A 141,882-nucleotide genomic window follows, 5' to 3' on the forward strand; every position below is an offset into this window, starting at 1 on the left:
ACTGTTTTAATGTTAGAAACATCACCGAGCCAACACAACAGCTTCCAATGTTTCAATGCATACAAGCAGCACTAATAATATTTTTTGCCTGTGTTGAGAAAAAGCCAACCAAACTAGTGTGGACTACCAGACCAAATTATGGGGTGTTTGCAAGGATAAAAACATTATACATAATAAATACCTTTGGGACTATTGTTAACAGGCAGTGCAGTAGCACAAGCACTGTGCTAATACACTTTAGAAGCTTATGTTTATTTTAAGAGAAATCATGAAGGATTCCTCCTATTATTTCCTTCTTGACTTCCCATTCATCTCCATGCACTCATCTAAGAAATCCGCCAACATTTAATGTAAATGAAATTATATACTAATCCCTTGTTTTTCACGGATGTAGATTTTATATGCGCATTCACCAAACCCTACTTTAGTAATGTATCAGGAGCAATGTGGGGTTCTGTGTCTTGCTCGAGGATACTTAGACAAGGTTAGCAAAGCAGGGAATTTAACCTGCAACATTGTGGTTGAGGAACAACCACTGATCCTCCACGCTGTAGAACATGTGCATGTAAAGTTATCTGTTGTCCAGAAAGTCTTTTCAGTACACACAATTTACTAGGTTTCAGGGATTGACAAACTAGTTGAGTTTTCTTTGTATTGGATATTTTTTAGTCATTTGGTGATGAAAAAAGACATGTAGAGAAAGAAAAGCAGTATGCTTTAAGTCTTTCTTATGTGTTTCCTTTGCATGATGGAAATTGGATTTTCATAACCTTTCGACACACCCACTACTAGTACATTTAGCTCCAATTGTCTTCACCAAATTATTATTCTACGTGTAGGTGCTCTATATACAGTCAACTAAGGGTCACAGTCAAAAGCCCATTTCAAACTATTACAGCAAAACATTGATTAAAATAGTATCAGGAAGTTTAAAAATGTACTACCTTATTTTCCGGAATATAAGTGTCTTTTTTTTTTTTAGTTTGGATTTGACTTATAATATATGTACGTATTATTTTCTCTCTCTAACTGACAGCCTGTTGTGTTGTTGTTTTTCAAAATATAGCTGTGAAAAAATGCTACGTTAACTGATGCCTACTTAGGCTGTTGTTCTCTATTTTACTATTATTACTTTAACGTATGTTTGTTTGTGGTTTCTGATAATAAAAAAAAAAAAAATTGGACTTATACTACATTGCGATTTATGCATTGTTTTTTCCTCTTCGTTGCGGGTTTTTCGGTTGGTGCGACTTCTAGTCCGAAAAACACGGTATATGTCACACACATTGTTAAAAGATTTAAAAATGATAAAAAGAAAAAAACACTGAAAAAAAATATCAGCAATAAGTAGATAGCGAATCTACAGTAAGCCACCTGCTACTGCAGTCAATAGTTCACTTCTAGCTTAATGTTCCAGTGCTGTTATCTGTCTGACTCCTCATGTATTCAAGTCTTACTTAGTCCAACACCGACCTGTCACCTCTCACTACAGCTACCACAGTGTAAATTGAGCTGAGCCCTCTTCCTTCCCTCTATCGCTCTTTCCTTGCTTTCTGTCGTGAGTTATTGAAATATTTAGCAACCACTCAAGCTCAAATGGGTCTCCTACAGGACATTTCATTAGGTACATCTGATTCATATCACAGGGGGTGATTTGAATATTTAGGACATTTTATGTAACCCAATAAGGTAACCAAAACATAAGATATGTACTTGACAGAAGGATGCTGTGCACATGCAACTTCCAACTACAATAATAATGAAAAAAAGAGTGAAAGAATTGTTTCTGCTATAACAGTATAACTCTAAATAAATGAATAAAGAAACTAAAACTACGAACAGATTTTGGTCCAAAGTTAGGTAGAGGCACACATTTTATTTCTTTTTCCAGACAAATTCTATTCTGTTCTGTTCTGTTAGGTTTGGTTCTGTTCTAGTCTGTTCCAGTGTGTTCTAGTCTAGTCTAGGCACAGCTCGATTCCCCCTGCTGGTGGTATGTGAGTGCGAAGGGGCATCTGTCTCTGTGTATTACGGCTGACTGGAGACCAGTCTAGGGTGTGGTCTGCTTTTTGTCCAAAGTCAACTGGGATAGGCTCCAGCGACCCCTGCAAACTGGATCCTTGGTAAGGAAGATGAATGAATGAAAAGGATGATTGGACATCTATCATCATCTCAGGAAGGATGACAAATGGTCCCTCTTTTATAGCGGTGTGCATAGCTGCTGGGCATCTTGGGATTGGCAATCAGGGATTGGAAATCAGAGCTGGAAGCATGTTATTTTTTAGTGCTACCCAAATACTCAATCTACCCAATCACTGCTCTTTTCTGGCTTTACAATGAAGTAAAACCACTATCATCATCTGCTCAATTCTAATTACAGCACTTGACAACTATTGATTGCAGGTCCTAAAACCCACCAGATTGACAGAAGTGCCACTTTAGTTATCTTTATAAAAGCAAAATGCAGCTCTTGTGTTAGATTTTCAATCTAGTCACTAAAGTGAATTGGCAAATTTTGAATTTTGCAGAAGACAGTGAGTCTGTAATGAAAGATGACATCATTATTCTCTTTGTAAAAACAGTCTCCCTGCTCAGTCATGCCTTGTTTAAATGTTTCCAAAATGAATATTTTATGCTTTTTGTTGCAGAATGAGGCAAAGTGGTCATTCACATCTTGCATCAAATTAGCCTGGTGTTGTTCTAAAAGACAGCAAGAATGCCTATTTTCTGTATTTATTTCGAGCATTTTTTCCATTTTAGCTTTGGCACTTCACAAAAACATATCACTTTAAAAAGTCTTATTTACATGAGCATCCTCTCTACACTGTTTTGTAATGAATTATTCATTGTTGCAATTTTTCATAGGAGTTAGGTTTTGACAGTCAGAACTTTGCTTTGTAGTATGCACTCCATAGTTGATAATAATAATGTATATGTTTGTATGAGGAGCGGCCTTGTGGGTGAATGGTTAGTGCGTGGGTTTCCTCCGGGTACTGCGGTTTCCTCCCACATTCCAAAGACATGCATGGTAGCTGATTGGACACTCTAAATTGCCCCTAGGTATGAGTGTGAATGTGAATGGTTGTTTGTCTCCTTGTGCCCTGCAATTGGCTGGCCACCAATTCAGGGTGTCCCCTGCCTCTGGCCCGAAGTCAACTGGGATAGCCTCCAGCACCCCCGGCACCCCGGGTGAGGATAAAGTGGTTCAGAAAATAAGATGAGATGAGAGAAAATGTATGGCTTACTCCTCTCGTGACCGGACGTTTCGTCGATGGACACTTCGTCGCCGGACAGTTCGCCGATCCGGACATTTCGATGAAATGTCCGGGTACCACTCCTCTACCATGTGTGCAAATGGCCATTACAGTCATCTGCTGTGGTTAACAATCAGGGAGTGTGAGCAGGAATTAAAAGCTGAAAATGATCAACATTAGTTTTGTTTGCAATTCTTAGTGACTTGCACCCAGCATCAGCAGGACATTTTTAGTGGCTCACATCACAGTTGAGCAAACTAATGAATTGAGTAGTGAGAGATATGCTTTTGGAGTGTGCCTTCGTTGGCTCACATGCATGTCAACCTGCATGCAGCCCATAAGATCAATTACTGCATGCCTTTTGGGGAACTTGATGAGATGTGTTGACTCTCTTATAATAATAATAATAATAATAATAATAATAATAATCGGACATAGGCCATGTCGTCATTACCACAACACAAAAGCCTACTTGTCATCACACGCAGAAACTGCGTGTGACGAAATTGATGGTGCTTCTCCATAAGCTACGTTTAATCGGCAAAGACCTAAATAAGTGTAAGTTACGGACTTGTAATTTGTCATTCCGCTGTTGTGGATACAGGTCGCTTACCTCTCGATTACCGCACACTGTCTGCCACTTACCTTCCCTCAAGTCAGCCAGTAGGAGGCAGATCACCAACCAAACATCTATTCACATGCCGCAGAAGGGAAGGGGGGATATGTTAGCGCGAGTTTAGATGTCTGATGGATGTGGGGAAAAAACTGTCCTTAAGCCTATTTGTCCGAGCTTTGTGGGACCTATAGCGTCTGCCAGAGGGCAGCAGCTGGAACAGATTGTGACCAGGGTGGTAAGGGTCCTCTATGATGTTCTTGGCTCTGCTGAGGTAACGCGGGCTGGCAATGTCTTCAAGTGAGGGCAGAGAGCAGCCGACAATCCTCTGGGCAGTGTTAATCACTTTCTGCATGGCCTTTTTGTCTGCCGCCGTGCTTCCAGCGTACCACACTGTGATGCCGTACGCCAGGATGCTTTCTACAGTGGTTCTATAGAAGGTTCTCAGAAGATTGGAGCCCAAGTTGTTCTTCCTAAGTACCCTGAGGAAATGGAGTCGTGCCTGAGCCTTCTTCACCACTGCCGTGGTGTTTGTAGACCATGAGAGCTTGTCTTATGTCCAACCCTCGCCACTGTGAGGGAACTTCTTGGAGACAATTGCTTATGGCCCGATGGAGCGAGTGGTTAGGGCGTCGGCCTCTCAGCTCTGGCGTCCTGGGTTCAAATCTAGGTCAGGTCCAGCTGTGTGGACTTTGCATGTGGGGTTTCCTCTGGGTACTCCAGTTTCCTCCCACATTTCAAAAACATTTAGGGTAGGCTGATTGGACACTGTAAATTGCCCCTAGTTATGGGTGAGTGTATATGGTTGTCCATCTCCTTGTGTCCTGCGATCAGCTGGCCACCGATTCAGGGTGTCCCCCGCCTCTGGCCTGGAGTCAGCTGGGATAGGCTACAGCACCCCCTGCAACCCTAATGAGGTTAAAGCGGTTCAGAAAATGAGATGAAATGAGAATTGCCTATGCAGTGAGGAGAAAAAAGTGTATTGTTGAAACCAAGTTAGATTTTTCTCTCTATACTTAGTAGTCTTAGTACATGGTACAACAACTTTTCATTTGGTGCTTTTTATTGCTTTTACTGTTCAGAGCAGAGGCTCATTCCTGAGCTGTTAGTGTGTGGGTGTTGTGGTGAGCAGCTCAGTGGGGGACATGTTTGTTAGAGAACATTTTGTGGAGAAAAAAAGAAAAAAAAAACTAAGAAAAACTCAAGTCAAGTGGAAGAATCCACCACGTTACAGAACTACACAGAACTGTAAAGCCCATAAGCAGGATGCTACATAAACAAAAAAATCATTAGTGGACCTTTTTGGCTTTAAGAAAAACCTGTGTAGTAGTGTATGAAGTTGAATGATGCTTTGTTTGAAAAGACATGGGTTAAAAGCTCTGCAAGGTGTGTTTACTACAGTTAACTGCAGACTTAGAATGTAATAAAATCTGAATCTGATACCTCTGTTAGTTTTGGAAAAAAAAAATAACATGCCCCCAGTAATCGTTAGGGATGACCCGATTTTTTTCTCTAGGCATTTTTTATTGTTTCCCAAAGCTAGAAAGCTAACATTTGAAATTGTTTCAATTTGGGTCATGTCAATGACAATTTATTTTTCTACACAATTAAATAAATGGCGTGAAGATCTGCTGACACTTTTGATTCCATACTTTTTTTGCCACGGCTTGTACAATAATGCAACATCAACAGTACGATATGAATTGTATTCATAATAAGCTTGTTTTTTGGGTCAAAACCGGGCTGCATTTTTCTAGTCTGAGCTTTGAACGAGACATATTTTCTGTACCAAGCTTCATTTTCTTGACCAACTAAATTTTATTGGCACTTCACCACAAATTTGTCAATTGATTTTTTTTTTTTTTTAAACAGTTGAGAGAAAAGTAAGACAAGCCAGCCAGAGTCAACAGAACAAATCTCCCAAGGGGGAATACAAATAAAAGCAGATAAGCACAGAAGGCTTGATGATATATATATACAACAACAGCGGTGTTGCAGTGCTGGTGTTGATAGTCACCACACCGGGTAAACAAACAAACAAAAAACTGAGGAAAATAATATATATTTAATGGGTCATTGGATGGTCTAAAAATCAGCTAAGGCACACTGTCTCCCCAGAAAAGAAAACCCCAAAAGGACACAAAAATGATGGTAGAATTTGGGAGATATTTGTGCAACAGTTGCTCGACAATACATTCAAGCAAGAACAACAACAATCTGGCATTACATTTTCTCTGAGAGGCAAACAAGCCCCAACACTGGAGCAGATTATATATACTTACTACTTTGATCAAGAAACAGCAACATATCACTCACTCTCTTTGCCAAGTCAAAAACTCCTAATGGATCAATCTTGTTTAACCACATGTATTTACACATACAGCATCTTTTACACAATAGTTCAGTACAAAATACCTATGTACAATTATTTCATTGTAGATCATTTGTGTTACAAAATAGGACTCTTCCAGTGAGTTACACCGATTTGACTTCTCTTTCACCAAAACTTCCATTAATTTTACATACATACTGTAAATGTGGCAATGCATTGAGTGCTGTTCATTGACACGGCATTGTACTGTAACAGAAGCAGACCAATGAAGATTGACAAATTGTCCTTTGGAAAGCCTCCTTTCTAGTGTTGGCGTGCCAGGGAGAGTTTTGTGTTTCATAGCGAGGGTCAGGTGAACCTGATTACTAATATCTCGAACTGAACCTCTGAAAAACACATTACCTGTATTGTCGCTAAACACTGTTGACGGACAGAGGCGATCAGTGTGTTGAAGTAAAACTATAATGTACTTGTCAGCGATTGTATTCATGACAGCGTGACAGTTTTAATGAAAATGCAATTGGAAAGCTTCAGATCTGAATATGCATTGTTGCAATGAAGACACAGTATAAATTTCCTGTGAATCTGTACGTATATCATTGTCACAGCAAGAAAAGCACAAACACTCACAAGCCTTTGGAAAATCATGGGAAGCAGTAGACACAACAGGTTCTCCTCACAACAAATCGGTAAAGTCACTATGTAGCTCACCTTTGAGCCTTCAAGATAAGAGTTGCCTTCTCTTGGCAACTCAATACAAGAAGATCCATTCTGACACTTACTGACATATCGGTGAGGGCCGTGATAAAGGTGTAAGTATATGTTTAAATTGTTGGCCTTTGTAAATAAAGGCAGCTTTAATTAACAAAAAAAGAAAGAAAAAATAGAATTACTTAACCATGCTACCACGGCAGCGTCGCAATTATTTAGTCATTGACTAAAAATATCAGTATTAAAATAAACTTAACATAAATAGTGACTTGTGGACCCTCATTCACACAATTTTGAGACTTGAAAATTTCTGTACAACATAGTGTCGCTGAAATGATCTGGAAAAAGATATATTTTAAGGTCAGCTTGGATTTTATTGTGATTCAAGTTCGAGGCAGGCTGGCAAGTAAAACGAGTTAGACAAAAATTATTTGTCCAATTACGAAAACATCTGCCATTCACTGATGAAAAATCCTAAAATGCTATCACATAATTAATGAATTCTAGACCCCAAGTTGTATAAGATTTTTTTTAAATGTAGATTGAGCTGAGAAGGCCTTTGTCCTTTTTCTGCTTTTTTGTGACTGTAGAAGATGGTTTGGCTGGCCACTGCAGTCTCTGATCAGGCACTCAACTGAAACAAGTTGTGTTGTATTTATTCGAATGATTACATTTTACAGTAATTGGATTCTTCAACTCCCTTAAAGGCAGTAAATATTGATTCCTCTTGGAGTCCTATCAAAATAAACCTTTCGCTACCTTCGATGCACGTCCGTTTATAAACTTTGGGAGGCACATGTAAATTAATTTGATACCGTGTGTTCTTCTGAAGTTGCACAGGTAAGGCCTTTTTTGAAGCAGAAAATCACACTAGCCGGTGTGCCCTATGTTTTAAGATCTTAATTCAGAATTCATCGAGCAACAAAATAAATGCTTGACATTGCAGGATTCGATCAAAGTAAATTAAAACTCACATTAGAAGTCAAATAAATATATTGCAAAACTGAAACAGCAAAGGAAGCATGGTTCCCTAAAAGCAGGGTGAATTTCATTAACATTGATTCCATTGTTCCCTTTGTCTCCTGAGACAGAAGGAGAACATTACTTCTGTCCAGCAACTGCAACCAAGCTAATAAATAAATTAAAAACAAATCAACAATGAATCTTGTGGCCTCCTGTCCAGCTGGAGGCCTCGCTGCTACCTGATGCGCCCATCAGCATGCGGCGATCTCAGTTGGGATTTTGGGTCGGGGCTCAGTGAGCTCCAAGGGTTCTTAGGGCAGGCTTGCATGATGGGGCACGCGGTTGGGCCCACGGCGCAGATGTCTGCTGCCTCCCACAGATTGCTAACTAAACTGTCGACCCAGTGCTCCAGCTCAGGGCCAGTCAGGGCGGCGTTCCTCTTGGCCTGTTCTACATAGCCCAGACTGATGGGGATGTTGAGGACTGGGTTGAGGCCGTGGAAACTCTGCTCCATGTAGCTATTCTTGGATGGGCCATTGTGCAACTTCAGGGTGTCCTCTGGAGAAACACAAGACAGATGTTGAGCTAGTGTCAAGTGATTTGGCTTTTACTGCAGGAGAAAAGGCATTTACATACGCAAGTGTTGAATGTGTTTAGCTTTACATTATGTAAAATTGCTCTCAATCAGCTTATATTTTTGTTTGTCTGTCGGACTTAATTTTATTTATGCTTTCTCCATCAAATGAATGGCGCTTAGTTATTGTTTAAATACGTTCTTCAAAACTCTGCTACATAATTTCTCCTTAGATCAGCTTTTTCACCCTTAGCTGCACATTCCTCACTGGTTCTCTAAATGTGGTGCTAGCCATCCCTTTTAAGCTCGGGAATGGAACACAAGCACTTTAACACCCGCATGTGAGCAGACATCAATTTCATGTGCTGGTGACAAACACGCACAACAAAACAGTCAAACATGGAGGTACTGCATATAATGAGATGCCCACTGCCATTACAAAAGTAGAGTTTACTCCATTACCATGCGTTAGGGACCTGATGTAGTTGTGTGTGCATGGACATTAACGTGGATGGCTCCCCTGAGACTCCTGACAACACGGGTCCCTAAATCACTTGCCGGTGTTTGCCATACTGTTTGTGTGCATGCTTCTGCAAGTGCTTGAAGAGGGTCACGTTGTAAACTTTTACGGGCACTGCATGCCAGACATGGCAGTAAATCAGCATGCGGAAAGAGGCTCTCAAAAGCAAGAACCATAAAGCTTCATCAAAATACAGTTCCCAATTGCAAAATGGAAAAGAAAACATGTCTACCATCCTATAACATCATCTCACCTTTTTGATAAAAGAGAATATTTACAGTGGCCACATGTAATGTGCAAAGAGGTGGAGATGGTTTTGCATTAACAAACAGATCTGAATCCTTTTCAGCTTTTTAATACAGAAACACATTGAACTAAACACTCAAGAGCTTTTTAAGACCCAAGCAGTGCTGCTTTTCCCTTTATCCATGCAGGGTGATTGATTTGAAATATCCATCCACACATTTTCAACGCCACTTACACTAGTCACAGTGTCCTAGAGCCTATCCCAGCTATCTTTGGGTGGAAAGTGGACTACACTAATCCCTCATTTTTCATGGATAATGTAGACAGACATGGCCGCGATAATCGAAAAACTGCGAAGTAGGTTCACCCCTATTATTACTACATACCATGTTTAGTACACAAGTACAATTATCAAGAAGTGTATTTATTAAATATCAGAGTTACAGGCATATGAATAGACTGTAATGTATTAATATCTAAATATAATATATAAATAAAAAATGTAAATACTTTAAGTACTGTACTGACAGTGAAAATAGTTCCTTTCCGCATGATTTAAATAATAAAAACAACAGAGCTTTAGTCCAAGTCCTCTTCGGCAGATTCTTGCATTTTAATTTTACAAATATTGCTGTTGTTGTTGTCTTGACAAGGTCAAGACGATTGCCAAATTCAATGGCAGCGACCATATCATCATCAGTCTCCTTCCAAGTGGCCCCATGCAATGTGTTGACGTCCTCTTGTCATGTCAGCTTTACGGCTGTATCTATGGCGTGAATCCATCATAATGCTGGTTCATTTTTTTATTCCTTGGAGTCGGAGGCGGGGTGTCTTAGTCCACGCAAGAATTAGGAAGATGCTAGCTTCGGGCGATGAACAATCACATGTGAGCGGGTGCGGTGGTCAAGCGAAAGCAACGCTTCGTGGAGAGCGCCCTGGGCGGCATTTGGAAGCACGCCAGTCGCTTTAAAATAAAATCTGAAAAGTTTCAGCATTTTTTTCAGTGTGCACTCGCCCCTGCTAGAAGGGTATTTTTAAGCGTTTATTTGCCATGCCGCAGGCCGGTTTTCTTCCGTGCCGGGGCAGTTTATCCTCCATAACCTGCCTGGTCATTGGAGCCTTTTCCCGGGGCCGCTTATCCATCGTGCCTATCCCCGTGCCGGGCCAGTTTATCCTCCATGCCCTGCCTGGAGCCTTTTCCCGAGGATAGCTGCAGTTTTAATAATTTTTTGGAACACTTTGACAGAACACTGACGGTGTATGTGTAGTCCGCCATCTTGTCTTCTCTTCTCGCCTGAAATCTCGGGCGTGATGAGAGTTGGGTCGAGAAAGGAACATTCAAAATGGCGTACGTGGAAACCTCTTTAAACCTTGCAATTTGGTCATAAAAGCGAAGACCTCATGTATAACGCGCAGCCGATTTTTGCTCCAGTTTTTTGGTACAAAATTTTGGGCGTTAAACTCGAATTAATACGGTATTAGAGTACACTCTGACTGATGGTCATTGTGAAATATGGAATGTAATTCTCTTGTATTCTTTTATCCTTTTAGCTTTAGCAACTAGAATAGAATTTTACTGACACCTACTGGTCAAGGCCTGTCATCACTTTGTATATAGCACCTGCCCTTGTGTTGTCCCCGCCTAAAGTTTGTCTCCGCCTACCTTCAATAAAACCCTCCCGGCCCTCTCTAGGAGGTGTATTTGGCAGGGGGAAGCTACAAGATCGACGTATGCTCTGTCTGTCTGCCCCCTCCCCCTTCGGAGGGGGAGAGGGGCGAGACAAAGATAAAGAAGCGAGCGAGCAGCGGCCATCTTGGAAGCGACCTGCCATTCTACCCTCCTGATCGACCGATGGAGTAAAAACTATTCTGTTCTTGATGCCTTCTCTGCTTGAAAATTATTTTGATGTTGGGAATAGCCCTAACAGTCATAAATAGACTATTGGTGTCATTAAAGATGAATAATTTATGGCTAGTTACACATTTTAAACTCAAACTTTTTTGCGCAAAGATCTACTTTTTAAGGAGCCAACTTTGCGCGATGTACTCTTTTTTCCGCGCCCCAGACAAAGCTCAGCAGTTATGTATGCTGATGATATACCTGATGCCAGCAGGACCCAAAAATAGTGTAGGCAGGCAGTAATTGTGCTTGGATGCGCGATGGCCCCGTTTCCTAGCCTAAGTCCCATATAACATTTTACCAAAAATCCAATCCTTGGATCAAATTTTACTGTCATGCGATCCACCAGTAGTAGCTTAGTGATCTACTGATAGATCGCGATCTACGTATTGAGCACCCCTGTTCTAAATGAATAGATAGCCATAGCTAACCAATCGAGTATGAAATGCATATATATAAAATTAAACAGGCTTTGACACCTGCATTTAATTAGTTGCTTTGAGCTATTTTGAAGCATTCAAACTGCCATACTATTTCAATGTCATGCTAGCTAAAGCACCTGTCAACTTTTCGTCAGCCAATGATTGGAAGTACATGACAGAGAGCTTAATAGAACTCGGTTTTCTTGTTGGAAACATTGTTTAAAAGTCTCTCTCACCTTGTCGTATAGGCTGGTGCTTATAGTAAGCCAAGGGGGCGATAAGAAAATGCATCTCAGCTACAGGGCTCCAGTGGTGCAGGATGCGGACACTCCAAACTCCAGGACGCAAAGGCTGATTGAGTGGTGGTCGGTAATGGGTGAACTCAGCAGTTGCATCGATGAGAAGGTCGTAGGTGGCTGCGATGACGTTGGTTGGGTCAATCCACACGACTGTTACTGTAACATTCGGCCCTTTTGCCCACTTCTGCATGCCCACAGTCTCATCCATTGTACCCATCAAACCACCAACATTTCTGAAAATTCGTTCTTTGGCGTCCCACTCTGTACCGATCTGACAAAAAATGGGAAGAGATGAGAGAACTGTAAGAGATGGAAGTCTGAAATCCATCCAAAGAACAGAAAGCTGTAACAGACTGCATCACCCTTTCACCATACTATTAAGATAAGAAACACCCGGGCTGAATTATCATGGGAAATAATCTTCAGCATGCATTTTTCATCAAACAGCCAGAGCCTGCACACAGCAGTTATACAGATTGTGGTAAACAGATGCTGACAAGTCGATTTTTTTGTCTTGTATTGTCGTGCTTGTCCACAGTTGCAGGTAGGAATGTATATAAATCTAGCTTACTCTTACACCACGTCTTCGGAAAATCAAAATAGAAAACAGTGGCCGAAAAAAAACATTGTACAAAGAAAATACTGTAAATAAAGTAGGGTTCAATATTATATATTAGAGCTGGGCGATTAAACGATAACGATAATTATCGTGAAATAATTTTTGTCAATGATAATATTAAAAACTTTTGATAAAAATTTGATTATTTTAAACTGCAAATACACCACCCCACCACCACAGAGAACGGGGCATGTTAGCGATAGAGGCTAACACGAAGTATGACCGCAAAAGGACAATAACACAGCCAAAATAAGCACTTATGAGATGCAGGACAACACCGAGGCGACCCACTAAAAGATCCAAGTGAATTCTTCCTGCCATTTTCTTTCTTTTTTAAATGCCTCGTAAATGCCTCTTGTTATCTTGGGTTAAAATGGGTTAATAAGTTCATGCAATTTTTATATACATATATTTTTTGTAAATGGCCATATATGAGGTAAATATAGTTTCTTTTTGTGAGGGGGAAAACAGTCTGCTTGCCAATGGTGATGATATCTTCAGTTGATTATTTTATTTATTTCATATTGCACAGTACCACAGTAGAAGGTCAATTTATAAAAATAAAGATACCTGTCAAAATGTCTGCAGGTTTTATTCTTTACTTTTCATAGTGTAAGGAGGGAGTTGTCTTATCTTTATTGGACAAGAGAACAACAAAAATACTTTTTAAAATCATCATATTTCATATTCTCTTTTCTTATAAAGTAAGGTAACATAATTACTTTTATAGTTCAATAAGGAGGATTGTAATGTATTTACTTATTCAGAGAAGTTCAAAGTTTCAAATTTGAAACAAAAGAGATATGATGGTTATTGTGATAATTATTGATATCGACTGATATTTTTTTTTATCGTAATAACAATTTTTGTCATATTGCCCAGCTCTATTATATATATTAACAAAGAGAAAGAAAAGAAAAGAAATATACATTTTTTAGCTTTGCAGTAGGAATATTTCTCATTGATGAGTTATGAAAATATATACCCGATCATTTCAGGGATAACTGACTACATCTATGATATGAGACCGGTACGTGTACTGGATTGCATATGAATATTTCTAAATGTAAAATGAGATGCGGAAAATCACTATTTATAGGGACATTGTTAAAGGTTAGGTATCATAGATAAGTGCAGCACCAACAAACATGAACACACACTGAGATGGTGCTGGCAGAAATTCGAAGTGAATGTTCCCTATAACGTGGTACCTCTACATATGAGCAGCTCTACCTACGAGATGCTCGAGATACGAGGTGAATTTCGAGCTAATAATTAGCTCTAGATACGAGAAAAAATTCGAGATGCGAGAAAGCCAGGTGGCCATGACATTAGAGGTTGTTTATCATTGTATCATGTGTATCTTTTTTGCCGCATCTCTTTCGTGTATAACAGATATCTACTAGCACTGAATGGTTTCTTCACACGAGTTTCTCCTATACATGGACCAGAAAACGCACAACGCGCATGTGCATGCAAAAATAGGGCTTTCTGGGTAATGAAGTATATTCGTGCACACAACACCGATAGCCAATGGCACCCTTTCTCAGAATAAAACTTCATTACCCACAATCAATATGTGGGTAGGCTGAGCTGTTGCATTTCCTGTTTTTCCTTCCTTAGCCTGTTAGCTCCCGCGATCGCTCATTCAAGACTACTTCTCGTTGGCACGTGGTCGTGCGTTATCTTATTGTGATGACATTTGTGTGCATCATTTTCGGAATATTTTGAAGGGAATACAACAGCAAACAGCCCATCGATAGCGAACGTGAGGGTGGAGGCGTGGCAAACAGCTAACCCGGCCAGAAGGTATAAAAATGTAAAACAAAATTAGAATTCAGTTTTGTGTAAAGTTACATTAAACGTATCTTTGAGTGTCTGTATATATTAATCCAAGTTAATTTAAATTTGTTTGTTCGATTACGAGTGCGTCGTCGTGGAAAGTCCCCCCGCCCCCTGCCCTCTCTGTATGACTCTCTCTCCCCTCCGCAAAATCCGTCTAATTTTAGTTATATTAAACACATTTTATTACTATTAAATGTGTTACTTTGTTAATAGATGGCGAATTAGAAGAAATAAAACATTTTTTTCCAATCCAATATCCTGTTTTTGTTGTTTTTTCAGAGGGTTGGAACAAATTAATTTGTTTTTAGTTCATTTCAAAGGGAAACGTTTGTTCGAGTTACGAGAAGATCGACATACGAGCTCAGTCCCGGAAAGAATTAAGCTCGTATGTAGAGGTACCACTGTATAAGGAATCCCCATTTCTACAATAGTGGCTGATTAACACAGCTCACCCTGGTGTACGATCAATGTCTGACTGGAATAGACTTAGCATTCTATCCTTTGAGAGTTGAGAATAGGATAGACAAGATAAATATAGACCACAAAAATGAATACGAGTGAATCATGTGTGTTGTACTCACTTTCGTCTCAATTATAAGACTGACCTCTGGCATTCTGGCACTCTGGCCCTTAGTTCTTCTCTCTTTAAATTGCTAATCAACCCATGTCTGGCACTCTGTAGCTCATTAGTTTATCCAAGGCTGACTCATTGGCACTCTATATCCCCCAATTGATTAGTAGAAAGAGCAAGACATGAAGGCAACGTTGCCTAAGGAAAATCCCTGCAATCTATTAAAGAAGCAGCTAAGTACATTTTGGTCAAGTAAAATTAAATATTTGACCCATACTATGCCACTCTTTAGCATCCATTGAAATTGGTGCACGTCACTGCGGGCCAATACAATTTACTTGTGTAGGGTAGCACTACACCCCCGCCTGTTGGTTGTACTATAAGGAATAGTCACATTTGTGTTGTAATGGATTATTCATTCATTCATTTTCTGAACCACTTATCCTCACAAGGGTTGTGGGTGGTGCTGGAGCCTATATCACCTGACTTCGGGAATGAAAAATGCAAATGTGAAATAGATTAACATACTTATTTGTTTGTTTAGAGATAATGTTTGATGCAGCACTGCCTTGCGTCTTTTTTAGTCTTAGTTTAAATATTTGGCAATTACGCAGCTATGACGTCACACTATATTGATCACAGAGCTACGCTAATCCCTCGTTTTTAAGTAGGATCACACCTTTTATTACTATATACCATACTACATGTTTTCGTGCCTATACAAAAATACAAGTACAAGTGCAATTATCAAGCCCTCAGTCGGTGGCCAGCCGATTGCAGGACAAGAACACAAACATTCAAACAAAAACCAATAAGGATTCTTATTCGGGAAAACACTTGTGGGAGATAAACTTTCTCAAAATAGTTACACTGAATGATTTTTCCCTCTGCCAAACTATGCAACTTGGGTTGCACCGTTGCAGTATCATATGATAGCCTTCTTTTTTCACTTTCAAAGATGTGCGACATGTGCAGGAGCCTACCAGATCCAAGAACCTTTTTCACAGTATAAAAATGGGTCAAACACAGATTACCTTGTGGTCCATTCCAGCTTCAGCCTATAGGTTAAATTGACTTCCACGATCAACCTTTCCCTTGGTGCCTATAACCCAATAAGCTTGGGCTTAGGAACAACATCCATTTGCTCACCAACTCAGAAGCTTAGGACCTTGTTCTGCTTATAGCTATACTTAGAAGATGCCTCTGCTCTGCTAATTCTGATCCAGTAACCTCATGTTAAACATTTTTTCTTTTTCAGTGTAGCATTAGCAGAGCTCTAGATTGCTGTGGGCATTTGTGGTGTTAGTAGTGGGGATAACTATCTGATCCTAGCTGTAAGACTGCTTTTACATACTATGTTATGCAGTATACTCTCCTTCCCAATACAGAAAGTACTAGCTATCATCATGCAAATTATCTACAAACAGATGTTATTGACTCAAAATCCATTATCTCATGGAAACCACAAGGCTCCTATGACAAAATGCAACTTTATTTATCCTCTTTGCAACCCTTCCCACCTCTGCTACTTGTCATTTGCTTGATGCTATCAACAGTATGACAACTCCTTTAATTACTAAAGGACAATTTGATCAAGCAGCAATTTGAATACTGGTCCCTTTTTAAAACCTCAGGACGGACCTGGCCCCGGAACACTTTTGAATCTTTTGGATGTATTCAAACAATTCCCTTGCGGCAGAGGCTACACTAGTGAACCATTCAAACGAGGAGGAATATTTGGATGAGGAGGTTTCCAGAGTTGTTCTAAATTAGGATAGATAATGTAATTTTTAAGTGATTGGTATTGTGATTTTGATTCTAAAACTCATAGGATGACAAAAGTGGGATGAAAATATTCAAAATATTTTAGTGCACAAGGTAAATTGGCCAGCCAAAACTCTTTCACCAGTGCATGGAACTTTTGTGTTAAGACTTTAGAGTGATATTACATGTTTATGCTTGTCTGCAGCTCATCGAGGACAAAAATTAAATTTAGAAACATTCTGCTAAAAACAAAATCTGCAAACACTATTATAATGTGCAGTATGCTTTAACAGCTAGGTGATCTGCATTGTCAAAGACAGGAAAGACTGACAACCAGACAACAAATGACCTTTGGTCTAAAGAAGGTGAATTATTTTGTCATAAGCAAACTTGTTCTCCACTGCGTTTGATTAGAAAATCATCAAAGGTGTTACCTAAAGTTGAGCGAAATAAGCCCAATGTCATGTAAAACTTCAGAGGGATACACATATTGTAACCGCATGGGCTAGTACTCCTGCACAACATCATGGTGTAAAAAGGCATATTTAAATTAAACAGAGTTAAAAGAAAATACTTATCTGTCTAGCTTCATTGTAGTATATTGAGAGGGAATCAGGGAACACGTTGTTAATATTAAGCCGAAGACATGGTTTATCTAGCAAGCTAAGCACAGGCCGAGAGTTTTTTTTTAAAGGCTCTTTGTACCACAGCAATGCCAAGCGGTCTTATTTAAGGTCTTTCTGCTCTCATTTTGTGTGACAGACTGACAAGCAGACTGACTGACAGCCACTGAGCGCACTGTGAGGCTTAGCATTCAGATAAAAGCTACTGCTCACATCACTTTGCTGTCACTCATAGTTTCATACGCTCAACACACAGACGGTGGCTTAGCGAGCAAGAGCTGGATGGCGACTAGGTGTCTAAACTCTCTTTGCAATATTTTCAGAAAGGTCAAAGAATCTGGGAGTGTCCAGGTAGACACAGTGAGGCCTGCAGTTACAAACAGACCAAACCAATCTATTTCCACATTTGATGACATTTCAAATTTGACCCTTGCTGCAAGTTAAGCAACGAACCATAGCAAAATGTCAGTTTACATTATCTCAACCAACTTTGTATATGTTACAAACACACTAGTTGACTTTCATACTAGAGCCGTAGCTTCTGGGTCTTTCACTGAATGAGGCAATCAAGGGAAGCATTCCACTGTGAAGGTGAGAGGACATTCTTTTCATAGTCAACAAATAGCACGATGTGAAACTATCCCAGTGAACTTGAATGCATTCAATAAATGTAGATCTTCCTAGGACATCTCCAATCGAATTTTAAGAATTCTCTTGGGAAGGTCAACATTACACGACACCAAGTTCCTGGTTCCTGTTTCCTTTTATTACTATGTTTTTCAGACTATAAGGTGCACTTAAAATCCTTTATTTTCTGTTCAAAATTGACAGTGCGCTTCAAAATCTAATGTGACTTACGTACGTGTGTTTTATAACCTCAAACTTATTTTCTCGGAGCAAAATACACTACATATTACAGTTATATTCATACAAATGCATAAATACATTTTTGTTATTTGTTTTAGAACTACAAACATATAACAAATAAGAAATACATCAGAAAATAAACAATCACAATTATCACTAATAGTGTAGTGGTGGATTTGTTAATGTGATTGTGAAAGTTTGTCTGTCTCTATGTGGCCTATAAACTGACTAGCAAACAGTTTAGGGCAGGGGTCGGGGACCTATGGATCGTGAGCCAGACATGTCTCTTTTGATGTGTGCATATGGATCTCTGCTGACATGTAAACAAAAATGTGGAACCCGCTGGTGAGAAGACTGAGTCCTGAACGCACCAATAAAGGCCTTGCGTTGGCACATCAAAGTGTCGCTGACACTCACTTAGAGCTGGGCGATAAAACTATAATGATAATTTTCGTGAAATAATTTTTGTCAACGATAATATTAAAAACTTTCGATAAAAAATTGATCCTTTTAAACTGCAAATACACCACCTGACCACCACAAAGAACAGGGGCGCTGTTGTGAGATGAACACTAGTTCCAGACCATTGCTCAGGAGCATAAGACGAGAAACGTGTTTTTAGCATGTTAGCAATAAAGGCTAACACGGAATACTAACTCTAGTGCTGCTTTAGCCATCATTTTTTGTGCGTGGTGCATATACTCATTGATTAGCAACAGCGTAACAATGTTATTAAAATAATTTAGATACTTATTGTACTTTAAAAGTGTTTAAATGACAAAAAAAGCACATACTCATTTTTACGTTTAAATTCTAGGTATAGCTCTGAAGGGATTACATTTAAATAATGAATTTTTTATGGCTCTCTCGGTCAAAAAGGTTTCCAACCCCTGGTTTAAGGAGTAGTCTGCCTTTTGCCCGAGGTCTATAGATAAAGATAAGTAATAAGTGACGTACACTAATGCACTAGTTGCCCTTCAAATCAGGTGCTCCTTATCTATGCACTTAAACTTGTTTGTTTATGGTGCGTTTTCTAATCCAGTGCACCTTATATTCCACAAATACGATTAGTTTACTGGAAACAATTTCCTGATGGTCCTGATTGAAGGCAATATGTAAACTCACCTCTGCTAACAGCAACCTGCTGAATGTGCTTTTTGGAGGCGTGGTTAACTTAAAGATCTTCTTTGGAGCCACCCAGGTCTCCATGGTCTCGAGCTTGCTTGTTGCTAAATTAGTGGCATGATGCCTGACAAGGTAGCCCTGGAACTGGTCAGACTGGAAGTAGAGATGCACGGACACTGGGTGGCCCATAGGGAAGTACCTGAAAGAAAATTGTAAGATGTTATTCTTAAAAAAATAAAATAAAATTATGTGTTCTTTCAATGTGGTCTGCAAGATCAATAACTCTTAGAACTGATTATGTAGATGCCAAAAACTGGGCAGTTAATGAACTTAGTGACTGTGTGATATGACTCAAACTGGTGCTATGACTTTGAGTGAAGAGCACCGATCAAAGGATTACGTCTCCAATGGTAATAGTTTTTTATTTAAAATGACTAATACCATATCAGCATATGTGAGACAAACTAAAGTAATAGATTAAAAAAAAGTTCAAATGTGGAAATGTGGAAATTATGTATTATTGAGATTAGTAGTGGTAATACATTATACATACCGCATCCTTGAAAGGGTTGCAGGGGTTGCTGGAGCCTAACCCAGCTGACTTTGGGCGAAAGGCAGAGTACACCCTAGACTGGTCGCCAGTCAGCCATAGAGCACACAGAGAGACAAACGACCCTACGCACTCACAATCATACCACCACCTGCAGGAATTGAGCCCTCGCATGCCCGCACTGAAGTCAGGCGAGTGAAGCTCGACACCACGAGGCGGCTACATTATAAATACAATATATGCATCTTTTATTTTGGGTCTTATCAGTCTATCTTCAATATTATTCTGTCTGACCAGGAATGAACAATAACAAACATTTTCTGAATGTCAAGTTAATTTTCTGCAATCAAGATAATGTCATCTGTATAAAGCAATATACATTGTTTTAAGTCTCCCACATGGATAGCCACATCCTATTTACCTATTTTACCACATCATTGAAAATACTGAAATAATTAGGTGAGAAAACATTACTATATTTAACACAACTAGCATAACTCCACACTCTAGTGCAGGGGTGTCAAACCGGTCCTCAAAGGGCCGCAGTGGGGGCAGGTTTTCATTCCAACTCAACAAGAGGATACCTTTTGCAAGTGTAATCAGTTAATTAAAGTCAGGTGCTACTTATTTTAGAAGACACCTGATTGGTTAAAATGTCGGCACTGGATCGGTTGGAACAAAGACCAGGACCCACCCTCGGTGGAATCGGTTGGAGACATGTGCTCTAGTGTGTAACGTACTACTATTGCATCTATTTGCACAAAACTTGCTTATTTTATGTCTAAATATTAATGGCATATAACATATTTTTAAACTTACGTGTAAAACATAGTATATGTCCCATGCCCCCTCGTTGTGTAGAGGTTTACTCACCTGACTTTGGTGTAGGCATGCGCAGTCGCGATTCCCGCTGGTGGCGGTATGATTGTGAGCCCGGAGGGCCATTTGTCTCTCTGTGTTCCTGACCACTGGTTGGCGACCAGTCTAAGGTGTACTATTCTGTCTTTCACCCGAAGTCAGCTGGGATAGGCTGCAGCAAATGCCTGCAACACTTACGAGGATATGCAGTACGGAAGATGAATGAAGGAATAGCTATAGCTTGATACCTTGACCTTAGAAATAACATTTCGAAATATGACTGAATGGAGGTCAATCAGCCTTTTCAGTTTAAGAAGTTTGCACCAAAGAAGTAAGATCATGAAGAAGCACTTTTATGATCAGAGAAGTAAAAAACAAAGAAAAAAACTAACTTATGAGAATCACAAGTATGTTTGTGACTTGGGAAAGAAAAAATGTGACAGCTGAGACCACAGAGCATTACAAAATAGTCATTCACATTAGTCACTGAAGTTGGCACACACACACGGACAAATTTGAACTGGGTCATTTAGTCAGCTGAAGCTGAAACAAAGCTGTGCCTTTCTGATTGGTCTCTTCGTTAGTGTACCTTCTGGTAAGCTTGGCCAGCCTTCAGAGCAAAATCAAAATGAAAAAGAACTAGAATTGCAATTTCTGGGGAACAATCTGCAGCTGCTCTCAGTACACGTCCTGACTCAGAGTTCTCATCTTCAATCTCTTCTGCTCCCTTAACTTCATCTTTAGTGACAGACTTTTCCCTGAACAAGTGCCGACCCACAGAAAAACACATCCTCACTGGCCAGTGCTGCTCCTCTGTGCCCAGAGCGTCATTTGTATTCCACAGAAAGAGCAGGAGTCAACCCGTCGCGGTAAATGCTCCCCTGACAGGCAGAACAACAAATATTTGCATCCGCAAGTACAACGGAGCACATGTCTTTGCAACTCCTTCTTTTCAACTATCTTTTCTGTATTCAATTTGTACATTTGTTTTGCATTCTTGCTGCTCTCTTCTGTAGCCCTGCGACTGTTCTTTTCTTCCTATCATCTCTGATCTTTCATTACGCAGTCATTTCCAAAAGAGAGTGACGTATTCACAGAAGGTCCATTCAGGCCTTTATACCACTCAGTCACACAGGGCTGCTTAATCCACCTAATCCCCCACATTGACACGCTCCTACTTTTTTTTTTTACTGATACATTGGCGTGTTAGCACATCTCTGTTCTACATGTGCAGATTCTTCTAAACCCCCCCCACAAATAACTGTTTTATAGGTCAAAGTCATCTGATAATAGAGGTAATGTGTGCAATAGGCCTCCAATATGCAGTTCACTTCACTCTAGGACAGTGGTTCTTAACCTTGTTGGAGCTACCGAACCCCACCTGTTTCATATGCGCATTCACTGAACCCTACTTTAGTGTAAAAAATGTTTTATTTTTCAAATTCAAGATATATAAATTCCTGGCAGCATTGATTGGTCAAGCAATGGCACGCGATGATGCAGCCAGTGATGGTCAAGCGGGGCATGTTATTGTGTATAGATGAGTTGATGTGTCTTGACCTCCTTGGCAGAGGCTCCACCACCGTATTTTGCCATGAATACGAATTAAATAATTCCAAAATTGTGATCAACTGTGATCAATTACCACTCAGTGACAGTGTGATGTTTGATGCGAATCCTTGTCTATCTATGTGTGCCCTACAACTTACTAGTGACCAGTTTAAGGTGCAGCTGGGATAGGCTGCAGAACCCCGCGCTCCTCGACAAGGAAAAAGCAGTGATGAATATGGATGGATGGATATTATGGAGGAAAAAGCCAAAGTTGAATAACATTTGGTGTTGCCACCCTCTTTCCCATGCAATTGGCTGGCTACCAATTCAAGCCTACTGCATGTAGATTACTATGATAGGCTCAAGCACCTCCGTCCTCCTCGTGAATATGTGCTTTAATAAATAAATGAATTAATGGGTAACTTACCCATGTTATTTTGTTAGAGACTGAAATATTTACCAAATAACCATATATCTTAATGTCAGTCTTCCATCATATATAGCATTTCATTGATGCAATTTTAGCAATCATTTTATCTGAGACTAGACCAGATTAGACTAACTAAAAGCACAGCATGGATATTTAAGAAGTTTTAAAGATGGATAAATGTTTCCTGATTGTAGAAAGCCTCACCCATATGACATACAAAATGCTCACAATACAACAGGGGGATAGAGAGAGCAATGCCATAGGACATGCTGTCATACTGAGTCTTGCCCTCAGGGAGCAAACCATTGCAACTGACAGGCTTTTGACTTCACAACAGCAAGTGATGCTTTGCTCAAAGAAAGCAAGAAACAAAAAGCAGGATAAACATTGCTGAGTCAAACGTGCACTGACAGTTTGAATAAATATCAACTGTATATCCGATAACATGTCCCTTTCTATTGCTAAAACAAATGCTTTCTCCCAATTAATTATACGCTACCGTGCTTAGGGAGGACCTCTTTTCCAAATGTGTATGAGATGTCCTGTTGTTGCAGTGCTACGCAGGTGTTGCATCCATTTCAGTTTTGTTTTGACAAAGAGCACTTTTATGTCACGCATATGCATTTCACACCTCTGCTTTGTTTTTTAATTTGTTGTTGTTTAATCACTTTGCATGTGGGTTTCATCACCTCAGCATCATCAAACTGAAGTTTTCCTGTTTTTACACCAGATGTTAGTGAGTGCATGTGCTGATTAAATGCTTGATGAAGGACATGAAGACAAAATGTTTTAATTGCAATTTCCCCTTTCAAGCACATATGGAACAGATATTTTCCACAGAACTTTGCTGACCTACTAAGAATGCTTTCACTGCTTTGACTAAATGATTACATTGAAAATATTTAAGTGATTATATTTAAGTCTGCTTGAAGTTTGAATTTAGATAATGTTCTTAGTGCAATGTGCTACAACATGCTGGGCCTGCCTAATGTCTGAAATCAGTGAAAGTGATTACAGTAACCCGAGTCCTGCAGAGCAGAGAGAATGCAGTAAACACTGTCTAGACTGTGTACTGTTCATTACTTTGGCTTTACTGTATTTGTTGTTGCAATGTGTTCAAGTGGGAGTTGTTTGATGGTTTACACTGACCACTAAAAATTGGTTCCCTGCACTGTATATACGTCTAACAGTTTATAATCTCATTATTAAGTAAATTGTAAGAAGGTTTAATGTGCCAGTTGATATTCACAAAATTGAAGACACCAGCAATATATACAAAAGACTTTCATCCAAAGAGGTATCATTTCGGGCGTGATGGGGGGGAATTCTAATTTAGCCAACTTGATTCATACCGGCCAAAGTGAAAATGCATTTATTCACCTTAATTTGTATTTATTAATTTTTCATTTCACATTAATGAAAATTATGATTGCTAAAGTAAATTTAATATCAAGGATGTAAGCTAAGTAGAAAAGTCCAGTTACAATTAAATAAATATAAATGAAAATGTTTGACAAATAATTTTAGTGCGCTGGAATGAGTAAAATGTACATGGTTTGATTATTAAATGTTCTTTAAAATCATTTGTGAAAACTGTGTTGCAGTTTTGTCACTGGCCCCAAGGATACATTGAATCACATAATACTTCTGTGTGGAAATCAGACTTGGCCTTACATTGATAGGTAGTGTGTATTTGCTTTCGTTGGTTTTGTAGATGTTTGTAGGTTTATAAATGTTTTACGTTGCTTTGTATATCAGGTCTCTCACATGATCTGATTATTTTGTACAATAATCAAAGAAGAGTGTGCAAAAGCACACCACAGGCTGAAGGCTGTGCACATTTTCCCTCAACTGGCTAACCTACAGGCAACACAGACACCAATAAGTCTGTAACTAATAATAACCCCTGATCTACCTCAATCAGAAATTGGGCTTGTATGAATGATGGATAAGTAGGACTTCTGTTAGATTACTCATGTAGAGCAACAACTACTTGAGTGGGTTACTGACAGGGCTTCAGCCTAAAATACATGAACATATAGTAATTCATTCATTCATTTTCTGAACCGCTTCATCCTCACTAGGCTTGCGGGGGTGCTGGAGCCTATCCTAGCTGACTTTAGTGGCCGATCAAAGGGCACGAGAAGAAAGACAACATTCACTCTCACACTCATACCTAGGGGCAATTAAGAGCGTCCAATCAGCCTACCATGCACGTTTTTGGAATGGAAACCGGAGTACCCATAGAAAAGCCATGCAGGCCCGGGGAGAACAAAACAAAACTCTAATATATGCTTGATCATGTGGATGTTTATAAAATCGAACCTGCAACTGTGATCCATTGGGTTCCCTTGGAGCGAGGCAGCAGCATGGGCCAAGCCAAGTCTTGAGAAGGAATGGTAGTAGGTGAGCTTTGTGTCTGACAGACTGGCCACACCATCTGGCTCATCGTATACATTCTCCCAGTACGAGTTTAAGCCGGGCATCCCTGGTGGAAATGGTCCGAACAGGTAGGCGTCCAGATGGTTCACTATCTCTTGATTCACACTGGCTTCAAACTTCCTGGCAAAAAAGGTGGGACGCACTGTTTGCTGTAGAAAGAGAGAGAGAGCAGGAGATAAAGAAACAAAAAGAAGATTAAGAAACGGCTACGTGACAGGATGACAATGGAACAGATGTGATGCGTAGAAAGATAATGTAACAGCAGAGTGGAGGTAAAAAAGAGAATAAGAATTTTAAAAGACAAGGACTGCAAAGCTTACTCATTCTGTTGAGGACTAATCCGTCCATCAATTCTTTGTTGCACTTATTCTCACATGGATCAACAGCCAATCATTTGGTAAATGATCAAATGTTGACACTCACATTCTTATTAAAGGAACTTATAGGAAAAAAAAAACATTTTCTTAAATGGGGAGGGACACCACGGTACGTGGAAAGAGAGAAAAAACACAGTATTTGTATAGGAACAACCCAAATTGAGAATGTCCTGCACATTGTTTAAGTTCATTCCTCATCCATGGTTAATGGGACATTTCTTATTCAGTCGATAACTTGTCAACGTGACAGGGAAAATGTTAATCCTAATGCCTTTTTGTCTTTGAAACCTGCCATTTCCCCCTACAGATTAGTGATGTTTGGCTATTAAACATCCACAAAGGTTAGTTTTGGATTGAAAATACAGAGGTACCTCGACATACAAGTGGCCCGACATACGAGCAATTTGAGATACGAGAGAAATTTCGGGCAAATATTTGTCTTGAGGTACGAGAGAAATTTCGGGCAAATATTTGTCTTGAGGTACGAGACAAATTTTGACATACGAGCAGACAGCGGACGCGAGATGCTGCTCATAAAAACATCATGTGCACTGTCTCTCTCCCCGCAACTGCCTCATGTAATGTCTCTGGTCGCAACTCCCTCTTTGTCATACGAGCTCAGTCCCGGAACGAATTAAGCTCGTATCTCGAGGTACCACTGTACTAGAATTAAAAGAACGACTAAGAATACATATTTCTGGAATATGAGAGCAGAAGACAAACTATTACAATTTGGCATTAGCTTGAGCCATATTAAATCTTACTGCTTTGTGCCTACTGGAGCCTTAGTCACATTGCTTAGCAACCTTTTTTAGAATGTCCAAAGACAGAGAACATTTAAATTTTTACATATTCCATATATAAAACTATACTCACAGATTGTATTTTTTGAATTTTGCTTTATTTGTTGCTCTTTCCACCCAATCCAATTCCACCCTCCCTGTTCTTGCTACTGTAGTCTGTTTGGCTAGAGGTGCATCATGAAATCTGCCACCTACACACCTCGGCGAATGCACAAAGACGTTTCTTTTCAGCCATTGACACAAAACTATTAACCAATGGTTAGCTAGCACAAGCACCTTGGTGCAACCTACTAAAAAAAGGAGATCAAATGAACCTTTGGCACATTCTGGGCATCTCAGCTCTTTTTCATGTAGCAACTGTCATTCATTCCAGGCTGCCAGCGTGACACATGGCACCAGACGATTGTGTGGTTCTAGCAATTAAATTGCATGTGTAGGAGGAAATTTGGGTTCTTAAATGTTCCCAGAACTAGTGGGCTTCGACATGGCCTTCAGTGCTTTTTAGCCAGTTTATTCCCACACGTTTGTCGAATGCAATGCGTAACATATTATACTACACACTGATGACACATTTAATAGGCACACCACCACTTTCTTTCTCCCGATTAAGTTCTATAAGGGAGATGGCAATTGAAAATATCATGCAGAAAAATGGACAGTTGTAACATTCATTCATTCATTCATCTTCTTACCGCGCATCCTCGTACGGGTTGCGAGACTATTCTGGCTGACTGTGGGCAAAAGGCAGACTACACACTGGACTGGTCGCCAGTCAGCCATAGCGTACACAGAGAAACAGACGACCATTTGCACTCACAATCATACCACACCAGTGGGAATCGAACCTGCGCCTGCTCACCGATGTAAGGCGAGTGAACCATTACACCATCAAGCAGCTCAGTTGTAATGTGATCTATCATATTAATGTAAGTGGATCTGATGGAAGGATGTGATCTCAATGTGCTCTTTTAAAGCCATAGTAGTGGGACCCCCATTTGATGGTGATATTAATAAACTAATTATTTTCACCATCACATCTGTACATTGAATAAACACAGTTTGCTTCCTGAATTTCTCTAAAAATATACAATAAAACATTAAAAAATCTCAGACAACAACAGGTGGTCATTCAGTCATTTTCCCTACCGCTTATCATTAGAAAGGGCGTGTGAGCCTTTCCCAGCTAATTATTGGCACCAGGGTTCACCCTGAATTGGTGGCCAGGACACAGGATGACAGACAACCAACCAGGGCAAGTCATACAGTCATGCCTTGAGATACGAGCTTAATGCGTTCCAGGACCGAGCTCGTATGTCGATTTACTCGTATCTCAAATGAACATTTCCCATAGAAATGAACTAAATACAAATTAATTCATTCCCATCCTCTGAAAAAAAGGATATTACAATGGAAAAACATTTTTATTGGTTGTAATTCACCATCTACTAACATTGTAACAAATAACTAGTGGTTTTGATGTTTAATACTAAAATGACCCATTATTCAGTGCAACGCGGTGTGAAAGAGAGAGAAAAAGACTTGACGGATGCGCTCGTAACATAACATAAACTTTCAATTTAACTTAAATGAACTTAGATTCCTATACACACAGTTTTAATCTTAGGTCACACTAAATTTAAACCGTGTGCAATAACCAAGGCAAAGAGGTTAATGTATTCCACCGTGGCTTTCGAGCCAAATTTCCTGTTTCTCCATATGTATTGGCGAGCCAGCTCAGTCACGCGTACACTACTCATGTTTTTCGATTATCGTGTGCTTAATATACGCCTTTTCTTCGCTCTACCCTTCATTGCACTGGCTTGCTTTGGACCCCTTAATTCTGCACTGACTAACGCAAAAAACATGGAAAAAATGCAACGCTCCGCCCAGTGCTCGTAGATATCTTTGCACGAGGAAGATGCGGCGGGAAATAAATCATAAGGAGCGTCTCGGCCACCTGGCTTTCTCGTATGCTCGTATCTCAAAATTTGTCTCGTATCTTAAGGCAAATATTTGCTCAGAATTTTACTCGCATCTCAAATTCCTCATATGTCGGGGCACTCGTATGTCAAGGTATTACTGTAGTGTTAAACTAATCTACCATGCATGTCTTAAGGATGTGGGAGGAAACACGAGTACCCAGAAAAAAATCCATGGAAGCCTGGGGAGAACATGCAAACTGCAGACAGGAAGGGCCGAACTCGCCCCTCAACTCCCAAACTCTGAGGCTGATGTACTAACCACTCATCCACCGTGCCGCCTGACAGTTTGTCCGCCATCAGAAACCATGCTAAAAATATATATATATATTTTCCTCCCCCATCTTTATCCATTTGCAAAATAAAAAAAGCTCCAGGGAGCCATTAGGGCAATGCTAAAGAGCTGTATGCGACTTTAAAGCTGCAGGTTGTTGACCCCCAGACTGTGGTAATGTTATGGTCTCTATCTGAAGTTTAAGATTCAAATGGTAATTCAGAGTTTGTGCTCAATGAGATATTATGTCCTATTTATAGTGGGGCCTGGCACGATCCTGCAAAGCCTGCTTTTGTTCCCGACTTTATGCACAGGGATGGCCACCACTGATACTCTGGTGTCAACCAAGGCCATTGGCCCTGCCCTGGAGCAGTGGTAATGTGTTTACTCTAGAGCACCAGTGAGTGAGGCGAGACAGGCAGCAGAGCAATCTGACAGCAATGTGAAGGACCAGAAAAAGATTATGGCTTCAAGAGGTATTTAACTGTGACTGAACATTTTCACTTTGTGCCACAGACGTTACTTTATAGAAGCTTATTAAAAGGCCAAATGAAATTCAGATTTTTTTTGACACGTTCCTGTGGTCACTGACACATACTTCCATTTTAAAACGCTAACTATCGAGTCAGGAGAGTCTAATTTCTTTTCATATTTCCACTTTCCAGGTGATCTCGAATTTAATATCATTTTTTCTAGTTATTGATTATTTAGGGCGCAGCCCGGTGGATTGAGAGGCTGGCACGTCAGCCTCACAGCTCTGGGGTCCTGGGTTCAAATCTAGGTCCACCTGTCTGGAGTTTGCATGTTCACCCCAGGCCTGCGTGGGTTTTCTCTGGGTACTCCGGTTTCCTCCCATATTCCAAAAACATGTATGGTAGGCTGATTGGACACTATAAATTGCCCCGAGGTGTGTGTGCCCTGCGATTGGCTGGTCGCCGATTCAGGGTGTCCCCCGCCTCTGGCCCAAAGTCAGCTGGGATAGGCTCCAGTACCCCCCGCGACCCTAGTGAGGAAGAAGCGGTTCAGAAAATGAATGAATGAATGATTATCTGGGCCTTGATGTAGAGGACAAAGCTTGTGGGAGAAAATCAACGAATAAAGTATGTGCAAATCACCTAGTACAGTGCACCCTGGAGATACGAGCTTAATTAGTTCCGGGACTGGGCTCGTATGTCGATTTTCTCGTAACTCAAATGAACGTTTCCCATTGAAATGAACTAAAAACAAATTAATTCGTTCCAACCCTCTGAAAAAACACCAAAAACAGGATATTGGATTGGAAAAAATGTTTTATTTCTTCTAATTCGCCATCTATTAACAAAGTAACACATAACTAGTGGTTTAATATTACTAAAATGTGTTTAATAGTACTAAAATTATACGGATTTTGAAGGGGGGAGAGAGAGAGACAGACAGAGAGAGGGGAGGGGCTTTTTGCAAGGCAATACGCTCGTAACATAACATAAACAAATTTAAATGAACTTGGATTACGATGCAGACACACTCAAAAATAAGTTTAATCGAACCTATTTGACATTTTGATACCTTTCTTCTCCAGGGTTGGCTCTTTTTGCCCCGCCTGCACAGTGACAATATCAGTCAATAACGAGGGTTGTTTAAGTTTGTATTCCCTTCAAAATATTCCCAAAATGATGCACACAGATGTCCTCACAATAGGATAACACACGACCACTTGCCAACGAGAAGTAGTATATACGCCATTCACAGTGACTATCTCAATATAAATATTTGCCCGAAATTTTACTCGTATCTCGAATTGCTCGTATGTCAGGCGAATCGTATGTTGAGGTACCACTGTATGGGTAATGCCGTTTATGAGATCTCTCTGCTTTCTTGAAATACTCTTTTTGTGCGATACACCCAAATATGCAAAAAAAAGCCTTAATGCATTCACTTAAGCTTACCAAAAACAATATAAAATTTTAATTGTTAAGTGGACTTGACATCATGAAACATTAGTAAACATCACATATGGTCCAAATAAATTGACACAATGACATGCAGTAACATAGCCAAGTCACAGTATATTAAGTTAAATCTGTCTAGTGCGACTGGTTAAGGCTCAAGAAAGTTAATCAATCAGTACAACCAAAGAGAGAAATTAATGGAGGGTGTTATTATTACCTGGAAGCGGTGGAAGTCTACAGGTTTGAAGTCATTAGGGGAACATCCGCACCAGTCAACGATGTGCTTGTACTGGCATTTACAACCTAATTTACGATTCCAGTTGGTGATGCGCAGGTTGTTATCCACCATGCTCTCACAGTAGGCACTGTTCTCTAGCACAGTGTGGAAGAATGACTGGAAAGACAACAAATGGCCATATGTCAAAAGGAGAAATATGGATAGCAGAGCGTGAAAAAACCCCACACCCATTTTAATTTTCAAGGACAAAAGAGTAATGGGGAGACCCGTAGGAGGCAATGTGCAATGACGAAAAGTCATTGCTATTGAGCCGAAATCCAACACACGGGGCATGACACGAACAACAACACGCACCCTCTTTGCCTATGCATCATCACTTGCCTCTGATTGGCTATGAATTTGAAGGGAACTGATGTATTTTATGATCAAAACTATGCAGATGTTACGTCTCCGGTACGACGTCGAGCGTGGAACTTAGTGTAGGACCCACATGCAGGGAAGCAATCAAGGACTTGGAATGGAGTGCTCTAACAAAACTTTAATTCTTAAGGTAGGAATCTTTAGAAAATAACAAGGACTTAGAAATCAATTCACAAAATAAAACCTGATGGGAATACATGGGGAAACGAGGAACATGTAACAGGGAGCATGGCGACTTGACATGGTACAAACAAAGCAGAGTAAAACAGAGAAGACAGACAATCCGACAAAGACTAACAAACACACAGGGTTTAAATAGACAGACACGAGTGACACGGGGGGCGAAAAGAAAAAACAACAACCAAAACCCCAATATACATATATATATATATATATATATATATATATATATATATATATATATATATATATATATATATATATATATACGCACATATATATATATATATATATATATATATATACACATATATATATATATATATATATATATATATATATATATATATATATATATATATATATTTACTTGCAGTTTTTGATTTCAGGTCATGTTTGCCTGCTAACAGCAGTTATAGGAAACCTTTCTATATTTAATAGCAATTCATCGCTAGTACAAAGACTTGCTTACCTGCCACTCAGAGTTAGGAAAAAAGGAAAGTGTCCAGTCTGACTCTTACCTCAGCAGGCAGCAAAGTGTAGCTGTAAAAGCGCTTCATTTTGGTGACCAGATCATCCTTAGAGTTGATAACGTATTCGACCAACATGCGGTTCAGAAGGAACCAGTCAGATCCCCCGTCTACAGAGATGCCCTCTGGAATTTTACGGTCACCCAGCCTCCACATGTGGGTGTCACACTCAAAGAAGAGACGATCCAAGCCTTGTTTACGGATGAACCTGACAAGAATAAAAAAAAAGACTAAATGAATGACTATTGTTAAACGCTGTTATTATACTGAACGTTGTCTAATATTGACCAAAACAAGACAGAGTGGGCATCCCTTTGCATCTCTTTTTCCCGTCTGTGTAACTTGTCGTTGTGATTGTCCATTGTTTTCATCTGTTGTCCCCTCCCCTATACTTATGTCTCAGCCATAATGCTACTTCCTGTTTCACCCACCTGTTCTCCATGTCTCGGTAACCCATCTCTGTACATTTAAGTCCCCTTTCTTTATTCATTTCTGGTGGCGCCTTTGTCAATGTTAAGTCAGTGTTAGGTGTGCTTCCTTTTAGTTTACCTAGGCATTTTTGGAGCCTGCCTTGATTTGCACTTTGTCTTTTGGTCTCTAATTAAACCTTTTGAGTTACTACCTCCACCGTTGCTTGCCTCCACCTTTCCATGCGATTGGGCCCATCCCTATTTTCATACCCGATCACCTGAACGATGTGACAGTAAATCTGGCTCGTTTTGTAAAAAGATCATTTCTCAAATGAGTACTCAATTAGGACCTAAAGCAGACCTGGGCAATTAATTCCACAAAGAGCCGCAGTGGGTGCAGGTTTTCATTCCAACCCATGAGAGGAAACCTTTCCACCAATCTGGTATCGTAGAAGTGCAATCAGTGGTTTGCAGTCAGGTGCTCCTTGTTTCAGCAGAACTCTAATTAGTTCAACTGTCTGTGCTGGATCGGTTGGAACAAAAACCTGCACCCACAGCGGCCCTCGAGGACTGGATTGCCTAGGTCTGACCTAAAGAAACAGGAGTCCAGACTGATTTCTTGACCTATTGGATTTCCCCAAGTTTCAATGATTGACTTTTTCCCTGACGATTGCCAATAAAAGCATGTTTAATTTGGTCAATGTTTCATTGCTACGTTGGATTCAATGTACTGTGAGGTTTAATTAAAACTGGAGGTGAAGCTCTGTAGTAAAACAAACATTCTTTTTTGTTGCACTGAGTGAAAGGCTAAATGTGTTACTGATGGTTTTCGCACTGAACAATTTAAGTTAGATTTGGTGATCAATATTTGGTCAATATTTGGCCCTGAACCGCTTTAGAGGTCACAGTTAAAAGTTAGTTTCATAGACAAGAGTCATAAGTTACACTCAGCTAGTATCCAAAGACCCATTCTACTTTGGTGCAGTTTAATTTAGTAACAGGGCACAGTTAATGTCCATTTTGATAAATAATTACTGGTTTAATAAACATAGCAACTCAAATGATTCAATGTGGCTTCGACAGGGAGGTACTGACTCACACTGAGCAATGTACGCTTGTGTTTTGTGGTAGTTTCGTGTGCAGTGTGAATGAAGCTTGCTTGGCTATCGAGGCGAGACAAGTACACAGAACAGCAGGTGGCAGCGCAAAGGAGATATCCCTGGGTCACCACAATAAACATGCAAATCAATAATTCAGGTGGTGGCAATGGAAGAAAAATGACAGTTGGAACCAGTGCTCATCTTATAGGTGGTCATTAAATGTGAGTCAAAGCGAAATGCAACAACCAATTACAGTTTATCTCACCTTGCATTGTCCCTGCCATGAGACTTAATGAAGTTCATGTTTCTGTATTTGGACAAGAAGCCCACCAACTGGTTGTTTGTCCTAGAAAGAGAAGAAAAAATTCTTATCTAAAATGACGTGTGAGCTGGTTCTGTTTTGAGTATTGTTTAAGGAGGGTGAAAAAATTAACACCTGTTTCGTCATTTTTCATCAATAATGCAATAGAATAGAAGATTTGAATACATAAAAAAGGTCATTACATTGTTGCTGTTATGTCTCATTCATTCAATCATTTTCTGAACCACTTATCCTCACAAGAGTTACGAGGGTGCTGCAGCCTATCCCCGATGACATACAAACTCCAGGAGAACCAACCTAGATTTGAACCCAGGACCTCAGAACTGTAGGGCCGACGCGTTAACCACTCAACCGCCGGGCCGTCATAATGTCTCATATTTAAGTCAAATTATTATCATTTTTATCTGAAAATCTTTTTTTTTTTTAAATTGTTTGATGCGATGAAAGAATTCAATGTTCGTTATCATGTGAGTGAGCAGGGCCCATTTTGGTACAATCAACATATATTTTTCCCAAGAAAAGGACAAACCGCAACAGTTGAAGATGGATTATTTAATGACCTTACCTGCTCTAGGTGTCATAGAAAAGATTGTGTCACCATTATTTTGATGAGAGACTCCATGCTGGTTTTACAATGTTGGGTTGCCTGGCTCTCATTCAGAGGTCAGACAGGCTAAAAGCTTTGCTCTCCAAGCTATAGCCTCAGTCATTTATTTCAGTTTTGAGCCTTTTATGATGCTTTGCCTTTCGAAAAGAGCAGCGTGGCTGTGGTTAAAAGCTCAAGGCTCAGTAAGGGGAGGGACAAGCGCATATTAATGTCATTTTCTCTTGAAGGAGCAATTTCACAGCCTGGGGGGCTTATTTTAGGAAGTCCTGAGCCATAAAGTTGAACTGATGTTATGCTGTGCGGAGACACGCAGTCTTCTGTGTCTCCACACTGTACTCACACCCACACATGCCTGCTGTGTGACGGTTAGTTTGCACATTGCCAATAAAATATACATGCACAGAGGCACAAACATGCTTGAAGACACACCTTCAGGCGCACACACAGCCACGAGAAATGTCAAACTAACTTTTCCACGTGAATAGATATCCCCCCGTCCCCCTTGGGTCTAGTTTGCTCATTGTCAGGCCTGTGGCTACTGTTTCTCAGCAGTATTCACCTACACGGATCCGCGCACACACAGGGCTATAATACTCTGCCTTCACACCTCATCCGGTAGACCAAAAACGTTCACTTTTTCCAATATCATAGCCAATTAAACTTCATCATGATGCCAGTGTTTCACCTCAATGGTCTTGTTAAATTCATAATGTGACTCTTTTATAAGTAGGACTTTTTTTTATATATACGATCATAGGGTAGGATTATGAGCGTTACAGACTTGATGGGTTATTGTAAGGCAATCTAAACACATTTGACAAGGATCATATTTATCATCGCTGTCAGAAGGAACGGCTGAAAGAAAAACGTGTTGCCGTATTGCCGGACTATAAGTCGCTCCTGCACTGGCCAAAGAATGCACAATGAAAAATGAGAATGAGAAAAAAATACTATACAGTGGTACCTCGAGATACGAGCTTAATCCGTTCTGGGACTGAGCTCGTATGACAAGTTACTCGTAACTCGAGGTAAAGTTTCCCATTGAAATGAATGGGAAACAAATTAATTCGTTCCAACTCTCTGAAAAAAACACCAGAAACAGGATATTGGATTGAAAAAAATGTTTTATTTCTTATAATTCGCCATATATTGACAAAGTAATAAATAACGAGTGGTTTAATAGAAATAAAGTGTTTAATCTAACTAAAATTGGCCGGATTTCGCCGAGGGGAGAGGGGCTTCGGTTTTTTTTTTCTTCCACACAACGCACTCGTAAACAGAACAAACACTCCACCCTCACGTTCGCTATCGATGGGCTGTTTGCTGTCGTACTATTCCCTTCAAAATATTCCGAAAATGATGCACACAAATGTCCTCACAATCGGAGAACGCACGACCACTTGCCAACGAGCAGCAAGCAGTCTTATCAGCGATCGCACCGCTGCTCATGGGAGCTTCGGGGGCGCTGGCTAGCGGCTCATTTTAGCTTGTAGCATCTGTGTTCGCATCCCCTCGAACGGCGACTATGATAGAGTTGCTACCGGGGATGCTGTTGCGAGCCAGTGCCCCCGATGTTCTTATGAGCAGCCAACGAGCAGAGTCTTTTATCAGCGATCGCCCCGCTGCTCATGGGAGCTTCAGGGGCGCTGGCTAGCAGCTCCTTTTAGCTTGTAGCATCTGTGTTCGCATCCCCTCGAACGGCGCCTATGATAGAGTTGCTACCGGGGATACTTTTGCGAGCACGAGTATACTTCATTACCCAGAAAGCCCTCTTTTCACCGCGCATGCGCGTTGTGCGTTTCCTGGTCTGAATAGCTCATCCGGTGCTCGTAAATATTGTTATACACGAAAGATATGCCAAAAAAAATGCCATGGCAACCTGGCTTGGTCGCATCACGAAACTTTGACCGCATCACGGGCGAATTATTCGATCGAAATTTCCCCCGTAAGACGAGCATTCCGTATGACGAACGGTCGTATGACGAGGTACCACTGTATATATATATATATATATATATATATATATATATATATATATATATATATATATATATATATATATATATATATATATATGTATATACTTATAACTATGCCTTTTCTTGCTACTGTCACAATGAAATTTCCCGAATACGGGATGAATAAAGTTATCCAATATATATATATAATATTTTATATACATTCTATTGATTTTTTAAAATATATATACATAGAGCGGCAATAGAGGTTTTACGCCCAGCGTTTATCTTTTCTGTATCTGTCATTTCTGTATCTCAATTCCCTCTATTTTTGTCATCAATCGTTTCATTTCCTAACAGATGGGTCTTAAAATTTTCTCTGTCAGCTATTTTTCCAACTCTATCACCCACATGCAAATGAGGATGCAAAATACGAGCAAAACAGTGCCTTGGCAGACTCGCAAATGCATTTAATCATGCAGTGACAGGATGACGATGCAAACATGTTGTGTGATCAGAGTTTTACAAAAAAAACTCAGACATGGCGGAGAAACAGTAATAGCATGTCAACACCGCTCAAGAACATGCTGAGAGGCTCATGATTTTTTTTTCCAATTTCATAGCTGTAGTTTGGAAAACATCTTTGCTTTAAATGTGTCTAAATCCAACAAGTGGACATCTGGTTGTGGAGATATCTCTCCCTTAATAGAAGCATTTTAATCAGTGCCTGTATGGCTTCTTCAGAAATGCAGCAGAACCTCAACTCCCAGAAGGTCAATAAACTTACATACGAGAAGTTTCACTGAGAATTCTCCCCAAGTCTACTTTAATGACATCATGTCCATTTCACATGGGCTTTGTGGCTTTTAAATGTCAACAACAGCTCTCAATAAATAAACACTTTTAATACTGAAATGTTTTTTGGGAGCATCCATTGAACCACAGGCAGCGGGAGTCAATATATATTGACCAAGTCCAATTAAATTGTAATAAGGTCACCATGTAACCCTTTGAAAGGTGAACACGCAAGGAATCAAAGACTTACAGTTTGAAAGGAACGTGTTTGAGTAGCAGATGTTTTACTTGATTGATCTGTTTGGTTTGCAGTAACTGGAGTGTCTCTTTGTTCAAAGCTCACATTTAACCACAGGAGCCCAGACCAGTAGAAATTGGATTCTCGCTATACGGATTGAGAGATCTCAACCTGTCCTGTCACAGCTTTAGAAAATGCTCACATACGCACTTTAAATCCAGTTAAGTCTCTCTTACCTGATGGGATAGTCAGCAGCACTGAGATTGATAAAAAAATCCCAATTCCAATCCTTCATAGACAACAGGTCAGCCATACTTCGAAGATACATGGTCAGGAGACTAGCGCCGCCCCAGATAGTGGCCATGCGCCATGGTGTCACCTTAATGTTGGGATACTGAGCAGCCAAGGCCTTAACCTGCCGATGAAGGTAGTTGGAGCGCTGGAAAAGAAGAAATATTTCAACAAACATTGTTGGCAGCAATTCACTAAAATCTTGATGGATTAGGAACAAATGGAGAAATTTAGAGAAAATCTTTGTACCCTCAACTTTCTTAGATCGCATTGAAAATATAGGTATGAAAATGAAAAGGTATACAAGAAAATGATGCCACTAGCAAAAACAAATGACCTGTTTTGATCAACTTCAATGAAATCTTAATCGGGTGACTGTGTGTGCATGCGTCAGGGTTTGTTGATATGTCCTATCATATTGTAATTGGAGCATCTTCCAAGAATCAAGTAAGTCAGGGAACATCTATTGACAACAAAGCAGAGCAACTGCAAAGCAGTAGCTGATGATGGGAAAAATGCACCAGTGATCAAGTTTCAACAGTTATTTGCAATATAGCCAGTGAAGAGACAGTTTTAAAATATATCAAGGTCAATGAAAATATGCATGTCAAGTGGTATGCTAAAAAAGGATTATAGTAAGGATATTGGTATTTTCTCATTGATTTGGTATCAGTAATTTTAAAATGACTTAGGCCATTATACAATTAGGTTCTTGATAGGAGAGAAGACAAAAACCCTTCATATTGAACAATCATAGCATGTCGCTTGCTGCATCCACATCTGAACAGAATAATAAAAACTGGGATAGTTACTTGGAATTCTGCAATGTAGTTCTTATGTTAAATGGAGCTCACCTGATCGACGTGTATGTAATAGTAATGAGATATGTGGTAGATTGTTTTGAGGAGACGCTGAAACTGACGAGAGGCGCGTCCATGGACCACCAGGACAAATGCTATTCGCACTGGATTTGATGGAAAGCTTTCAGCAGAATCCTCTTCCCACTGGACATTAGCATTGGCTTTTCCTGTAACGGCAAGAAAAACAAGAAGTATAAAATAATTGCCATTTTTTAAACAATAAAATATCATATAATGTTTGATTATTAAAATGTTACAGATGGCCATGTAGAAGAGTTAAGCTTTTAAAATGTTACTCAGCTATTATGGTTGAAAAGGAAACACTTTGGAAGGATTTAGTAATTGCAATATAAAATAAATCAAACTCAACGAGAATATTTTGGATCACTAGAAGTAAGGGTGTGAGCAATTACCACATCAATGAATATTCGTTCGTACACATTAGTCACTGGCTGTTAGATACTGATTTTAAAATGAGAATTTGCACTGCACAGGTATTTCCATGAGGATCTTTTAAAAACTGACACCAACACGAAGCATCTGCCTTATCAGCATATCAGAGAGAACCTATTTGAAAGGTCACACACAGTGAAGCCTTGAGCTTTCTTTTGGTTTATAGTCGGAATACATCACATTTTCACAATGTTCCATGGTTCTCTCAGGTATGAGTCGTAGAAAGCAAAATGAAGTCATTTTAAACAAATGACCAAAAGATGAAAGGAAAGCCAGTCTTTCAAGTCACTATCAAGGACATCAATTGTATTACATAGCTTCCATTATGTCATGTTTGCTTTTCTCCTCTTGCATCATCATTATCGTCATCGTCGTTGTCGTCATCATCATCATCGTCATCGTCCTCATCCTCATCATCCTCATCCTCATCATCCTCAACATCGTCGTCATCGTCCCCGTCGTCGTCATCATCATCATCTTCATCTTCTTCTTCATCACCACCATCACCATCGGCATCATCATCATCATGCTCCTCTTCCTCCTCCTCCTTCTCCTCCTCCTCATCCTCATCATCCGTCAGCGATGGTCAGGGTGCTACATAACTCTTTTTGTTATTTGACAACTTCTCGCTACAAAGCAATTATTCGGGCATTTCTTCCACATTGGTCCAAGAAACGTTGTTCCTCTGTCCTCCTCAGTTATTTTTCTCTTTGAGATCCATGGTTTTTTTTTTTACCACAGCCCCCTAACCGCCCTCCCCTAATGCTGATAGAAACGTGTGGTACAGGCTATGACGCAAATCTTCGTTGACAGATATGTGTAAATTTAACATTTATTAAACACGTTGTTACAGCATTGGAAAACATTAAGAATGTTCATGTCATATTTGTTCGCCTACAGAAACCATGTTAAAAGCAAAAATATATTTTTCTCCCCCATCTTTTTCCTCAAATTACACACTACACTTCACCATCAGGCGTACAATGGATTGACTACTCAGCTATTAAAACAAATGCACACAACCAGTTCATATGACATGTTTGTTTACAGTGTCATGTCTTGAGGAGATTAATGCCAACAATTAAGGACTTTGGTTCCCTGGAGCCAGTTGATGATGAAGACGGAGAAGGAATACAGAAGCTGTTTATTCCCTTGAAGTAATGTTTTCCTAAATGCCCCTTTGACTCAGTGTCTGAATTAAAAGCCTTGTCGTTACCCGGATTTAACAGCAAGTATCAAAGTGAAAAAGAATGGCATAACAAGCCTTCAATATTTAACAGATATCTAAATTTAGGGAGGTGAACTGGAGAAGACGCTGTCCAGAGATGGCTCTGGTTAACAAGCTGATTACAACTATCATTATGTCCTGACCCTCCCAATTACTTGTTTCTTGCACTTCATTCTACTTCAGCGATCCCGGGAGGGAAATATTTGTCGTTTATCTTCGACTGCATGTTAATTACTGGCTGCAGAAAAGGTTCACTGGTTTACTTCACACATGGATAATTCGGCCAGTTGTTTTACAAAGGATCATGAATGTGTGCCATCTGAGATAGCTGAACTAATGAGCAATGCTGTGTGTGAGCTTCATTTGTGCTGTCACTTTAGTTAGACATTTGTGGTTAAGTTTTGTGTTTTGACCGAGAACAAAATAGACAAGACAGACAGACTCTTAAACTGAAGTGGGTTCATCATTCTTCCTGTAGCCATAAGTCTTTTAAACCGTAATGCTCTCATTAGCTCTTGCACTTCTCCAGTCTTTAATTATCTTACATAACAACGGTTTGAAATGCTAATGAGTGGTAAGAATAAATTTATAGTGGTCGCAGGGGGTGCTGCAGCGTAACAGGTGGGGGAGACTCTTAATCTGTGGCCAGCCAATCGCATGGCACAAGGAGATGGACAACCATTGATGCTTACAGCAATTTACACAGAGGGGGAAATTTAGAGTGTTCAACCAGCCTATCCTTCATGTTTTTTCACTCCCCCCTCTCTCTCTCTGTGTACAGAGACACATCTATAAATATATATATATATATATATATATATATATATATATATATATATATATATATATATATATGTACCGTATTTTCACGACTATAAGGCGCGCATAAAAGTCAAAAAAATTCTCCAAAATAGACAGGGCGCCGTATAATCCAGTGCGCTTTATATATGGACCAATACTAAAATTATTATCACGATAAAATAAAATAAATCAGTCGATAGGACAACTACGGAAACCAGCCCCCGACTCTACTATTTTCCCGTAGATAAAGTACTGCGCAGTGACTGCTGGGATATAGAGTTCTTTATACACCCAGTTCTTCAATACAGTTAGTATGACGGCGACCACACTAATTTGGTGCTGGCCGTCATTTCGGCTGTATTTACAAAAGAAATCCTGCCGCTAAATGTTGGCGTCAACAGAGCATTCAAATCTAGACTGTGAACTATGTATATATATATATATATATATATATATATATATATATATATATATATATATATATATATATATATATATATATATATACACAACTAACTACGCCAAGCAGCCCGACTCTACTATTTTCCCGTAGATAAAGTACTGCGCAGTGACTGCTGGGATATAGAGTTCTTAATACACCCAGTTCTTCAATAAAATTAGTATGACGGCGACCACACTAATTTGGTGCTGGCCGTCACTTCGGCTGTATTTACAAAAGAAATCCTGCCGCTAAATGTTGGCGTCAACAGAGCATTCAAAGCTAGACTGTGAACTATGTATATATATTATATATAATAACTCGGAGCTTGCCGTCATTCCCGGAGGCTTAAGAACTACAACCGCGGGACCCAGCGTTTTGGAAGACTCATTTGGGCAATTGTTTAATTCGGACACAGAAAATGAGGACTTTGATGGATTTGTGGGTGATGATGACGTGAGTAAGTTGTAAAATGTCTAAATAAAGTACAGCCGAACTCAGTTTTGCTTCCGTTGCCTTTTTAAAGCGTGTTTTTAGCATGTGGGTGTTGCGCGCAAGAACTATATTTCCCAGCAGTCACTGCTATTGCACATCTATTGCGTTTCGATGTTCATCCATATATAATATATATGCGTCTAATGAAATGGTGCGTGCTTTGTGTCTAAAATACAGAAATAGCACTCGTTACTGACACTGCGGCGTAAAATACGATGCGCCAAATAGTCGTGAAAATACGGTATATATATATTAAAAAAAAAAAAATATATATATATATATATATATATATATATATATATATATATATATATATATATATATATATATATATATATATATACAGTGGTACCTCGTCATACGACCGCTCGTCATATAATATTCTCGTCTTACGACGGAAATTTCGATCGAATAATTCGCCCGTCATGCGATCAAAATTTCGTGATGCGACCAAGCCAGGTGGCCATGGCACTGTCTTTTTTGCATATCTTTCGTGTAGCTACGAGCACCGGATGAGTTATTCAGACCAGGAAACGCACAACGCGCATGCGTGGGCAAAAGAGGACTTTCTGGGTAATGAAGTATACTCGTGCACACAACGCCGACAGGCAATGGCACTCTTTCTCAGAATAAAACTTTACCCACAATCAATACGTGGGTAAGCTCAGCTGTTGCATTTCCTGTTATTATTATTATCTAATAAGAGGAGTATTATATTACTTCTCGTTCGCTGCTCCTAAGAACATCAGCGGCACTGGCTCGCAATTCCCTCTTTGTAATATTTTTGGTCGCAACTCTCTCTTAAAGCGGCTGCGACCAGAGCCATTTCAACGAGGGAGTTGCGAGCCGGTCTTTATGAGCAGCGGAGCGATCGCTAAAATGTACTACAAGACTATTTCTCGTTGGCAAGTGGTCGTGGGTTATGCTATTGTGAGGACATTTGTGTGAATCATTTTCGGAATATTTTGAAGGGAATACGTAGTACAACAGCAAACAGTCCATCGATAGCGAATGTGAGGGTGGAGGCGTGGCAAACCGCCAACCCGGAAAACGAAGGTAACAAAAGATTACAACAAAATTAGAATTCAGTTTTGTGTAAAGTTACATTAAACGTATGTTTGAGTGTCTGTATATATTAATCCAAGTTAATTTAAATTTGTTTGTTCGTTTACGAGTGCTGTGGATAAAGTCCCCCGAACACCCCCCGCCCCCCGCCTCCATTTATGCCGCTGTCTCTCCCCTCCACGAAATGCGTCTAATTTTACTTCTATTAAACACATTTTATTACTATTAAACCACTCGTTATTTATTACTTAGTCAATATATGGTGAATTATAAGAAATAAAACATTTTTTCCAATCCAATATCCTGTTTTTGGTCGATAGCGAACGTGTGGGTGGAGGCGTGGCAAACAGCCAACCCGGAAAACGAAGGTAACAAAAGATTACATACAACAAAATTAGAATTCAGTTTTGTGTAAAGTTACATTAAACGTATGTTTGAGTGTCTGTATATATTAATCCAAGTTAATTTAAATTTGTTTGTTCCGTTTACGAGTGCGTTGTCGTGGGAAAAAAAACGAACCCCCACCCCCCCAAATGTCTCTGTCTCCCGTCGGCGAAATCTGCCCAATTTTAGTTAGATTAAACACATTTTATTACTATTAAACCACTAGTTATGTGTTACTTTGTTAATAGATGGCGAATTAGAAGAAATAAAACATTTTTTCCTATCCAATATCCTGTTATTGGTGTTTTTTCAGTGGGTTGGAACGAATTAATTTGTTTTCCATTTATTTCAATGGGATATGTCCGCTCGAGTTACGAGAATCTCGTCATACAATCTCAGAACGGATTACGATGTATGTCGAGGTACCACTGTGTATATATATATATATATATATATATATATATATATATATATATATATATATATACATATATATATATACATATATATATATATATATATATATATATATATATATATATACATATATATACATATATATACATATATATATATATATATATACATTTATAGATGTGTCTCTGTACACAGTCGTACCTCTACTTACGAAATTAATTGGTTCCAGAATTTTTTTGTAATTTGAAAATTTCGTAAGTAGAGGTGTACTTTATATGTAAATTCTGTAATTCGTTCAACGGTCCACACACAACTACCAACTAAACCCTTTAAAATTGGTCAAAGTGTCCCAATTTTGTATGAAAGATGTGAGGAAACACAAAAATGAGAGAAAATGATAAGGAAATTATTTATTAATGTCTTTAAATATATGAAGCATGTGAAAATGTGCCCTGCGCCGCCGAAACAGTTCCCTCCAGCCAGATGTATAATTCTTTTTAAATTGTTTGTCCATGCTGTGAAAATTCTGGAAGTGGACTGGACTGGCTGCTCAAAATATTAGCAACCATTTGGTTTGTTTTTAGTAAATTGCCAAATCTAATGGGTCATTCTATATTATTTTTCTTGGTAACTGTACCTTTCCGAAGTTTTATGGAAATTAGTTTTGTATTTATATGATATTGTGAATGACAATGTAGCAACTGGTAGATGTTATGTCTCACTGTTTTGCAATGTGAAAATGACTGCTGTGGAAAAAATCTGGCTAAAATAGCACAGCTACCCACAACAAGATTTGGCACAATAATATACGCATTTAGTATGAAAATACAGCTTTTAACTCTAGGGTTTGAGCTATGAAACATTTTGTCTTTGTAGCTGCTTTATTGGAAACAAATGACCACACCAATGTTATTAGGCCTAATCTTCACTAAAATGTTGAGTGCTGCAGGCACAAATGACAATCCACAGAAAAAAAAGTTGTTTACCAAGGTCTGCTTCCTCCTATATAATTGAAAGTCTTTCCTTTTGAATCGCTAGGTTAACGAAAACTCGGATGGAGCTGTTCAATCAGGACACACGCACACTCCCAACACAAAGTTACTATGAACAAAATCCTATTTTGTCTTACTTATGCTACTCTACAAAGGCCCTACACAGCCCTGGAGTGTCACTACCCAAACATATGATTAGCTAAATTACCATATGGTAGACAAAGAGAATAAACACATTTCTCCAGCACTCACTGATGCAAACATCAGATCTAACACAATTGCTAATCCAGCCAATGCCTCAAGGACCCACACTGATCAAATCAGATTTGACAATTTTGTGCTAACAAGGTTACAACTTGGGATGGATGGGAATAGAAAAGGAAGCGATAACACATTGGCAGGCAGCAGGCAGTGAGGACAGTAAGACAGACAAGTGATTTAATTTAGCTGCGGCGTTGTTATTGGGACAGCCACCAGGGGAAAGGCTTTTTCTATTTCTTGGTGTCTTTGATCGCACCGTCAGTTTTAATGGGGTGGTAAGCCATTATGTGAGACAGAGTTTGGCACAGACTAATGACACCCTTGCTCCTGGGAAGAGGAGTGTACAAAAGTTGCTATGTCACTATGCCTTCTTTTTGTCTCCAAGGAGACCAAAGGCTACCTGACATGATGCTGTGTTTAGTCCGATGACATCTGTCCAAACATAGTGGCACATGCTCGCTTATGAAAGCACGCTCACATACATGTGTTGTGATTGAGACCAAATAGCATCAGTACATTTTGATTAGGATTGCCATAACATTGGTCCTATTTTTCAGTCCACGGGAGAACATTGAAACCACTATTATGCAGCATACAGGACTCAAGATATTAGATGGTAGCACTGTTCCCTCTAAGCTGCGCGCGTGCGCAATTGCGCACTACTCTCGTCTTCTCTGCGCAGCAGCAATCCTATGGCGCGCAGTAAAAAAAAAAAACAGATTTTTTTTTTAATATATATATATATATATATATTTTTTTTAATATATATATATATATATATATATATATATATATATATATATATATATATATATTTTTTACCCCTTTCTTCATGATGGAGCCGTTTAAGCGGCAGCCAGTGGCAGTAGCTCTGTCCACTTATGTTTTTCGTGTTTTACAGCATGTTTTACATGAAAAATTAGAGGGAACATTGACATGCACCTGCTTGTGGCAGGTGTGATACTGGTGTGCCCATAGCGAGCAATGATGATGTCGTGACCGGATGATTCGCCTAAAGACGTTTCGCCGACGGACGTTTGACAGACGGACAGGTCTCCGAATGAACGTTCGTTCAAACAGCGTTTAATGATTAAATACAAATACTAGTATTTGTATTTAATCATTAAACGCTGTTTTCAGCTGGATTTGACCGAATTTGAGAGCATTTTGAGCCGTTTGGCGAATGGACGTATATGGACATTTTTTTGCCTCCATCGCGATATCATCACGACATTTTACCGAGGAATTCACTTCCCTGGGCTCGGTTCTAATGTCCAAAGAGGTCCAGTATTTGTATTTAATCATTAAACGCTGTTTTCGGCTGGATTTGACCGAATTTGAGAGCATTTTGAGCCGTTTGGCGAATGGACGTATATAGACGTTTTTTTGCCTCCATCGCGATATCATCACGACATTTTACCAAGGAATTCACTTCCCTGGGCTCGGTTCTAATGTCCAAAGAGCTCCAGTATTTGTATTTAATCATTAAATGCTGTTTTAGGATGGATTTGACCCGATTGCTGTCATTTTACGGCTCGGTTCTGCTACATCTGCCCGCCAAAGAGTGCTTATTCCCGGGCTGCCATTGATGGTAGACTAACATTGATGTTTACTATAATTTGGACAACACCGGCGGCGGGCCGGATTAAAAATCCTAACGGGCCGTATATGGCCCGCGGGCCGAGGTTGAAAAACTTGTACACACACGATCCGGGGGCGGGGCGAGCGCGCGAATCCCGTTTCGGCGAAACCTCCGTTCGGCCGAATGAACGTTTGGCGGAACATCCATTCGGCGACCTGCCCGTCTGTCAAACGTCCGTCGGCGAAACGTCTTTAGGCGAATCATCCGAGTACCGATGATGTCGCTCACACTGGTACTCAGTGCGCTCAGGGAGGTTGACTTTCTGCTCAGACCAACGAAAAATTAGAGGGAACATTGGATGGTAGTAGTAGTAAATGATGATCTAATCTGTCTTTTCTACAGCTTTATATTGCAGCCTCCAAGTTTGGCAAAAAAATTAGGTGATTGTGCACACAATCAGATCTCATATTGAATACGCAAATACTTTTTTTTTTGCTTGAGTGCAATTAACTATTCCAAATTCCATGACATTTCAGAAATTCCTGTTTTGCGCAGTTAAAATGATCAACAGGTGGTAAGATTTGGAGGTCCTAATAAATCACAATTCTACCTTTTTACTAAAATATGTTATCAGATTCCGTTGATTGAAAAATCTATAACATTTAGTACATATTTTGACCTACGGAGGATGGCTGTTTTATGTGTGTAATGCACGCTTGAGGTGATGCCATTCGGTTTCTCTTGGTAGAATAACAGTGCTTGATACTAGCGAAGTGAAATGCTGATGGATTTGAATGCAATTTCCACTCAAAAGGCAACCAGAGACTATGTGAGTCTCCACAAGTTTCCTGCTGACAAGAAGATAGAGAAAGGAATGGGAAGATGCCTGTGGATGGACACCACTCTAAAAAGATCCACGGCTCTTTTCTCAATATTTTTCTCCTGACGCATTTCAGGCTTTTAGTCAAACACAATTTCTGAACGAGCTCACCAAGGTGGCTGGATGAAAAGCAGAAACTAAAACCAAGTGCTGTTCTGACTATTTGCCTCACTAGAAGCCTCAACACCATCGGATAGTGAGTGAAATACGTGGAATAAAGCTTCAAAGACAAGATAGGCAGGAAGCAACTCACCTATGTTGCATGGTTTTGGCGGTGGGAGGAAATTGGAGAACCAAGAGATAACCAACGCAGACACAGGGAGAACTCCGGCAAGAACGGCACCAAGCCATCTCACGGTTAAGCAACAGCGCTACTCATCGAGCGGATTCATTCATTCGCTGGTTGAACACTCTAAATTGCCCCAGGTAAGCGTGTGAATAATTGTCCGTCTCTTTGTGCCCTTCAATTGGCAACTGATTCAGGCTGTACCATGCCTGGTGCCCATAATTAGCTGGGATAGGCTCCAGCAATCTCTGTGAACCTTGTGTGGATAATCCATTCATTTTCTGAACCTCTTTATCCTCACTAGGGTTGTGGGGGGTTCTGGAGCCAACCTCAGCTGACTTTGGGGACGTGGCAGTGGTCAACCAATCGCAGGGCATGAGGTGACAAACAACCATTCACGCTCACACTCATATCTAGGGACAATTTAGATTGTCCAACCAGCCTACCATGCATGGATTTGAACCCAGGACCCCAGAACTGTAAGGACGATGCGCTAACCACTCAGCCGCTGGGCCGCCATCCTTGTGAGGATAAGAGGTACGGAAATTGAATGAATGAATATTTGTCATGAACTCACCCTCTAAGGGACAGTAGCGGTTGACCTTTTCAGGCATTAGTTGGCCCTCCTTGTGTCTACAGTAGACTTCTGCGATCTGCTGCCTACAGTCCTTGCTCTTAGCCCTGGACAGAGCTGAGATGGCTTCCTTCCCACTGATTTCACACTTGGGTGGCTGGTCGTAGGTCACCTCCAGGGGCGCTACAGTCGCCTGCCTTTTGTTCGGATGGTGATGCCTGTGTTGGGACTGGTGTGAAGGACGATGCCGCGGCGCTCCTGCGACCGCACCTTGACCACCGGGGGGTGTGTTGTTAGCGACCGCCAGTGATTGTTGGCTTAAAGGTAGAACTTCGTTAGAGCTGCGAACCAGGTTGGGGGAGTGTTGCTGGCCATGAGCCTTCTCCTGCAGATGCTCTCGCTGCTGCTTCCTACCTGTGGCTCCAGCGGTTTGTCGATGTGGTTGAGAGCGTGCGCCAAAGTTACTGTTGTCGATGTTATCAAAGTCTTTTGGCACTGAGTTCTCATTGTTACTATCAACTCTATTTTTCTCTTTCGGCCGATGGGAGTAGTATCCGTCCTGCAGAGAAGGGAGGTAAAAGAAAGAGAAGGATGTTTCTTAAATACTTAGCGATAATGTCAGGCAAGCGAATACTTTGAAGGAAAATAAAACACAAGATCACAAGCCAGTGAGCATGCTCCATATCATATTTTGGTCTAACAATCAATGTGGCATGTTTGAGTGGGCAAAAATGTACTGAACTGTGTGGCATGAAATTAACTACTGAGGTATTGAGTGGGTGGACTACAAGGTGCAACTTCACTGGAGGTGATACTGGGTTGTGAGGGCTCTGTCGCTTCGTGCCATCATCAGATTAGCCTGGTTTCAATTAAATTCACTCTCAAATGGCCACAGCTCACCGTAAACAGATTACCCCAAGGGGATAAAGGGCGCAGAGTATGACTGTGAGTTGTGTGGGTGTTAATGCTTGAGAATGCGTGTGCATGCATGTGTGCAGATCCGTTCACTTGGAACAACAAAATAAGGAAACTGCAGCATGACATGTGGCAAGAAAGGCTGTGTGTCATGTGAATTTGTGTGCGAAGGAAGGAAGAAACAATTTGTCTATCCAGTTCAACAACCTGAAAAAGGAGGCGGGGCAGTGGAAGGTGCAAAAAAAGGTACCAGGAAGCAGAGGAGCACTAACACCAGGGTTTAGTTTGGCACCCAGAAAATGTGGACTGTTGCAGCATAATGTATTCCCATGCATCAAATGGAAAATAAAGGGAGCTGCCTTACTGCCACCCCACTGTTGCACACCTTGCTAGACATACTATACAGGCAAGGGAGGCGGAGCAGTAAACAGCAACTGGGGAAAGATAGCTCACAATAATAAGGCTCCCTGGTGTGCTTCAGCATTTATAAGACAAGAAAAAAGGTGCCAAAAGAGGTGGGGGAAAGCGTACCCATGTAAGGCAGAATGCAAACTTGAGAGGTGAAACAAAAGAGATGTGAATTAGCTGCCATTTAAGATAGCAGTTCAGTTTAAACTGTCTTTCTACCCATTTTTTCCAAGATGGTGCCGCTCACATTTTAATATTTCTTAATACTTTCCTTTGTACTTTACTTTGAATTTAATACTTTTTACTTTAATGTTTTTACGACCCTTACGGCTCGGTTCGACACAACTCGACTCCACCAGTCTCGTGTGAGAGGCAGTCTTTGTTCTATTAGCTTCGTTTCTTTATGCTAGTCCTGGACGTTTTTGGAAGCATTCAGCCATGCCTCGGCTGTCGTACACACGAGATCAGCTGTGGACAATGCAACAGAAAGAGCAACAACTTGATGCCGCTGGACTGAACTGTCTGTAATTTTAAACGCCTTAATAAAACGTTAACGCAAATTTGTTTAAACGCCTTTAATTTCTTTGGAACACGCAATTTATTATGGTCTTTCTCAACCCTCTTATTGTTAAGGACTACGTATTTAGTGTGTTCAACCCGCCTACCATGTGGAAGGAAACCAAAGTATCTAGTATCTAATTTCATCTCATCTCATTTTCTGAACCGCTTTATCCTCATTAGGGTCACTGGGGGTGCTGAAGTCTATCCCAGCTGTCTTTGGGCCACAGGCGGGGGACACCCTGAATCGGTGGGTGACGAGCCGATCGCAGGGCACAAGGAGATGGACAACCATGCACACTCACACCCATACCTAGGGGCAATTTGAAGTGTGCAATCAGCCTACCCTGCATGTATTTGGAATGTGGGAGGATACCGCAGTGCCCAGAGAAAACCCACACAGGCCCGGGGAGAACATGCAAACTCCACACAGTTGGACCGACCTGGATTTGAACCCAGGACCCTAGAACTGTGGGGCCACGTGCTAACCACTCGCTCCACCGGGCCTCCTCAGGCCTAATTTATTTCAAAAAAATCCTAGATCTAGTCCTTCCCGCACAAATGTAAATGTTGTTTTGTGTTTTTATTTTTATTTTGCCTGTGGACAAGCCCTCATAAGGGATGGTAAAATTGCTTTTCTGAATATAAAAAAGCTTCTTTAACGTGCTTTTACACCACACATTTCCACACACCTTTAAGCTTCTACTTTTCCTTTATTTCCCTTTCATGTCTTTTTCACCTGCTCCAGTCCTCTCTTCACACAATTAGAATCCATCTTTTCTGCTCTGTTTGGCATTTCCCAACCACTTTTCACACCTTTTTTTCACTATCCAGTATTATTTCATCTCTGTCCCTCTTCATTCTGTCACAACTGCTGTTTTTGAGCCCCCCCAAGTCCCTCTCTTGTGTAGACATTTACATTCCTGACCATTATTGTAGTTTAAATGATCATGTTGTCTGAATGACAAAAATCTTGTAATCCCTCATCCAACAGCTGATTATGTTACTCATCACCTTATAAACAAATTCACAAGTGAGAAGAGAATACCTTGGATTGGATTGGCTTGGATAACTTTATTCATCCCGTATTTGGGAAATTTCATTGTCACAGTAGCAAGAGGGTGAGAATGCAGATGTAGGAAAGGCATTTTAGACACAAATAGATAGGTAATAAGTAAGTTAATAAATAAATAAATACATAAATAAATAAGTGTGTTGCTGAGAGATGTACATGTATACATACGGTAGGTCTTAACACTCAGCCATTTGTTTTGTTAAAGAGCCTGACAGCTGATGGGAGGAACGATCTGCGGAAGCGCTCCTTCCTGCAATGAGGGTGCAGCAGTCTATTGCTGAAAGAGCTTCGGAGGGACTCCACAGACTCATGCAGGGGGTGGGAGGTGCTGTCCATGATGGACATCATCCTGGTCAGCATCCTCTGCTCTCCCACTTCCTCCACAGAGTCCAAAGAACAGCCCAGAACAGAGCCGGCCCTCGTGACCAGCTTATTCAAGGGGCACTAATCCAATCCTGGTTCAAAACTAAATGTTTGCGGAGAATATCCAAGAGCATTTAAGATGCAGTGCACACGTTTTGCCCTGATGTGACGACTTTTGACTCACATTGTACACATGTACAAATATAATGGAAATATGTTAAATGTCATTGTATTGATTCATTTTAATTAATAGTCGACATATTTGTTATATTAAAATATTGTTGATTAATCACAGTTTACTTGGAAATAGAAAGTATACTGAATTATTGTTATTGTAAGCAAGTGATCAGATCTGAAATTATGGAGCATATTTAGTACTTCTCCCTCGATCCGCTGTTCTGTACTACATTTTCTACATGTTTCTGTATTGCTTACAGTTGTAAAAAACTTTTAGTTGTGAATATGAATGGGTGTTTGTTTGTGTGCCATTTGATTGATGAGCGACCAGTTGCGACTGGTGCTCAACAGGAATAGGCCGAACCTCATCTGTGACCCACAAGAGGATCAGCATTAGAAAATGCAGTATGTTGATCCACCATTAAAAAAAAGAGTTTAAAATATGTTTTGTTGTTGGAAAATGGACAATCAACCCCAGAGGGACTAATTGCGAATTGATTTACCTGTTTTTCAAGATATCTTCCATGTTATAAATAAGGGGGGAAAAGAAAAAACAACAAGTCAAGCTTCTGACTGAACAATATCCACATTGTCCTGTTTTGACCCTTCCTTCTCCACTTTCTTTTTTGGACTTTGCTGGCAATGTGCCTTTTTAATCTCGTGCTATAAGATCGAAGCTGTGGTGCAAAGAATTACCGTATTTTCTCGCATATAAGCCTTACCCTTAAAATTGCCTTAAAATCGTTGAATTTTACAATTTCTCTCGTATAAGGTGCCCCCTGATTCAAAATTTTCACCTCCATATTTATGGTTTTAATAGGGAGTAAAAATGTGTTACTTTGAAGGAATTAAAAAAAAATCATCGCACGTGGTATTTCTGAGATTCTGTATGAATCGAAAGGATCGTCTGCTGGATTGCACATTATATGGGTCAATATCATAAGTAAGTTAATATGCCTGTCTTTGTAAATGCAAGATATCAAATTATTCAATTTTAAAAAGGAAATAAGTCTATCTTGACGAGAACCTGATGCTTTTTAATGACAGAAATTACAATTTTCTTACCAAAAGATTAAGATGTTGTGGTGGCCATATTGCTCCCAAATATCTCGATTCTTACGAGGGTTCATATTACTGCAATAGTTGTCACTTTCGAACAAGAAATAAAAAGAAAAAAATACGGAATTTTGTTTTATTTCATAATCACAAATCATGCAGCTAAACCTTCAAAATAGTTTTTTTTCTGTGTTCCAAAAAGGTGTTGCCTGCACATAGACAAATTCAAAAAGGAAGTCATGTGAGCAGTACAACCAGGAAGTGTGTCCATAGCGTTCTAGATTTCACCAAGCCTCTGGGTGGAATAATAGCATGAGATACACATTACGCAGGTATCAAGACTGATATTTTAATGATTGACCGCAAGACCTTCGACCAGCCTTAAAAACAATGGGGATGTGCTGACATGGTGAACACTACTAACACATGTATCAAGGCTACTCACATCTGGCCAGTCAGAGCACGTTCACCTAGGTAAGATGGCGGTGCCCTAGGTAAGGTGGCGACGCCCTAGGGAAGATGGGGCGCCCTGAGCGAGCAATGGCAGGAGCAAGTAAGTGAGTTTTTTCACGTTCTATGCAAGATACTGTTTATTTTTTGTTTAGCGTTTTATCTGTTTATCATTTCTCTATTTTGAAATAAATGACCGTATCGGCCGCATTGTCTTGCGTTATGGCGTTTCAGCTTTGGCACCTTGCAGTTTCGTGCATGTCAAGACAAATTTGTGCGCATATGAACCATACCCTGGATTCAGTCTTCATTTTTCTGAGCGGCAAATACGGCTTATATGCGAGAAAATACGATAATAGTTGGACTGGAGATGGGGGAGTAAGCTTGGGGCAAGGATTGATTGCCAAAGGGAATGTTTTCTTACTCACTGAATATATTGGGACGGCCAATCAAGATTTGCTTGGCATTCCAATGTTCACACAAACACATGCAATACTAAGGAATGAGTAAATAGCAAATGGGTAAACATTATTACTATCCATCACTGGTGGGCACATTTAGAGAAAGGAAGAGAGTTCCAGCCTCCCTTCCGGAAGTGGTTTTGTCCATTTCTCACATACACAGCAGACTGGTAGTTCTGACTTTTCCTTATTTCCTATCCCGAAGGGGAAAATATTTCACCTGTCATTTTTCTATCTTTCTATTTCCATTTTTCTTTTTGGTTCACTCAATCTTCTGTGTGACTGAGGTAAAGAACATATCTCTGCCCACACCTTTCTTTCTCTTCCCCTATCCACCGCGTCATCCCTTGCTCTCAGGAAGGGAAGATATGCCCTGTCCTTCTCCCTACTCCTGAATGCTCTCATTTTTCCTCGTCCTGAATACTGTCTTTTTCTTCTCAGAAAAAGCGAGGTAGAACTAAATCATTTTAACCACACCCACCCAGCAAACTCCCACTGCCGAGACAACCACAATAGCCATAACATATTGTAAAGTTCATTAAGAAATGCATTTCACCACCCCATGCATATTAGTGAATACACAGGAGTTGGCTTCATCCTGGCCTGGACCTGCCTGCCATATGGCTAACGAGCTCAGATTAATTACCTAGAGTTAATCTCTGAGCAAGATGCGGAGTCTTGTATGACACTGGGGGCTGATACACAAACACACTTACTTCACAGCTGCTCCTCCATTACAGGACAGTGCGTAGATAATTGAAAAACAAACAAACAACAAATACTTCAGCTTGGGGTGATGTGTACTCACTTGGTGTTTTCTTAACATTTGCTGAAAAGGTTTACAAATGATGGAAAAAGCTGAGAGTATAAATATGAGTCATGGAGCCATTCTGTGTTGAAAGAGAAAACACTGAGGGTCAGTGAACATTTCCAATGTTAATGCAACCTTTGTTTTTCAAAAGCTCCCTTCCAATCGAAGTCTTATGGAGACTAAAAGAGGCGAAATGCTCGTCACATGTGAGTAGCGCACATGTATGATTGCCAGTGGCTCTGAATGACCAGTCACAGGTATGCACACAATCCTCTTATGTGCTCTGAAACAAGAGGTCAAAAGGGACCTTTAAAGATTGTGAAAATGTAGAATACCACTGTATTTTTACTGCAATTGTACGAGTGCCACACGTCTGGTTATGTTCTTTAAAATGATACAAAGACCAAGCTGTGTGCATTCACCAAGACCCAGGGCAAAGGTGAGTTCACATACTGCTGTTGAATTTCCTATTGCCACTGGGATAGTCTGCATGTACAAATTTCCACAGAGCAAGGACCGACATCATGCAAGGACCGACATCACGTCCAATCCTAAACAGTAACATGGTTATACAGATGAAGGTTATACGTAAACAGAAGGGACATATCACAGCTACATGGCAGGAATCACACATGAATATGTTCAGCGTAGTGTTGTTAGATACTTCAAAAACAATAGTACAAGGCCACATAACAACACCTTATTTCCGTCATTGTTATACTACACACTAGTGATCTGTCAGAGACAAGCATACATGCATACAAAAGTATGTAGATTCTATGCATGCCTTTGTATAATTTTGAAAGCTTTATGGATTCAAACATTTCCTTGAATTTCATAAATTTTTGTTAAAAAAGCTATCATAAATTCACTCATTAAGTCGTATCGTATTAACATTGAACATTCTAGCTCAGTTTTTAAATCTGTATCTTCCTCTTATTTTTGACTGCTTGTTTTGAAACCAATGTCCAGGTTTTCCAATAATTTTGAACAACCTTGGAATAGGTTCCAAAATAGGTGATTCTAGACCAGATCAGATTGTTAAAGCCCCCATCCACTCCTCCACCAAGCCATCCACGTCTTTAATTTGTGAGTAACTAAAGCACTTAAAGATTAACCAGCATTCAGTTATACCTATAGGGGCATTTTAACTACTATGAGAGAAAGCAATAGTATTTTTTCATCTTAATAAAACAAATACCTTTTGTTCTTCCATCCGTTCTTGCATATTTTTATTGTGCATTTGAAGCCTTGACCATTACATTTCATACAACTGGTGATAGCAAGCAGAGCATATCTTGCTCATTAATCTATTGCAATTAATACAAATCGTTCTGAATTAGAGAAAATGATAATGCTTGAAATGCAGTCCTGACCATTACACATTACAACTGGTTATAGCAAGCAGAGCATATCTTGCTCATTTATCTATTGCAATTAACAGTTGTTCTGAATGAGAAAAACAGATTATGCCTGAAATGTAAATTATTGAAGTTCATCTTAGTTGTGGAAAGGAAATTGAATAAAACGAATGTTTCCAATTGAATGATGCGGTGGGGGAAAATCAGTAAATGTTTATGTAAAAAATATGCTTCTATAGAACTCTGGACTAAGCCCGGTGAGGTGAAATCGAGTTAACGGACAACCTTAAAGGACCTCAACGGTTTAAGAACAGGGTGCGTACTAATGATCCAGGCTCAACAATGTACTCAAATCCTTAAAACATGTGGCAAAATTGAAGCTCCCCTGCCTAAGATTTATAAGGTTTGGTTTGCCTCTGCTCTGTAAAAAATAAAATAAAATAATATAAAAAATCTGGCTCCATATCTCAGCCGCTTGCACAGACGGATGACTAAACCACACATTTACAGTCATACATTTTTTCTCTTTTAATGAACAAAACAACCTGTTTGCACACTCACATACTGCTTACCAATGGGGCCCATTCATCCTGTAGCTTGTTTGCGTGCATGTGGGTGTGTGGTGAGAGAGAGAGAGAGAGAGAGAGAGAGAGAGAGAGAGAGAGAGAGAGAGAGAGAGAGAGAGAAAGATAGAGCGATTTTGTTACAATGCACACTTGTCCTGCTAATAGACACAATATTACTTTCGAGGGATGAGTAATAATGACAAAAAAGGAAGTACAGTAAATCCAGAATATGGCAGTGTTTTTGGTAGATCCTAGCTAACAGACGAATCAAACAGAAGATGTTGCTCCTGGTGACAGATATTTCCATGGCTACTTCATGTGAATGCTGTCTTAAAACTATAGCAATTTCATGACTTTAACATCAATCCATCCATCAAATTCGACTCACATAAATTTTGTCAATTCAGATTTTTTTTAATTATAAGCATCTACCACGTGCCTTACGTCTGACTGGCGACCAGTCTTGGGTGTACGTAGACCTTTCGACCTAAGTCAGCTGGAATAGGCTCCTGAAACCCCCGCAACCCTTTCGAAGATATGCGGTATGAATGAATGGGCATCTACTATACATGTTTTGTGAAATTTTTAGGAGAGGGCCGATACACCAAAAAAAACAGTGACCTCAGGAAATAGATAGTGTTGTTCAAACACAACTGCAGGAAAGATCTTTAGTTTTGCATAATATTTCAAATTAATATCGCCTACTAGTTAAAATGAATAATAATCCCTCCACAAGTGATCAAGAAATGAAATTGTTTGTCCAAAAAATGTTTGAAGCAACAATTATGGCCCTGTCAAACCACCATGGTAAGCTTGTTAATGTACTGCTGTGAGGAATGCCTGCTAATTGTTGTAAAGTAAGAAACTCACATTGAGTTGGATTGCCAAAACACGCTGTTAGACTTCCAAAAATGGGGGAGGTTCTCATCAGAGTGGAGTCACGTCAGGAGTCACGTGACAGTGAAAAACCTCTGAAATAATCTAACACACATGCACACACCCTTGTCCGTGAATAACCTCCTAAACTGTGCAGCACCAGCTTTGAATGGAGCCCATCAGGCGATTGCTAAGCCATATCTCACTAAGGCATGAAAAATCTGTACCATCCCTTATCTTGCACTTCCCTGTTCAGCCATGAAATGACACCCTTCTTTAATCAATTGTGAATCATGAAATTTTGCACAAGAGACCCCCTTTCTTTGCCTTTGACAGTGATTGAACTGCACAGCCATGCAATTCCATTCACTACAGCGACGAGAAGAAAAGAGTGGGGGTGGTGTCTCTTTGCCTACATTCGTGAGAGAGGACAAGATGAAGGCAATTTCCCTGTGACACCACACATCCTGACTTTAGTGGCACTGTTATAATCAGGCAGCATGGTTATGAAGTGTAGAAAGATTCTATACAATTAAACAGTCCTGGGTTGTTTACGTGTGTACGTAGCTGCACACGATTAAAACATTCCTAAAAGGAACCCGAAAAGACCAGATGTGTGGTATGCCGCAAAGAAATTGGGCTGGATGTGACAAGTGCAGGAGGGTGACGAGGCCATGAGAAATAGTAGTAACAGTAGAGCTATAGATAAAGGCAGTGCAGGAGGAGATGGGAGAGTTTGGGGGTAGGACGGGAAGGCCTCCCCCTTTTGTTCTTTTGTGTTGCATGAATGGGCTGGTGGGAACAACATCTGAATGCATGAAGTTCAGCAGTGAGTGTATTTAAGGACCATTGCTGGTATTCTAGGATGCTCTTCCAAATCTGCTTTGTGACATAACAGTGACCCCACTGTGTCCCAGACCCAGAGGTCACAGTCTCTCACTTATGCTGTTATTTCCAGATGTATTTTCTTTTTTTAAATTAATCATATCAAGGAAGTATTTTTTTTGATTGATTTGCTGCGATTAATAGCAAGCTGCCCTAGAATTGGAGTGTGCTCTCCAGTTTGAGAATCCTTGTTGTACTGTATTTTCAGCCAAGATTTCTATTTAATGACCATATTGAACATGCAAAACAATTTATCTTATGCTGCCTTTCTTTTACATTCTCTCTTTATTTTTTTTTTAACTTGGTTCCATTTTATCTCATTCTGAAAACGTAACTGGAGGAACACTTTGAAAGAGCAGATCTCTGTCTAAGTAGAAAAAAAACCCTTCCCCTGCCATGCCTCAAAATTTAATGACCCTTTCCCCTGTCATCATTACACGTACCTTGCAAATTCTAGTTCAATAGGCTAATCCATTATCAAGTTGTAGCGAAATTCCATTTGCGACCTCGGTGACCTTTGACCTGTCATCACCTCTTCCATTTTATAATACAAACATACCTTGCCAGTTTATAATAATTCTTTTAATTGATCTTGAGTTAAACACAAGCATTCAGACAACCCAACAAACACAGACATATAGCCAGAAAGACAAACTTATTGAAACAAATACACAATTTATGCCTTTAGGAGACCTCCGATCAATCCACAATGCCAGCTTTATCCTAATCTAATCCTAATCACCGCCTTGCACTGGAGACCTGTTTATTTTGTAACTTTGTGGAAATTTTGCAAAGTCAGTCTCATATCTACTTGTACTTTTTTGTGGCTGCAAAACCCAATTTTGGGCCACCTGATGGTGTAGTGGTTTACCCGTCTGACTATGGTACGGGCAAGAGTGGGATCGATTCCCGATCGGTAATGGTATGCTTGTGAGTGTGGATGGTTGTCTGTCTCTCCATGTGCCCTACAGCTGACTCGCGACCACTCTAGGATGTAGTCTGCCTTTCACACGAAGCCATCTTGGATAGCATCAACCCTTGCGAAGATGTGCAGTACGGATAATGAAAACAAAAATACAACCTAAGTATCATAGAAGGTCTATATAAATGAAAATGATGAAAAATATTGTGTTATGATAAGATTTAGTCAGGGTGATGAATATCGATAATTAATAAGTTTATTGTCTTCCAGGTGAGCAGCCAGGGGGATCAGTGGTTCGTGCATCGGAACCACAGTTCTAGGTTCCTGGGTTCAAATCCAGGTCGGTCCACCTGTGTGGAGTTGGCATATTCTCCCCGGGTCTGTGAGGGTTTTCTCCGGGTACTCTGGTTTCCTCCCACATTCCAAAAACATGCATGGTAGGCGGGTTGGACACTGTAAATTGCCTCTAGGTATGAGTGTCAGCATGAGTGGTCTCCTCGTGCCATGCGATTGACTCGCCACCAATTCAGGGTGTACCCCACCTCGTGCCCGAAGTCAGCTGGGCTAGGCTCTAGCACCCCCAACTCCCCACCCTAGTTAGGATAAAGCGGTTCAGAAAATGAATGAATGAATGCCTTCCAAGTGTCACTGATGCATTTATGCATAATGCATTATAGTCCAACAGAGGTGCCTATGGCCTCTAACGATTCTATTCACAGTTTTCTAATCACTTGTTGTTAGCCAGAGATAAATATTTCATGTCCCGTAACACGTGTGTAGCTTGTTGAAAGAATTATTGTTGTCTGAGCTGGAGGTGCAAATTGGTCGATTCACCAAAAAATGTAAATCAAAGTATACGGAAAAAATCATTCAAAATGAACTATGGCCACCCGGCTCCCATTACTGGCTAACAAGGAACCTTCAGGCAACAATAAGTAGGCAATTAGTAATTAATCATTACTGAGAATGAGGAAAAAATGAAAACAGGTTCCAGGGATCAATACATATACATAATTGGAAAATACCTAAAATGGTGACTAACTTTCCAAAATTAATCCTACATCAGAACAGCATGGACTTCCACCAAATTCCAAGCAAATCTTTAACCAGTGCGTCAAAAGCTGTTTGTTAGCTGCAGGATGGCTGGATCTGCCCACCGTTTTTTTACATATTGCAGCACAATGTAGTCTAATTACTAAGTTGATCTCCCCTCATTCCAGCCTTGAAGCGTATCTTAATATTCCTTAATTACGTGACTGTCAAAGTTTAGGAACTGGTGTCTGCTGGTGAGGCACAGAAGCAAGAGGGAGAGACAAGACAAGAAAAAAAAATCCCTTGACAATTCATGTCTGTAATTTGTCCTCATGGAGCAGAGAAAAGAAAGGCCCTTAAACACCACTTCCTGGTCTACAAACTGACATTTAAGTGCACGGTACAGCAATTATGTAGTACTATCCGCACATCGGAAGATTGCCTGGAGCTGCTCCTTGACTTTTTATTCTGCTTCACCAAATTATATGTCCACAATTTGGGTTGAGGAGTCATTTGCTGTTCTCCCCTTACAAAAATAAGCACAACATGTCCAAGAGTGGAAAAAGAGCAAAGATGCACTTAAAGAGTAAAATTTTGCACACCGCAGAAACACACACAAACACTATCTCTTCCCGCCAGTCTTCCTTGCCTTAAACGTCCTGTGCAAACTCACCAAAGGCTAACTCCTGGAGAAAAGCTCCAATTTGTAAACAATTTAATCTTTTAATGGAGAAAATAATATCATTGGTTACACTGAGTCCCTTTAGATGTGATGCCAGAAAAGCAAAATAACAACTGCCCCTGTGATTTACATATCATTTAATTGCACTGTCCAATTATTTGCGTGCTTCGTGGTTTGATGTGATTTGTCTGCTGTATGTATGTCTGTGCATGTACTCACTAGTGGATTCTTTCTTGAGGACAAATGTCTGTGTATGTGTTGGAGTGTGTGTCTGCAGTCTCCAAAACAAGCTAGTGCCAAAGCTTAGCTGATAGGCTAATTAAGCTCACCACAGGGAATAAATGTTTCCACTCTGACTGCCATTTGTCACACCTGGCATGGAAATGTCACAAGGAAAGGAAAAAAAAACTACATGCACAAACAATGCTTAAACAGCATGAAGTCAAAGAGCTCCTCTGAACCCTAATGTAAAGGAGGGGAAAATGAAGAGAGGAAAGCTGCATTCGAGATGGAGAAAAAATGAATACGTTCTTTATGCCAGAAAAACAAAATGATACGATTAAAATTCCTTTTTCCCAGGCTTCAGACTTTTATTTCTTGTATTAACAGGAATTAACGTGGCATTCCGATTCCAGGCTGGTTGATATAATACTTTGTACTTTTTCCTTGGCACTGTTGCTTTACCCCCACACTGGGCACCAACTGGAGCATGAGCTGCCCCATAACTCCGATAAATCTCAGCTTTGCCAGCATGTGTGTGTGTCAATTGTTTCTCTCTGAGATGGAATGCAGTATGTAAATGGAATCTAATGAACCTGCAATTTTCTTTTGTTTTCATATTGAATAGGTATATCAAATTATATTCCCGGATATCAGTACATCATAATTGACGGGAGGCTACAATTACTTTTCCTGCAAATTATATTTACTTTTCCTGAACTAAAAAAAAAAAAGAGAAAGAACGCTGTTTTCATTCGCTGCTCATGGTTGCTTTGACATCCACATGCCTCATTGTCACTACAGCAGTCATCCATCTCTTCTGCCTTTAGATGCCATGTTTGGTCTGACCTACTTCTCTTTCCAACAAAATCACACAAAAAATGTGTATGCTACTTCACACTGAGGTCCAAATGTTCATTATCCGGGCATGACAGTTTCAGTGGAGTGATGCCTTGCAGCCATTGTAGTACTAAAACGAGACAGAAACCCTATCAACCTTTCCCGAAATTAAACAAAAACAAACTTGCCCACGTGCTGTATGATGTGTGGTGCTTCATTTTGCAAATAAACATATACATTTATCTGTCCCGCTTATCCACACAAGAGTCGCGGGGGATGCTGGAGCCGATCCCAGCCTACAACGGGCAGAGGCCAGGGGGCACCCGGAATTAGTTGCCGGCAAATCGCAGGACCAAATAAAGATTAGGTTGATCAATTTCTAAGTGAACAAACCTAATGGAATATATCGCAAAATTAATGACACTTATTAATGTTGAGAATTAAGCATCTATATATTCTTATTTTCACCAATTTAGGTGAAGGTGAAATTGTGAAAATTTATATTGGCAAAGACCAATATTAAATCCACGCAAGCCTGGGGAGAACAAGTACACTTCAAATAGTTAGAACCCACATGGGATCGAACCCTCGACCCCAGAACTGTGAGGCCAACTAACCACCTACATTTTGCCACTACTTATTAATACTACTGTCCTCCCTCGCCACTTCGTGGCTTCAAAGGTCGCGGCTTCAGTCTATTGCGGTATTTTTCATAAGTATCCAAAATTTAAAAAATATTCATAAAAATTCCAAAATTCACACTGTAGCCTCCTTAAAGAAAGCCCTAAGTAGAATGGCCGGCCCCCGCCCGGATTAGAGGAATGGCATTAAAGATATGACGTTAAAAAAAACATAACTTCAAGCCAGAAAAATTTGTGGCTGAAAAAAAAAATCATCCACGATTATGAGGGTTTTATGCCTGAGGAGGTTCATTACTCAGCTGTAGATAAGGCCAGGAAGCTGGCTAGGCTAGGCTAGCTAGGCTTCTCACACATGGCAATGGACACTTACTCCCGAGCCACTCAACCCCTCAACTGATGAGAATCTCGTTGAAATTATGAAATCGGGAAGTAAAGAAGAAGAAGACAACGATGACGACAATGGGGATGAAGAACGTAGTCTTACTTTGAGAAATTGGCAAGAGATGTTCAATATGGATTGGATTGGATAACTTTATTCATCCCGTATTCGGGAAATGTTGTTGTCACAGTAGCAAGAGGGTGAGGATGCAGGAATAGGAAAGGCATTTTAGACATAAATAGATAGGTAAAAGTAAGTTAATGAATAAATCCGTGAATAAATATATAAATAAATAAGCGTGTTGCTTAGCACATATATATATATATATATATATATATATATATATATATATATATATATATATATATATATATATATATATATATATATATATATATATATATATATATATATATATATATATATACATACATACACATAAATATACATGCATGCATACAGTAGGTCTCAACACTCAGCCATTTTTTTGTTAAAGAGCCTGACAGCTGATGGGAGGAAGGATCTGCGGAAGCGCTCCTTCCTGCAATGAGGGTGCTGCAGTCTATTGCTAAAGGAGCTTCGGAGGGACTCCACAGACTCATGCAGGGGGTGGGAGGTGCTGTCCATGATGGACATCATCCTGGTCAGCATTCTCCGCTCTCCCACTTCCTCCACAGAGTCCAGAGGACAGCCCAGAACAGAGCTGGCCCTCCTGACCAGCTTATTCAGCCTGTTCCTGTCCCTCTCCGTGCTCCCGCATCCCCAACAGAGCACTGCAATGGCACGCAATTTGCTACAAAGGGTCTCAGAGATTGATGACAATGTGGTCATAACCATCGAATTTGGCAATCATCTTTACGGTGTCATGTCCTTGTAAAAACATGTTTATATAAAAAAATAGATTAAAGCAGTCACAACTCCCCATCACTAAGTTCCTTGTGCTCTGAAAAGCTCTCGCAGAGCCTCCTGTTTTGGCTTGGATGTCTCTTGAATCAGACGAAAAGGTATTACCTGACTTGGAATAAAGCTCTCAATAACCTGTACACTAAATTCATTTTCATCATCTTAACTTCACTTTTCTCGTACTGCACAGGTCTCTCATTATCTTTTTTTTATACAGTTCTTGATATTGTATAGACAAGTAAACATGTATGTATGGTATAGATATAATAGAGGTGATCCTACTTCGCAGTATTTTAGCGCGGAAGTGTCTGGTATATGTTATCCGCAAAATTGGAGGGAGGACTGCATAGATAGGGAAATAAAGGAAATATGGTTGGCTGCTGTTACTGATGTCAGTAGGCTGAAGTGTCAGCTAAGCAAATTTTGACCCATGGCAAGGGTCAGCAACCCAAAATGTTGAAAGAGCAATAATAGACCCAAAAAACAAATATGGTTGTTGCTGCAAAAAATTTAAAGCCTTCTTTTAGCCTTATAATGAAGACAACACGTGTTGTATGTATATAAATGAGCTATATTATCTCATTATAAAAAAGACTAGTTTGGCTAAAAATACATATTGATTCTACATGATTACTGTATTTTCACGCATATAGGGCACACTTAAAAGTCTAACAATTTCTTTACAATGGACGGAGCGTCCAACCAGTCGGTGGACCTTGTGTATGAAATAAATTCAAAATTCTGTACATGTCGCTGAATGAACCTGCCTGCTTGACTATCAGGGTACATTTCTTGCCGACACGCTACTTAGAAGAAAAGGCCTGATGTGAGAGGGTGTGCAAGAAAAGAGCATGTACCAATAGGAATGTATTTAGGTATGCATTTTGCAAAACAATATCGGTTTGACCCCCGATAATGGCAACTGCAAAGGGATACGCTAAGGTTCAAACTGGGAGCTATCTGCTACGCAGAGGAACATGGAAATCGAGCTGCATTGAGGCACCTGCAATGAAGGGAGCTGGAAAATCAGCTTCGACAAGTAAATCAGAAAAGACAACGGTGGGTTTCCGCAGATCTAAGGCGAACGGCTTGGGAGCGGAAGATCTCCAATGGCAGACATAGTTATACAAGACTGACAGGCAACGTTGAGCGAGTTACACGACAAATTGTGAATGGGTTGTGGATTCATTGGGCTAAAGTGTCGGCGAGCAAGGCAAGCTTTTGCCTCAGCAGGTCAGCATCACTTTTATGAAAGGCAATGACGACAACTCTGACATAAACAAATTTGTATGTTTTTAATGCTTATATTAACGTGAGTTGGTGAGTGCACGTTACGTCAATAAAGCACAATCAATAAAGCACAGCCTTTTTTAAAACATACGCAACATTACGGTAATGCTAGCATGAAGCACACACTAGCTGGTAGCATGAATGCCAGCGTATATTATGTTAGCTGTACTGTAATGTTGCACCCCTTGACCCGAAGCATCTTGTGTATGGGCAAAATACAGCAATTGAACGCGCAACTGAAACAGCGCCCTTTAAGTTGGTGAGCCCTAAAGGCGTAAAAAATATGGTAAATGTTTATTTTCCCTGCAGTGCATCCTGTAGAACAGGGTTCACAGGCCACTCCTGACATTCCCAACCATTGTGCCGTGGTACATTGGTGTGCCATGAGCTATGGTCAGGTGTGCCACATTACTCTTTTTGTTATTTGACAACTTCTCGCTACAGAGTAAACATTCAGGCCATTTTTCAGCAATGGCAATGGATGCAAATGATTCGATCCAAAATGTTGAATTCTCTGTTATTTTTCTCTTTTTCCTTTTAAGATCAATGGCCTGTCACACATCTGCTTGTTTGTTTACAACAGCCACCGACCTGTCCTCCCACCTTGCTGATAGAAATGTGTGGTGCAGGCAATGACGCAAATCTCCATTGATAAAGATCCGTAAATTTAATATTTATTCTACACATTTTTACAGCATTGGAAATCATTAAGAATGTTGGTGTCATGTTTGTCTGCATACAGAAACCATGTTACAACCAAAAATATATTTCTCTTTTTCCATTTTCTTTTTTTTTTTAAGCGCCACGGAGCCACTAGGGCATTGCTAAATAGCCACAGGTTGGTGACCCTCAACCTAAGAGAAGTCCAAAATCTAGCTTAAAATCAAGGATGAAAACAAGACTAACATTACGACTCGGCATATTAGGAAAAGTGATGAACTGTGGAATGAATGCTAATGCTTGTAGTATTCAATAAATCATTTAACATTCGCATAATAACATGGTGACAGAATTCATGTCAAACCTCACCTGGCTGGCTCAATGTTTTGTCGAGAATTGAGAGGGATGGCTGAGCGTGGTTGTACTGCAACTATCCCTCATTATAGATTGAAACGAATGCTCTGTTGCTGCTGCTGCTTTTATTGCTATGCAGTGTGAGGGTCTGCAATAACATAAACACATATTGCTTGGCCTGGATGACAAAGTTTACGCTTGAGTCCTACAGTTTGGCAAATACATGCTGGAAGGTAAGTTACATTTATTTCTTATGGGAAAATTCATTCATTCATTTTCTGAACCGCTTTATCCTCACTAGGGTCACACCGGGTTCCGGAGCCTATCCCAGCTGACTTCAAACCAGAGGCGGGGGACACCCTGAATCGGTGGCCAGCCGATCGCAGGGCACGAGGAGGCGGACAACCATTCACTCTCACACTCATACCTAGGGGCAATTTAGATTGTTCAATCAGCCTACCATGCATGTCTTTGGAATGTGGGAAGAAACCGGAGTACCCAGAGAAGACAAACGCAGGGCCAGGGAGAATATGAAACTCCACACAGGTGGACCGACCTGGATTTGAACCCAGGACCCCAGAGCTGTGAGGCCGACGCGCTAACCTCGAATGCCCGTGGCCCGCCATTGTGTGAAAATGTCAATTGATATTACACCTGATTTGTATATTTGATAATTATGTTTAATGTGGAAAGATCTTTCAGATAAGAATGATCGAATGGATGCTGATTTTTTTGTACTGACACTGAAATAGAAGGAGGCTAATCGTTGCGTACAAGTAAGTCAGAAAAGGCAAAGTCGAATCAATGATCTTGTCCTTGAAGTAGCCTGGCAACTGAAGCTTACTAAAAGTTGCCCTTTCAGCCAAGCCCCTCACTTGTCTGTCAACATTTCACCTCATCCTCTTTAAGTAATGTCAGGTACAATGCGGTGTGCAGCTGGGCCAACTTTTTTCTCCTCTCAGTCTCATTCCCCTCCTATTCCCTAAACTGTGTGGACAATCGACATGTCGATGTCATTTGTACTAATACACTCTACAAGCAGTCTGACAGGGCACTTATATTGTTGTATTGCCCAACACAGCAGAAACATGTCAGTCCCATATGGAGCTTCCCTACAGGAAATGGATATGGGACAGCAGGTGAAAATCTGGAAGCATGCTGCTAATAGACTGGTTGCTTTCCAATTGATTCAGAACAGGAGGGTGTGACATTAAGCTGCTTAAAATCAAAAATGGGGAGATTTTATCGAAGATCTTTATATATATATATATATATATATATATATATATATATATATATATATATATATATATATATATATATATCAGTGGTGGGCCGTCAGGGCCTCCAAGGCCTTCTCTGCTGGCCTAAGAAATATCTGAATCATATGTTTTATATTTTGTTCATCAATACTTATTAAATAATTCCCTTTCATTGCTTTTCCCCCTGGTTGCACTGCTTCCAGATGTGTGTTTTCATATTGAAGCATTTAACCAATTCCAACATTCCAGCCATTATTTGTTGCCAGGGTCAGAAATCTGCCTCAAGGCCTTCACAATCAGTTCTGCAGGCTCTGCTGCATTAAACAAGCGTCAATAAGACTGTTGCTTTAACCAATCAGATTTCGATTTGGCAACACCACAATGCCTTCTCGCAGGCGTAGGGTTACGTCATCGCTTTCACCAACTATGATTGGCTAGTGATTAGCCAGAGCTACTAAACTGTATCTGGAGCGAGCTGCACAAGCAAATATATTGTTGTGTTGATTTATAGCCATTTTCAAAACGGACTATGCCAGAAATACGACAGGACAGGCTCGACTTTCAGCATTAGCTTCGATGGCGATAGAAAAGAAGGAAGAAAGAAAGGAGGATGGATATTCGTTGAAGGCGCTACGAGAAAATGCACGGACCGCCACTGATATATATATATATATATATATATATATATATATATATATATATATATATATATATATATATATATATATATATAGAATATATATATATATATTTATATATATATCAGTGGCGGTCCGTGCATTTTCTCGTAGCGCCTATATATATATATATATATATATATATATATATATATATATATATATATATATATATAGAGAGAGAGAGAGAGAGAGAGAGAGAGAGAGAGAGAGAGAAAGTGAGAATGTGTGTGTATACATATATGACTTTGTGGAACTGCAACATTCTACACATACGTTGGTACCTGTATTTATGAAACTTATGAATGCTTCTACATACAAAATGTTCAGGTTACGAAACCCTTAGATATGCAAATTACTGTTCCAATATGCTGTTCCTTTACAGACATAGATTTTATCATCATCATCAAATCATCAAAAGCCTATTGTCATCATACACAGCTGTGTATAACGAAATTGGTGGTGCTACTCCACAAAGTACGTTTTCCCAGTAAAAGAACATAAATAAGTAATATAAAAATACAAAGAGTCACATCCTGTTAAGGTAAATACTAAAATATTGCACAATCTAAGATATTATTGCACACCCCGAAGTTATTGCGCAGAAGGGATTGTGTGTCGTGCTAACGCAAGTTCAGAGTCCTGATGGGTGTGGGGGAAAAAAAACTGTCCTTAAGTGTATTTGTCCGTGCTTTGTGAGACCTGTAGCGTCTGCCAGAGGGCAGCAGCTGGAACAGGTTGTGACCAGGGTGGTATGGATCCCTGACAATGTTCCTGGCTCTGCTGAGGTAGCGAGGGCTGGCAATGTCTTCCAGTGAGGGCAGAGAGCAGCTGATGATCTTCTGGGCAGTGTTGATCACTCTCTGCATGGCGTTTTTGTTTGCTGCCGTGCTTCCAGCGTATCACACTGTAATGCAGTATGCCAGGATGCTCTCCACAGTGGCTCTATAGAGGGTTACCAGAAGCTTAGTGTCCAAGTTCTTCCTCCTGAGTACCCTCAGGAAATGGAGTCGTTTCTGGGCCTTCTTCACCACTGCCGTGGTGTTGGTAGACCAGGAGAGCTTGTCCGTGACGCGGACCCCCAAGAATTTGAAGGACTGGACCTTGTCTACGCATACTCCATTTATGAGGAGTGGGGCCAGATCTGTGCTGCGTTTGCAAAAGTCCAGGATTATTTCTTTAGTTGTGTGGTGTTTAGTGTGAGATTGTTCACCAAACACCACGAAGACAGTTTACTATCGCAACAATATTGAAGCAGAAGGAAGCATGAAAAGAGACAACTCATTGGCATGGCCTCTTTGTATGGAACGAAAACTCTTACTCCTTTGGAGTTCTAATTAATGCTGAATTGTTTTGAATTCAAAATTTGAAGCTGTTTAGATGTGTATATGTGTTTAGATGTGTTTGTGTGCTTTGTCTCTTGCCTAACATTAGCTTCCTCGTTACACTTATGCACTAATAGGAAATGTTTTTGCATGTTTGTTATTCATTTTAATGTCTTAATAAATCATTTTTTAATCATTTCTCTCTTTTGCTTGTTAGTCACATCTTTTCTGCAAATGTGGAACACTGATCAATTTCAAAGTGTATGGTTGGTACTTTTTGTGGGGACCATGGAATGAATTAGAGAATTTACTTTTATAAAGGGTCGAGGGTTCGATTCCAGATGGGTCCTCACTGTGTGGCGTTTGCATGTTCTCCTCGGGCTTGCGTGGGTTTTCTCTGGGTACTGTGGTTTCCTTCCACATCCCAAAATCAGCAAATGCAGCGCATTGCCGAGGAGAGTGGAACATTAAATGTGTAAAGCAAGGAACATATATTTAACTGCTAAACTAGTTTTTGGTCTTCCCTTAGGTTAGTCGCTACACTGATTTATTCTCGTCTGGATTGGTGTCACCAATCAATTTTGTTTGCTAATTCAATGTTCCACCTATGATTTAGGCACTATACCTTATGGCACGGGTCTCAAACCGATTCAGCAAAGGGCCGCAGTGGGTCCTGGTCTTTGTTTCAACCGATCCAGTGTCCAGTTTAACCAACCAGGGGTCTTCAAAAATAAGTAGCACCTGGAATGCAATCAACTGATTACACTTGCAAAAGGTGTCCGATTGTTCGGTTTGAATGAAAACCTGAACCCCCTGCGGCCCTTTGAGGACCGATTTGAGAAAAATATGGAAAAATATGTAGAAAAAAGAGAAGTAGTTAGTTACATGGGTAGTCAGTGATAGTTGGTTTATCGCTTTATTTATAGTCCACCTTTATAATGAATTTTTAATCATATCTGTCATTTGTCCTTCTTTGCCAGGCTTTGACGCACATCAAATTTAGTTCAAACAATCTGAGGATGAAAATGTCAAAGTTATTTGAAGCTGATTAAGGTAAATGTGATTGTTTTAAAAAAATAGTTTATACAAAAAGAGAAATTCTCTTTGAAAAGATAGTTTTTGTTGGATGTCATTAGATTATGCCAATATGGGGACCATTGAGCATGTACTGCAATGGGTAACAATTAGGAGTAGTTCCTTTAAAAGACCAATGTTCCAAGCAAAAATGAAAAAAGACCCAAGAATCAGACAGTAGTTTGTGCTGTTTAATCTTGCCTCTTCTGGCTCAGCCTAACTGACATTTCCTTAATTCATTCCTCTAAGGATTCCGGCATTTTAATTAGGGCACTCCAAATCTCCTCCCACACAGATTTATTTTGAAAACTTTTTTTTTACTCGACATATTTTTCATTTGCCTCCTTCGTCTTGCCCTTTTTGTCCCGCTCAGCAGGTTATCTCGAAAATGCTGTACAGTGGTTTTACAAACAAATATTGCTGCTGCCTACATTGATGCGGTATATAGTACAGAGGTAAACAAATTAGTGAATATTTAATACTTAATAATTTCTAGGATACTGTCATCAAAAAAGCAATTTTAGAGATACATTGTCACATTTAAGTAGTCGTTTATGTATGCATGTGCTGTTTATATGTGGGTGATTAAGTCCTTATTATTGCATAGTCGCTTTTCTGTCTTATACAGATGGAGCCAGTAATTAATCCCTAGGCATTCCTGGCTTGGCACCAACTTTCAACATTAGAAAGTTTAGTAAGTTATTTTTATATATTTATTTTATTTTTTTAAAAGTGTCTGACAAGCCAAATCTTTTACATGTTTTCCTTTGGAACAGCAGCACATTTCGTATGGCCTGTGTGCTTTGCTAAGAAGATCCAAATCACAACTGAGGTCGCACTTGAGAGGTTACAACTTCATTTTACAATGCGTCAGCGTAAAATCTAACAACACCGGATGCAATATATTGTGCTCTGTGGGCGGTAAATTGTAAAGTTTGAAGGACATTCATAGATATGAATGCACTTCGAGACCATCATTCACCCTGGTAGTTCAAGTATATGTTCACACCCCCACTTTTTGCATGGCCTTTGAAATAATTTTTAAAAAACAATTAGGATAATAATATTAACGTGGCGACCCGGTAGAGTGAGTGGTTAGCGTGTCAGACTCACAGCTCTGGGGTCCTGGGTTCAAATCCAGGTCATGTCCATCTGTGTGGAGTTTGCATGTTCTCCATACAGGTGGACCAACCTGGATTTGAACCCAGGACCCCAGAGGTCTGAGGCCACGCGCTAACCACTAATCCGCCTGATTGCCTCGACTTCTTTAATTTTCTCATCTCATTTTCTGAACCGCTTTTTCCTCATTAGGGTCGCGGGGGGTGCTGGAGCCAATCCCAGCTGCCTCCGGGGGAGGTGGGGGACACCCTGAATCGGTGGGCAGCCGATTGCAGGACACAAGGAGACGGACAACCATGCAAACTCACACCCATACCTAGGGGCAATTTAGAGTGTCCAATCAGCCTCCCATGCATGTTTTTGGAATGTGGGAGGAAACCTGAGTACCTGGAGGAAACCCACGCAGGTCCAGGGAGAACATGCAAACTCCACACAGATGGACGTGACCTGGATTCGAACCCAGGACCCCAGAGCTGTGAGGCCACGTGCTAACCACTCAGCTACTGGGCCGCTTATACTTGTTAAATTTTCTCATTTTTAAAAATCATTTGCAAGGTCTAACTTGACTTCATGATTCAAGCCCAACACCTTATGTTGAAGGTTACACACCGCAGCTATAGGTATTTAGATACAGACGCTAACTAAGCATTTAAAAAACAACAACTCCTGCTCCCACGTGCATTGTGAATGTACAAAGAAAATAAGTATAACGTTTTTTTTCTTTTATTATTTTAGTGATCACGGTTACAAAACTACTTAGGATTCGCTGTAAAACAGAAGCTAATGTTTAGATGTTGTGGGCAGTACTCAGGAAAGGGATCTAATTATAGTAATTCAGTGGATGCTGAAGAACCCTTTGATCAAATTCAAGCAGTATGTGCTCCACCTCAGTTCCCAATGTGGAAGCTTTGTAAAACTAACCACTCACAGCAACTAGCGCACATAATACATATGAAATGGGTTTCAAAATAACCTGAATTATTGCAAGTGTTTCAGCGGCACATTATAATTTTTAAGGTGAGCAAAAGGTGAGATCAAAAAGATTTACAGAAGAAAATAATTCATTTATTCAGTCAACTCAGTAATAACTCTCTTTATAGTTTCTTACTGTTACTGGTGAAACCTGCAGCTGGGGAATTGCACTGGGGAAAAATCCATGTTTGATTTATCAGAGCAGGAACACACACACTTTCAGTTATTTCTGACTCAATTGCCTCTGTATATTCTTTTGTTTAGGAAATGATGTAAACCCTTTCATCTGTAAGCAATGAAAGATATGGCATGATGGCACACTCCAAGCAAATATGCACTCTTAAAATCTTTCATACACATGCATCAAAAAATTTCTGATCATTTCTTATCATGCTAAAGGTGAAGTGTCTCAAAACACTAGACCTTGGTTGCAGGTTTTGCCAAAATATTCTCTTCCTATTAATTTCCCCCCAAATATTTATGCTGAGGGCAGCATGGAGGGGAGTGGTTAGCACGTCTGCCTTACAGTTCTGAGATCATGGGTTCAATCCCCAGTATGTTCCGACCTTCATATGTGGTGTTTGCATGTTCTCCCTCTGCCTGCCTCCAGGAACTCCGGTTTCCTACCACATCCCAAATACATGCCTGGTAGGCTGGTTGAAGTCTGTAAATTGTTCCAAGTTATGAGTGAGCATGAATGGTTGTTCTTCTCAGTGTGCACTGCAATATATGTACATATATAATATAATGCTGATAAATATCAAATATCAAGACCATAATGTGAAAGCATTTGTTGGCATTTGCAATGTGATGTGGGAAAATGTGACTGTTGATCTCATCTCATCTCATCTCATTTTCTGAACCACTTTATCCTCATTAGGGTCACAGGGGGTGCTGGAGCCTATCCCAACTGACTCCAGGCCAGAGGTGGGAGACACCCTGAATCAGTGGCGATTGCAGGCACAAGAAGGACAACCATGCACTCTCACAAACATACCTAGGGGCAATTTAGAGTGTCCAATCAGCCTCCCATGCCTGTTTATGGAATGTGGGAGGAAACAGGAGTACCCGGAGGAAACAGGAGTACCCGGAGGAAACCCACGCAGAAGAATGCAAACTCCACACAGGTGGATGTGACCTGGATTTGAACCCAGGACCCCAGAGCTTTGAGGCCGACACGCTAACCACTCACGCCAGCGGGCCGCCCGAGTGTTGATCTCAAGCCCATCAAACAATTTACTTGGTGTTTAGACAAATACTTGCACTGACACACATCATTTTGTAGCAATTCATAAACTCTAGGTGTTATGTTATCCTAGCAAACAGCGTGAGAGACATTTCTGTGTTGCCTAACTGCCACAAATCAGTGTTCTACCACAAATGACTACAGTGCTTCTTTGTTGACTCTGTAATAATGCATGGGAATGAATAAGACTAAGGCTGCATAACTACAATGCCAAATCATTACTAATCCATGACCTTCTGCAAAAGATAAGCAGGAAAAAGTTGGCTTATCTTCTACTCTCCATTGAGGGTTAGCAAGGCTGAGCTACAGTCTTGTAGTCTCGTGCTTCAGGGTTTGCTTAATCGTCTCTCTGCAACTGCAAGATCATGCTTTGGGATTGCATTGAGGAGCAATTCCGTCAGATGAGTACGGTAATTATGTGGTTATCCTTAGCGAGTGGTGAGGACTGTGTGATTATATTGGTGGAGCTGATAATTTTGGTATTGGCCCACAAAGTGGCACACATTGTGACAAACGGAACAAAAAAAATCTTGAGTAAACCACACTGCCACTCCAAGGGAAGTGAGGCAGACAGAGACTTCTCTGTTTGCTGGAGGGTGTGAGGCAATGAGAAGGAGTGCCTTACCCAAAGCTGAGGTCACATTGTGAAGGTAAAGAGTGCTTTGTGTAATTGGGTTTGAGTGTGTCATTGCGTGCTACAGGATGCCAGAGCAAACTGTATAATGAAGGCCAAAAATTTTAATTTATGGCATGTCAATTTAGTCCAAAGTGGTATAAATGGAGCAGAACCACTACTTATCATGTTTTTTTTGTATTTTGGGTGTTTTCCCTGGCATAACCAGTCCTTGTGATTACCCATTAGTTTCACCTGCTGTGTAGTTTTTACTGCTGCCCTTGTGTGACCCAGGCGATTCTAATTGTCTCCTCAACCTATGTTTGTCTATTTAAACTCTGTGTCTTAGACACCCTGCCAGACTTTTCTGGACTGTTTTTTCCCCAAATTTTCCTTCAAAATCATTGGGTTCAACTTCAATAGGGCCTGTTAAGAGAGTTAAGTGACAAAAGAAAATTCATACAGAAAAAGGTTCTGCTACAAAAAAATGTTATTTCCATGACATGAAATTATGGTAGACCTCATACGATTGTCTTTGCGTTGAGTCTAAACTCTTTTCTAACTACAGTGGTGCCTCTACTTAGAAATTAATAGGTTGCAGAACTTGTTGTGTTTTCTGGTGAACAGAGCATTATTTTATATGTAAATTCTGTAATTATTACAGTCCTTCAAAACTATCAAATAACCCCTTTAAAATGATCAAAATGTCCCAATTTGTATGAAAGATGTGAGAAATACGCAAAAAATGAGAGAACATTATAACAAAAATATTTATCAATGTGTGAAAATGACAAATGCAAAAAAAATAGTTGTGGATGTGCATAAGTGTAAGGAGTAAGCTAACGTTAAGCAACAAACAAAGCACATAAACACACAACTAAATAACTTCAAATTATGCATTCAAAAAAACTTAGCATTAAATAGAACTTGAAATATCAGTCAGCTTCTGGAGAACTTCTTCATTTCATTTTTCAATAAGGAACAAAGTTGCTTTAACTACACAAAAAACAAAAGCAAAACAAAGAAAACATGACTTGGATCTTGTTTTTGCTTATTGGAACAGTACTTTGCATATCAAAGGGTCTCGTAACCTGAAGATTTTGTATGTAGAAGTATTCCTATGTAGAGGTACAATGTTATCTGCATTCTGGAATAATAACATTCAACTTGGGATGTTTCTTTGTACTTATTATTTTCATTTTATAATTTAATTGGCCACCCAATGGTGCAGTGGTTCTCCCGCCTGACTTCAGTGTGGGCAGTCTGGGTTCCATTCACACACAGTGGCTGTGTGATTGTGAGCATGAGTGGTTGTCTGTTCCACTGTGCTCTGCAATTCGCTGGCAACCAAATTGGGGTGTCCCTCGCCTGCTGACCGTGGTTGGCTGGGATAGGCTCCAGCACCCTCTGCAACACTTTCACATTGATGAAACATCTATTATTTTGTGGTTAGACTACATACAGATGTTACCAGTCATTAAAACACCAGTTAGCCCATCCTGTAGCATCAATTCCACTACATGTGCCAACAGAAATCCTTTGAGGCTTGAGAGAAAAAGAGCAAGAGCTGAAACGAGCATTGTGGACCAGAAGGTACTATATGCGCAGCAATCAAAAGTTACTCATGGATTAATCTACCGGTTAAAAATTAACACAATGCAGTATTATTAAATATATCCCTAAAAGATACTACATCCTGGCTCTCATCCAATCTACATATGCTAGACAAAAACAAGGCTGGATACTACATTAGCAGCCGTTGAAGAGGTCAACACATCATGCACAATGTGTCATCACACAGCCTGCAGGGAATGGGGGGAGGGGTGTTTTAATGTTGAAAACACACAATACCATCACCTTCACTGACCTTTGATGTTTAGCACAGCATGCAACCCTTTGCATTCACATAAACACATACTTGTCATTGATCTTTACCACAACAGGCTTTCATTATTTTTATCATTATTCATTACTATCCATTATTACCATTTAGATCACCTTCTTGAGTTTTTTTTTAAATGTCTGAATAAAGTTTGGGGTGTGCCGGACTCGAGCTACAACTGGTTTTCAATCCAGGACATGTTATATTACATTGCAGTGGTGGGCTGTCAGGGCCTTCAAGGCCTTCTCTGCTGGCCTAAGAAATATCTGAATCATATTATATTTTGTCCATCAATACTTATTATTCCAAATGGTCTGTTAGCTTCCTTTCATTGCTTTTCCCCCTGGTTGCACTGCTTCCAGATGTGTGTTTTCATATTGAAGCTTTTTCGCAGCCATTGGCATTTTGCTGGCTGGGATACGTCATTGCTTTCACCAACTATGATTGGCTAGTAGGCGGGCCAAAGCATAGTGAGGCAGCCAGAGATCGCAAACTCCACCCACAATGGCCGACAGAGGCAAAAACAAATGGATTTGGTTGCAGATTTGCTCACAAAGCTATTTTCCAGAAAAAAATGGACATCATTAAGAAAGGGCGGTCAACTCTGAAGCTAGCAAGCCTGTTACAGCCGGGAAAATGGTGTGTGCGCCACTTTCAGTGCGCTAACTTAGCTGCACAAGCAAATATATTGTTGTGTTGATTTAAAGCCATTTTCAAGACGGACTATGCCAGAAATACAACAGGACAGGCTCGACTTTCAGCATTAGCTTCGATGGCGATAGAAAAGAAGGAAGAAAGAAAGGAGGATGGATATTGTGTACAGTTAAAAAGGATTTTTGGTGAGTATAATATGGGTATATTCCTAAATAATATTTCAATTGTGGGCCCGGTTCTGATATCTGAAAAGCTCCAGTGTTTGTATTTAAGCTCCAGTGTTTGTATTTAATCACAAAATGCTGCTAGGAAGTGGATTTTACCCCATTTTACCCCAGTTGAATTTTTGGCGTTTCGCCATTGACGTCCATCGCTGTCTTTTCCCGGGAAAAATAACCCCCGTGGCCTGGTTGTAATGTCTCAAAAGTTCCAGTATTTGTATTCAATCAATAAATGCTGCTAGGAAGTGGATTTTACCTCATTTTAGTGTTTTTTTTTGCTGTTTCACGTATGGACGTATTTGGACTATCAACGTTCATCGCTGTCTTTTTACCGGGGAAATGATACTCTGATGTCTAAAAAGCTCCAGTATTTGTATTTAATCAATAAATGCTGTTTTCGGCTGGATTTTACCCCATTTTCGGGCAATGTTTGCCCGTACGCCATTGACGTTCATTGCTGTCTTTTCCCGGGAAAATCACCCCTCTGGCCTGGTTTTAATGTCTGAAAAGCTCCAGTATTTGTATTTAATCATGAAATGCTGCTAGGAAGTGGATTTTACCCAATTTTTGTACATTGATTTATTGATTGTTTTCTATGTGTCGCAGCTGTAGCTGCAGTAGAGGTTTTATAGGCATAAAATAGTTTTTGAGGGTTGGATTGATACGTTGAAGGCGCTACCAGAAAATGCACGGACCGCCACTGTTACATTGGCTTTGTAACGGTTCATGTATATGTATTAAACCTTTTTTTCATTTTTTATTTTGCACGTTCAAGTCGGTTCACTTGCTTATTGTTTTGGTGATGTTTCATGCATTTTACTCCTAAAATTTATTACTAACCAAAATGTATTACTAAGCGCCAGCACCAGGTGGCGTGGACTTAAATTATAAACAATCAAATAAAAATACATTACAGGTAAGTAGCTGTTTTAAAAAAAAAGAAAGAAAATACCCTAGTACACCGTCCAAAATGGAAACCTAATGGTTTTGTTGCAAGTAGTTGATTTAGATTATTTAAAATATTTCAATAATGCTCTTTTCCTGGCATTGGTGAGGAAAAAATGCTTGGATAGTGCATTGGCCTCACAGTTCTGGGGTGGAGGGTTTGATCCCAGGTCGGTTCCTCACTGTGTGGAGTTTGCATGTTCTCTCTGGGCTTCAATGGCTTTTCTCTGGGCACGCCGGTTTCCTCCCAGATCACAAAACCATGCAGGGTAGACTGGATTAACAATGTAATTTGCCTCTAGGTATGATTGTGAGCGTGAATGGTTGTGCATCTCCTTGTACCCTGCGATTAGCTGACCAACGATTCAGGGTGTCCCCGGCCTGGTACCCATAGTAAGCTGGGATAGGCTCCAGCAAGCCCCGCGACCCTTGTGAGGATAAGCGGTATGGAAAATGAATGAATCAATCTAAATACAATTTGGAGCAGTTTCTGCTATTATGGACAATTGTGCAAGTATATTTTTAACTAAATAGCTCTTTAACTTATTCACTGGCATTAAAAATGATTGACCGTCATCTGTTTGTTTGCTATCAACCTATCCGCCTAAATGCCTTGGATGTCTACGACCGCCAATGGCAGCCTATAAGTTAAATGACTATTTGATTTGTTAATTAATATTAATGCTATCTAGTTGTTCATAAATTATAGACAAATATTATAGAGTAAATATTTCTTATCTCTCATTAAATGAAATTTGAAAAAAAATGTATTTACTAACCTCCAAACCAGGTTCAAACCAGCACTATATATAAACTACAACCAATACTAAACATTATGTCTGTATGTAACATTTATCCAACCAGGTACAATGAGTTGAGAACAGTTTCTCATTTACAGTGAGATGAGATGTAAAGGATTAATTTGGTCACGTGTTATTTGTGTTTAAACCACCGAATGCAGCACTTAATTATAGACACTCAGCAGGGACATTACATTGTTTTCAATTAATTTAAACTACCCCTGTGTTAAAAAGTTGACGCTCGCCAAGTGTGATGATAATGAACGCTAACACCACGAATTACATTTAGAGTGTGATGGTCACTCAGTCAATGCCTTAAAAGACGAAAGAAACATTGCCTGTTCTTTTTTTCTCATCATCTCATTTTCTGCTGGGGCTTCTGGAGCCTATCCCAGCTGACCTCGGACCAAAGGCGGGGGGCACCCTGAATCGGTGGCCAACCGATCGCAGGGCACAAGGAGATGGACAACCATGCACACTCACACCCATACCTAGGGGCAATTTACAGTGTCCAATAAGCCTCCCATGCATGTTTTTGGAATGTGGGAGGAAACAGGAGTACCCAGAGGAAACCCACGCAGGTCCGTGGAGAACATGCAAACTCCACACAGATGGACGTAACCTGGATTTGAACCCAGGACCCCAGAGCTGTGAGGCCGACACGCTAACCACTTGAGAAGCTTGAAGTTGGGCGTGCCGGTGGGTGAGTGGTTAGCACATCGGCCTCAGAATCGGGGACCCGGGTTCAAATCCAGGTCGGTCCACCTGTGTGCAGTTAACATGATGTTCTCGGGTTTGCGTGGGCTTTCTTCGGGTACTACGGTTACCTCCCACATTCCAAAGACATGCATGCTAGGCTGATTGGACACTCTAAATTGCCCCCATTCGGGTTGTCCCCTGCCTCTGGCCCGAAGTCAGCTGGAATAGCCTCCAGCATCCCCCGTGACCCTAGTGAGGATAAAGCGATTCATAAAATGAGCTGTGCTGAGCTGAAGAAGCTTGAAGTTGGTTTGAGGTAGTTTTGACTTCCTGGTTGTCCTCTTTGTCTGTCAGTCACAGTCCACACGGGTGCTATGTGAATGGAAAACTTGCATTTTAATTGTTCCGCTGTTCACTTCTTCGCGCGAAACGCTGAGATCCAAACCTTGCCATTTTAACTGTCCAAACGCAGTTTCAGCTGACTTTATGGTCAAATGTATCTGCATCATTGATCGTTTACACTGTAAACGATCAATGATGCGTCTTAAGTAGTTGTCCCGACTAGTCGACTTCGTCGGTGATGTAAATACGTCGGTGAGCAAAACATACTGTAAAGTTTACAGTATGTTTTGCTCACCGACGTATTTACATCACCGACGAAGTCGACTAGTCGGGACAACTACTTAAGACGGCTCCATTATACAATTAAAGTTGGATCTATAGTGCAGCTTGTAGAGTTGGAAACATATCTAAAATTTAAACAACATCTGGAAAGCAGCTCTTACTGGGTTAAAGCAATAACATATGCACTTGAGGTTTTATTGCTACAGGGGTACTTGGTTATTTAGCTGTCGAAAGCTCCTGCTTTAATATACATAGTTACATTTGTCATGTTCACGCTGTTACTGCTAAGCGTTCAAGGTTTACAGTTTTGCTTACTTTATAATTTATTTTCCATACCGCTTATCCACACAAGGGTAACAAGGGGTGCTGGAGCCTATCCCAGCCAACCACAGGCAGAAGCCAGTGGACACCCCAAATTGGTTGGAAGCCAATCACAGTGTACAATTAAACGGACAACCACTCACACTGACAATCACACCGCCACCGAGTGGTAATGAACCCAGACTGCCCGCAGTGAAGTCAGGCAGAAGAACCACGCAACAACCACTTACCTTTCTGCCAGGAAATGCATGGAATATATTGAGCTTAACATATTAACAGAAAATGGAATAAGAAAAATGAAAGAAAAGGACTTCATTTTATGGCAATAATGAACCTCACGCTCATTAATCTTCATTTCTGCCAGTGGACATAATACCAGTGTAAATACTGTCCTGTCCCTTTGATTATTTCACTCACCTTGGAACAACTCCTACCAGCAAAATACTTACTAACTCATTAGGCTGCCTCTCAATTGGTGCTTAACTGCACTCATTTGTGTCTTTTAGGCAAATAGACTGAGTGCTAAGTAAGCAGTCGTGTCTTGCCTGATTTATAATTGCTCTCACCAAATCTCTTTAGCAGTTTCAGCAAGACGATTATATCTGCATAGTGTGCACAGCGCAGGCATATGTTTAAAAGACACAACATTAACATCACCACAAGCACATTAAATTCCATCCACGCAGATTGCAAGCAAGATGGCCTGTTCCTAAAGGAGTGTTGTAGGACCCGCTTGCTTGTTCATGACAAAGACATATTCATCCGCATTGAGTAAACTAAGCGTTCAACAAAATATTTAATAGGCCAAAGCTAAACAGATTTCCCTCACAGCAGTTAAGTGGAATCCTGAGAACAAAGAGAGTAGTCAGAACCCCTGAATACCCACTAAAAAAGAGAAGCAGTGTTCTTTGTCTAGGGTCACACACAGACACACGTGCCAGTCTGCAGGCTTGAAATCTGATCTGACACACATTTACTTTCTCTTAAATTCTGTCCCTGTTTACATCTCAGTAAGAGTTTCTTAAAATCAGTTAAAATGTACTTCTATTTTTTCTTCTATTTGTGTTTTTCTTCTACCCACCTTACCATTTACAGGGCCTCATATTCTCTTACATGCATAACATGGGGCACCTTAAGTGGGACAAAGGTAATGATGATTCAAGGGGCTCATGACTGACAGTTGCCCTGGAAAATAATATTTTTAAATCGACATTGAAATGGCAGGGCACAAAGTTATTTTATATTCACAGAGTGCCAAAACCTCAAGACCCCTCGGTCCTTGGCTGTGCTTTTACTCCTGCTCTCCTCAAACAGATTGAAACTGATACACTGAGAAGATTGTGGAAAATGGATCATACACTTCTATATGCAAGGTATCAAAGAGCTTTCAATATTGACAGGAAAATAACTTTGAGATAATTTCTTTTCAAATAAGCAATTTTCCATTTTGATTTTGTAAATTGCACTTCAGCACCTTTGCATGTGTTTTTTCTCTCTCTTGGAAAAAAATATTAGACATATGATTGGACATACTGTGTTAGTAAATATGTTAGTCGTGACACAAACGTGATCGCCCTGGGTGAGATGGCACTTCAGACTTAGCCCCATGCAACCCAAAAATGTTCTAATGAAAAAAACAAAAAACAAAAATAAGAACGTGCAAGTTTAGTGGGACAGATAAAATAGTAGAGTTATTTTTTCTTAAGCAGACCTGGCTATCAGAATCTACTTGACCTGGTATTTTAGAAACATGAAAGGAGTTTCTCATCTCATTTTCTGAACCGCTTTATGCTCATTAGGGTAGCGGGGGGTGCTGGAACCTATCCCAGCTGACTCCGGGCCAGAGGCGGGAGACACCCTGAATCGGTGGCCAGCGGAAAGCAGGGCACAAGGAGACGGACAACCATAGACACTCACACCCTAGGGGCAATTTAAAGTGTCCAATCAGTCTACCCTGCATGTTTTTGGAATGTGGGACGAAGCTGGAGTACCTGGAGGAAACCCACACAGGCCCAGGGAGAACATGCAAACTCCACACAGGTGGATATGACCTGGATTTGAGCCCAGGACCCAAAAGCTGGGAAGCCAACGCACTAACCACCAGGCCACCATGAAAGGAGTTTTTTTCTCATATATGTAGAGGCGCTATAAGACAACATCAAACAAGCCACTACAACAAGACCACATTTGTTTTAATTTTTACTATAAAATAAGTGCATGGAGGCATTGAAGCCTGAATATATACAGTAAACAGCCACCAGTACCTTTGTGATATAACCACCATTACTCTTAAAATTTATAAAAAGTAGTATTCTATCTTCTCACCATGTAAGTTCTATTTCTTGTTGTACACAAAACAGTTTTACAATCATTATCTCAATTACCGCCTTGCCCACCCTTATCTGTATTTGGCTCTCCCGCATCTTCTAATTTCAATGTACCTTTGAGGCATTGTGTTTTTCGAAATGGAAGGCAAATGTGATGGATGATTGCAGTCAGACAGGCTGCTACTGAGGAAGCAGACATAGAAAAGAGAAAGAAAGAGAAAATTGAAATGAAATAAACGGAACAAGAGCAATTGAGGAGAGAGAATCGAGCAGGTCAATCCAAGCGGGGTTGTGTGACTGCTTATGCAGAGCATTGCTAATGTGCTGGCATGATGATGATGGCGACGACAATGCCGTTGATGATTCACCGCTGCTAAGAAATCAGCGAAAAGAACATATTAATATTATCATGAAGCTCAATTACAGTGCAATTTCCTCCTAGCAGAGATAACCCCTGCAGGGCTCCTCGTTGAAGATGATTTGGGAGGCCTGTAGTGTCTGATGCACAAGTGAGCGACACAGTGAGAAGGCTCCACTTGAGATGGGGGAGGAAGGAGACGTGGATTGCAACGATGTGAGCATGGATGAGTGGCAGCACACAGTTGTGAAGGGGGTGAGGAAGTGAATGCATATGTGCATGGCTTTGCCTGAAGGTTAACAAATTGACTGCATAGAGAATGCGCCACTAATGGTGCAAACACCTGTTCTTTAATCATCATGAGCATGATACCTGGTCATGGTGCGTTAGTATGAATACTAAAGAGCTTCTTTTCAAGTGCGAGCTGTTTTATTTTATTTACTCTCTAAGTTCATGTGTCTGTTTAGAGTGAGCCAGTGGCGTGCAAAAGGACTGATGAAGCCCGGGCCCTTCAACGACGTGAGGGAGTGTTGGAGACATTTAAAGATTCTATGTGGGGTTTGTCCTAGTACATACTGTAGTGGATTGTGCACTCTCTATGTGAACACTTGATGTAGTATATAGTTTTGTGTATGTAAACTCAGCTTCAAACAGGATGTGCTGTGAGGGCCTACGGCAAAGGCAGCTTGGCTGAATTGCTTCACTGACCTCATGGTTTTACAGTAGACAGAATGACCTTCACCATAATTCTGTCATTATATGGTCAGCTTGTAATGGGTGAACTGTTGATATGCCTTGACAGGGCAATTAATGTTTTTAAGCGTTATTCTTTGACAAATAAAACAGAAACCTGATGGAAGAAAGTGACAGAGAATTAAAGCAGCAATTAAATATTTTTGTTAAAAAAACATGCTGATAATGTAAATTATATAATTTAAACCAGGGGTGGGCAAACCGGTCCTCGAGGGCCACTGGGAGTGAAGGTTTTTGTTGCAACTGATCCAGCAAAGACACTTTAACCAATGAGATTTCAGCAGCAAAAAAAGAAGCACCTGACTGCAATCCACTGATTGCACTTGTAGGACACCGGATTGGTGAAAAGGTGTCGTTTTTATGGGTTGGAATGAAAACCTGCACACACTGCGGCCCTTTGTGGAATAGTTTGCCCACCCCTGATGTGAGATGTGGTGGCGTTTAAGTGTGAAGTTAACACCAAGCAATACTAGAGTCAGTTTTGTATTGAGCATTTTTTAGCATGAGCAATTTAGAAAGGGGATAGTCTGCGATTCAATGGAAATGGCCATGCGAATGTAGATGTTATAATGATAGGTATGCATCTTAAAAAGAGCTAACACCAATCAGGTGAAACAAGCACAGCTTCAACTGATACAGTGCTTCATTAGCAACGCTTGAAAAGTTTCTCCACTATGTAAACAAGGCCACTATATATTCAAACTCAGATAAAATGCTCGATCAAATGCACATTGTGCTTATTGAATAAAACATCAGCTGATCTTATAGTGTATAAAGATGGTCCAAAATGCATTGAAAATTTTGCAATGTCATTCACACCATAACCTTAAGAGACCAAAGTGTCAATCATTTTTTTCCGCTAATGTGGCACAATTTCAGTAAAGCTCCTGATTTCGAAAAACACGGCATCAAACAAGCATTTTATAATCTTTATGCTTAGAAATTGGTTGTGTCTCATCTCATTTTCTGAACCGCTTTATACCGCTTGACTACGGGCCAGAGGGGGGGGGCACCCTGAATCAGTGGCCAGCCAATCGCACGGACCAAGGAGACGGACAACCATGCACTCTCACAAACATACCTGGGGACAATTTAGAGTGTCCAGTCAGCCTACCATGCATGTTTTTGGAATGTGGGAGGAAACCAGAGTACCCGGAAGAAACCCACACAGAACATGAAAACTCCACACAGATGGACATGACCCGGATTTGAACCCAGGACCCCAGAGCTGTGTGGCTGACACGCTAACCACTCGTTCCACCGGGCCGCCCCGTTGTTGTGTATAACAGGAACAATTTTCCTTTGTTTAAAAAGTCGTTTTTGTGGTTTTCTCATTTCATTTTTATTGCGACACACTGGCTAGATTTTACATTTGAGAATCTTGACACAATAATGTGTCACATAGTATTTAAATATACTATACCGTTCTGCTTGGTAGAAAAGTTTTTTTTCGAAATATTTTCCCACAATTGAACTGCTTTTATGTTTTCGTTGGTCCCCTTCTCCATAGACTTAATTGGCACCGCTCAGTCTTGGATATTTTTTAATTTTAAAAGTGTGAGAGCATATTTAATTCTTAAAAAATACATAAGTGGTCAATGGAGAAGATATATATGGACTTATACATATGTCTGTGAGCAGCGTTGACACTGTTGTTAGGTTGGATTATCTTTATACACTAAATACACTAAATTGGTATGTTTGTACTAATGTAGTCAAGCATCTGGGTCCACTGACCACAGCAAAGTTAACATCTTTACACATGAATAGATGTTTTTCTGTAATTGAAATAACATTGGAGTAATAAATTCTGTCTTTATTAGCCTCTTTTTTTAATTATTTTTTAGTTTTAATTTTAACTTCTCTTTTGTGTTAGCCTACCTCATTAAAAATATATATGTATTTTTAATTTGTCTTCCAACTGAACTCCAGCGCAATTCGAAATACTTACATTTTAAGAATGTGGCGTCATACTATTTTCAGTATGTAATATACGTAGGGTGAAGACTACAGTTGTTGAATGTTTACATGATCATATGTTATCCTTTCTTTTCGATTGAAATACAACATTGGTATAATAAAGCAGCATGATTCTCCATTGCGGAGCGCTTATCTGGCCACCTTATGGTTGTTGTGCGCTTCAATTTTTTTTAATCTTTGCTACATTATCATTTTGGCCAGCAGTTCTAAACATTTTGTATATGCCTACTTCAATAAAATAAAATGAAAAATAGAGGAAAAAACTTGAATCACTTTGATGGAGCTGATGTCAAGATCATCAATGGAATGTGAAATAAAATACCTGATCTAATTGTGTTGGGTTTCTTTCGACAAAGGTTTACCTCTAATGCTTTACACTAAAAGGCCTTAAAACCAAACCACGTTTCTGTGTGGATTACTCGGGATTTGAGTCAATGTTGGATTTGTAGTAGGGATGAGACATTTATCTTTTCTTTTTCTTTCCAGCACATTTTTTTTAAATGTCATCAGCTTTTTCATCTACTTTCCCTCTATCTGCCATTCTAGCTCTCTCTTCCGACTACCCCCTCTACTCTTTCTCTTAAACACAGATAAGAAGCTGGTACCTGTCGCTTCACCATGACATAAAGTATCATTACTCTTGTCTCCAGATTTCAGCACTTTTTACCTTGTGTTTTGATGCCGTCCCAAAAAGGGACAAAGATTAGTGTATGATGTAGAGGAGAAACTAGCAAACAAGGTGGTTCATTATAAGTGCCATTATTAGTGTTTATGTGGGTGTGATTAGATGTTCTTGTAACATGTGGATCAGCATGTTGCATGTTAATGTAGTCAGTGCAGAAAAGAGGGCAAGCTACAATTTACGCTTCCTCAACAACAGGCTGTCAATTGATTTCCAGTTATGATGTCGCCATTACAACAAATATATTCCAAACTGTCTAACGACCATAATTCAGGGGTGCCGAACAAGTTAGACACAAAGAGCAAAAATTTTACACAGTGAGAGTCACACCATGCATCTCTAAATTGCCCCTAGGTATGAGTGTGAGAATGGTTGTTTGTCTCGGCGTGCCCTGCGATCGGCTAGCCCCCGATTCGGGGTATCCCCCGCCACTGACCCGAAATCAGATGGTATAGGTTCAAAGGCCACCCCCCCTCCTGTGACCCTAGTGAGGATAAAGCGGTTCAGAAAATGAATGAATGAATGTATTTATTTTTCCTATATAATTATATTTGAAGTGAGGTGTTTTCTTAAGGGTTCAGACAACACAAATGGTACTTGTGCTGTCTCACTACACCTTCATTTGATGACAAGAACACAATTCACTGGGTTTATTTGGTAAATAAAAAAAATTGTGTGTGCGACATCTATCTATGCGAATATATCCCCCCAAAAATATATGGACATTTGCGGCATAGTATACATGGATTTTTTTCCCTTCGGTTTTGTGCAATCTGGGAAGTGTGGCTTTCATAGTCGGGTGTGTGCTATAGTGTGGAAATTATGGTGCTTCCTTCCTGACCTATTAGTATTGGTGGAATTGAACAAATGCAAACGACAAATCATTGAATAAGTAAGTGTCTAAATTAAGTATGGCTGTGAATCTGAGTGGTTATTTGTGAATGTAGGTAGGTTCTGTGATTGAGAATAGATCAATCAAGTCTGGACCCTGCATGGCACTCCGCGTACAAGCTCTAGTGAGCTGGGATGCTTACTACCAGGTTTCTTCAGTCCCTGACACTATGCTTTATTTTTCAGTCCAGTTATTAAGGGTCTTAGTAATTTAGCATTGAACACATGCCAAAAGCTCACAATAGACACTAATATATGTTTTAATGAAATTTTCAACCACGATTGGCCAAATAAGACGATCAAAACATTTTGTGCAGCCATATCTGCAGAAGCTAAATCAACCCGGCCAACAGACTTCAGAATGAGAGGTGACTCACCCTCTGCCCCCCCCCCCCCCCCCCCCCCCCCTCATATCTTTGTCTCTGTCTCTCGCAGGGTTGTCAGCTAATCCTCTTACCTACGGGATTATTGGCAACGCTACATATTATACAGCTTCATTCATTTTGGATTTTGTGTTATTAATGTGTTGGGAACAAAACCATCTGTAATAGCAGCAGAGGATGATGGAAGGATGGGAGCGTGATTAAAGGAGGGGCCAAAGGGGTGCCGTGTAATAGTTGGAGAGATGACCTCAGTTCTGGTGATTGTATCTAGATAATAGGGTGTCATGCTGAGTACATACACAGCAAACACAATATATGCAAATAAAAATGGTGTTTAAAAAATATATATTTTTGTTGTAGTATTGAAATGTACTGTCATTGTAATCTAACAGATTCCACCTTTAATTTGGTGGCTTGAATTTGCCATCTTACAGTGGTGTTGAAAAGATGGGTGTATAATAGCTCACGTGACTGTAGTTGGCTTCAGTACAAGGCACTATTTCACATTTTATGGAATGTTTTAATTTGTTTTTGCATATATCTTTGCAGACACTACATTCAACTACATTTTACACATCATTAAGGTAAGACCTCTTAGGCTGAACTTATTAATTCTATTTCTGTATTTGGCAAAGAGAATCAAAAATTTTGCATCATCACGAAAGTTGTTGCAGATGTTTTACAAATTAAAAATTTGCATGCACGCTGAATAGCAAAGTTGTGTCCTTGGAGAAAATTGAGAAAAGAAGGTGAACAAATGATGACTTAATTGATGAACAACCTGTCGCCAAATACATTATAGAGTGATTATAAAAGAGATGTCCCAGAGAGGAGATATTGGACCCATAATAATCTCTATGTTACATCCCACTTCAGCAGCAAAAAGTGGCTGTAGAGGGATTTGACAACTAGGTGAATGACATGAAACTAGAGAAGACTCAAAGAAACATTGACAAATCATCTTTGATAGTGGGTTACACGTGTGAAGGCATTTATTTGGCAATTTTCAACTACCTGAAAGAAGAAAAGCTGCCCATTTGAGATGTACAAATGTTACACTTGCACCCACCCTGTTCAATTTAATGATGTAGTAACCATGTAGCCTGTTAAACATGATGCTCATGGACCTTTGCCCTTCCTCTCATCTCCCATGTGAGAGTCAACAAAGCTGACATGCCAGAGAAGACTCATGCCAGTAGGATTCCTATTCCCGCTTGAGTGTAGAATTTCTACCATCCCAACACCAGTTGAGCAGTTGAGGGGCTAGCCACCCTTCACAAAAAGTAAGCAAAGAAGCTTTAGAAAATCCTCAGACATCTAGCATGAATACAGCACTGAAGAGGCCTATATACCACTTTCAACACCTGTGCTCCACGGGTGTTTAACAAACTAGTGTCTGTGTTTGAGCTGCTATGGATACGCAAACGTTTAGTCTGTACACAATAAATAGTGAGAAGTCTGTCTGTCAGTACTGTCTGTCGAGAGTAAAATCCACTCCAAACTCTTTTTTTAAGATGTGCTACTATGATATTGAAATGTTTCCCAAAGTACGATGGCGTCATGTGTACAAATTACACTTCAACATCAAAGCGTCTGAGGTTATCGAAGTGTCTCTTTCAAGTCTGAGGGGCATTCTGCTTCCCTCAGATCTGAGTATGCTTCCACCTCCATGTGAGACTGAGTGACATTTAATAAAGTAGCTCAAAGACGGAAGATGCTTTGACAGACTGATCAATATGCTGCATGCCCATTAATGATATGATTATTAGGATGCTTGAGCTTTATTTGTTTACTAGTTATGGTGTAGTGGTTCACTCGCCTGACTTCAGTGTGGACAGGCACAGGCTCAATTCCTGGTAGTGGCGGTGGGATTGAGTGTGAATGGTCGTTCGTCTCTCTGTGTGCTCTACGGTTGATTAGCAACCAGTTTAGGGTGTAGTCTGCCTTTCATCCGAAGTGAGCTGGGATAGCCTCTGGTAACCTCTGCAACCCTTATGACAGGGGTGTCAAACTCATTTTTTGTCGGGGGCCACGTGGTAGTTTCGATTACATCCGGAGGGCCGTTATGTCTACCAACTAGGCTGCCAAAATTAATCAATTAATAAATTGACAGCTTTCTCGATCGTGCTAATCGATAGATCATTTTTGGACATTCAAATTAGTACAAATTGCAATTTGCAATTATTGATTTAAAATGAGGAAACACAGGAAATAATCTATAATCTTCATTTGAATTTCATCATAAAACAGAAAGTCATGGCACTCATCATTTACTTTCTCGGGCCACACAAAATGATGTGGCGGGCCATATTTGGCCCGCGGGCCGCCACTTTGACACCTGAATGAATAATTATTTGTGCCCTACCACTGACTGACGGCTAGTTTAGGGCATAGTCCGCCTTTCGCCCATAGTCAGATGGGATACATTCCAGCACCCCGAGACCCTGACATAAGCTGTGTTGAAAATGGAGATGAAATATTGTTAATATTTATTTTTGTAACCGCAGATCCACAATATGTCTTTGGCCGATAATTGTGTATGGCTTGAGTCGTGTTTAAAGTAGAGCTAAATTGCATCAACATTTTCTTCCACGAGAGTTCCAATTTAAAAGTCAATTACCATTGCTTGAAATAGCTTAGCAATGACATATAACACTGACAGTGATTGGCACTTAAAATGGAATAGAAATGAATGCAATAACCAAGGAAGCAAGTCAAGACACAGAACAATGTTGTTATAAAACTTATTCGTGCTAAGCATCACACACAGATTGACAGAGCATTAATTTTAATACTTATATTAAAAATACTCAAAGTAAGCAGTGCATCATACTTTAGAAAGCTCAAAATTAAGAATATTTGAAGAGATGCCATGAAAATTTATCGGCCGAACATTTTTGGGCAAAAAGTTACTAGAAATGTGGTTTGGGTTTCAGTCAAAAAAGCTTTAACTTTTTTACACAAATAACAATTAAAAAAAAGAAAGTCATGTTGGCGCAAGCAAATACTTCGACATCATCTCACTAGTTTTAGTAGTTGTCGTAAAAATTAGAGCTGAGTGGACAAGACTACAACCTCGGCTTTTAAATTTGTAATCACAATAAAAATAATACAAACCCATATTTATTTATATATATATATATATATATATATATATATATATATATATATATATATATATATATATATATATATATATGTGGAGAATTGATCATGACTGGCTAGTCACGCATTCATCCTTTTGATTGCAGTGAATTTTTTGTCGTGGGAATTAGAGTTAAACAATTTAAACACGAACAACTTAGATTCAGTGGCCCGGCGGATGAGTGGATAGCACGTCGGTCTCACAGTGCCGCGGTCCTGGGTTCGAATCTAGGTCGGTCCTCCTATGTGGAGTTTGCATGTTCTCACTGGGCCTGTGTGGGTTTTCTCCGGGTACTCCGGGTTCCTCTCACATTCCAAAAACAGGCATGGTAGGCGAGTTGGACACTCTAAATCGCCCTTAGGTATGAGTCTGAGTGTGAATGGTTGTCTCCTCGTGCCCTGCAATCGCAGGCCACCAATTCAGGGTGTCCCCCGCCTCCGGCCCGAAGTCAGCTGGGATAGGCTCCAGCACCCCCTGTTACTCTTATGAGGATAAACGGTTGTTTAATTATTAGTGCCAAAAACATTAAAGCAAATACATATTTTTTAATTCTACTCATTATGATTTCGAGTTTTTTTAAAACAAAATAAAAACCAAACATTTTTTTTCTTAATGGAGTTTCTCAATAAACTTGATTTCAAGTCCAACTTCCTCTGAGAAGAAATGTCATATCAAAATGGTTGAAATGTCATTGGAAAGATGAGAGTACTGGTTTATTCTTTAATTTAATATACCAAACCCTCGGTTTTGAAGGAAAATTGATCACTGTGAGTCATTTTGTTAACAAATGGACATTGTGATGAGAAAATTTGGGTGGTTTGGGCTAGCAAATGTGTAGACCGCACAGGGAAATATGACATCAGTATAATACCCCTTTTTTCCTCCATCTGCCATGCCAAAGATTTGGAAATGATTTTTACACTGTAATGGAAATGGAAAAACTTACAAAAAAGCTAATATTTCATGTTACAGTATACAATGACTAAAAAGGAAACTGTTTGCAGCATGTGGACACCGACTGGAAACATCCTGACGGTAGGCAAAAGCAGACAGGAAGAAAAACCTGACAACCAGATGTGAAGCTTGAAAAAAACCCTCCTCTGCCTTCTGATGAAGTCAAATTGATTAAAATCGAGCAAATGAACAATTTCTCATGTCTACCACTAAATATCGCCAGATTAAAATCTCAATAATTACATTGAGGTTATGCCAATTCTTACTGTAAACCGATGCAAGGAACAATGCAACAGAGGGTCTAATGATGAATTGGCAAAGGGTAACCGAATCTCAACGGTAAAGATGATGGAAAAATACTACTTCTCCATGAATTTTCATCACTTACCACAAAAATAACCACTAGTGATGATTATGAATACTAGCAGTTGAAATCACATAGCCAGCATATTTTTCCATTCAGCATTTAGGTCTTGTCATATTATAGCTTCTGGCTTATTCTACTATAGATAAGAAGTGCAGCTTTCAATTCTATGAGCCATTGTCCCTCACGAAGCATCACAGTTTATGCGTCACCCTAAAGGCACGAGAACTCAGCTTTGCCAAACCACCTTCTCTAACATTCACTTACACACGTCACCCACGGTGGCAAAACAAACACACAAAAAGAACAGCCACCATTTATATTGAGGAGAGGAATCCATCTAAGAAGCTAATTGCATGAGGCCAGTGTACGGACCACAGCAATGCAAAGACAGACCTTAACCGTGTGCACCCTGAATTAGCCAATTGAAAAAATATTTATTTTATTAGATAATAAACATATAATCTCTTTAGAAAAGGATTAAAGACAACAGCAATACAAATATCGGTATTTTCAACACCTATATGGCATCTTTTGTGTAGCTCTAATTTATACAGATTTGCCTTAATGTTATATTTCCAGGCTGATATATATATATATATATATATATATATATATATATATATATATATATATTTTTTTTTTTTTCAAGGTTTGCCCAAAAAAACAAGCAAATGTAAATCATGTATCCACTATTCTATCTGGAGTCAAGCTAGTTACAATTTGACAGTATACCCCGGTTTCAAAGTGTCACGATTTGACATGTCAATGAACATATATATATATATATGTATATATATATATATATATATATATATATATATATATATATAATTATATTATATATATATATATATATATATATATATATATATATATATATATATATATATATATATATATATATATATCAGTGGCGGGCGGTGCATTTTCTGGTAGCGCCTTCAACGTATCAATCCAACCCTCAAAAATTATTTTATGGCTATAAAACCTCTACTGCAGCTACAGCTGCAACACATAAAAATAATCAATAAATTAATGCACAAAAATGGGGTAAAATCCACTTCCTAGCAGCATTTCATGATTAAATACAAATACTGGAGCTTTTCAGACATTAAAACCAGGCCAGGGGGTGATTTTCCCGGGAAAAGACAGCGATGAACGTCAATGGCGTACGGGCAAACATTGCCAGAAAATGGGGTAAAATCCAGCCGAAAACAGCATTTATTGATTAAATACAAATACTGGAGCTTTTTAGACATCAGAACCGGGCCCGGAGTATCATTTCCCCGGTAAAAAGACAGCGATGAACGTAGATACGTGAAATGACAAAAAATGCACTAAAATTAGGTAAAATCCACTTCCTAGCATCATTTATTGATTGAATACAAATACTGGAGCTTTTGAGACATTACAACCAGGCCAGGGGGGTGATTTTTCCCGGGAAAAGACAGCGATGGACATCAATGGTGAAAAAAAATTAAAAAAATTAAACTGCGGTAAAATCCACTTCCTAGCAGCATTTTGTGATTAAATACAAACACTGGAGCTTAAATACAAACACTGGAGCTTTTCAGATATCAGAACTAGGCCCACAATTGAAATATTATTTAGGAATATGGCCATATTTTACTCACCAAAAATCCTTTTTACACAATATCCATCCTCCTTTCTTTCTTCCTTCTTTCCTATCGCCATCGAAGCTAATGATGAAAGTCGAGCCTGTCCTGTCATATTTCTGGCATAGTCCGTTTTGAAAATGGCTTTAAATCGAAACAACAATATACTATTTGCTTGTGGAGCTAAGTCAGCACACTGAAAATGCCGCACACACCATATTCCCGGCTGTAACAGGCTTGCTAGCTTCGGAGTTGACCGCCCTTTCTTAATGATGTCCATTTTTTTTCTGGAAAAGTCCGTCTGGAAAATAGCTTTGTGAGAGAAATCTGCAACAGAATTAATTTGTTTTTGCCACTGTCGGCCATGTGGGTGGAGTCTGTCCCAGCCAGCAAAATGCTAACGCCTATGAAAAATCATTGTGGGGTTGCCAATTCGAAATCTGATTGGTTAAAAGCAACAGTCTAGTTTAATGCAGCAGAGCCCGCAAGAACTGATTGTGAAGGCTTTGAGGCAGATCTGATCTGGCAACAAATAATGGCTGAAATGTGATTGGTTAAATGCTTCAATATGAAAACACGCATCTGGAAGCAGTGCAACCAGGGGGAAAAGCAATGAAAGGAAGCTAACAGACCATTTGGAATAATAAGTATTGATGGACAAAATATAATATGATTCAGATATTTCTTAGGCCAGCAGAGAAGGTCTTGAAGGCCCTGACGGCCCGCCACTGATATATATATATATATAAAATCTGTGAAAAAGACAAATAACACTCTGCATGGCAAGAACTGACTCTGTGAAAAGGCCATAGTTTATCATAACCGATCACAGTTGACTACAGGTCACATGCAGTCTCCTACTAAACGGCTGGCAGTTTTATGAAGGGAAAATGCTGTGTGACTGCCAGACACAACTGCGTCCAATTTCTTTAGGGCAGCCTGACGTCTTGAGACCACGTGAAAGGGAAGTTCAATTTTCGAGGATTTAATGCCAGCCACCAGGCTGTAAAAATGAAAAACATGCTGAGTGGAAGTCCTCCTCAAACACAAAGCTGCTCACTATGCAACCTCCAGGGCACAGAACTCAGCAAGATGAGTAAATATATAAATATTTGTATATTTTATTAAATGTTGGTAGTTTGTAAGTTTAAAAGATCTCTACATAGGTTGACATTTTTGCTTATCTTTCTGTTCCTTGTGCTGCTAGAACAGGTCTCCCTAGTAATGAGACCAAATCGCAATGAGAGTTTACCTATACAAAGTTTAAATAAATACTTTGTTTAAATTAAATACATGTAATTATTGTAAGTGTATTTCGGTTTTACTTTGTTCCACAAGTGCATTTATGATGAACAATGTGGTTCAAGTTTCACAACCTCTTGGCCACAAAATTAGCTCCGTCACAATCTAATTTCAGACATTGAATGAGCGCTGGATGTAATATTCTGTCTTATAAAACATTTTTTACAACATACATGTTATTGTTGTTTCAGTTTGTGAACAACTGCACTTTATGTACGGTATTCTTCAAATTCTGTACATAATTGTATTCGCACTTACGAGAGAGAAAAATAAATCAATAATATTATTGAGAGCTCTCCGACAGTGTCAATCAAAAGGGAGCATTACTAATTTGAATATCCATTTCTAAAGAATATTCTTGTATTTAAGATCTAAGCAGAGCACGTGTTTCATTTTGGCATTGTGAGTGTGTTATTTTGCAGTCATTCATAGCAACTGAAATGATGAATAAATAGCGAAACAATACATTATTTTTACACTAAGCAATTGTGTTATCGGTAAGCCCGGCGGCTAAGTGGTTAGCGTGTCGCCCTCACAGTGGGGGACCTGGGTTCAAATCCTCGTCGGTCCACCTGTGTGTAGTTTGCATGTTCGCCCTGGGCCTGTGTGGGTTTTCTCCAGGTACTCTGGTTTCCTCCCACATTCCAAAGACATGTATGATAGGCTGAATGGACACTCTAAATTGCCCTTAGGTATGAGTGTGAGCATGAATGGTTGTTTGTCTCCTTGTGCCCTGCGATGGGCTGGCCACCAATTGGGGGTCCCCCACCTCTGCCCCGCAATCAGCTGGGATAGGGTCCAGCACCCACCGCGACCCTAGTGAGGATAAAGCGGTTCAGAAAATGAGATGAGAGAATTGTGTTCTTTGCACATTATAGACATACAAGGAAATATTTTTCATCTCATGCCGTCATTGTGCCCGGGAGTGGTCAACACCACTGAGTTCACGTTTCCTTCACTGCTTTGGTATTTGCATTTGCAGTCGGTAGTGTGGGAGTAGTGATGTGCCTCCTGTCCTCAGCATCATAGGAGAAAGGAGACCACACGTGTGTGTCAGCACACTTGCTCTCATTTGCCTCATGGGCTGTCTACGTTGAAGACAACAATAATAAATGTGCAGGCCCGGCCGTGTTGCTGCTTTATGAGGGCAAGCCTACCAAAACAGCTGCATGAATTCACCATGGCCACACGGTTCGTTCAACGCGGGGACATAAGATGTCTTACCGGCTGCTGTATGTGGCGAGATGTTCCTCTTTCAGGCGGCGGAAGATGCCGCCGCTGCTGCCGCTGCGACCCATGCTGGAGATAGTCGCTGCCAGCGGCTTTGTTGCCCGCTACCCGGTCCCTCTTCACCAGTGCGTTGGAGCCGATGTCTGCCCGGCTATTTTCACCGGAGTCGAGGCTGCTGAAGTTCCACACGATCAGCGTTTGCAGCAGCAGCACCGTGAGGGCTACGATGAGGGCGGACCGAGACCGGCGAGCCAGTCGGCGAGCGCACAAGCCGCCGACCATCTTCGCAGCGGGCTGCACAGAGCTGGAGGAGCGGCGGTGCGTCTGCACTGTGACTGTGCAGCGAGGTTGGAGACTGGACAGAGCTGTTCGAGTCTGAGGGCTAGGTGGGGGTGGAGTGGAGTGGGCTGGAGGAAGAGGAGCATCGACAGCAGAAAGAAGGACAGGGCCACCGTGTGGCGGAGATCGGCGTGGAGGGTCGATCGCACAACCGTCATGCTGCCGAAAACACGTCTGTCATATGTGGCAAATGCAGATTCCATGACTGTGTTCCAAACACTTGTCTACCTCAACTATCTTTTTTTCTTTGGAAATCCCGCACGGGTCCCGTGTGGAGTTTGTATGTTCTCCCCGGGCCTGCATGGGTTTTCTCCGGGTAGGCTGATTGGACACTCTAGATTGCCCCTAGGTATGAGTGTGAGTGTGAATGGTTGTCCGTCTGCTTGTGCTCTGCAATTGGCTGGCCAAAAATTCAGGGTGTCCCCCGCCCCTGGACCGAAGTCAGCTGGGATAGGCTTCAGCACCACCCGCAACCCTAGTGAGGATAAAGCGGTTCAGAAAATGAGATGAGATTCCCGCACGTCTCCGACTTTAGGGGAGAACGAGGTCAGTTGTTATTTCAATCATTATTGACATGATGAAAAACAAGGCCGGTTTTTGCTATGGGCAATGTGGGCGAATGCCCAAGGCCCAAACTATTTGGGGGCACACGAGGGGTTCAATCCAATCCTCCGGAGCAAAATTTAGTAGTATAAACTAGTAGTTTAGTATAAGCACTGGATTCAGACTACAGTCACTACACCAACTATTTTAAATATTTTATTATTTCAATGTATTCTATTATATTTTTGTGGTTCAAGGTAAATACATTTTACATTGGTGTTTATGTTAGCACATTTGTACTCAATCATTGTTTTTGCTAAAATGATATTACATGAAAGAAGACCTAAGTTTGTATTTCCACGTGTATTTGCTACACATTACATAATATAATATATTTTTATGTATGTCGTATGTGGGAGGTGCACTGTGTGTGTTGGGTTCTCCACCGATTGGAGAAAATGAACTAAGACCTCTGACATGGCCGATACAAATCTACATTCTCTTTAGTGTAGTGTCACATCACTTTGAGAAATGTTTATGGTCAATTTCAAAATGTGAAAGTATTTAGTACTATTTTTTCAGTTTAGGATCAAAGCTAGAGTTTTGATTCACATTCTCCAACTAGCCAGTGGCTTACTCGCAGTCAGATTAGCATTTAGCCAAAAATACAAGTTGGTTGTCACCCCATCAATTGTTCAAATTCGGTTAAATTATAGAGTGAGAACATACACGCTTCTGTGCACTGCGTAACTTGTTGGATTTTGGAGAAAGGTCAAAAGAAAATTACTGAGGTTGGAATCCAAGGAAATTGATAGATGGATATTTTAATGACAGACTATGTTTCAGATATAGCATGTCAAGAATTTGATTGTGAGTCAATTATATGCTGCAAGAACATTTGAAGACAGAAAAAGAAGGGAATCTTTTTAAATTACCAGTAAATGCACTGGTGTTTGTCCTTTCAAAGTGTTTTGACTGTCTCACACACACCAACATATCCAACTCTAAAAACAACAGCCAGCAAAGTTATTTTCCTTGACATACTAACCTTGTGACAAGGCAGACATTCCTGACATTTTCAGAATCTAAGTCATCCTTGAAAGAAAAATAAATTGAGGCGGCCCAGTGGGAAAATTGGGAAGTGCGTCGGCCTCACAGTTTTGGAGTCGAGGGTTCTATACCAGGTGGGCTCTCACTGTGTGGAGTTTGCATGCTCTACCCAGGCTTGCATGGGTTTTCTCCAAGTACTCCTTTTTCAGCCCACATCCCAAAAATATCCTTGGTAGGCTGGTTGAGCACTCTAAATTGCCTCTAGGTATGAGTGTGAGCGTGAATGGTCGTCAGTCTTCTTGTGCCCTGCGAATGGCTGGCCACCAATTCAGGGTGTCTCCTGTCTCTGGCCCGGAGTCAGCTGGGATACGCTCCAGCACCCCCCGCCACCCTAATGAGGATTAAGCAGTTCAGAAAATGAGATGAGATGAGAAACTCCTTTCATGTTTCTAAAATACCAGGTCAAGTAGATTCTGATAGTCAGGTCTCCTTAAGAAAAAATAACTGTACTATTTTATTTGTCCCACTAAACCAATTATTCTTTCGTGTTTGATTTTACAATTCTCTTAACATTGTTTTTCCCACTCACAGCAATAAATAAATAAATAAATAAATAAGCAATTAACTTGCTGTTATACCTGCAAGCAAACAGAAGAGGCATTTTAGGCATGTTTCACACTCCAGATGTATTCACCACGCTTCTATGTAAATGCCTTGCACATCTTCATCAAGGTCATTTTCATTTGCTTCACACACCTTTATGAGGAGTATCTGGAAAGATGGAAATGCAAAGCGGGTAATTACAAGTGTGAGAACGATAGTGCGGCCCGGCGGATGTGGATGAGTGCTTAGCCGCGCATTGGCCTCACAGCTCTGGGGTCCTGGCTTCAAATCCAGGTCGGTCCACCTGTGTGGAGTTTACATGTTCTCCCCGGGCCTGCGTGGGTTTCCTACAGGTACTTTAGTTTCCTCCCACATTCCAAAAAAAATGTTGGTAGGCTGATTGGACAGTCTAAATAGCCCTTAGGTATGAGTTTGAGTGTGCATACTTGGCCGTCTCCCTGTGCCCTGCAATCGGCTAGCCGCTGATTCAGGATGTCCCCCGCCTCTCGCTGGGAGTTGGCTGGGATAGGCTCCAGTACCCCCCGCGACCCTAACGAGGATAAAGCAGTTCAGAAAATGAAATGAGATGATGATTATGATGATGTGAGTATGATACCACAAGATGTAAGGCAACGAAGGACATTATACAAACCACAAAGTGAGAGCAAAATGAAAAGAGTGAGAAGAATATTCAAATAAAAATAGACATTCAAAACTAAACTTATAAGAAGCTTCAAAATAGAACACAATTTTAGCAATATAGCGGGTCTTCTAAAACATTAGAGGAGTAAAATATGGCATACAGATGAGTAGACCTATTTATCTGTGCACCGGCCAGTCATGGCAACTGACCCTGAAAAAAATTACAGCAGACCACTATGTATGGTGTTAGAGTCATGCCACGAGTCTATAAGTGTAATGTGAAATACCATTCATGTAAAATGTGTTCAAATTGTACAAGAATGTTTTTCATGCATAGAAAAGCATGAATTTATATAGTATAAATTCACAATTATCTTGTGCTTGCTACGCCTCTCTAACACACGTACAACATATTTTATTTTTGCTTTTGATATGCACTTGACTGACACTTGTGACAAGTCGGCCACTATTCTTTACCAATCAGGGGTCAGGATGCAATGGCAAATTTTGATTGGGTGCCTACTGTCCAATCATAACAAGAGGTTAAAAACAATGTGCCTTCAGCATATCCTTCCAACACTTTCCACGTACATAGTACATATTATGTCTATAGAATTGTGGCATGAATTCGAACAAGAATTTTGTCTTTCATTCAACGCCATTGACCACATAACTCCTTTAGAAGGACACAGAGACCAGTATACTTCAATGCATTATGATTCAACCAAGCACGTGTTCTCTCACAAACAACCTGTACATTTTGAATGTGGAGAATTGATCAAACCAGTTACGGTAGAAAGAGGGATGAAACCAGCCAGCTGGTGAAGTGTGCCTGGAACAGGAGGGGGCAGATGGGATGGGTGCAGCATAACATGACTTTTTAAAGCCTGAGGCGTCCTGCTGGAGGACACTGATGCAGCCAGTGTTTCATGTAATCGAGCAGCCTGCTGACTAGGTTCAAGAAGCACGCAGAGAGACACAGCAGCAGACAGGTGGCCTTGACAGCAACACTGCATGAGAGAAAAAAAATAAGTCTTTCCCCCCTAACAATTGTAAAAAAAAATGAGTTGCATTTTTTTCTTTACAATTGCATCAGTATCTTTTTGGATCTATCTGAAACTACATAAGAGTTTTTTAAGTGCAACATTTGATGTTGGGACATTGCGTTAAATATTTTTTTTTAAACTGAATACAATGATATGCAAAGCATGTTCAATATTGTGGTCCGGTGGACGAGGAGTAAACGTGTCGACCTCACGGTTGTTAGATCGAGGGTTCAATCCCAAGTTCGGCCCTTCCTGTATGAAGTTTGCATGTTCTCCCGGGCTTGTGTGGGTTTTCTTTGGGAACTCCGGTTTCCTCCCACATGCCCAATAACATCCATTCTAGGCTGGTTGAACAGTCTAAATTGATGAGTGTGAGCGTGAAATGGTTGTCCATCTCCTTGTGCCCTGCGACTGGCTGGCCATCACTCAGTGGTCTCAAACCGGTCCTCAAAGGGCCGCAGTGGGTGCAGGTTTTCATTCCAACTCAACAAGAGGATACCTTTTGCAAGTGTAATCAGTTAATCAGTTGATTCCAGCCAGGTGCTACTTATTTTAGAAGACACCTGATTGGTTAAAATGTCGGCACTGGATCGGTTGGAACAAAAACCAGGACCCACTGCGGCCCTTGGCGGAATCGGTTTGAGACACCTGCTGAAGTTCAGAGTATCTGCCACCTGGTGCCTATAGTTGGCTGGGATAGGCTCCAGCACCTTGTGTGAACCTTGTGATGATAACCCGTATGGAAAATGAATGAAAGTTCAATATTTACAGACTGGTACAACAGTATGCATTACCTGCTGATAAAAAAAGCCTCAACGTTTAGCTGATGATGACATTTGACTTCTCTAGCTCTTTTCTATGCACCATGTAACCTGTCAATGGTATAAGCCTTTGGTGGATAAAACTCTAAAATATTAATATTCTGCGACCTTTTTCAGCTGTTCACTCCTTCCCCTGTCCCCGAGCAAACCCTTTAAGAGGAACAACCATTTTACAGAGCAAATTTCCTTCCATGGACATTCATTACAGTACTGAATAATTTATTTTTTCTTCATCCAGACATTTTGCTGACTAGATAAAAAGTGAAACCTTGTTAAATGGGTTTGAAGGATTCTCTGTGCCTAATGGATGGAAGAAAAAAAACACTTTGAGAACTCTGATTTTCACTGTTCTTTGATTTGAGTCATCTAGTTAACAGTGCCACAGAAGTAATTATTTTTTTCAGATTTGACCCATGAGGTGATCTGTAGATGGTGATCCGCAGTTTGGTTTTGAGTTGCTCCTTCCTAAATTCTCTCAGGACATATTGTCTCTGCACCTTCTTGACGAGTGCTGTGGTGTATGCTGCCCAAGTGAAGTCAGCAGAGAAATGGACCCCCAGGAATTTGAAAGTCTCCACTCACTCCACACATTTGCCGCTGATATGCAATTGGGCCGGAGCTGCCTTGTTCCGTCGGAAGTCCAGGATGAGTTCCCTGGTTTTGGAAATGTTCAGCGGCAAGTTGTTGACAGCGCATCACTCGCAGAGTCTAAAGACCTCATCTCTGTAGCCCATCTCATTGCCCTTTGTGATCATCCCCATCACCGATGGGAATAATATTTAACCAACATCAATTTTGTGTATGTTACCCGCTAACAGTGTTAATTTTACCTCAGAATTTGCCTGTTATTTCCACGCTGTAATTTTGATATTTCTGAATCAGAACAGGGCGGCCCGGTGAGTGGTTAGCACGTCGGCCTCACAGCTCTGGGGTCCTGGGTTCAAATCCAGGTCACGTCCATCGGTGTGGAGTTTGCATGTTCTGTGTGGGTTTCCTCTGGGTGCTTCCTCCCACATTCCAAAATCATGCATGGTAGGCTGATTGGACACTCTAAATTGCCCCTAGGTAAGGGTGTCAGTGTGTATGGTTGTCCGTCTCCTTGTGCCTTGTGACGAAACCTACCTAAGGGAAATTTAGTGTTCAACCAGCCAAGCAGGAAACTGGAGTACCCACAAAAAAACCCCATGGAAACCCAGGGAGAACATGCAAAACTCCACAAAGGAGGGTCCGGGCCTGGGATTGAACCCTCGGTTTTAAAACTGTGTGGCCTACGCGCTAACCACTTGTCTACCGAGCCTCCTTTTTACTAGCAAGTTAAGGAAATTATTTAGATTCTACGTATATCACTTTAATTTGTCATGTTAACTATTAGTCAATATATTAATATTGAGAAGCCCGGGGGTAGAGTGGTAGGCACATCAGCCTCACAGTTCTGAGACCATGGATTCAATCCCAGGTTTGGACCTTCCTGTGTGTAGTTTGCATATTCTCTCAAGGCTCACATGGGTTTTCCCCAGGTACAGTGGTTTCCTCCGACATTCCTAAAAGATATGCTACTTGAACAATCTGAATTGCCCAATGCATGCCTTTGATACCCGTGCTGGAAAAAAGAACAGGTTGGCAGATCAGATTAAATTAAATTATCATTACATTTAAACATTTCCCCCACCCCCCATTTCATCTTCTCATCTCATCTCATTTTCTGAACCGCTTTATTCTCATTAGGGTCTCGGGGGGTGCTGGAGCCTATCTCAGCTGACTCCAGGCCAGAGGCAGGGGAGACCCTGATCCAATCAGCCTACCATGCATGTTTTTGGAATGAGTACCCAGAGGAAACCCACAGAGGCCCAGGGAGAACATACAAGCGCCACACAGGTGGACATAACCTGTATTTGAACCCAGGACCCCAGAGCTGTGAGGCCGACGCGCTAACCACTTGTTCCACCGGGCTACAGCCATTTTATCTTCACTTAATATTTTTACTATGAAACCCTTTTTGTTTTTATTATTTTTTCTTTTCTGCGAGGCAAAATGCTGTGAAAGTGAAGCAGTGTATCTTTACCTAATTTTCTCCATTTGCACTTTTTTTTGTTTTTCTATACCTCTCTAAACCCTATTTAGTCTATGACTAAGACTGATGAAAACAGTGACACGACGGATGATTTGAGAGTAGGAGCCAAAAAAGAAATGCATTATTGTGGTAAAAGAGGCAGAGTATAACCTAGCAGGATGTTGGGAAATAGCAAGATGTGAATTGCAGAAGTAAAGAGCTCAGCATAACTTTGAGCTGCGTACGTGTGATGACACTTTTCTAGGCCCCTACTGATTTGTATAATGAGCAGTGACCACTGCCGATGTTACACAAATTGCTTCTATAAAACAGGTGTCAAAGTGGCGGCCCGTGGGGCAAATCTGGCCCCCCATCTCATTTTGTGCGGCCCGAGAAAGTAAATGATGAGTGCCGACTTTCTGTTTTATGATCAAATTCAAATAGAAATTATAGATGTGTAGGAAATATTTCCCCCTGTTTCCCCTTTTTAAATCAATAATTGCAGAAGATTTGAACTCATTTGAATATCCAAAAAGGATTTTTCGATCAGCACGATAGAAAAAGCGGACAATTTATTAATCACTTAATTTTGGCAGCCTAGTTGGAAGACATAACGGCCCTCCAAATGAAAACCCACAACAAAAAATGAGTTTGACACCACTGTTCTATAACATGAAAATTTCTCTCTATGAACAGAATTGTAGATTTTTTTTCCCTTCAATTAGCCCTGGATAACACACCATTTCAAACTGGATCCCTTCACCATCTTGGCTGCTCCAAGAGAACACTGTTCAAATAGTTATGATTGGATGTTGTGAGAAGGAGCAGGCTTGGTAACATGTAACCTTGACCGTGAAAGAAAATCCCACATACTGCTGGCAACATGGACAAAATTCTCACTAGCCTTGAAGGGACTGGGCAGCACATATTAAAAGGTCTGTTCCGTTCTGACAGAGCTCTGTCCACAGGATTCCTCTAGATATGTGATCAAACACTTATTCAAAATTCACAGTGCACATTTAGACTGGTTGGGGTAGAAAGATGGTCAATTGTTTGATTGCCTGGACTCAAACTGAACAATTCTCTTTGAAAGCAATTTGATTTTCTGACCAAACCTCCTCTCCAGTTTCCCCAAATGAACATTACCAGGGAGACTGACAAGTTTGGTACCCCTTAGGTGGAACAGATTCCATACCTCATCTTCTTAAAAATCATCACACCGTGGTGAGGTTGTTGCAGCTTGACTTCCTGTTTTATTCATTCATTCATTTATTTTCTGAACCGCTTTATCCTTACGAGAGTCGCGGCTGGCTTTCAGACAGGAGGTCGGGGACACCCTGAATCAGACAGCCGGTCGCAGGGCACCAGTAGACAGAAACCATTCACGCTCACACTCATACCATACAATTTAGAGTGTCCAACCAGCCTACAATGCATGTCTTTGGGATGTGGGAGGAAACCGGAGTACGCAGAGAAAACCCACACAGGATCGGGGCGAACATGCAAACTCAACACAGGTGGACCAATTTGGATTTGAACCCAGGACCCCCAGAACTGTGAGGCCGATGCGCTAACCACTGTTTAATGTTAAAATTATATTACTCCTGATTTCAGAGCACTTTCCCTTCCTCATGTCATCCCTGATCACATATTGTTTCCACCTGTCTCCCATTACCACCTGTGTATAAATAGTCAGTGTGTCCATTGTCTTGTGCCAGAATCTCTTGGTCTGCTGATGCGTCATCATATCCAACATTGCAGCCATTGTTTTTTTGTTATAGTTTTTGTCATAGTTAGTGGAAGTGAGTTTTAGTTTGTTGATGTTTTTTCCTCAGTTCTCCCCTCAGAACACAGGCTTGAATATAAATACATTTTATGAATAAACAGAGCCCCTTACTCTAGATGAGGGATCTAAAACCGATTCCACAAAGGGCTGCAGTGGGTCTTGGTCTTTGTTTCAACCAATCCATTGTCGACAGTTTAACCAATGAGTGGTCTTCTATAATAAGTAGGACCTGGCTGCAATCAACTGATTACACTTGCAAAAGGTGTCCGCTTGTTCGGTTTGCATGAAAACCTGGATCCCCTGCGGCCCTTTGAGGACCGATTTGCGACCGCTGCTCTAGATGGAGAGCTTTTTAACCACCTTGGTTACTTGAATAAGTAACAGGAGAGCGTACCTTAGACTCCCTAGATGCTTCTTCCTTATAGGAAGCTACGTATGTTACAGGAATTGAAGAGCTATTCAAACTCCTCACTATCTTCACTACATGCAGTGTTATTGGTCCATTGCCCCCAAGATTCCAAAGACATGGCCTTAAAATTGATCATCAAATCACACCCAGCACTGTTTTGATACCAAGTCAGGTATGAACACTGATGTCTGAATACAGTTATGGACAATCCACAATGAAGTCCATTTAAAGAATACTACTCTGGTCTGATTAATGGTGGCTATTCCTCCCTGACACACCCTTGCAGATCTCACTGCTATTGTCTAAGTAAGTGAATACTGAACTGGGGAGTCACTGCAGATGATATTCCGTCACATTCTCCAAGGACTCTAAAAAAGGTTAGCTGCTATTTAATACATTGGCACACATCGCAAACAGGAGCCTATCAAACACACCTTTTCGGTTAGGTTACCATTTGTGGTGAAGCAATTTTTTAAAATACCACCACCAATTGTCAGGTACAATATAAAAAACAAAACAAAAAATGACTTTATACCAATGGAAACCTCTTCCATACTGTTTAACAGTCCTAGAGTGAAACTTTATATTTCCAGTTATACAATAATAGCCCAAAGACAAATATGAACACATTGGGTAAATAACAAACCAAACTTTTACCGACAGATGGATGATGCAAGGAAAGTCAAATTTTAATGCCACTAATAATATTTTTGGCAGAGCTTGTGGGGATGATAGAGGGAAAATTCATCATGAATTTAGACCTTAAACAACCAGTAGAGGAACTTTACCCATCAATCAACAACATTTATTTGCTGTCAAATGCTGTTGAAATCTTTCATTTTCTAAAGTGAAAGTGAAAATGAAAATAATCTGGACGAAGATAAATGACTTTCTCTTTTCATAGATTTTTTTTTCATTCATTCATTCATCTTTTGTATCGGGCATCCTCGTAAGGGTTTCGGGGGTTGCTGGAGCCTGTCCCAGGTGACTTCGGGCAGATGGCATACTACACCCTAGACTGGTCACCAGTCAGTTGTAGGGTACCCAGAGAGACAGATGATCACTCATTCTTACAATCACACTGCCACAGAGTGGGAATCAAACTTAGACTGCCCGCACCAAAGTCAGGCGGAAGAACATTACAACATCAGGTGGATACAGTTTTTTTTTTTAATTCTTTGAAATGAACAGATAATGACAAACGAGCCAGGATCAAAGAGAAAGCAATAAACACCCAATGTAAATGAATTTAGTCATGAATGAATAGCCTGAATCTTGGCTCTCGAGTGCACCATGATTCCTTTGACAAGATTTGGTGCTGACCTTCCCCAATCATGCACCTTTTATTATTCCATATGCGAATAGGCATGCTGATGTCAGCCCACAAGTTAACCCTATAAGGGCATTCATGTGACTCACACCAAAATTTAAATTTCCTATGCAGCTGGATGAAGACCACAATAACTTATTAGCAGTGATGACCATGCTACAGAATAGAAGCTGAGAGCTCATCCAAATTCAGTCAAAGGTTATGGGATACTGGATGAAAAAGACAATCAATACAGAGATGAATATACCAAGGAAAATGAAAAAATGATTAATTAATAAATACATAAATATATCTATAACACGCATAAGTACAATTTTTAACAAAATATGTTACAGAATGCTCTTTTCAAAAGTTTAGAAGTGCAGAAATATAAGACTTCAGAAATAGCCACAGTTTGAGAGGCCAAAAACTGAGTTTGTTGCCCAGCACATTATTCAACTCATTGGAAAACAGACTGTTATCTGTCGCTGTATTTTTTTTTCAAGCACTTGACGATTTCAAGGGAAACAGTCAATAGATTGTCAAACCCCTCAGGTAAATTGTTTCGTTCTCCTAAATACAGTTAATAGCTGGAACAGCTTGCTGTCCCTCTACTGCATACCTCCATCCATGCCAGGTGTATTAATGATGGCAGGTGTAGCGACAAAGCCTTTCCACTTTCAAAGCAGCCACGGCGGCAGTTTCTATTGGTGCCTTTACTTAGGTCTTCTCTGGGTCTCCGTAGTGAGGTTGATGCGAAACAAAATTGGCCATGGACGAAGCTATGTTTGCACAATTGTCCCCGGGCCATAAAGGCCGCCAACATTCCATATTGGATGTGGAAAAATCGATTTTTTGAAAATTAAAAAAAACAGCACAGTAAAACCCTAGAGCCGTACATTTGCAATTGTTAGTCCAAAACCGCATTCAAATCGGATCTACGGTGTTGTCACCATTGTGTCCGATGTTAATGGTCAAACACACTAATGCACACGCACACATTCTCAGAAATAATCGATGCATGGTAATATCCCAGAGCTGTACATTTGTAATTGTTTGATCAAAACCGCATTCAAATGAATGATGAACGGTGCTGTCTCCATTTTGTCCGATGTTAATGGACGCACACACATACATTCTCAGAAATAGTAATATCTATAGATGACTCCTTCCAGAGTCCCAGTTGACTTATTGTTGCATGACTATATACAGTTTTTGCCTCCTTTAAAATCTTTTTTATTACATCTGTCCACTTCTTGTATTTACCAGCCCTTTTAAATTTAGAAAGAGAAATCATTTCCTGTCTCTCCCAAAATACCCAACTTGTTTACCACGTCGGTGACGGTAGTCTCCCGGAGCCTTATTAATCAGATTTTGTGCAATCTTAATTATCTTGACAGTCATGAGGTAGGAGAAGCTGACCAGTGTGGGTGGAGGCGTTCTTACACGGATAAAATGTTGTCAAGGTCCTTCCGTCCTTTGCCCAAAGCCTCTGGACATGACTGGCCCTGTTGTCTGAGCAGATTAGCATTTAAAATACAGCTCAGACAGTATAAGAGTATACACACGTGCTCGCCTATGCATGAACAGCCATATGCACAGCACCACACTGCAACAAAGATCGGAGCTGCTGAATGCCAGCTTCTGCTACTAGGCAACAGTGTACAGAAAAAGAAGACAACTCTTGACTTTTGACAGAGTAAAATAAAACTCAATTTTTGAACTGGAATATGTGCATCTCGAGCTATTATTAATCTCTTAACTGAGGTTGACGCGCTAGCCCCTCATCCACCGGGCCACCAATGTCAAAATGAATATGAAAATTAGCAATAGGAATGAATCCAATCAGAAACAGCAACGAGGGTCTCCCTTCATTGATTTGTGAATCATTGATATGTATTTGTAAAAAATTAGAATAGAAAAGAATGCTTTATTGTCCTTGCGCAAGGTACAACGAAATTCTGGTACAGCTCTGTTCCATCATTCATTCATTCATTTTCTGAACCACTTATCCTCACACAGGTCTCGGGGTGTGATTGAGTCTATCACAGCTAACTAGGCGCGGGATACCCTGAATTGGTGGCATGCAAATCGCAGGGCAGACAGACAAGCGTTCACGCTCACACTCAAACCTTGGGGCAATTTATAGTGCTGAACCAGCCTACCCTGCATGTTTTTGGGATGTGGGAAGAAACTGGAGTACCCGGAGAAAACCCACACAAGAGCATCCAAAGTTTACACAGTAAGGACCGACCTGGGATTGAACCCTCGAAACCAGAACTGTAACCTTGGCCGAAACGCTACTTTGGTTCGGCAGTGTAACAATAATAAATCCAGCATTGTCCTATACACAGCATTTTTTAAATGTTTTATTTGAATGAATTCAAATTCAAAAACATCCTAGTCAGTAGACAATAATACTTGTAGTGTTAACAAACAACTCTAATTGTTTGCCAGACGACACTGAAGAAGGGTATCTGGTTTTCACCATGACAGACATCAAGTGAGATTCAGATTGGAATCCGACCTTTTTTGTACCTGTTATTTTCGGTAAGAATGACGACATACTGTATTGTGCTTTCAATGAGCTCCCCTGCAGCAGGGTTATCAGGCAGGAGGGCTGCAAGCTGGGCTTCTGAATACTAATCATAGTCTCTCGAGACACCTGATCTCTGCAATCCTTCACTCTTCTCTTACCATCGTTTTTTTTGTAGAGGAGGAAGTGAACGCTTAGGGCTAGATGCATTAAGCAGATGTTGGGAATTGGAGAGAACATCAAGGTTAAGAGGAATGGTGTAAGGAAAACCCCGGGCGATTCCGCTACCTGTGTAACTATTTATGTGGAAGTATCTCACTGGGAGAAGGGTACATTTGCATACAAAAGATCATCTTCAAGGAGTCTGCCATCAGTTGGAAAGGTGGTGCATTTTAACTGATCCACATGGCTAATGATAATCCAAATGTACAAATGGCTTGTTGGTCAGTCCAGACGTTTGTAAGAATCTATATTATCGTAATGTATGGTTTTTAATACAATTCATAATGAACTCATGGAAAAAGATTTCCAAATTTCTATTAATCAATTCTGAGCTGTGCACCCATGAGCAAAAAGTCAGATTAGCATGTAGAAATTTAATTGCAGGCACGCCAATCAAGCAGAGGATATGACTCTGGGCGAAGATTAAGGTGTGGGAATTCTGGGCACAAAAAGATTTTGATAACTGGGTGAAACCCCCTTTTTTTTAGTAATTGTCCTTCACAGTCAGATGACAAAAATGGAATAATCTATAACAGGGGTAGGGAACCTATGGCTCGGGAGCCACATGTGGCTCTTTTGATGGTTGCATATGGCTCTGAGCTAAAATATGGAAACCGGTGGTGAGAGAGCCGAGTCCGGAATGCACCAATAGGAACGTCACATCGGCACTGTGGCATTGACTTTTATTTTCATTAGAGTCTTCTGCATCTATTCTCTCATTGATACTCATTGATATTCATTGATTAGCAACAGTGTAACAATGTTGTCAAAATAATTCAAAGACTTTTTGTACTTTAAAAGTGGTAAAATGACTAAAAAATTGGCACATTTTCATGTATTTTGACTTTTAAATTGTGAGTATGGCTCTCAGGGAATAACATTTGAAAATAGTAATTGTTTATGGCTCTCTCTTTCAAAAAGGTTCCCAACCCCTGATCTATAACATAAATCATCTTCTAAAAGACAATACAATTCTGCACAAAATATTACTTTTATGATTAGACCCAGAGTCAATCACTGGTTCAAATTTTACAAATACATTGGCGGGTGGATTGTCAAATGCAACCCATTGATAATACTTCAATGTTGCATTGATAATACTTCCTAGAAGTGGGAGAGAGGACAAAGATCTTGCAGTAATGCAGAGACAGAAGGGTGGATGCCAATGGTGGGGTGTGCATTTCACACCTGGGCCTTCAGTAGTGCTACGTGTGAATCAATCCAACCCTCAATAAGTATTTTATGTCTATAAAACCTTTACTGCAGCTACAGCTGCGACACGTATAAAAAGAATCAATAATAACCTCAAAAATTTAAATATTATTTTGGAAAATAGACACATTTTACTCAACCAAAATTATTTTTATTTATACACAAAATCCATCCTCCTTTCTTTCCTCAAGAAGATTTCAATTACTCTGTCGTACAGATTACACGTGCGTTTCAGGTCCATCAAGAAGTTCTTTTCTATTGCCATCAAAGCTAATGCTGAAAGTCCACTCTGTTCTGTTGTATTTCTGGCATAAGTTTTGATTCTATTTAGGGCTGAAAATGTCCGTTCGACAGAAGCAGTGGACACGGGGATGGTAACTGCCAGATTTCTGACCCTGGCAACAAATAATGGCTGAAATGTGATTGCTTAAATGCTTCAATATGAAAACACATCTAGAAGCAGTGCAACCAGGGGGATAGCAATGAAAGGAAGCTAACAGACATTTTGGAATTATTTAATAAGTATTGATGGACAAAATGTAATGTATGATTCAGATATTTCTTAGGCCAGCAGAGAAGGCCTTGAAGGCCCTGACGGCACACCCCTGGTGGATGCATAATACTTGTTTATGTGCCTGTTCAGAGAGTGAAAGCTATGAAATACATTCTGGGTACATTGACATTGTCAGAGGTGCAACCCTTGCATTGAACAAGTCCAATCCTGTAGTCACAGTCACTGCAACATGAGACGGATATGGAAGCCAATATAGTTGTATGCAATCAATTGAGTCAAGATCAAATGGGAGTAAAGAAATGTGAAAAAAACGACAAGATTTGAGGGAGGTTCATATTGCAGAACAATAATATGGTGAAAAATATCTGCTGTGTTCCTTCTCAAATTCAGGCCACATGAAGGCTCTCTCATCTCTCACACATCTCTAGGTATTACTGAATCTCATCAGACCACCCTAGGTCCTGGAGAAAAGTTCAATCATTGCATTTTTCTTTTATTGTGGTTGCCAACACCAACCTCTCCCATCCCTCCCTTCCTCATAGACCTGCACCAGGCTGGGAAGACTGAATCTGCAATAGGTAAAACACTTGGTGGAAAGAAATCAACTGTGGGAGCAATTATTAGAAAATGGAAGACATACAAGACCCCTGATAATCTCCCTCGATCTAGGGCTCCATGCAAGATCTCACCCCGTGGCGTCAAAATGATAACAAGAACGGTGAGCGAAAATCCCAGAACCACACAGGGCCATGTATCGAGATTTTGAGCGAAAATCTCCTTCCATCAGCAAGGACATTGAAGATGAGACGTGGCTGGGTCTTTCAGCATGACAATGATCCCAAACACACAGGCAGGGCAACAAAGGAGTGGCTTCGTAAGAAGCATTTCAAGGTCCTAGAGTGGCCTAGTCAGTCTCCAGATCTCAACCTCATAGAAAATCTGTGGAGGGAGTTGAAAGTCCGTGTTGCCCAATGACAGCCCCAAAACATTAGTGCTCTAGAGGAGATCTGCATGGAGGAATGGGCCAAAATAAGAAAACGTTTGGCCTCCCTTTTTGCCAAGAAAGGGTACATAATAAAGTATTGAGATGAACTTTTGGTATTGACCAAATACTTATTTTTCACCATGATTTGCAAATAAATTCTTTAAAAATCAAACAATGTGATTTAATGTTTTTTTTTTCACAAAGGTAACCAGACAAGAGTTGGTCAGGGACTGGCACTCATGTACCAGTGGCGGTCGGTGCATTTTCTCGTAGCGCCTTGAACGTATCAATCCAACCCTCAACAACTATTTTATGGCTATAAAACCTCTACTGCAACTAGAGCTGCGACACATAAAAAAAAATCAATAAATCAATGCACAAAAATTGGGTAAAATCCACTTCCTAGCAGCATTTCATGATTAAATACAAATACTGGAGCTTTTCACACATTAAAACCAGGCCAGGGGGCGATTTTCCCAGGAAAAGACAGCCATGAACGTCAATGGCGTATGGGCAAACATTGCCCGAAAATGGGGTAAAATCCAGCCGAAAACAGCATTTATTGATTAAACACAAATACTGGAGCTTTTTAGACATCAGAACCGGGCCCGGAGTATCATTTAAAAAGACAGCGATGGACGTCGATACGTCCATACGTGAAATGACAAAAAATGCACTAAAATTAGGTCAAATCCACTTCCTAGCAGCATTTATTGACTGAATACAAATACTGGAGCTTTTGAGACATTACAACCAGGCCAGGGGGGTGATTTCCTTGGGAAAAGACAGCGATGGATGTCTATGGCGAAATGGCAAAAATTAAACTGGGATAAAATCCAAATCCTAGCAGCATTTAGTGATTAAATACAAACACTGGAGCTTAAATACAAACACTGGAGCTTTTCAGATATGAGAACCGGGCCCACAATTGAAATATTATTTAGGAATATAGCCATATTTTACTCACCAAAAATCCTTTTTAACTGTACAAAATATCAATCCTCCTTTCTTTCTTCCTTCTTTCCTATCGCCATCGAAGCTAATGATGAAAGTCGAGCCTGTCCTGTCATATTTCTGGCATAGTCCGTTTTGAAAATGGCTTTAAATCAAAACAACAATATACTATTTGCTTGTGGAGCTAAGTTAGCGCACTGAAAGTGCCGCACACACCATTTTCCCGGCTGTAACAGGCTTGCTAGCTTCGGAGTTGACCGCCTTTTCTTAATGATGTCCATTTTTTTCTGGAAAAGTCCGTCTGGAAAATAGCTTTGTGAGAGAAATGTGCAACAGAATCCATTTGTTTTTGCCACTGTCGGCCATTGTGGGTGGAGTTTGCGATCTCTGGCTGCTTTGGCCCGCCTACTAGCCAATCATAGTTGCTGAAAGCAATGACATGTCCCAGCCAGCAAAATGCCAACGCCTATGAAAAATCATTGTGGGGTTGCCAATTCGAAATCTCATTGGTTAAAAGCAACAGTCTTGTTTAATGCAGCAGAGCCCGCAGAACTGATTTTGAAGGCTTTGAGGCAGATCTGATCTGGCAACAAATAATGGCTGAAATGTGATTGGTTAAATGCTTCAATATGAAAACACATCTGGAAGCAGTGCAACCAGGGGGGAAAGCAATGAAAGGAAGCTAACAGACCATTTGGAATAATAAGTATTGATGGTCAAAATATAATATGATTCAGATATTTCTTAGGCCAGCACAGAAGGCCTTGAAGGCCCTGACGGCCCGCCACTGTCATGTACACATGTTGACATTTTTTTTAAAATATAGTAATGGAAAAATAAGTTAGGCGACCTGGCGACGCAAGTGGTTAGCACGTCGGCTTCACAGCTCAGGGGTCCTGGGTTCAATTCCAGGTCGGTCCACCTGTGTGGAGTTTGCATGTTCTCCCTGGACCTGTGTGGGTTTTCTACGGGTACTCTGGTTTCCTCCCACATTTCAAAAACATACATGGTAGGCTGATTGGACACTAATTTGCCCCTAAGTATGAGTGTGTGCATAGTTGTCTGTCTCCTCGTGCCTTGCCATAGGCTGGCCACCGATTCAGGATGTCCCCTGTCTCTGGCCCGAAGTCAGCTGGGATAGGCTCGAGCCGCCCCGCGGCCCTAATGAGGATGAAGTGGTTCAGAAAATAAATAAGAAATAAATGCACAATTGTAACTTCAATTTAGGCTAATATCATCACAAATCCATTCCTTCTCCTTCTAAAAATGTATCAAGTCCCTGCGTATGGCATGCATCCAAAATGTTGTATAACAGAAGATTACAAATGACAGTACCACAACATACACAGTTGTCTGGAAGTCTGACAGGAACATGGGGCCTGCAATCTTGATATCATGGTAAAAATAGCTCGGAAATCTGTACTTTTCCATTCCTGGTTGGCAAATAATACTTCCTCTGTAGAGACAACTCAATCAATTAAATAATGCCACAGCAATTATTTAGCCCACTGCTGACCACGCTATTCCCTCCACCCTAGGTGTTACAGAACCATTACAAATGGGGCAGAGTTTAAGTGCTGTGCCACTTCAAGCATGTCTTGTTGTGGAAAAAAGGTATCTCATTCAAAACCACACTTTACAATAACAGGACTACAGATTTCACAAAAAATGGTCAAATACAGTGGACTATATGCCGCAAGGTTCAATTCTGAAAATTTAAGACGTGTTTTCTTTTAAATTCAGACTTATGATAGAACTTTAGCTAATTGGCTCAAAGTAAAGTAGCTGCACAATATATAATTGCATCAACAATAATAATTTTCAACATTAACTAATAAGGTACTGAAAATTATCCAGTGCTGGTCTTCAAAAGGTTACTGCTATTTTTGTGCTTTTGGGCCAAGTGATCTCTCACAACAGGAATAGCTTGAGATACGAGCTCAATGCATTCAGGAGAGACAGGAGAGAGACTTAGCGGACGGAAACGCGCTTACAACCAATGTTCTCTGTCTAAGCTGGGTGCGTGCGCAATTGCGCACTACTCTTTTGTTCTCCACACAGAGTAAAACATGTAGCGCACAAAATATCAATAAACATTCCATTTTTTTTCTTTGCCCTTTGCAACTCAGAAAGTGGCAACCTGTCACTGACAAACTACAACAAACGGTAATTACGGATAAAACTATGAACCCTTTATCATGGTGAAACAACCGGGCTGTCACATATCCACTCAACAAGCCAAAGTAAAAAAGAAATGCTGTTCTTTTAAGATGGAATGGCTGTCGGAGTATTTGCAAACAGAAGAACGAGCGTTGAAATTGGGTGGGAAAGGTCTCCTCTGCAAAACATGCAGAACCGAGTGTATCCCAGTTCGTTTTTTAAAATTATCGAACCAGCCACGACTCGCTTGGAAGGCTTTTGCTGGTGTCTTTTTCAGATGCTTGCTTTGCTTTCAAGTTCATGTAGATTCCGTTGTCTTTTTCACAGATTGGCGACTCAGTCACGCTATCTCCAGTAAAAAATGCAACCTGTATGTGCTTGCAGATATCTTTACGTGAGATAGATGCGTAGAGAAAGACAGAGCGATGCTGTTGTCATTAGCAGCCTCTTGCATACTCGACCACCCGGATGGCCGCATCGGCAACCATCTCGTACGCTCGTATCTCAAATTTGTCTCACATCTCAAGGCAAAAATTTGCTCTGAATTTTCCTCGTATCTCAAATTTCTCAAATGTTGGGACACTCGTATGTCAAGATACTACTGTATTTCTTTCCCGCTCAAGAAAGCACTGGGATCAAATGGTGATTTTGATGCGAACAGGACTCACTGGATGAGTTTGTGTTTCAAATGATGTGACATCATGGATGATTATGTGTCTTTGGCAGTGCACAAAAGGGACTCATAGAGCTACTCAGTCAACTGCGGAGTCCACTTTCCTGAGGTCTTATTGTATGACATCACTTGCCAAAATAAATTGCAATGTTTTGATAATCCAGACCATCAAAGTGGAAAGGTTTTGTTACATAAAATGTCATGATATAAATAGCCACCACAGAACACAATTTCTCAAGTAAATTTGATTAGAAACCTAAGCGAAATATGCTTCATCAACTTATATTAAATCAATTTGTTGTATTTTTTGGCTGCAGTTGGTTGGCCACCAATTCAGGGTGTCCCTTGCCTGGTGCCCATTGTTAGCTTGGATAGGCTCCACCACCCCCCGCAACCCTTGTGAGGAAAAATGGTTCTGAAAATAAATGAATGTATTTTTGGAAACCAGAATAATTATCAAAAATGCACCTCTTCCATATCCACCATTTTCCCACTTCATTTTAATTCACTGTGTTAACTTTTCTGTTTAAATTTCTTTTATGTTCCTTTACCGTATGAAATTGAAAAATAAAATTGTTTCCAGCAGCACAGCACTCATCTCTCTCATTTTATGAACCGCTTTATCCTCATTAGGGTCGCGGGGGGTTCTGGAGCCTAACCCAACTGACTTCGGGCCAGAGGTGGAGGACACACTGAATTGGTGACCAACCAATCGCAGGGCCCCAGGGTGACAACCAACCATTTACGCTCACTCTCATACCTAAGGGGAATGTGGTAGGGAACCAGAGTACCTGGAGAAAACCCACACAGTCCCAGGGAGAAGATTCAAACTCCACATATGTGGACCGACCTAGATTTGAACCCAGGACCCCAGAACTAAGGCCGACGCGCTAACCACTCATCCGCCGGACCACCCCATCTGGCTTCTATGTAAACTGAAATACACTTGAATCTTTATAGCTGAACCCTGAGACAGAAGGAGGTGCAATGAATCTAATTTTCTCAATCATTTTAGTCCTCACTGGGAGAAGACATTGATAGGTAATGGTGTCAATATGGCCCAAACTTTGGATCCAATTCACAAGATTGAAATGCACAGAGAGATTATAAGTGAATTGTGGATCTTGAGAGTGGTAGTATATTAAGGGAACCGAACTGTAATATATGGTGAAGGAAAATTGATAGGGTCATAAATATTGAAAATTAACTGTTCCGTTTCAAGAAAAGAAGGTTCAGAGAAAGTTATTTGCTTTGGTGAATGGCTGGTGGTGTGGGGAGAGATAACTGAGACGAGGTGATCCCCTCTGGGCATGAAGGGATGGATTATTGCGTCTTTTGCTGCCTGTGTCGGGGTCCGTTTTAAACCAGATAAGAGCTCTACTCCAGCTTGACTGAGGCCGACCACTTAATGGTAACTAAACTCATGTGGCTGGGAGTGAACAAAGATCAAACCCACACAGCTGTTCATAACCATGGCAGCACCTGTTATATTCAGAGCTTACTCTTATAAACATATAAAATAACACAGTTGTTTTCAATATTATTAAATCTGAACTGTAGTAAAGTGAAAGTGTTTGCATTTATTATTCATCTTGCTTATAATCTGATTAAACAAAAATCTTGAAAATAAACATCATAATTATCCTCACAAACGTCACAAGAGGGCTAGAGCCAATCCCTGCTGATTATAAGCAGGGGGCAGGCTACACCCTGAAATTTTTCTGTCAATCTTTAAAAAAAATCACATTATTTTTGCAATAAACCAATGTTTTTTCTGACCCTTGCTGACAAAATTATTTAACCTCAAAGTTGTTTGCAGCATCTGGGGTCTACCAGAAATGTACCAGTATACACCCTTTTGCAGGTGGTAACTCAATTGTTAGTTTTTTTATTTGCATTTTGGAGTTTATGGTGGAAGTCACACAAACTCTAAAAAAAGAAAAAAAAAGATTTCTAAAGGGCTCAGAAAAAAGTATGAAAAGGCAATTAGAGAGGGAGTTTCCAAAAGAACCACCAATGACAGCTACCATCACTCAAATTAGAGATACATTTGAACTTTCATCTTTGTGAAAATTAAACAATTTTGAAGTAGTACCCATTTTAGATGATTTATTTATTTACTTGACTAGAGGCAGCCTGGTGAAAAGTGATTAGCGCGTTGGCCGCACAGTCCTGGGGACGAGGGTTCGATCCCAGGTGGATCTGGTGGGCAGTGAAAATGGCCTTGGCATCACCAGCTGGAAGGCACTCCACAGTCCTTCTTGCCCCTGACCGACCATAAAAATTTTGAATAGTCGAATAATAATTATAATCTCATCTCATCTTATTTTCTGAACCACTTTATCCTCATTAGGGTTGTGGGTGTGCTGGAGCCTATCCCAGCTGACTTCGGGCCAGAGGCGGGGCGACACCTTGAATCGGTGGGCACAAGGAGACGGACAACGATACATACTCAAACCCATACCTAGGGTCAATTTAGAGTGTCCAATCAGCCTACCATGCATGTTTTCCGAATGTACCCGGAGGAAAGCCACACAGGCCCAGGGAAATCATGCAAACTCTACACAGGTGGATGTGACCTGGATTTGAACCCATTACGCCAGAGCTGTGAGGCCGACGCGCTAACCACTCGCTCCACCGGGCCGCCTCTTTGTAACTTTTGGACAAGAAATCTTGATAAAATAGGGAGTGAGGTTTGATTTTTAATCCTTGACTCTGACAATACTGACACCCCCTTTAAAGTAAATAATTACATACAAAAAATAAATCATTCCAAAAAATGAAATGGCTACAATTGTGTCACGTTTTGTTTGGGATGTTGGTGGGTGTGTGTGAGTGCGAGTTTTCCCCTCCTCTCGTAGCCAGCTGTTTTGAGTTTATTTGATTAGCCTTTGTGTGAATATAAGGAGAGTGTTTGGTGATGTGTAGCGTGGGAGTATTGCTACCATTACCTTGTGTGCACCGTCCAGTAGGTCATGTTTTTTTGCCCCTTTTTGTTGGTATGCATGTCCCTGGTTTATTTTGTCACTTTTGTATTCACCATTTTAGTCATTAAAAGCCTAAGATTTGCACCAGCAATTTTCGCCGCCTTTTTCCCCTGCATCCTGGTTTCAACTTCGACTCGTAGCCGACCCCAAACATGACAAATTGATATCATCTATGTGCACACAAGGCTGTATTCATTAGAGAGGGAAGTCCACTATATCCTGCTTCTCTTCTCAGTTCCAGCAGTGTTGTGACATTTGTTTTGAGGTTGATATTGGTCACTTTGTTGGAAGGGGGATGCTGAGAGATGAACAGCCCAAGGTAGGATGTCTATAATTACATATTGATTTCTCTGATGCTGGTGGTATTCAGCCAGCTCTGTAAAAGTGTGGGATAAATCACCCTGCATCTATGATGACTAAGTATTTATTCGTTTTAATTCTATTGATCGAGATTGGGATTCATGCCCTATACACTCGTCATGCCTCTGTGTGGCTGTCTCCCCCATTTCAAAACTACAGGCCTATGTGTGTCAAATTGTACAGTGCATGTTCCTATGCCTGCTGAACTCTGCCTGTAACAAAAAGATGAAAAATGGTTTACCTTCACTCTAAAATGTTATTACATGTGCTGTGTTCTTTATGTTAAAATAAGTGTGTTGTAAACGGCAATGCAAGAGCTACATTGATCTAACTCTTACAATCAGTTGAAAACATACATAAATGAGCTATGCCATTCTGTAATAGTAGCTACTTCGATGTCAGAGTTTTGCAGTTGGATATTTCGAGACGGTGATAACTAAATTTTGCTGTACAATATTTTTAAAACATTTGCATACATTAGTTTTGGGATAGTACAGTATTATATAATTTTTGCCTACTTAAAAATATATAACTTTTGGGAAACCTGTTTACAGTATAATTTATTCAAACATTGTGTTTAAATCACTTTATTTCTCGTAATATTTGTAATATTTTTAATTTCAGTTACATGATGGTGTAGCGCAGGGGTAGGGAACTTATGGCTTGGGAGCCATATGTGGCTCTTTGGATGGGTGTATTTGGCTCTCCGCTAAACTGTGATAAAATATGGAAACCGCTGGTGAGAGCGCCTTTTTAATCATCATTTTTCTTTATTAGACTCTTCTGTATGCATACTGTCTTTGATACTCATTGTTTAGCAACAGTAAAAAGTGGTCTCAAAAGAATTCAGACACTTTTTTTTACTTTCAAAGCAGTGAAATGATTAATAAAGCACACATTTTCATGTATTTTTACTTTTAATTTCTGAGTATGGCTTGCATGGAATAATGTTTGAAAATATGAATTGTTTATGGCTGACTTCCTCAAACAGGTTCCCGAGGCCTAGTGTAGAGGTTCACTCACCATACTTCAGTGCAGGCAAGCGTAGGAGAGATTCCCGCCTGGTGGTGGTATGATTGTGTGTGGGAATGGTTTTCTGTCTCTCTGTATAACTAGGGTTGACTGGCGACAAGACTAGGCTGTAGTCTGCCTTTCGCCTGAGGTCCACTGGGATAGGCCCTAGCAACCCTTGCGAGGATACGCGGTACGGATGCGTAATGAATGTTATTTCCCTCTGTTAATTGTTAATTCTACTCCCAATGACCAATGACTCACACCTCAGTGAAGTGACACAGCCTAAGTATGACATTTAAAAATGGCCTGAAAACTGTGCACTTGTCTGTATCTTTTATACAATGACAACTAAGATTGCTTTAAGGTTATATGTTCCCATCATTCCCCCCATGAGATTCAAGATGGGGGCACAATAAGAGGTACCATAAATATGTATTGTTTCAATGTGAGGTTGCCATGGCAATCTAGCATTCTTCATTCATTCTTCTATTTTACTGCATCTGAATGCAGAGGGATCCCGATAGTGTATTTGTTAGGGATAGTTGGAATTTTGGTTGGTTTGTTTGCTTTTCGCCTTTTCTGTCATGTTCCTCGTTTGCCCATGTCTTCCTTGTCAGGTTTGATTTTGTCGTTTATTGGTAAGTCCTTGTTATTGTCTCGAATCCCCTACTGCCTCAATTATTAAAGTTTTGTTAGAACAGTGGTTGTCCTTGTCCCTGTGATTGCTTCCCTGCATTTGGGTCCAACTACGACGCCACGCTTGCGTGACAGTATTTGCAAAAGTATAGGTGTTTCCCAACCTTTATTGAGCTACACGCATGCAACAAGTGTAGGATCTCTAAAACAATTGATACTGAAATAACAAATCCACAAATGTCCTTTCTCTGTGAGTTTCAAATCTGAGGTTTATATGAACATAGTAAAACTGTCATACTTGAAAACTACGCTGGAAGCCCCAAACCCAGATTGGATGATATGATAATTCACAATCCCTTGTCAACCACACCCTAACTTGCACATACAATATTTCAAATATTATAATTGAACAGGCAAAATTCAATTTCCAGGTGCAGTTGTAAAGACGTAAATGCACACACACACACAAACAGTGGCATGCTTATGTAACACACTTCAATTGACACATTCATAGATCCACTAAAAGCAATGGACTCAAAAAAGAAAAGCTCTATTTGCAAAACAATTCAATAACTCGCTGAAACACTCTTGGTACGTTTTCCCTCACTATACTCAGATTCAGTGGATATATAAAAAGTTAGATTTGCCTTTCCTTGGGGCACAAACATTAAATTTGACCAAGCTTTCATTGAATACAATATCTGCTAAACCCATCCTTCAAACTTTCTCTTTTCCTGTTTTTCTTAACAAGCCGCAGGACTTTATCTATACCCCATACGGCTCCACACTGTGACCCATCAGAGTTAGGATGAGGTTTTTTTGTCATGTCATGATGGTTCTCACAAGAAAAATGAGACAAAACAGTCGTTACGGTTTATCAGATGCATCTCCACAACCGTGTGTAGCTCAACAAATCACTCATGACGAATAGAGGTATCTGGAGTGGAGGGAATATGTAATCTGTAAGGGGGAATAAGGTGGGGTGGGCTAACTGAGTGAGGGATGAGAGAGCATTGTGTTTTATGACAGATACGCAGTCAAAGCAATGGTGGCACGGCAAGCTGCTGAAAGCGTTAAATAGCCCGAATAAATTGATGTCTGATCACCGAAAAAATAAAATATAAAAAAATATATCCTGCAACAGTTTCTCCATGGGGTGGCCCAGTGGTGCGAGTGGTTAGTGCATCGGCCTCACAGCTCCGGGGTCCTGGGTTCAAATCCAAGTCATGTCCCACCTGTGAGGAGTTTGCATGTTTCCTGCATGGATTTTCTCCGGGTACTCCGGTTTCCTCCCACATTCCAAAAACATGCATGATAAGATGATTGGACACTCTAAATTGTATCTAGGTATAGGTGTTTGTGTGCGTGGTTGTCCGTCTCCTTGTGCCCTGTGATCGGCTGGCCACCGATTCAGGTGGTCCCCCGCCTCTGGCCCAGAGACAGCTGGGATTGGCTCCAGCACCCCCCATGACCCTAATGAGGATAAAGCGGTTCAGAAAATGAGATGAGATGAGTTTCTCTGGGTGCTTGAGTATAAAGTAAGAGTAACCTTAAAGTACATAGGGTTTTGAAATGTAAGGATAATTTTAGGAAATAAAACATGTACATTGCAGAAAAATCACACTTTTATTGGCTAAGCAAAGACTTAACTTGTAATACATATTTTAGGAAACTAAGTTGAAAGCTTTAGCTCTAAAATATATTTTGTAAATGGCAAAGAAACCCCTTCCCACTTGTCAATCTTACAGAGATATACAGTATAATAATAATAATAATAATAATAATAATAATAATCGGACTAGGCCATGTCGTCATTACCACAACACAAAAAAGCCTACTTGTCATCACACGCAGAAACTGCGTGTGACGAAATTGATGGTGCTTCTCCATAAGCTACGTTTAATCGGCAAAAGACCTAAATAAGTGTAAGTTACGGACTTGTAATTAGTCAACCCGCTGTTGTGGATACAGGTCGCTTACCTCTCGATTACCGCACACTGTCTGACACTTACCTTCCTGTCTGCCACTTACCTTCCTTCAAGTCAGCTAGTAGGAGGCAGATCACCAACCAAACATCTATTCATATGCCGCAGAAGGGAATGTGTGGTATGTTAGCGCGAGTTTAGATGTCTGATGGATGTGGGGAAAAAACTGTCCTTAAGCCTATTTGTCCGAGCCTTGTGGGACCTATAGCGTCTGCCAGAGGGCAGCAGCTGGAACAGATAGTGACCAGGGTGGTAAGGGTCCCCTATGATGTTCTTGGCTCTGCTGAGGTAACGCGGGCTGGCAATGTCTTCAAGTGAGGGCAGAGAGCAGCCGACAATCCTCTGGGCAGTGTTAATCACTTTCTGCATGGCCTTTTTGTCTGCCGCCGTGCTTCCAGCGTACCACACTGTGATGCCGTACGCCAGGATGCTCTCTACAGTGGTTCTATAGAAGGTTCTCAGAAGATTGGAGCCCAAGTTGTTCTTCCTAAGTACCCTGAGGAAATGGAGTCGTGTCTGAGCCTTCTTCACCACTGCCGTGGTGTTTGTAGACCATGAGAGCTTGTCCGTGACGTGGACCCCCAGGAATTTAAAGGACTGGACCCTGTCTACACATACTCCATTTATGAGGAGTGGGGCCAGATCTGTGCCGTGTTTGCGAAAGTCCAAGATTATTTCTTTAGTTTTCGTGGTGTTCAGTGTGAGATTGTTCACCGAGCACCACAAAGACAAATTGTTGACCTCATCTCTGTAAGCCGACTCATCCCCTCCTGAGATGAGTCCGACCACAGTGGTGTCGTCAGCGAATTTGATGATGGCGTTAGACTGGTGGGTGGGTAATGGCATTGTGATGCAACTAACCTAAGAAATGCTGTTTCAAGTAATGAAACCTGATAGAAAAGAGATGTATGGATTTACTAATATTCATAACTGCTATAACAGCAAGTAATAATTACACTAAATTGCCATTGCGTCTTGCTTCATTAACTCAAGCCCGATATTATTTTGCCACTAGAATTTCTTGTTGGAAGGAGGGAATCATTTGTTTAATTTTCCCAATACCATTCAGTAGTAGGAACATTACACCGGTAGAATTCTGAATTCATATAAATACCACATCAGTCATAAAGCGATTATAGCTGAGTACATAACATTTTATAACAATAATGTTCATTGATTTTAAGATTTGGTCATCTCATCTCATTTTCTGAACCGCTTTATCCTCATTAGGGTCATGGGGTGCTAGAGCCTATCTCAGCTGACTCCAGGCCACAGATTTGAACCCAGGAGCCCAGAGCTGTGAGGCCGACGACCTAACCACTCACCCACCGGGCCGCCGCTGCAATATTCCCAGCATTCTATTTACCTTCACGGACATTTTCAACCTTTCACTACAATAAGGCTCTGTCCCAGCCTCTCTAAAATCAGCCACCATCATCCCAGTACCCAAAAAGTCACCCGCTAGCAATTCTGTCGACTACCGCCCAGTAGCTCTCCCACCAATCATCACTAAGTGCTAAATTGGTACTGAAACACATCAAAACCTATCTTCCCCTCATCCATGACCTGCATCAATTTGCATAACCTCCGAATAGATCTGCCTAAGATGCAATAACCACCACTCTCCACGCTGCACTGAGCCACCTTGAGAAAAGAGGGGGCTCTGTCAGAATGCTTTTCATCGACTACAGCTCACCATTTAATACCATAAGACTGGACATTCTTATCCCCAAGTTGAAGTTGGCCAACCTGGGGCTCCCACCTTCCTCATGCTCCTGTAATAAGGACTTTCTGGTCGACCGACCACAGCACGAGAAGCTGGGTCGCCATCTCCCATCCGCCCAAACGCTCAGCATCGGCTTGCCCCAGGGCTGTGTGCTGAGTCCACTACTCTACTCACTCTACACTCACGACTGCAGACCCACGCACCCTGAGAACATCATTGTGAAATTTGCGGACGATACAACAGTGGTGGGGATGATTACAAGGGAGAATGAGATGGCCTACAGAGATGAGGTCCTTAAACTTAGCGAGTGGTGTGCTGTCAACAACTTGGCATTGAACGTCCAGAGAAACCAGAGAACTTTTATTTTATTTATTTATTTATTTTTAATAGGAGGTGACCCTTCTTTACAAATTTTCACTTTTCGCAGGAGGGTCCGACCCTCCACTAACCGCGATAATCAAGGTATTACTGTATGCAGCTCTATTATTGGAACGCATTAAATTGTGTTGATGTACCCAATGAAGCCTCAGGTATGCCTCATAGGGCAGTCAAAACAATTTTCACTGATGGCTTCAGTTGCATAACAAGTGAGCTCAAAAGGCTAGATAATAGATTTCAACAATCTCCTGGAAATGGTACCTAAATTTGATGGGAAACAAACAACTATCTCTAAAATGCAAAACTATGACTACACAACTTACTGTGGACATACACACACTCACACACACACTAATATCGTTACATATACATACATTTCTGCCTTATGTGCCTCTGTCTCTAAGGATGTCAAACTTGTTTACTTAAAAATACAAAATGTGTAAACATATACCCTACAGACAACATCAGTGTCAACTTATTACTATTCAAAGTCAAGTTGCTGAAGAAAATTTTCCCTCGCCTTGTAGAGTAAATAATCTTTAGTCAGAAAAAGTAACAGTTGTAATTGGTCTTCATGCTTATGTATAACCTATCTATGTATTCTCACCCTACATTCAGTAAACCAGGAGGAGGTGCAGAATACGCTTTTCCTCAAACCCCACAAAAATGGACAATAATAGCTTTGGCAAAGACAATTTGCTCAAAATGGTGAGCAAAATTAGAGAACCTTACCATTTCTTGGAAAAATTATATATTATCTGGAAAAAAAACCTCCTAAACCTCCTAAAAATAGTTTGTTTTAAAAATGCTAATTTCCTGAAATTTAGTGTATGAAGCTTTTTTTGTTTTAATTAAAAAGTATTTCTTTGTTGAGTAATTTCTCTACAGCACATAACTTTATTTTCATCACTCCCTTGCACCCCCAGCAATAAAATTTTCAGTTCAAGACACTTACTACAAGGACATGGACGTCTGCTCAGCCTCATTTATGTGGCAGTATTCTGGTGAGCTTTTATTTAGATAGTGTGGGGTGAATTCCAAATTCTATACTTAATCTACGTGGTAAGGTTCAAGGAGCAGTCTCTCTACATGATGATTTAAAAAAGCAAACAAAAAGAAAAAATGCCAGGGTTCAGAAAATCTTGTCCCTTAACCCAGGGCAGGGTCAACAAATCCCCAGATCACTATAAGAGCTTTACAATTAGTTGATTGAACGTACCTCAAGTGAGTCATTTGCCTAATCACACAGTGGAACTGATGTCCTCACCTTCCTCAGCCAATTAACTCTAAATATGACTTTTGCCCCAAAAACCCCTACCATCTGATAATAAAAAGAGCTGGCGTGAGACCTTGCTAGTAGCCTCCAGACAGTGATTGGTAATTATATCAGTCTCAAGGTATAATAGTGAACGTCTGTCTTGGACTCTTACTGGTAGAGGTTACTGAGAAAAGCTTGGTTCACTCTGAGACCAGAAGGTTGGAATGCAAGAGGGCAGCTAGTAGCATAAAGCCAAGGTTAGGCAAGTAATTGAAGGAAGAGCTCGGGGTCAGTGTTCATTGTTAGGGTGATAGGTCAAATGAGTACAGCAATGAGTTTGTTACCTGATGAGTTGCACACCCGTACATGTCCTTGGTTGTTGTGGGAAAATGAAGTTGTAAATGAGTGTTTGGAAAAGGAATGAACACGTGATAGGAGCTGAGGACAAGCATGACATCCAAAATAAAATTCACATCCTCACGGTGTCTGTGTTCAAACTGACATTTCAATTAAATTCCAATGACAAGGTCCACCAGCATCCCGCTGGTGGCGGTATGATTGCAAGAGTGAATGGTCGTCTGTTTCTCCTAGGGCTGACTGGTGACCAGTCTGTCATTCACCTGAAGGCAGCTGGGATAGGCTCCGGCAACCCCCATAACTCATGAGGATTTGCGGAAGAGAAAATGAATTAATGAATGAACGGACGGACGAACGAACGGACGGACGGACGGACGGACGGACGGACGGACGGACGGACGAACGGACGGACATTGTTGACTTCATATTCCAAATTTTTTTGTTTGTTCTTTTGGTACAAACAATTTTGTGTTGCAAAAGTGTATGTAATATCACAAAAGGAGATGAAGTGCCACTTGTACCAAATTTATATCAGCCATTTGCGATGGTACTCACGGTGGATAAAAGAGCTGATGTACATGTGGGCTGATTGCACTTTCATAGGCGAATGTATAATAGAAATGAAAGTCATTCCCTGTTTTCACTCTATCTTTTGACATTGAGATCAGAAGCTTTTTATCTGTGGGATTCGGTGAATGTCACCGTGGCTTCACTTCCTGACTCAGCCATTAAAGTAGCCCTGTAACATGATGGATCTCTCAAGCCGCACCCCGCAATTCCTAGAAATGTTTTTCCATTTGCAGCTTAATGCGAATGGAATTATTGCCTCTCAAAGCATTTACTGACACTGTCATTTGGATACTCTCCCAATATAGTGCGAATTTCACCCATGTGATTGTGCAAGTCATGAAAGGTGTGAAGGAACACGTTCACAGGTAACGTCATGGCTATCTTTTAAGCATCCTTCCATCATCTGCCCAACAACAATATGTCGCTACCACGATACAGTACATAAATGGCACTGACATAATATTATATTGAATAAAACATTTTATTTTTGCGCTCAAAAATATTGCGCTGGCCTAAACATTGTTTGCAAGTTTTGGTCAGTATTATAGTAACTCCAGTCATTGTTTAAGGATCCACAGTGAAAAAGGCATAAAAGAAAAGATGATTCAATGTATTTGATGTTATGTTGTTCACTCAATTGTTCATTTATTGAAGGAATACAATGGAAGGGTAAAATAGTTTACATGTCTGCGAGTTGACCGTCATTAAAGGCAGGGAGCTTGTAATATTTGGCTCAGATTGCCTTCTACGAAGATGCTTAGTGTAGTCCTTGCCATATCTACCATACCTTTCATAGATATACAACACTAAGAATAATTTGGATTTCACATAGACAGCTGGAGTGGTCAGCCTCACAGCTTTGGGGTCTTGGGTTCAAATCCAGGTCGGTCCACCAGTGTGGAGTTTGCATGTTCTCCCTGGTCCTGTGCGGGTTTTCTTTGGGTACTCCGGTTTACTCCCACATTCCAAACACATGCATGGTGGGCGGATTTGACACTCTAAATTGCTCCATGGTATGAGTGAGAGTGAATAGTTGTCCGTCTCCTTTGTGTCCTGCGATCGGCTGGCCACCAATTCAGGGTGTCCTCCACATCTAGCGCGTAGTCAACTGGGATAGGCTCCGGCAACACCCGCAACCCTAGTGAGGATAAAGCGGGTCCGAAAATGAATGAATGAATTAATGATGTGCACACGTCACCACATTAAGACATGCACAATCGTCAGCCCTGCTTCACATTTTACATTTAATAATCCTCATTGCTGCAGCTAATTAACACGTCATTTTCTCCTGATAACCCATGGCAGTGTAAATGAAGTACCATTCCAAGCTGCTTATCAACACATCCATGCTGGCCTAAAAGGTACAAGAAAAAGCAGCTATGTCGATCCTCATTAATTCTCCTGCAAATTGGATACAATGTAGATGATAGGAAATTAATGTCTGCAAGGATGTAAATTATTTAAAGGTAGTAAGGTAAAGATGGGAGATCTCTGAGCTGGTTTGTAATTCTCCGATCCTACGTTGCCCCCTCCCTCACAATTTTCCTCTCACCCATTACTTCCTATATTTTATGTATATTTTTGCATTCAATCAGCAGGCTAAATGTTGTTTATTGAGCTTTATTTGACCATCTTCAATTGCTACAATATTGACTATGTTTATATTTGAGTCACTGTATTAAGACTGTAAGTGATTTTAGACATTGTCTCCACATAAGAGTAAGAAGTGTCCGAGGATGACTTTTGAAATGTATATTAATGCATTTACGCAATAAATTAAAAAAACATCAAAGTACCATATCAGCCACGTGATGTAATGGTTTTGATTTACTGTGTTTACCACTCGGAACTATAATTTTAAAGGATGCCAACATTTGACATAGTTACGCCGGACTCTCGTTTAACCTTGTGTATTTTCAGGGAGCTTGTTCAGCGATTGACGTGTATTCAATTACTTCGACTACACAGGAACTTGATTATCGTACGATTTTTCGCAGTTATTTTTACTATAGTAGTTTAGCCACAGGTGAAATTATTGACAATACAGTGGTACCTCGGTTTTTGAACATCCCGGTGTTCAATCAAATCGGCGTTGGAACAAATATTTCGTGATCTTTTTTGTTTCTGATTTCTAACAAAAATCCAGAACTCGTATAAATAGCCAGTAAAATGATAATGCATGTGGCCTGACCAGCTGACGCACAAAACGCTTTGTTATTGAGCATAACGCAGCCTCGGTATGCAGACATCCCCTGCTTTGTGTCATGTTTTGTTTGGGTTTTGTGGTTTGGGCTTTTTCCCTTGTGTGTCCTGTCCATGTGATTACAAGTTAGTTTCACCTGCTGTGTCTTTCTTGCTCGCCTTCCCTCGCGTGATCTAGGTGTTTTCGAACTGTCTTGTCAATTGTCTGTCAGTGTATTTAAGCCTTGTGTCTCCGTCAGCCCGTGTCGGTGTATTGTTTACGTTTGGCGTCTGTTGGTGCCCTTCATCACTTAGTTTTTTTCCCCCAGATATTAGTTTCGTCGTGTTGTGTCTTTGTGGAAATACTATTATCCACTTATCATTGCTCGTTTGGGCCACCCGGCGGCTTGAGTGGTTAGTGTGTCAACCTCACAGTCTGGCGTCCTGGCTTCAAATCCAGATTAGCCCTCCTGTGTCCTTGCATGTTCGCCGTGGGCCTGCGTGGGATTTCTCCAGGTACTCCCGTTTGCGCCCACATTTCAAATATAGGCATGGTAGGCTGGTTGGACAATCTAAATTGCCCCTTGGTATGGGTGTGAGCGTGAAAGGTTGTTTGTCTCCTCGTACCCAGCGATTGGCTGACCACCAATTCAGGGTGTACGCCGCCTCGTGCCCGAAGTCAGCTGGGATAAACGGCAGCACTCCCCGCGACACTAGTGAGGATAAAGCGGATCATAAAATGAATGAGTGAATGAATATTGCTCGTTTGAAGTTATTCTGCCTTTTTGCTAATAAAAAAAAAGTTTACAAGGCTGGGGCCCGAGTCGCTACAGATATGGCAATGCACTCCCCCGCTTAGCCTACTACTAAAGTATACAATTTAAGTAAATAATAAATATATTTCTTAAATTATTTCATCATATAATGTATTTAAACTACACACGTATTTCTTCTGGGCGGCCCGGCGGCGCGAGTGGTTAGCGCGTTGGCCTCACAGCGGGAGACCGGGGTTAGAATCCAGGTCGGTTCCCCTGTGTGGAGTTTGCATGTTATCCCTGGGCCTGCGTGGGGTTTCTCCGGGTACACCGGTTTCCTCCCACATTCCAAAAACATGCAAAGTAGGTTTATTGGACACTAAATTGCCCCTAGGTATGAGTGTGAGCGTGAATGGTTGTTTGTCTCCTTGTGGCCTGCGATTGGCTGGCCACCAATTCAGGGTGTCCCCCGCCTCTGGCTCGATGTTAGCTGGGATAGGCTCCAGCACCCCCCGCCACCCTAGTGAGGATAAAGCGGTTCAGAAAATGAGATGCAATGAGATGTATTTCTACTAGGCGGATTGTTATCAGCTTTTTTTTAGTGCTCTAAAAGGCATATTTTGCAGGCTTGGAATGCATTATTTCTTTTTCCATTAATTTAAAATTGATTCAGATTTTGAACAAATCATTTCTCGAACAGCCTCCTGGAAAGGATTGTTGTCGAGAACCGAGGTACCACTGTATATCATTCGACCTTATGTTTTTATTTTTACACTGAACTGCAGGAGGGCTTTTGTCTTATAGTTTAACAATTATTAAATTATTTTTGATCACTCAAATGCTACCAAATATGCTACTAAAGAACTGAACACGGAACTGAGAGACACACATACAAAACATTTGAGCATTATGCTGCAGATCATAGAAAGATGAATGGACGGACATGTTTTATTTATCTTGTGGTGGTAACTTGATTTGCCTCATAATTGTTTAAAAACCTATTCAGTTCTTTTTTTTTTCATTTGCAGGAGTTACATACTGTGTACTTCTTTAACTTTCTTTAAACAGTTACAGTTTTAATTCTAATTGAGCTTATTTTGAATGCATCCTGCATGCCTGTGTTTATTCCATGCATGAGATGAGATTATGAGGTTGCCACTAAAGTTCATGCTTATGGTGCATCTCACCTCAACTACTTTAAAATCTTACTTTGTGGTCATTCTGTGATTTTGTTTCTGCACCAGGAGATTTAAGGACAAGAAAAGTATTATATTAGTCCTAAAATGGCTAACTAATATTGACTCTTGGTCTATTTAAGATGTGAGCTGAAGGTATAGTTGGTTCTATCAAATATTATTAGTACATGGGATGATAACTCCTGATCCGTTCTCCTGACTCCTGCCTTGTTTTATATTGAGATTCGCCTTTGGAAGTTCACTGCGTACCAATGCTTTTGATGTAGGATGAAACCAAGAGATGTAAAGAAAATCCTGGATGAGGTAGACTGCTGAATATACAAAATGTTGTGAAATTCATCTGTATCATACTTTTTTTTTTAAATCCTGGAATATTAAAGGGGATGGAGTTTTGTCACCTGTCCTCATGAACTGCATAGTAAGCATTCTTGCAAACTTGGCTAATGATCTTCCTCTCAATAAAATTATCTGCCTTGAATGGACATGAGATGGAAGAAGTTTAAAGACCTGTTAAGGTTTAAAAAAAACATTTTGTATGTATTCTTCCTGAAAGATTCTTATGCTCAGCCCTTGCCTTATCTCCATATTCACACACTGGTCCAGCACATTGTTGATAACCTATGTACCCTCATTAGTAGGACAGCTGTGTCTCCCTTGGCCTCATTGACACAGCAGCACATAGCAACATACGCTTGCCCCCCTGAGACCATGGCTAGCCATCACTGCCATAAATTCACAGAGCAGAAAGGCTGGCAGCCAGGCCTGGGCAGCTAAATTACCTAGACAAGTAGTGCTGGGTTTAAGGGTGACCCAAAACGAGCAAAGGGGGAAACACAGAGATCTGCAAAAAGATAAGAGCGAGACCAATATAATATAATAGCATATCATTCACTAACAGATTTTGCACTTGACATGTTATCCGACTGTTAAAACTTGTAGTTTTCAATTGAACACAAGAAAATATATAAAAATATATAGTATAGATATGCAGTGGTCGTGTGCGGTCGTTTGGTTGCCGGTCTTTTGGTCGCCGGTCTTTTTGTCGCCTGGATGTTTGGTCGCCCGGACGTTTGGTCGCCCGGATGTTTGGTCGCCGGTCTTTTGGTCGCGGACAGAGAGAGTTTAGAGTTTAATATCTAACACATCGGCTGCTGCCATTTACTGTCAATTTATTAAAAAGAAGACAAAGCAAATTCACAGATGGTGTTTTTATTGAAGCAGTAAAGCTTACAAATTCTAGCAACCTTCATTCTCTCTGGGAGAAATAAGAGCACTCATTTAACACATCGGCTGCTGCCAGCGACTGTCATAGGCGTCCAATGAACCTTCATTGTCTCTGGGAGAACTTGCAATGTTGAAATACTTTAGATGGTCCCTTTGTACATAATTTGTAAGTTTGTACTTGTAATTTTTGTACAGAATTTGTCAGTTTTACTGCTAGAATTTGTAAGTTTTCTCAAATTTCTCAAAGTAAAAAGCTCTTTTCTGATAATAGTGACTGCATCGACCGGGTCCCAGCGCTTAGCGGAAAATCCAACTTCCACTCCACGGACAGCTCTATTTTGGGATAAGATCCCCCAGTTAATGGTGTTCTCCTTCATGCAGCCGTTCTTCTTTGCCCCCATCTTTCTTCTTCTGCACTGAGGTGAGTGGCGGCCCCTGTCTTCCGTTTGTGAGTTTCAGTGGGAATTTTTACATTTTTATGGACATTTTTTATTTTATGACTTAATACAGAATACTGCGATAGACTGAAGTCACGAAAGTTGAAGACACAACGTGGTGAGATGACAGTATGGGCTTTATCTATTCGTAACTTGGTTTGATGTGGATCCTTTTCACATTTCAATTTTCGCTACAAGCCCAGGTCTTGACAAAAAACCTAATTATGTGTAAATATCGTTCAATCATTGGACTAAACAGTCTGGGTAGGGCAATCATTGATTCATTTTACGCAACACATAATCTCACATTGGCCGCGAGGGTGCAGGAGCCTATCCCAGCCAACTGTGGGCAGAAGGCAGGGGACACCCCACATTGGTTGCCAGCCAATCGCAGGGCACACTTGGAGCACAACCATTTGTGCGCTCACTCTTACCTTGGGACAATTTAGAGTGTTCAATGAGCCTATCATGCATGTTTTTGTATGGGTGAGGAAACCAGAAAACCCATGAAGGCACAGGGAGAATATGCGAAGGAAGGTCACAAGCCACCAGAGAAACCTTGATCTCAAAACTGTGAGGGGGATGTGCTAACCACTCTTTCGCTCTGCCGTCTGGGCAGGGTTATACAGTAAAATATGGAAGTAAAAACCCGCAGAGCTCTGATACTAACCAAACTGTATTTCTTCTCAATGCCTGTGGCTACGGAAGCCTATTACATGCAAAATGTGTGTGATATCATAAGTGGTTCACAGTGCAGACGCAAACCAAAAGTGTCACAATTCAGTCGGTGGTGGAACATGGTTGGACCCAAATGCAGGGAAGCAATCAAGGACGTGCAGTGCTCAAACAAAACTTTAATAACTGAGGCAAGATTCTTCAGAAAACAATAAGGACTTATAAATCAAATCACAAAACCAAACCAGACGGAAAGCCATGGTGAAAGGAGGAACATGGAACATGGCGGGGCAACTTGACATGAAGTAAACACCGCAGATTATCCGAACAATGGGTTACAAACACATGGGGTTTAAATAGACAGCCACTGGTTGATCACAAAGTACACGCAGCTGGTTACAAGAGGAAGGGAAGCCTGGAAGGACACAAGAGGCGAAGAGCACACAGACAGGACACACAGGAAAAACGGTATAACAAAAACAACCAACACACCAACTGACCCTAAATGAAGCCGGGCAGCTCTCAGACCGGCTGTTTGCACTGATTTATATTACCACCTGATCTAAGGTGCACCCCATAAACTTTTTGGGTTTAATACAGACCAAACAGTGCATGTGTGAATACATCCTGTGAGTATGATTGAATGTTTGTCTATATATGAACGTCGATTGGCTGGCAACCAATCAAGGATGTGCCCTGCCTAATGCACATAATTAGCTGTTGAACTCACGTTGTGAATATTCATTCATTCATCTTCTATACCGCGCATCCTCAAGGGTTGCGGAGAATGCTGGAGCATAGCCCATCTGACTTCGAGCGAAAGGAAGATTACAACCTCGACTGGTCGCCAGTCAGCCGAATGGCACACAGAGAGACAAACGACCATCCATACTCACAATCATACCATCACCAGCGGGAATCGAACCTACTCCTGGATGAAAATGTAAATGACATGCACTCTAATTTGTGGTTGATGATGGTACTCAAGAGTTAATAAAGTAATAATTATACAAATAGTCTTAAGCTGTGCAGTGCTCTTATTTGGAGTGATCCAGTTGGGTGAACTTTTTTTAATCATTCATTTGTAAGCAGGTGAATATATTAAATGACTCCGGTTTCCATCAGGCATGTGGTACCAAATTGTTTATCGACCCATATCTCAGCACTGGCAATGCCTGATTAATGATCTTATTAGACTGTGAGGAGCAGAGTAAGGAGTAAAGATGACAACCCATTACAAAAATACTAGTAGTATCCATTAATATGAGTTTTTCCAGATCAGATATTTGCACAGATGATGCCCCAGATCATCATCATCGGAAAGGGCTTCAAGGGGAACATCTTGGGAGAGGGTTTTGTGTTATGTGGCGTCTTTGTTGTCGGACGTGATCAACAGGGCATTTTGCTGGAACACCGAGAGGCGGAGTTTGGAGATCACGACAACATTGAAGATGTGATGCAAGCTGTCAGGAAAATAGGACAGGAGCTTCAGACCATGAAAAATGTTGCGGAGTAACCTACATGTACTGTGTTTAAGATAACATATATAAGCATATATATACCATTTTTTGAGACTATAGGTCGTAGTTTTTTTCTAGTAGTAGCTTGGCTGGGGGTGGCACTACTCCAGTTCGATTTATGTGTGAAATTCCTCGCATGTTATTATATTATTTCACATATTTTTACACTGATTGATCATTTCAAAATTGGCGGTGGGTGCAATTCTGGCTTATCCCTCAGGAGTTGCTATGGCACCCCAAAAAATTGCCTGTAATTTATAAAAACAACTGAGAAGGCCTTACCCAAAAATCTGTAATTCCTTTTTTTTTGCTTTTTTTAATTAAAAAAAAAAATTCAGCCTGTTGTTGCTTTTCTCTTTTTTAATTTTTTTTGAATGCCTTTCAAAATGACTTTTTTTCTGTTTTGGATTTAATCTAATAAAATTCCCCCCCAAAAGCAATTTGTACTCCAGTAACACTTTTTTTTTCCATTTCATGTTGCATTTTTTTTGGTAAGTAAGACTTATAGTCTGAAAAATATGGTAAGAACACAATGTGAAAGTACATATGATTTAAGAGTGAAAAAAACATAACACTTTTTTTCTTTTAAATTAAAGCACCTCATTAAAACTCATACTTTATACTTTCTGCATTGATCATTGGTGAGATTACACCACAGCCTTTGTCTCCTTTGGTCTCTTGGAGAACATTTGTGGTGAAGCCGTTCCACACCCCATAAACACAGAAGGGCTGCTGGTTTCATTCCTCAAACACTGATTGCGTGGCCTCTAGAGTTTCAGGTGAACACACACCCGTTGACTTAAGTTTGTGTTCCCATGTCACATCTGTGAGATGGAGGATGAGAACAAGAGTGAGGAGCATCCATGCTTCATCAAACATACGACTGATCTTTCAGAGGAAGGAGAGAAATTAACTAATCAGCCTCTGCAGTGCTGGAATCACACCCAATTTATTTTTGCGCTAACAGGCGCTGGTTAATGAGGTGAAGCAAAGCATCACCCCTGTTCCCTCTCTTTTCTCTTCCTGTCTTCCTGTTGTTCCACCGATGATTCAGAGCACATCTGCTTGTGTTCACACAAATCAGTGTTGCGGGACCATTCAAAAAAGTTCATAGTTGAACTCACAGTTTGTAATTTTCGCAAAAAAAGGTAACTTAAAGAAAAACTTGTGAGCATAAGAAAACATCATATTTACATTCCGTTATAGGTTTAATGACACAAATATTTGGGCCAGGAATCATTTATATATCTGGATTAGGATGCAGTTGATAATTGATTGACGTAAAGTAAATCAAAGTACAAAATTAAAAATAGAATACAATGATTGGCTGGCAACCAATTCAACATGTAACATTGGAATTGCTTGTTCTTGCTTTAAACCCTGCTAAATGGAGTAAGTATGATAATGTTGATAAGATCCAGAAGAAAAATAATAGCCTTCTTTATTCATGTGTTACCTTTGCAAGAGCCTAATCTCTTTTCATTCACAAACTTCATCCACCAGAGTTTTATCAATCCTGCATTCCAAACAAGCAAATAAGTGTGTGAGCTGTTTTAACGTTGAGTAAAATGACAAAAACAATGTGATTTGCATCTGTATGTTTGATTATCATAACTTGTTTCTCACTAGTTTGGGAGAAAAACCTATTATACACAGAAAAGAATGATTATTCCTTTGATATATTGTCAGATATTATATCACTTTACCAACAGTTGATGATTACAGAACAAGCCGCACACCTCATTCCCAGTAAACACAACAGACAACAAACTCAACAGCATCAGGATGGAGTCCTATCAATTTATCTCTTATTTCCAGGCCTTCTAAAGACATATGATGGGGGGTGCATGAAGGGAAGCACCCATTAGTTTCCCTGGTGTCTGTGTTGTGGGAGGAATCAATATAAGTGTCCATGCTGGATTCATCTATATTCTACTGTGTGAACGGAATGCCCTTACAAAGGGGATGTAGGATGAGTGGGTGGTTTGAGGGGAAGGGGTGACGAGAGTTCAGAGACAGGGTGACGCATAGAAGAGGGGAGGGGTTGAAGTAACTTTTAAAACTGAGGGGTCAAAGATTTTGAAACTTTCATGAACACTTACAGGTTGGAGAAACTTTGCTGGAATGACTTTGTGCTGAACTTTTGCTGAAAAGTAGAAAAGTAGTATTTTCCATAGAAACAAATAAAGACGACAAATGTCGATGGGAGTCATTTCAACACACATGCAGGCACTTGAACACGCACACTCAGCCACGCACACTATAACCACGTCACCTGTCACTGAGAGGCTCATTAATCTGACAAGCGTTGGCCTCCCAGGGCAGGACTAGACGTTAGAGCCCTCTCCCTCTTGTCGTTGCATGATGGATCTCTCCAACCCTGGTCTGCCAAGCTGCCATTTAGGCCGACCTCCCTGTGGGCATCCATCAAGAAACACTTGCTAAGCATACTGTTGATCTAATTTGCAAATAGTCACCATGTGCACACTTTTGTCTTATCTTTTCAAGCATCAGTCATGGACAATTTATCACCTGGCTGTTTGCATGTAACTTCTTATATGTCCTGTGGATGTACCTGCAAGCCCCTGTCCTCTTAGTGGATGCACTTTGTAATTATGTCTGGGGAACGGTGACCAATGAAATGAGCGAAATAGATTTTAGTTGGATCTGAATGGAAACAGATTGAGGACTTAACTTTTAAGTCTCCTTGCATTAGTGTCATATTGGGCAACAGCACTCCAAATTCTGCAGATTAAGTTAGTGGGGCTTACTGTGTGGTGTGTGATATGCTTGTACATCCTTAGTTTGCGCAAATCTAAACCAAAGGTTTTATTTTTAGGTCAGGCATGGGCAAACTATTCCACAAAGCGCCGTAGTAGATGCCAGATTTCCTTCCAACCCGTAAAGAAGACACCTTTTTTCCTAGTATTTAGTTTATTTTTTATTTTATCTGTTGTCCTACAAGAGCAATCACTGGATTGCAGTCAGATGCTTCATGTTTTCGGCAGATATCTCATTGGTTAAACTCTCTGTGCTTGGCTCGGTTGGAACAAAATCCTTCACCGACAGCGGCCCTTGATGACCGATTTGCCCACTCCTGATCTAGTTAGTTCGTGTTTTTTCTCCCAGGGTACTAGCTAACCCCAGAACTGAAGATAAGAAATCTTTACTTTTGGGGTTGGCTAGAACCCTGAAATATTGTTTTAGTAAAGCTGGATATTTTGCTTACCTTATTAAGATAATTAACGCCTAACAGTCTTTTTCATATGGATTGTAATTTCCAGCATTCCATTACTAATGCATCCGTAATGTATACAATTGTGAGTTTGGTGCTGACCTTGAAAGACCGGTCTCCAGCTACACCAACAGTTTCTCGTAGTGTAGAATGACACCTCCGACAGGTGTGTGTTGTCAGATACTGTTACTCATACACACACATTTCACTCTCGATCCATGTATTTGAAGAAGAAATACATAATAGCGGCAAATTTGTAGATGAAATAATTGACTTTGTGGACTCTGAAATAAAAATCAATATAATGGATGGGTGGAAATATAAACATGACTGGGGGTGCTGGAGCCGATGCTAGCCAACTATGGGCATCAGGCACAGGACACCCTGAATTAGTGGGCAGCCAAATAATATTTTCTGCTCTTTTTTAAGTAACTTAATTAATAACTACTAACATAGTTTGATTACTTTTTCAGAGAAGTGTAAAATATATAACTTTACTTTTTGAAGTAAATTGAACAACACTTATGAAATTGTAAATTATTCCTATGCATTTATTCAGGTAGGGGCTGAAACAGTGCTGTATGGGAAACATTTTGCTTTGCATTGTTTGTTCATCCAAGTACAGTATGAGTTAACCTTTATTTCTAATCTATCCTCGGGCATTATCAGTCTTCATTCACATATCCCTTATGAGCAATAGGTATTAATAAAAGTTTTTTTCAAGAATTGATTATGTGACTCAAAGGTTTAATTGCTTAAGGCAGTTGGTATTAACATTCAAAGCTCATACTGATGGTTTTCTACTTAAAAGCCTTCTCAAGGGTCCCAGCTTCCCTCCACATAGCAATGACTTTGCCAAAAGACTTCTACAACACCAAATATAACTGTTTTTTTTCCAGTATTTTCAGACCAGTCAAATTTCTGTTTTGATCTGCTCGCCACGTCTCGCTCCACCTCCCACGTTTGTCAGGCTTCAATGACCATACAGATGATAGTGTTTACTCCAGCACCAGTGTATTAGAATTAAGAGGTGAGGTGAGCAGTGAGAAGAGCCATAAGATAATACTAGATGGATATGGACAAAATGAGCACATGAGCATCACCATGATGACAAAAAAAAATCAATAAAGCAAGAGGTCACTGGTTGCAGAAACCTTGCTTAAAGGTGGATATGTATATAAGTCAGCTAGAACAAGTTAGTGTTATAGTCTCTTATTTGTTTTACATTGTATCTAAGAACAACTTCTACGACTCAAGTGCCTACTTGACAGGCCTTCAGTCTACAACAAGAACAACTACTAGAGTGGCAATATGAAGGCTCCCACCCTGTAAAATTGTATTTAATGCAATCTTTGTATGGATGTTTCATATTTGTACGTCAGTATAGTAGCCTTAGAAAAATCTGTACAACTGTGCACATTTACTAACACTAATCTTAATTTTAAATAAATAAAACAGTTTGCAGTAATTTTCAAATAAATGCATGACTTTTAAACAAATACAATGATTGAATATATATATATATATATATATATATATATATATATATATACGTATATATACACATGTATATACATATATATCTATACATATATATATACATACATACATATATGTGTGTATATATGTATATATATACATATACATATATATACACATATACATATATATACATATATACATATATATAGTGCTTTAAATAAAGTAATTTTGTCTAAAAGTTTTGCATGTACTGAAAAAAAATGAGCCCAAAGTTGCACTTTTTTTACCTTAAAAATGCAACTGCGATGTTGAAGCCGCAGGTGAAGGATCACAGTAGTACTTCTATTATTTCTGTATAGGCAAGAAAATAAGTAATATGGTAGTAATGATAGGGGTGATCCTATTTCGCGGTTTTTCGATTATCCGTGATATTCGTGGGATGGTGTGATGTGAGTATAATGGACGATATTGTGTTTCTCATCAAATTAAATTACGCAAGTCCATGCTACCATTAAGAGCATATGCATAGAATGTCATGTTCTGAAGGAATTGCAACTATTGCCTCAAATATAGAAACTCTATTAGGACTCAACTCATCTCATCTGATGCTAGGTAGTATATACCGAATTTAGACGAATCCTTAATCAGTTAAGATTTGTGAAAGTAAATCAACAGGATAAATGACATGAAGTTTTTATTTTTTTAAATGTATTTTGACAACATGGTGCAGGGGTGTCAAACCGGTCCTCAAAAGGCCACAGTGGGTGCAGGTTTTCATTCCAACTCAACAAGAGGATACCTTTTGCAAGTGTAATCAGTTAATTAAAGTCAGGTGCTACTTATTTTAGAAGACACCTGATTGGTTAAAATGTCGGCACTGGATCAGTTGGAACAAAGACCAGGACCCACTGCAGCCCTTAGCGGAATCAGTTTGACACATGTGGTGTAGAGGTTCCCTCACCTGGCTGACTGCAGGCATGAGCTCGATTCCCACTGGTGGCAGTATGATTGCATGTGATTGCAGGTTGTTTGTCTCTCTGTATGCCCTACGGCTGACTGGCGGTCAGTCTAGGGCAGGGGTGGCCACATCCAGTCCTCGAGAGTCCCTATCCAGCCCATTTTCTATGTCTCCCTCCACCAACACAAAATCTGTATCAAATAATCGGGATCGGTATGAAGCTTCTGGACAGCTTGCTGATGAATTGATCATTTGATTCAGGTGTAGTAGAGGAGGGAGATGTGGAAAACAGACTGGATAGGGGCTCTCGAGGACCGGACAACAGACTGGATAGGAGCTCTCAAGGACCGGACTTGGTCCCCCTGGTCTAGGATGTAGTCTGCCTTTCGCCCGAAGTCAACGGTCCAGAAGGTTGATTGATTTTGACAACAATTCGATTCTTATCACAATTTGTTTTAACATTTGTTTCAAAGATAATACTGTTTTGATTAGAGCAATTCGGTATAGGTAAAGTGATTAACAGCTAGAAATTTATTCTGAAT

At 40.4% G+C, this 141,882-nt stretch overlaps 1 protein-coding gene and 1 long non-coding RNA gene across 2 annotated transcripts; one reads left to right on the forward strand and one right to left on the reverse strand.

The window, feature by feature from the left end:
* Positions 1-5,913: 5,913 nt before the first annotated feature.
* On the reverse strand, positions 5,914-96,903 carry xylt1 (xylosyltransferase I). The gene is made up of 11 exons (XM_077605106.1): positions 96,547-96,903; positions 48,250-48,805; positions 38,384-38,556; positions 37,475-37,677; positions 33,584-33,664; positions 31,800-32,016; positions 30,658-30,834; positions 24,963-25,228; positions 19,249-19,447; positions 11,772-12,105; positions 5,914-8,431 (listed from the first exon to the last, which is right to left on the reverse strand). The coding sequence occupies exons 1-11, from the start codon at positions 96,832-96,834 to the stop codon at positions 8,109-8,111; spliced, it is 2,817 nt and encodes a 938-aa protein (XP_077461232.1). The 5' UTR covers positions 96,835-96,903; the 3' UTR covers positions 5,914-8,108.
* A 22,443-nt stretch (positions 96,904-119,346) lies between these two features.
* On the forward strand, positions 119,347-135,086 carry LOC144078025 (uncharacterized). The gene is made up of 4 exons (XR_013301147.1): positions 119,347-119,712; positions 133,305-133,454; positions 133,544-133,588; positions 134,922-135,086. It is a non-coding gene; the product is annotated as an uncharacterized LOC144078025 (long non-coding RNA).
* Positions 135,087-141,882: the final 6,796 nt, after the last annotated feature.

Source organism: Stigmatopora argus, chromosome 7 (genome assembly GCF_051989625.1).
Source record: "Stigmatopora argus isolate UIUO_Sarg chromosome 7, RoL_Sarg_1.0, whole genome shotgun sequence".
NCBI classification, from domain to species: Eukaryota; Metazoa; Chordata; class Actinopteri; order Syngnathiformes; family Syngnathidae; genus Stigmatopora; species Stigmatopora argus.

Coding starts and splice junctions, on each gene's coding strand:
- xylt1 (XM_077605106.1), bottom strand. CDS start 96,834: ATGGTCGGCGGCTTGTGCGCTCGCCGACTGGCTCGCCGGTCTCGGTCC. Junction 33,665..37,474: donor GCTGCTGACTATCCCATCAG/GTAAGAGAGACT, acceptor TTCTCTTTCTAG/GACAAACAACCAGTTGGTGG. Junction 32,017..33,583: donor CATGGCAGGGACAATGCAAG/GTGAGATAAACT, acceptor TATTCTTGTCAG/GTTCATCCGTAAACAAGGCT.